The sequence below is a fragment of the Phascolarctos cinereus genome, unplaced genomic scaffold, assembly GCF_003287225.1.
Source record: "Phascolarctos cinereus isolate Bilbo 61053 unplaced genomic scaffold, phaCin_HiC Scaffold_5;HRSCAF=322, whole genome shotgun sequence".
Taxonomy (NCBI): domain Eukaryota; kingdom Metazoa; phylum Chordata; class Mammalia; order Diprotodontia; family Phascolarctidae; genus Phascolarctos; species Phascolarctos cinereus.
This window is the reverse complement of record NW_027555958.1, coordinates 303359731-303495955: the sequence shown is the minus strand read 5'-3', so window position 1 is coordinate 303495955 and position 136225 is coordinate 303359731. Positions and strand designations below refer to the sequence as shown.

Below are 136225 nucleotides of genomic sequence, written 5' to 3'. Positions count from 1 at the left end.
TTCTTTATTTTTGTTGAGGCCATCTAATCACCTTCATTTGCAACCTCACTCAGCCTCAACTCTTCCCTCTCCTTTATCCCTCATATCCAAATAGTTGCCGAATCTTGTCAATTATTCCTCTATAATTTGCATCAATTCCCTCTTCTCCACTCACACGGCTGCCACCCTAGTTAAGGACCTCATCCTCTCTCACTTGTACTATTATAATAGTACTCTAAATTGGTCACCCAGCCTCTTATCTTTCCTCTCTCCAATTTGTCCTCCACATAGGTACCAAGTTACTTATACAGTTGCCAAATATGAGAGGTAGTGTGGTACAATGAGGCAGCCAGGCCTTGAAGTACATAGTGTTGTACTTGGAGTCCCAAAGACCTGAGTTCAAATCATTACCTATGTGACCCTGGGTAAGTGGCTTATCCTCTCAGCCTCTGTTTCCTCATCTGTAAAACAGGGGTAAGAATAGCACCTACCACACGAGATTGCTGTGAGGATCAAATGAGATGACATGTGTAAAGTGTTTTGCCAGCTTTTAAAGTCTGCAATATAAATTGCAATATGAAGTTTACTATGTAGATGCTAATTGTTATTATTAGTAGATAGAGAACTGGAGTCAGAAAGACCTGGATTCAAGTCCTTTCTCAGACACATGATAGCCGTATGACCTTGGGCAAATCACTTAACCTCTCAATGCCCAAGGCAACTGAGACTATGAGTTGCAAAGAAGGTGCCAACCTATATTGGTAGAGGGAATTTCCTTAACTGGGAGTTCTTCATCCCAGTGAAGTCACAGGTCTAGTCCCTATCCCTGTCCTTAAAATGCAATTCTAATCATATCATTCCCTGGGTCTGTAAGTGAGTTCCAACAAATTCCTCCATTTGGCCCTCCAAAGCTATCAAAATCTAGTTTCAGCCTACCTTCTCAGGCTGATTGCACAGCCCTTTGCTACATATGTTCCTTATTCTGTCCAAACCGACCTGCTGGCTGTTCCTGGTCCTTGACATTCTATTTGTCACTTCTGTGCCTTTGCATAGGTTGTCTCCCATGCATGGAATGCCTTCCCTTCTTCCCTCCCTCCACTTCATAAAATCTCTAGGTTTCTCCACCAGTCTAGCTCAGATGTTACCTCCTCTAGGAAACCTGCCCTGATCATCCCAATGCTCTCCCCTGGAAATTGTTTTGCATATATTTTGTATTTCATTTTCTAGGTACATCCTCTCCCTCCCCTAATACAATGTAAGCTCTTTGAGGGTAGGGACATAGCCTCAACTCCTAGCATGGTTCCTGACACACAGGAAGTGTTTAACAAATGCCTAGTGAATGGCTTAATGGTTTGACTAGACAAGGCCTCCCTCTGGAGAGTCAACTAGGGGAGGCAGATCCATAATGGATTGGATAACACAATGCATAATGGGTTATTAAGGAAAAATAAGATTCAGATGGGGCAATATATTCCAAATTCTTCTATTTCAAGGAGAATAAGACAATCTCTTGATGTCACTGAGACAGAATATTAGGCAGCAATGAACACTGGGTTTGCCCCAGTCTGTCAGTCCTGCTCTTTGAATATGCTGAGGGTTGACAGGTAAGGTTAAGGCAGCAGAATAATAAACATATCAACAGATAAACCTGAATATTTATGCCACATGAAAGTCAAGGGTGAATGATTTGTGTGGGCGAGGGACTGTTTATTTGGACAAAGTGGAGTGGAGAGACTTGCTGGAGGAAAAACGGATTTCAAGAATTACTTGAATAGTGAAAATCAGCTGTTTTCTTAAAGATGGCAGGAGTAGGAGAGGATAGGATATGGGGAATCATGTTGTTAACTCTGGGTAGGGTAACAGCAGGTAGGTAGCACAGTGGATAGAGCTCAGGGCCTGCAATTAAGAAGACCTGAATTCAAATCCAGCTTCAGACAATTACTAGCTCTGGGGTCCTGGGCAAATCACTTTACCCTGTTTGCCTCAGTTTCTTCATTGGTAAAACGAGCTGGAGAAGGAAATGGCAAACCACTCCAGTAGCTTTGCCAAGAAAACCCCAAATGGAGTCACCAAGAGTTGAAGAGGACTGAACAATAAACGACCTTGTGTAGGAGGCAACTTATCTTTTTTGGACACCAGCTTTTTGCCTCTGCAGAGGCAAACCAAACCAGTCTTTCTTGCTGCCTTCACTAGGAGCAGCTTCCATCAGTCAGGAGGTGGCTGGAAGGGAAGGCTTAGATGCTCAGACGTTCTGAAAAAGGCTCCAAACCCTAATAATAATAGCTCGCATTTATATATAGCTCTTCATGGTTTTTGTAAAAACACTTTACAAACATCATCTCATTTGCTTCTTAAAATAAGGCATGCATTTTACAGATGAAGAAACTGAGGCTCAGCAAGGTAAAATGATTTGCCCAAATATACACAGCTAGGATTTGAACTCAGGCTTCCTGACTTCAAGCCCAGTTCTCTTTCCAGTATACTACATTGCCTCTCAAACACTGTTTAAGGGACCCCTCTCATCTCTATAATAATCCTTCAGAGTCTTAGAGGCTTTCTGTCCTTGTCTACTCAATCTATTCTTTTCCTGATTGATTTGTACCCAGAGATTGGGGAAAAAATCAGAAGGTGCCCTTCTCCAGAGCTGTCCGGGCATGTACACAACCTCCCCTGCTGATGCCAGGGCATTGGCCAGCGTCCTGAAGATCAAGCTCCTGCACCTCCCCCACCCCTTGCCACGTTCCTAGAAAGACGGATAGTACTGGCTTTTCTCCTTTTTCTGTCATCAACAACCCTCTCCATTTCACTGGCTCCTTAGGTAGAACCAACCTGAGATCTAGGTCTGGAGCCCTGGGTGAAGGGGAGTTAACAATGACCTCAAACTGGCAGGTGCCATCCATACCTTGACAGCCAAGCACATCCCTTTGTTTCCCTCTATTTTGCTTCCAGGAGCAATTTTATTTCATTGCTAACTCTGCTTTTTAATTTTTCTTCTTTAACTAGCAAACACAGGTTTGTACACTGCTACAGTGTATTAGTATTGATCCTGGGTTTCCTGGGGTCTGGAGTCCTTTTACTCAAGAGAACTAACTAGACTGGAATAGTAGAAAGCAGAAGGTAGGTTGATTATGAAAGATCAAACTACTGAGAGATTTTGATTCAAAAAGCAAGAAGAGGTGTCTTGGGATCACCCAACTTGGTGGATCAAGGGTGTGTGTGTGTGTGTGTGTGTGTGTGTGTGTGTGGTGTGTGTGTGTGTGTGTGTGTGTTTGAGGGATAGGAGGGAATCTCTTCCCCCTGGCCAGTTCTGCTTTTCCCCCTTCTCTAAATGGTATTTTCTCTATCACTATCACTCTGCTGAGCAATGATTCTCCCTTTCAAGTCTTTCTGAGACTGGAAAGAATGTTCCATGTTTAAAGCCTAGGAGTGGCCAGCAAGGGTCCATGGACCTGCAAAGAAAGGGTCATTGGATAAACTTTAAAGGTTCTGTGAACTTGAATGAGGACAAAAAAGTCATATACTTATTTCAATATTACTGGTTTCCTTTGTAATCCTAGGTATTTTATCTTATGCATTTAAAAACATTATTCTGAGAAGGGATTCATAGGCTTTACCTTTCAAAGGTGCCCATTACACAAAACAACTTAAAAACCCATGGCCTAGAGAATCCTGCATAATGGATCTCTGTGTTTTAGCTTCCCCTTATATGCCTCAAGGCTACGGAAATGTCCTCAATGAACCCATAAAACCACCTTGGTTGCAAACCCCAGGAATTCTGTAGGATTCATTCAATAAACTTTTATTGAGCATAACCAACATGCCTCAAACACATTGATGAGTTAGGGGGATGTCTACTCCAAGCATGTGAAGACCGCCCGTGGTGGAATTGGTAGATGAGAACAGTCTGTTCCAATGGCCATGAAGGCAGCTGAAGCAGGCCTTTGTGGATCATCCATCACATCCTAGGCCCTTGCCTGTTGTCTCGACTTTTGTCCTGCCACTGAACTTCAATGACTCTGGAAGAGAGACTGAGGTTGATGATGTTGTACAACTCTGCCTCACTTAAATCCAATTCACTTGAAAGACATCACCCATCACATCGTGATGTCATTGGTCCTCTTCAAAAGAGAAGGATGAACACTAAATTCTTTTACTAATCATTGGGAAAGATCTCAAATTTTGTTGTTATATAGTTTCTACCATCCTAGACCTTCCTTTCTAGTAGAGGGATGAGACACACAGATAATTAGAATATACTTTAAATGATAAGGCATTAGAGAAACACAAAGAAAAATGCAATGTGAAGTGTGAGGAGGAAAGTCCTTACCTTCAAACCAGAGGTGGGGACTAGGGAAGGGCTTCATGAAAGTAGTAGCACTTAAGCTGGGCTTTAAAGCATGGTAGGAATTTAATAGGTGAGGAGTACGGCAGTGTATTCCAGGTATCTGGAATAGCAAGACCATCAGCTTGGAAATAAGAATAGAGGTTAGAGCAGTGTGGCACAAAGTGACTAAAGGGGTATGACCATGTGGTAAGACTGGAAAGGTAGACTAGTACCCATTTGTGGAGGACTTTGAATGCCAGGCAAAGCAGTCTGAATACTGCTCAGTAGGTGACAGGGAACTACTAAAGCTTTTTTTTTTTTTTAGGAGAGGAATGATACTGTTGGAAAGAAAAATTATTCCTACATCTGTATAAAAGACCATTTTGGGCCAAAGGAAAGAAAAGAATGGATATGAGGAGATCTTTTAGGAGGCTCTTGAAATTATCCAAAGAGGGTGGCAATGAGGACCTATACTAAGGTAATGGGAAAGGAGAAAGGACAGGAAGGGCAATAGACGTCATGATTGGACATATACTGTTTCAAAAAGAGGAGCAGAGCATCTCTTTTTGGAGAGGGGCTCCAAGATGTATATGTATAGAGGCATAGCATCTCTCTGGCCTTCTAACATTTCCCTTTTTATCTCTATAGTTGGTTCTGACAGGAAGAACATGGGTATGGGAAGGAGCATATTCTAAAAGGATTTGATTAAAGAAGACCTTTTGGAGAATGATAATGACATCATTAATAATTCAGCTGGCTAGAGTGTGGGCTGGAGGGGTAAGGAAGGGCCTTGTCCACCTGCTACCCACCTGACTTGAAACTGGATAGAGGATGGGCTAGGGCAACTGTTTACTCTTGGGAACTGTTGCAAAACTTGCTGTCTGGGACCTTGGCAGCTGAGGGGAGAGGGAGGATGGAAACATGCCAATGCTTTGGAAGCCTGGACTGACCTCTGTTGAGCTGGCCATTGAATGTCAGTTTTGGCTCCACAGCTTCCTGGGGGGCATGGGATAGCTGGGGAGAGATACAGGAAGGGGGGGAGGACAAGGGAGCCCTAGTGAAGTAGTTTTGATACAGTAGAAAGTACATTGGTCTTTGAGGATGTGAGTTTGAGGTTACTTTTGTCACTCATTACTTGTGTGATCGTAGGAAATTCATTTAACCACTTTGGGCCTCAGTTTTTTATCTACAAAATTAAAGAGTTAGACCAGATGACCTTTAAAATTCTTACTGAATCTAAACCTATGATCCTTTGATGATGATATCTTCTCCTAAATGAGAGACATCCCTCTCGAGGCCATATAAATCAGAGATTTAGATAAGATGATCCTAAAGCTCCCACTTGAATTTTATTCAACAAACATCATGTAAGAGGGACTAGGGGACTCTCACCACATCAGTTTGATGAGTTTACCACTCTCACTATAGAGTGGTAGTTTCCAGACTTTATATAGCAATGCACACTTTAAAAAAAATAAGTCACAATTTTTGACATACTTTACACAATTCAAGTGTAATTGTTGAAAATGTCAACAAATCATCTATAACAGTTTTTGAGTTATTTCCATTTTTACAAGTTGCAGGGTTTTTTTTAATTTTGAAAATTAGCTTATTACATTATACTTAAAATCAATGCAATTGAGAAATACAACAGATCTTAGGATACTTTGTTTAACTTTGAGTTTACATCCTTCAAAATCAACAAGCTGCTCGACACAGTCCAGCCAGTGCCAACTGAAGGTGATGGTAGCCCTATTCACCTGGGATGACTCAAACTTGACCTTGTTTACCCATAGTACATTAATGGGCTTTTGTATTCAATGCCAGAACAAATTTGACACGTCACTCTTGCTTTGGTGGCTTCAATTAGAAATATGTTTATGCCAAAAAGGGGATGAATTTATGCAGGAGCTACACTGGAAAATACCCAATAATTTCAGCCACTTCTTTGTGGTAGCACAAAATTCTCTACCTTCAGGCTTTGAAAACTAAGAGAACAAAGACAACTCCTCTTGCATTTATCAAAAGCCTTTAAAAAATATATGTATATATGTGTATGTATATATATACATACATATAAGATATCAGTAGATTCTAGTGCCGGCACTAGCTGAGATTAAGTAAGATTCCCCCCTCCCTTTCATATTGGTAACCTTGAAAGGCTTAATGCTGAAGGTTCTCTTTTTTCTCTAGCTGGACTCTCCTCCCCACTCGCCTTCCTAGAAGGGGTGGCAGAAGAAGGGGAAGGGGAAAGCTGTGTCGGAAGACTCCTCACGGCCCCATCACCCCCTCCAGCACGGATGCAACCAGAATTCCCTCCCCCCCCTCCACCCTACGTGGAAAGGTCTGACCTGACTGCAGCTGTTGCTTGCAGCCTTACCCAATAAAGCAACGGGGCTCACTATTTGCTAGGCAAGTCCAGGACATGAGGACCTTAAAGGCGGCTGGATGCAGTGGTGGGAGGGACCCCGGGCCTCCAAAGCTGAACCAGCCCCAATTAGGACCCCTTCTGCCCTTCTCCCCCTGCCCACGGGCAGGATCATCATGGCTACTGGCCTCGCCGAGGGATCAGGCCTACCGCCCCTATGCGTGGCACCTATCGTCCGAAAGCCGGTCCTGCCTATCTCCCCACTAATGTCCCCGCCCCCAAGGGGGGAGGGGGGGGAGAGAGAGAGAGAGAGAGAGAGAGAGAGAGAGAGAGAGAGAGAGAGAGAGAGAGAGAGAGAGAGAGAAGGCGCAGGACTGTAGGACTGTTTAGTGACGCGCGCTCAGGAGGGAGAGTCTGGGTCAGGAAAGGCGAAGGCGGGACCGAAGTTGGGAAGAGCGGAGCGAGGAGCAGAGGCTGCTCGGCCCTGCCGGCTGGGAAAACAGGACTACAAGTCCCAGCAAGCCTCAGGTTTGCCTTCGGGGGCGGGGTCACGGCCGGGCAGCGAATGGGAAAAGAGCCTCAGGAACAGGCTAGGAGACACGTGTGGCCAATCCCCGGGATCTCCCAGCCATGAGCAGATGGAAGGGGGTGGGGGGCGGGGAGGAGCCTGGGTAGGCCCCGGACAAAAGCCGGGGCTGAGGCGGCCGCTGCAGGCACAAGTTCTTAGGGGCAAGCAGGGGGAGGAGTGGCTGCAACTAGGCCTTCGGCAGGACTACTACCGACAGGCAGCCGCAGAGAGGTGAGTTGCGGGCGGCCGCGTGGGCCGCGGCAGGGATCCTTTTCCCCGCCCGCCCGCATCCCCCCATCCCCTTTAGCCTTACGACGGTCGCATCGTGTGGACCTGGCGCCTGGGCCCCCTTCGCGTTGGAAGTTAGCTTGTTCGGAGCTTCGGGATCTCCTTTCCCTGGTCATCTTTGCGTGGTCCGCAGCCATGGTCAGCCCACTGACCCCCTCCCCCATCAAGCCGTCCATACGCGCATACGCGCCTCTGGACTTTGCCAGGGTCTTTCCGGAGCTGGTGCTTGCCCTTCTTCCCGCCTCTGCCCCCCACTGGCGCTTCCATGGCACCTGTCGCTGCCCGGTTTTGTTCCCAGCCGGGGCTCCACCCCCGCCTTCCCCGCCTCCACCCCCAAGGAACCGGGCACACGGAGCGGGCCCAAGCCTGGAGGAAAGGAAATGGGAAAAGCGCGGTCAGCTCGAGCAAGCCCCGAAGAACGTCCGCCCCACACCCGGTGATCTTTACCACCCTTCTCCTCCAGCGTGGGTTTAGGGGTTCGAGCCCCACTTAGGCCAGTAAGGGATAGTAGGGTCTGGCAAGGGGGCGCGGTTCTGTGACTCCCTCGTGCTGTCCCGGAGTTCTCCCAGGTCTTGGTTTGTTGGAAAGGACATTGGGAGGTGGGGTCTTCTTGGCCTGGAATGGGCGGGGCCGGGATTAGGTGTTAACGTGATGCCATCTCGTCCGGCTGCTCTATCCATCCAGATGGTCAGAATGGCTGGAGGACCTCCCCCCACTCCCATCCCCTCCCCTTTTTCTTCCCCTACTCTGGTTGGAGAAGAAGGAAAGGGAATGGCTGGTGGGGATCCAGACTCTTCTCTGAACTCCCCTCCCCTCCCCAAATATTGGCTAGCACAATATACCACTTAGGAGTTCTGGCCTCTCCACTCCACGTGAATCACTCTTTGGAAGGTGGTACCAATGACCAGGTTGTATCTGAGTGATTGGATGTAAGGCAAAGATTAAAAAAAAAAAAGGCAGGCTAGCAATTGGGAGGGGATTGAGGGTTCTTATTTATGACACCTTTTAATGTGATTCCAACCCCCTTACTTTTAATTAAGACTAGGCTTTAGCTCACTTTCCCAGTCCCTTCTGTATTGATGAGTGAGAGAGAGGCACACCCACCTCCTGGTGAATCTCACACTACTTTTGTCAGGCCTGGCACTTCTCCTAGAAGGCCTCGGTCATAGGGTATCTCCAGTGACAGTGGGATAGGCTTTAAGATCTCAGGAAAGGCCTTAGGGTCCTTGGGGGTGATACTAGTTTAGGGGAGAAGAAGTAGAGGCAATAAGGGCTTTTCATCTAATTTGGGTGTCTCACACACCACGTAACACACACTCAAGTATAATGTCCCATATATTAGGCCCTCAAAGGGGGACCCTGAAATGGACTGCTACCAGTTCTGTTTCAGGCTTGTGATCAAAAATACTGTTAAGATTTCTTTTGGGGGATAAAATGGAGGGTAATACACCTCTGTCAAGTCACACTCAAAGAAAAGACCTTTTTAGGATTTCCTCATTTCTTATCCTGTTCCTTCTGCTGGCTATCCCATTTTTCTCTGACTGCTATACTTTGGAGAGCTGATACTTGTCTAGATGGGGAACTAGGCTGTGGGATACCTCCTTCTGTCTTAACATAAGATGCCTTTGAGTTTTAATTTGCTAGGATCCTTGGTGAGGAGTAGATGTTAATTCTCTTGTTATTCATCCTTTTACATAGAAATGAGTGTAGCCTCGTACCCTGACTGGTCTATAAATCACCCCTCTGTTTATTAGCCACAACTTTTCTTTGTCAGCAGTGATAGGTTCCTGGGGCTTTAGTGGTAAATCCTCTGAACCACTAACTCTATCCGCACCCCCCCACGCCCAACCTGAAATTGAAATTCAGTTGAAATAGAAAATTCAATTTCCTGGATAGTTGGCTGAAGCTCTCTGGTGGCTTCACCTATGGTTGGTGAACTTATTTAACATAGACCCTTCAGCCCTGGCAAGATACAAAAAGTCAGTTAATCCCTTCTTCTGACTTTAAGATTCTGGCTTTTAAAGTACATTGGCCTCAGTTACCACTTGGTTGGGTTTGCCTTTCCTATGAACAATGAGTGAATGTACCACTCTAACCAGCAGACTCCCTGTCTCAGTCTGGAAGGACCTAGCCTTGGGAAAAAATGCCATGAGTGTAAATACAGCTCCCTACATTACCATCTATTTTGTGTTTCTCCTCCTGAGATGTCCCTTTAGGTATCTGATCTCAGATCTGGGATTTGCCTGGGAAGCAGGGCAGGCTCTGACCTATAGATCTTCCGATGAGGAGATTCATAATCATGATTGGGTTTGGTGGAAGAATGGGAACTGAGCCATAGGAGATGACTAACTGGCCCCTCTCCTCTCTTAGTTATGTGAACACCTTTCCTTGTTGTCGAAGGATGTCCTTGGTGACTGGTAATTTCTTCTTCTTGCCATCTGTTATTTATTCATTGTGGGGTTTTTTTCCCTTTTTCTTTGAGTCCCAGTCACTCCATTAGTTTTTAGCAAACAGATCCTTTGTGTCTTCTCCACTACAGTTTTGTTAATGGAAATTATTTGAGGGAAGGGGTTAGAATGCCAGACTTCTAAAATATTTCCCAGGTGGTTGCATTCTGCTCTCTATTGTTCTACCCCTAGTTGGTACTTAAGTAGGTCTGAGATGTTGGGGCATCTGTGACACTGTTACAATGACATACTATCTAAATTGATCTCGGGGATAGGGGGTGAGAAGGGACTATAGAATGAACTTTCCACCTCCATCCCTACCATGGCATTTGTCTGCCTCGGCTTTATTTAAGGGGAAAAAGGGGGGTGTGTCCCATTCTATTTCAAGACCAGTTTTTCTGGTCCCAGAGTCAAGAAGGTTGGGAAATTGTCTTTGAGAACTGGGGTAGGTGGAGGTGGGGCTGGAGGGGAGGCCTGCGTTCTGGGAAGTCAGAAGAATCAGCCCCAAATTAGGAAGAAATGGCTAGGGACACAAGGCAGTTGCAAAAATGAAAAGGCCTCCAATTGCTCTCACTGCCATACCTACTGGTTCTTTTCTGTAGCATTGAGAGCTCAGTCTGATTACACCCATTTTATAGACTCCTTCCATTGCAGAGCTGTGTTTTTTGAGGGGGGAGTCTCTGGGTGTCCTATAGATAAGAAAGATGATTCTCTAGGTCAGGAAGGGATATAATATAATCTGATTTGATAATATATTTTGGAAGCTACTGGCCTACCTCAGTCCTTCTTATTGCCAGCCCACAAATACTTGGCTCTGTCTGACAGTGAGCAAAGACCTTAGCTTGTCAAGAGTTTGGGGTACTAGATGTAGCTTCTTCGGGGAGTAGAGTTAGGGGGAGTGAGGTCAAAAGAGCCTTGGAGGTCAAAAGAGAGCCTTAGAGATCATCTGGTCCAACCCATTCTGGTTTACATCTGGGGAAAATGAGGCCCACAGAGGTGGCTTGTGGACGCAAAGTTGGTGGTAGAATTATTATATCCCTTAACAGGATAAGAAATGAGGAGGAAACCCTAAAAAGGTCTTTTCTTTGAGTGTGACTTGACGGAGGTATATTACCCTCCATTTTATCCCCCAAAGGAAATCTTAACAGTGTTTTTGATTACAAGCCTGAGTTAAAAAAAAGACTTCAATCAAATAAATTTAAAAAAATTTATAAAGGATGCTGGGAGGAGGTAAGCTATATATCCTCCATAAGTGGAGAAGGGAGAGGACAAGGAGATGGGGGCTGCATTGGCCGACTTTCAGACAAGAGCCTCTCTCATTAGCATGCTTCACTTCTGATCCCTGGATGGGGACAAGATTCCAGACATGGCAAGACCTACAAAAACCCAGATGAACACTGGCCAGAAGCCACTAACCTTGACATTTTCCCCAACAAACATAGCATTGCCTTTCCTGATCTTTATGTGTTCAAGGGAAGAAAGCCTTGTTTTCTTTGTAACTTCACTTATGCAGGCACAAGCAGAAATCCTGACTATATGTTCCCCCCTCCCCTTTCATCTTTTTTTCTTTTTCCATTGGCCTCTCCTTCCCTTTCCCTAACCTGTTACTTCTGCTATCTTGGGGTTCCTAAAAATAAATTAATAAAAATTCACTTGATTCTCCCAATGTCAGGGAGTCCCCTTCTGTAGGGTCCCCAGGAGCCCAGCTGAAATAATCGTTTCTTTAGAGCCTCAGAGATCATCTGGTCCAACCCATTCTTGTTTTACATCTGGGGAAAATGAGGCCCACAGAGGTGCCTTGTGGACACAAAATTGGTGGTAGAATTAGCTAGTCCATTGCTCTAGGAGTGACTGGTACATGTGGAGTTCCTGAGATGCACAATTACTACAGCTAAATGACCTGGCTGGGAGGCCAATAGGCTCATTGTTCTGCCAGGCCTACTGGTCTCCTCCTCTGTATAATAGGAATATTCTGGAGGGAGGGTCTGATTTGATAATATATTTTGGAAGCTGCTGGCCTACCTCAGTCCTTCTTATTACCAGCCCACAAATACTTGGCTCTGTCTGACAGTGAGCAAAGACCTTAGCTTGTCAAGAGTTCTGAGTAATAGATGTAGCTTCTTTGAGGAGTAGAGTTAGGGGGGAGTGAGGTCAAAATTGTGGCTAGGGGTTCAGAGAGAAATCTAGAAGGGGATTGTGCAATTCTGGTTGGGTGCATTAGAAATTGGGGAGCTGTGTATGTATGCTGAGTAACTTGGGGTCACAGGAGTTTCCTCTGTGTTGTATCTGGACCTCCTTAGCTCAAGAGTTCTTAATCTGGGTTCTGTGAACTTAGTTATTTAATATTTTGAGAACTGTATTTCCATGTAAGTGAGTTCCCTTGTAATCTTGTGTATTTTTGGTTTTATACTTAAGAACAGGAAGGTGTCGACAGGTTTCATCAGACCGGGACACACAAAAAAACAGCTAGCTGCTCTTTCTCACACCCCCTCCCCATCATCCACAAAATGTAGCAGGAACGTAGGGTTTCTTTCCCTTAAAATACATTGCCAGCCTGGAGTGAAAGCAGAGCTGAAATTAGTTCCTCAGAGAAAGAGTTATCCCTGACTTCCTCCTGGTTTTGTTCTTCTGGTATCTCTTATCCTTCCCTAGTATTAGGGAAAATTCCACTTTATCCCCCTTGGAGCCTTTTTCTGCTCTTCTCTGAGAGATGCCAAGATCAGCTGTTCTGGTGTGTTTGGAGGGGGGAGTTGGAGCCTTAATGGCGAATGGCTGTACCCTGCTGGAACTAAACAAGGGTCTTTATCTGGGAGTCCCAAGTCATGAGACTAGGGAGGTTTGGGGGTGAGGGAGAGATTAAGGTAGGTTCTCTCTTTGCTGCCTCTTCTGACTGGGGGGCCTTCTCTTGGGCAAACAGTGTCTGTCCCTCTTACAGCCATGTCAGCCAAGGCGATATCGGAACAGACCGGGAAGGAGCTTCTCTACAAGTACATCTGTACCACATCAGCCATCCAGAACCGATTCAAGTATGCTCGGGTCACCCCTGATACCGACTGGTCCCACCTGCTGCAGGACCACCCCTGGCTCATTAGCCAGGTCAGCTGCCTACTAGACCTCTATATTGGGGGTGGGAAGTGGGTGGCAGTGGGATAGGAAAGCAGCCTTGTTAGGGAGACAATACTGACACATCATCGAATAATTATTATTAGATAATAGTCTATACTGAGTTATGTCCACAGGTGCTACGGTTAGAAAGGGTAAGGTTGGTCTGGACCAATGAATCCGCAAGCTCTGCTCTGTTCCAGGCCCTGTGCTTCCTGCAGCAGATACAAATACAAAAATGATAGTCTACCCTCAAGGGGCCCAGGTTCTGTTGAGGGGGAGGGATACAATATGGTGACAGATATGTACATGCAGAGCATATGTGCACAAAATACATATACAGTGATGTTGGGAGGGAGTGAGGGAGGTAGAAGAGGAATAAATACCTAAGAGGATAGGAGGTATACCTTGAAGGAGGCAGATTTGAGCTGAGCCTTAAAGGGAACTAAGGGTTCCAAGATATGGGAGTGAGGAAAGGCATGAGAGAAGGACCAGTGCAAAGGCTAAGGTAGGAAATGGAAGCAAGATGGCAGGCAAGGCCGGTGTTCTGCTAGAGTGGAGCAGGTGAGAAGATGTCTGGTAGGGCTGAGAATTACTGGTAGGGCTGAGAATTAGAGCTAGGTCTTGAGAGATGCACAAGATTGGGATAACCAGAGGGGAGAATCTAAGATTTTTTGGGACCAAAGTCTGTATTTGCTCCCAGTGAGGCAACTAGGTGGTACAGTGGATAGAGTGCTGGGCCTGGAGTCAGGAAGCCCTGGGTTCAAATCCAGCCTCAGACACTTACTAGTTGTGTGACTCTGGGCAAGTCACTTAACCTCTGCCTGCCTCAGTTTCCTCATTTGTAAAATGGGGGTCATAATAGCACCTACCTTCCAGGGTGATTGTGAAGATCAAATGAATTAATATTTGTGAAGTGCTTAGTGTAGGGCCTAGCACATAGTAAGTGTTTAATAAATGCTTGTTTTCTTCCTCTCTCTATCCCCCTTCTTTCAGCAATTGGTGGTCAAGCCAGATCAGCTGATCAAGCGCCGAGGGAAGCTAGGCCTGGTTGGAGTCAACCTCAACTTAGATGGTGTTAAGTCCTGGCTGAAGACCAGGCTTGGAAAAGAGATCACGGTGAGAAAGAAAGAAAGAAAGTGAACTCTCTAGGGGACCCAGAGTTGAGCCACATGCTAGCCTTTGGACCAAAGTTATTTAGGTCTGGATTACATGTGTATTGAATGGTACTCAGGCTTCCCTGGGTCCCCATCCACCTTTTACTCCCCTCATAGTGTAGGCTTATGGAGTAACAACCCATCAGTTACTATGGTAGAGTATGACACAGGAGTAACTATTACATACATCCCAACATCAGCTAGGAATAATGCGACATCATTTATGAGATTCCTGCTACAGATAGCCTCCATTAACATGGCTATCAGAGGGCACAGTGTCCTGGTAAGCAGTGTAGATGAGGCTGAGCCAGTAGTGGCAACTGCCTGTATGAAAAGCTTGTTTTGACTGTAGACAGCAGAGCCAAAGTGAATATTAGCTCAGGTGAGAGGGAAGAAAGGGATAATCAATCTGTGGTTTAAGCTCAAGAACAAGAGTTTCTCTCTCATTTTTTCTCCTAGGATTTGGAATAGCATCAATGGTATTTTTTTTTTCTATACCTGATTTTACTGTGGCAGGACCACACAAAGCTCAGATGTTGTGGGTGGTGGGTGGGAGGGGAATAATGACATTTTTTTTGCATCAGGTGCCCAGGGGGTTAAGGAAGGAGGAAGATGGTTCAGAGATAAGGTTTGGAGAGGGAAAAGTGGAGGTAGGGATAAGCTGCTTCCTTTTTTTTTTTTCAATGGGAACCTCTCAGATTTCAGACCTGAAACCCTCAGAACAATTTTCCAGGGTTTCAGATGGGGCACTAATAAAGTTATATATTTTTTTTCCTTCCCCAACTTCTGAATGTCCTTGCCTTTGGGGACTGAAGACTGGGTGTGTGTTTGGGTTTTGGTAGAGGGGAAATAACAGCATCCCTGGGGATGCTGTCATCTCCTTCCCCCCCCCCCAATCAGGGAGGGGGGCATCTGGGCGGCTGTCTGGCTAGGCGGGAGCTGTGATGGATCACTGTCTGGGTCCCTGACTCAGCGGTGATGCATGGAATTAAGTCAGGGGACAAGGGGATAAGCTGTGTCTGAAGGAGGGAGCAGTCTCTGCCAATGCCTCAATCAGACTGATTAGCTCTGTATGGTTCCCCCAGCTCCCTAGGAGGGTCAGTGTCAAAAAGCTTTTTAAGTGTACTGATTTATCTCCTTTTCCTTCCTCCATTGTGTATTACCTCACATGACTTCTGTGATTTCCTCATCTTGTCTTTTTCCTACACTTGGGCAGCAAGTTGGCTTTTTATTCTACCCAAATAAACTCTCTTATTCCTTCTCCCTGCCCCTCCGTTTTGGGGAGCAGATGGGGTGGAGCTAGTCATTACGTGCTATTCTTCAGAGGTAGTGTGGAGAGGTCATGGAAGGCTCATGTAGCTTCCATCTCTGGAAACCTCACTGCGTGTGAGAAACCTCTGCTTGTATTTGCCAGGGGCAAGCTCTGGCTGGTGTGGAGGCAGGAGAAGAGTGTGATGATCTAGGAAGATCTTCTTAAGCCCAGATATCCCTATTCCATGGGTTGGAGCCTAGGAGCAGGTTCTGTCTCAGTGGTCCTGATCTCCTAAACGGGAAGCAATGAGAGATTGCTTACCCTCAGCTCCCAAGATATGATTTGCTCCATATTCAGCTTCTGCCTTTGTTTTTTTTCCAGATTGCCAAGGCCAAGGGCATCCTTAAGAACTTCCTCATCGAACCCTTTGTCCCCCACACTCAGGTGTGTATCAGTCAATCCATTGACAAATATTTATTCATCAGTCAGTCAGCAAAGCATTTACTAGATGTGTTGCCAAGAACTGAGACAGAAGTGAAAATCCCAGCCCACAAGGAATTTATCTTGAAGGAGAGATAGTTTCTACAGGTAGAAGCACCTACTGTGTGCCAGGCCCCGTGCTTGTACAGAAACACCGCTAGCATCCTTCCTTTCCCCACTCCTCTTGTTCCTTTGTTTTTGTTGACTTGCAAGATGTTTAAAGGGAAAATCATACTGATAGAAAAGCAGTTGGATTTGGGAATTGGAGCCTGGAGAAGTGGGTTAAGGGGGAGAAGAGGGAGTGAGAAAATGAATATAACTTGCCGGATGGGAGGGACTAAGCCTTGATGACAAAGTGAACTTCCTGTTGTTCAACATGTGGAACTGGGTCCATGCTGGATCGCGTTAAACTGTTTTAGTATGGCTCAAGATAACAGGCTTCCCCCTCATGTATGTGCTTGTATGGGGAAAGATGTTAAGCCAGCATTCCATGGGTGAACAGTCTTGTCCCCCCTTTTTTAGAAATTAGGCTCATATCTAGTGGCACCTTGGGTATCATGCAGAGCCAAGGGCTGGCCCCTGCAGTTCTTACCTTTCCTGTTTCTCTGGGGTTGTTAGTTCCTGCCTAATTGTCTGCCTAACCTCCCAGGCTGAAGAGTTCTACGTCTGCATCTATGCCTCTCGAGAAGGGGACTATGTCCTGTTCCATCATGAGGGTGGGATGGACGTTGGGGATGTTGACACCAACGCCCAGAAGCTACTGGTTGGAATAAATGAGAAACTGCACCCTACTGACATCAGGCAACATCTGCTGACTCATGTCCCTGAGAGCAAGAAAGAGTTGAGTGTGGGCAGAGGAGCAGACCCCTCTGGGGTGGTGAGGGGAGAGGCAGGGTGATCCCAGGAAGTAGCGCATCCAGCTTGGTCCTTATGGGCAGGAGCAGTCTAGAAGGGCCCTGTTTTTATCTCAGATAACCCCTAATCCCCATTGACATTAGTGTGACCCCCAAGCCTAGATTTATTATGGGGCGGGGGGGGGGACGTGCAAGGGGAACATGGGACAAAGAGGGTGGTGGAGATGATGCAGTCTGTATTCTTTTATCCTAGGATCCTAAATTCTCTTGGAAAGGAGAAAAAAAGCAGTTAGGCCCTTTAATCTATGGGGCAGTGAGAGATGACATCATGCGGCCAAATCCAAAGCAGACAGAAGCTGTCCTCCCGTCTGGGAGATGATTGAGTCTAAGAGAAAAATAGTCATCATCTGTTCCCCTCTGCCAGTTATGCCCCCTCCTTGCCTGACAGCTCCTTCCTGCCTCAGTGCCCCGAGGACAGGTGCTAAGACAGAGAGAGCCTCTGAGATGAACGATTTTGCAGGGAGCAGACAGGGTTGAGCTGGGTGTAAGCATCAGGGAATTGAAGCTGAGAGTGTGGATGTCTCTCTTTCCTCCCTCCCCTCCCTCTAAGATGAGAGATCTCTCCTAATGAATGACTCTGTTTCTCTCAACTCAGGATCTTGGCCAGCTTTATTTCAGGACTCTTCAACCTCTACGAAGACCTCTACTTCACCTACCTTGAGATCAACCCCCTTGGTAACGTGGATCTGCTACATGAGAAGGGTGTAGAGGGGGGAAGAAAGTGGGAGCTGTAGCCTCGGCGTCCTATTGGATTTTGCCTGAGTAGCAGGCGTGCATTAGGAGTAGGTAGGGAGGGAAGGAAGGAAGGAGATGCTTCAGTCTCCAGGTAGGCCATTCAGAGTCTGGGATGGGGGGGGGGAGTCCTTACCTAAGACCCCTGAATTTGCTTCTGAAAGATGTTAATAACTGTATTTTGGCATTATTGGCTTCCTTTGTACTCCTCTATGTTTTGTACTATGCATTTAAAAACATTGTTCTGAGAAGGGGATCCTTAGGCTTCACCAGTTCAGGGGTCTGTGATTTCCCCCCCCCCAAAAAAAAAAGGGTTAAGAACCTCTGGTCTAAGCCCTCTCAAGTTGACCCTCCCTCTCTCAGGACTGGTGAGCTCTGTAGCCCTTTCCACATTTTGAATTGGCCTTGCTTTGGGGAATGTTATTGTTGACATCTACATGGGTCCTTCTTGTTGCCCTGCAGGCCAGTGTCTACTTTATCCTAGCCCTTCAGAAGCACCTTTCTTCTCCTCGTTTTGTATCCTCAGACACTTCCCTTCCCTTCCCTTCCCTTCCCTTCCCTTCCCTTCCCTTCCCAGAACACACACCCCAGCACTCTCCCTGATGAGTTAGTCAGTCATTGACACACTTCAGGATGAACAAGTGAGTCAGGCTGTGAAAAGGCCCTTTGGTTTGGCAGCCTGGAGGAGGGGAGGAGGGGGGCTCAGGCGCCTTTGGCTGCTCACGCTTGGTACAAAGTCCAGAAAGCCAGGAAGGAAAATCATTTGCTCTTAGAGCAGCTGATTTGGCATATTTTTTAATGGGTGGAAGGGGGAATCTCTAGCCAACTTAATTATCTAAATGGACCCTGGGGGGGTGGGGGTGGGAGAAGGAAAAAAAGGTGGATTTGTTCTGAGCTGGAGTTAAATTAACCCTGACATTTGGGAGAAGGGGCGAGAGGGAGCTTGGTTCTGTCCTCTTCCAGCAGAAAAATAGGCTACTCCCTCACTCTGGAGCTGGCTTCTCCCTGTTGGGAGGCCCTAGGCCATGGGGTACAGTGGAAAGTGAACTTGATTACTAGTCAGATGTTGCATTCAAATCCTGGCTCCACCAGTTACTTCACCCTGTGGCCTTTGATAAGTTACTTAAGCTCTGTGCTTCAATTTTCTCACTTGAAAAATGCTGGGGTTGGATTAGATGATGTCTCTGGTCCCTTCTAGCTCCAAGTTAGGGGTTTTTACATTTGTAGGGAGTGGCCCGGATTCTTGTGATAGTCTGATTTAGCCTTTGGACACCTTCTCAGAATAGTATTTTTTGATTCATCCAACAAAACACATAGGATTACAAAGGAAACCAACCATATTGAAATACAGTGATCAAAGTAGTTTTTAAACAAAGAAACAAATTCTCTGACCTCAGGTTAAGAATACCTGCTTTGTTCAGGGATGCTAATGAGCTGAATGTACCTACAGAAATGTGTAGCCAGGACACAAGTACCCTTCTTTTTAGGAAGGAGTGGGATGGGGAGAACAGTGGATAGGGTTGACAATTTATATTAAAGCAGGAAAAAGAACATTGCTTTGAAAGCCCTGCTATAGGTAGGCTCATTGATTCTCAAGAGGGTAAACCAGCCTTCCAGACCAATCGAAAATGAACCAACAACTCTTATTTCTGAAGCATGCTTTCCTTGGAACCTAGCCTGAATTCTTTTGGGGTCTAGGGAATCATCAGATTAAGTCCCATGGCTGTGAGGGGAAACATCAGGGGACACAAGAGAAGGGGGAGGGCAGGTGGGTCTCCCATGGGCCCTGGAGTGGACTCCTGTTTGACTTTATTCTTCTTTGTCCAGTTGTGACAAAGGATGGCGTGTATATCCTTGACCTAGCTGCCAAGATTGATGCCACAGCTGACTACATCTGCAAAGTGAAATGGGGAGACCTGGAATTTCCTCCTCCCTTTGGGCGGGAAGCTTATCCAGAGGTAGAATCCCATTCCCCCACCCTCTCACTCCTCTCCTCTTATCCTTTCCACCTGTACCTATAGAGCATTGCTCAATAACAGGGTAGAGGCTTGGTTGTTTGGTTATCTAGGGGATCTTGTAGATAATGGAGACTTGGAAGGAGGGATGGAGGAAGGGTGTTGTTTGGGTGCTGCATGAGGCAGGGTAGGGGTGGGGGCAGAACCAGAGGAGTCTGTCATTCTCTGCTCTTGGTCAAGGGAGATAGATTGGTGAAGCCCAGGCTCCCTTAGCAGTCTCAGCCAAGAAAAGAATGATGAGTTTGATTTAATTTTCTTAAAACCCCCTCAGACAGAGCTGGCGGTAGAAGATGGACATCTGCAAAGCCTTTGTATCCTGGCCAGAAATCCTTTTAAATGTTCTTCTCAATCTACCTCCCTAGGTTCAAGCTCTTAACTTGATTGGATGGCTTCTGTTCTTTGCTGCCTTCCAACAATTTCCCTCTGAGCTGAATCAGAAGGCAGCTCTGGCTGCTCTTTCAGAATGTTAATTGACCTCTTGCCACCCCCTACCCCCACCACCTTTAAAAGTCTTTATCTTGAGATTAGGCATTATTAGGTCTTCTAGGCTGAGGGAAGAGTCTGGGTGAGAAGAGATTTCTGGAGGTGGGGGGGGGAGTTAGTAAGAGATAAAAAGCTGGGTGAGGACTGAGAGGAAAGGGAAGGGTCCCATCTTGGACATGGGTCAAAGGAGAAATTAAGGCAGCAGGTTTGGCCCAAAGAGATGCCTGATAACAGAGGATGATGATACTGAGGGCATAATGTTCTCTTCTGAAAATCTTGTCTCTCAGAAATGGGGGGGCCCCGCCCAGTCTCCCCCTGCCAAAGTCAGTTTAGTGACCTCGTACCAAGTGTCTCTTGAGAGAGGGAGGTATCTGGATTCTTATCCAGTTTGAGGGGAAAGACTGGCTGGGGGGTAGTGGAGCAAAGTCATCTGTGGACAGATTGTCTAGGCCAGGAAGAGACCATTCATTCTGTGATTTCCCCCAGGAAGCCTACATTGCTGACTTAGATGCCAAAAGTGGGGCGAGCTTGAAGCTGACCTTGCTTAACCCCAAGGGAAGGATTTGGACGATGGTGGCTGGAGGTGGTGCCTCTGTTGTGTACAGGTGAATTTAGGAGTCGGGGAGTCCTGGTAGAGAGGAAGGTGTTTTTCCACATGACCCATCCCCTTCCTTCTCCAGACAGTAAGAATTAGAACCTCAAGCAGCAAATGAGAACACTTGTTCTAGATTCTGAGTTTTCTTCAGTCTCGTTGTGACCTATGACACAATGTCTTAGAGCCCATGTCTGCCCAACTGCTGAAAAGAGAGGACCTCTCTCTCCAAAGCGCTTTGGGAAAGGGCCTATGGCATAGATTTTATACATTATTTTTAAAGCCAGAAGCAAGGAAAACCTGTGTGTTCTCTAGAACTCTTTGCTGGGGCTAATTTTACCTGTTGCTTTAGTTACTAGTCTGTCTTCTTGGACTTGCATTAAAATATGCCATGACAGGTGACTGGCTCAGAAAGAGAATGCCATGTAGAGCCTATATCAATTGCATGCTATCTTAGGGAGGAGGAGGAGGGAACAGGGAAACATTTAGAACTCAAAATCTTAAAAAAGTGAATGTTGGAAACTAAAAATAAATTAATAGAAGAGAATATCAGTCTGTAAAAATCTGAAATAATACAACCATTTATCCATATGTTAGCCCACCCAGGGGGCGGTGGGGACGGACCCCCCCCCCCCTTCCCTTCCTGCCAGTATTCTGTAGGGGTGGTGCCATGTTAAGATGTTGTGGTATTATACTGGCTATGGAATTAGGAAGTCCTGAGTTCAAATCTTGCCTTTGATATTGGCTAGCTGTGTGGCCATAGCTAAGTCACCTCACTGCTCTGAGTCTCAGTTTCCTTACCTGTAAAATAGAGATCCTACCTGTAGCACCTACCACATAGTTTAGAGGCTCAGATGAGGTAAATTGTTTTTGTGACCCACAAATTTTAAGGTTCAATACAAGTGTCCATTCTTATTCGTTCAGCTGACCTAAATAGCATCAACTGATGGTTCATAAGAGCATCAGATCACAGATTTAGAGCTGGAAAGGGACCTTAGACATCATTGAGACTGACTCCCTCATTGTATAGGGGAGGAAAAGTAGGCAGAGAGAGGCCAAGTAGCTAGGATGTGTCTAAGGTGGATTTTGAGCTCATGTCTTCCCAACTCTGTTTGGCCCTCTATCCACTATACCATGTGCCCTGTCTATAATAAGATTGCTTGGGTTTAACCCCAGGTTGCAGGCTTTCCTATCCAATCCCCTTGGTCATGCTGTCCCCCTCCAGTAGAATATGTGTTCCCTGAGGGTGAGGACTGTCTCTGGAGCCTCAATGTAGTGGTCACTTAGTAAACACTTGTTGATCCATTGGTGGATGGATAACTAAGAGTGAACTATAACCTCTGTTTTCTTGTCCCAATCACTTTTTTCACAGTGACACAATCTGTGATTTGGGGGGTGTAGAGGAACTGGCTAATTATGGGGAATACTCGGGAGCCCCCAGTGAGCAGCAAACCTATGACTACGCCAAGACCATCCTCTCCCTCATGACCCGGGAGAAGCACCCACAAGGTGAGACGGTTCCCCCTGCCCTCCTCCATAAGAAAGCCTCCATCCTATCCTGCCTCCAGGACCTGATAAAATACTCTGCCCCACTCTTGGTTTTCCCTCTTGTAGTTAATCTGCATGTTAACCCTTGGCCTACTTTTTAATTACCAGCTGACTTTCTTGCCCACTGTAATTGGTATGTGCTCAGGAAAGGAATATAAGGCTAGTTCCATCATTCTCATATGCCAAACTTGGTTAAAAAGGGTAGTCTTCTGCATCAGAAATAATAGTTGAGGAATTGTCTGCAGTTTGGAATCACTTGCTTCGTGATGTGTGTAATTTACAGCTCTGGGCTCAAAAGGTCCGGGAGGGGTTATCACTTCCATCTTATGTATTCTCTGATGGCTCAGAGGTCAGTTACAGAAGAGCTGGTCAGTGGGTGAAATGGATGGCCCAAGTCCAGGCTTAACAAGAGCCTGGACTATTTCTGTTCCCGTCCTAGAAAAGTAAATAGTGGTTAATGTAGGTTGTTAACGTGCTCTGTGGTTTAAGAACAAAACACCACCTGGGGAAAAGGACCATAATCAATAGCTGCCTTTCATTCAGCAAATGTGTAGCCAACACAACCCTCAGAGAGTGGTACATACCAGGGAGCCCCTCCCACCCCTGGAGAACAGACAGATTTTGTCTTTCTTCTTTTACTGGGGTTAGTTTGACATGCTAGTTATTGTCCCAAAACTTATCTCTTTTCTATCCTCACCCCAAACTTAGGCAAAATACTCATCATTGGAGGCAGCATTGCGAACTTCACGAATGTTGCTGCCACCTTCAAGGTAAGGAGCTCTTGTGGGTAGTAGCAACTTCTGGGGAGGAGGGGTGGCTGAAAGGAAAGGTAAGTGTGTGTACTTCCTAGGGATTGATGAGGCCAGGCTAGGGGTATTATTTGTAGACTAGATGGCTAGAAGGTAGTTCAAGTGGGTTCTGTGGTCAAGGAGTCTTCATTAGGAATAGGGCTCCCCAAGGACCCAGCTGAGAAAGTTGCTGATAAACTGGGTTTCAGTTTCCCCCATTGATCACATGGAGGGTCATGGGTCTGGCCCCTTCTACCCAGGTTGGCATAAAGTCCTTGATGACTGGTTGTTTGTTGTTTTCCATTAACTTAAACTGGTTGTATTGGTTTTTTATTAGATGCTTTGTATTTTAACTTAAACTTAATATTCTGATATCACTTCAGATGATTTGCTTAGTAGCTGTTCACATTTAAATTAAATTAAATTTCAGGGCATAAAATACCATAACATTTTACAGCCAGTCCCTCTAAATTCCCATTAGGATTCTTTGTTCATTCATTTATTTTCATTTATTTTTCCTCATAAAAAGTAATTGGATTTGTACCCAATTCTGCTTCTCCCCACCCCTCATTTTTTATTATTTCATTGTCTTTTTTTAGATTCCTTTGATATTCTCATAATTGTCCATCTTAATTGCATTGTGGTTATATTCCATCACATTAGCACCACAGTTTCACCAGTGAGATACTTAGGTTGCTTCTGGGTCTTTTTGTTTGGTTGGTTTTTTGCAATCACATATAATGCTACTGTAAAAATCTTTGAACAGATAGCTCTTTTTTTTAAATGACATTTTCCAAAAATTATTTTTGTAATTTTTCTGCTTACTGCCAAGAATCCAAAAAGATTCTTGAAGTTTGCAGTTTCATCATCAATCAGTGAGTGTAATGGGTTTTGTTGGATTTGTTTACTTTTAATTATTTTTCTAAGGCTCTTTTACAATCTAATGTATGGATTATCTAGGCTTTTCTTCAGTGTCTCTTCTCATCCATCTGTTCTGTCCTTTCCCATTTTTGTTTGCTTTTTGGTCAAAAACAAGGGTAGACTATAAAGTAAGGAGACTGGTTTTGCCTTTTGGTTTGTATACAGGTTCTGAAGATCATTCCAAATGAAGTCTTTCCCTCTGTGCTCCCCCCAACCCCAAATTGAACTTTAAGCAGTGGCAGCATCGTCATTAGAATGAATGTCTAGCTTCCTAAGGAGACTCATTTGGAGGCTATTAAAACAGTTTCTCACGTCTGTTGTTTTGAACCTGGTCGTATACATACAGGAGTCAGACCCTGTGCTGTCCTTTGTTGATCTCCAGGGCATCGTGCGGGCAATTCGAGATTACCAAGGTCCCCTGAAGGAACATGAGGTCACCATCTTTGTTCGAAGGGGTGGTCCTAACTACCAGGAGGGCTTACGGGTGATGGGAGAAGTTGGTAAGATTGAAGGCCCTGGTCCTTTTTCACTCTTCCTTCTCAGTACCCCTTGAAACCTTCGATTTCATATGTTAGGTTTCCCCTTCCTTTTCCAGTATCCTTCTACCTAGATGTAAAATTCTGTGGCTGCTTTCCTCTTGTTTCTTCCTTTCTCAATTTTCTTCACCCCCCCTCCCCATTTTGTGCTCATTTTTGCCCTCTGTTCCTCTCCTACCCCAAAATGCCCATTTTTCACTGGTCTGTCCTTCTGTTTGTGACTAGGCTTGTTTACTCTGTATGAGCTGATCCCTACTAAAGACACATGTTGTAGATGGTGAGCCCTCAGAGGGCAGGGAGGGGTCCTGCCTAAAGTATGACCCTCCCAACTGGAAACAGACAATCTTATGACAAACAGCATGATTCAACCCTAAGCAAACCTACATTAAAAGTACAACACTTTGTAAAAAATCTTGTTGAAAAGAAGACCTTAATGGGCTTCTTTCATTCCGCCAGTATGACCTGAGCACTTACTGAGTGCAGAGCTTCTGGGAAGTACCTTAAGGGCCCCGCCAGCATCGAGTTGATTGCTGTTGATTGGAGAGAAAAATATCAACCAGAAAAATAATGAGGGAAAATTAAAACTGACTCTCCACACTGGTCTGTCCCCTTTGCCCTTTTTCCTACTCTCTACAAAAGAAAGAAGGAATATATTCCCCCCCCCCGAATTGGTAATAGCTGGTTTTAATGTTGGTTTTTATTTGAGTAACTTAGCAACTGATAAAAGTGGTAGGTGGCCTCAAATAGGCTTGCTTAGAAATGTATCCAGTGCAGGGCATTCCGGGAGAGTGGAGTGAGTGAAGATTCCCATTTACTAGCTATGTGAGCCTCGGTTTCCTTTCCTATAAGGTGGTGACAAGAACACCTGTGTAGTACCAACAATAGCCTTCCCACCCCTGCCTCCCCCATTGTTGTTGTGAATGCTAGTGCCTGTGAAGAGAGTACCTTGCAACCCTAAAAAGGACTATGTGAATGTCAGCCTTTATTAATAAGGCTGCCAGTTATAAGCTCTGTTATGGCTAAGTTCTGGTCAGTGTGGGAACAGAGATCCTCATGAAATTAGACATGGCTCTGATTTTTTTTTCCTCTTTCTGTCTCTCTTCTCTCACTCCAGGGAAAACCACCGGGATCCCCATCCATGTCTTTGGCACTGAGACTCACATGACCGCCATTGTGGGCATGGCCCTAGGATACCGGCCCATTCCAAACCAGCCTCCCACTGCTGCCCACACTGCCAACTTTCTCCTCAATGCTAGTGGCAGCTCCTCGGTAGGTGACAGTTTTCTCTTCCTTCTTTTACCCTATGCTTGTTTTCCTCTGGGCCATCTCCAGTCATCCTGATGAATATCTGGCCACTGGACCCAGATGGCTCTGGAGTAGAAAGTGAGGCTGGTGGCCTTGCACAGCCCTCCCTCACTCAAATCAAAGGCAAGTCATGTCATCATCTCCCTGAGGTCACGGTCCTCTTCCAGGATGAAGGACAAACACAAGCAGTAACTGTTTTTCTTTCGGCCAGCAACCCTGAGGGTCTTCCCCTCCCAGTTAGATTTTTTTTTAAATTAAAGGGGCCATCCCTTGACTCACTTCTTAAAGAGGCCTATTCACTGAATGGAAGTTACCTTACTTAAAAGTGAGAACCTGAAAAGACCTTAGCTTAAAAGGGCCAGGGTCTTCCATTGCATCCTAAGCCATCTCTAGTCCTCCTGATAAATAAAATATCTGGCCACTAGACCCAGATGGCTCTGGAGGAGAAAAGGAGGCTGATGGCCTAAGTTGCAAGCCATGTCATCACCTCCCTGAGGTCATGGTCCTCTTCCAGAACGAAGGACAAACACAACAACATAACAGCTTGTTTTCCTCCTAATTCTTTTAACAGGCAAGGAAGAATAAAAAGGGGTAGAATGCATTCTGATTTCCTTAGGGCTGGGGCCTAACGGTTTTGTTTTTTTTTCCCCAAGTAGCCTTCACTTCCTGATTTTTTTTTAGGGGGCACTTCATAGGACAGCAGTGACTTTGAGGTGACCCAGATTTCCTCTTTCCCATCAGACCCCAGCCCCCAGCAGGACGGCATCCTTTTCTGAATCCAAGGCTGATGATGTGGCACCTGCAAAGAAGGCCAAACCAGCTGCAACCCAAGGTAGACTGTCTGAGGGGTGAGGAGCCTCTGAGGCCTTCTCTGTTTCCTGCCCTGGTTTGTTATCTCAGTAGAGAGGAAGAAAAAGTCGTTTGGACATTGATGCGGGGGAGGGAACTAGAAGAAAAGGATGAAGTTTGCTGTGGGTAAGGGATGATTGTGGCCTTTAAAACTGGTTTTACTGAGAGTTTAAGGTGCAGAGCTGTCTCTAGGATAGTTCTTTTTCACTCATCGTACCCTTTAGTATCCCCCCCTTCCTTGTTCTGTGCTAAAGGGAGGAACGGATGAAGGTGATGACAGAGGAGGAGACGAGGTTGCAGAAATGCCAGAATGAGTTGAAAATAGAAATTAGAATTCCTCTTCGACTCTCTTCTCTTTCCCAAGTGGAAAACAGAGAGCTGGCTCCCTGATTTTGGTTCTTGTCACTTGTGTGGGTTCCCCATCTCAGACATGCCCTAATTTAAATAATTTTGGTTTTTGGTGGGAGGTGGGATGTCCAGGATTTCTGGTGTGGCTAGCTCTGAGGACGGGTCTGGGTAAGGTGGCAACTCTTCCGACGAGGTCAGTGTCAGCCTCCATCACCTTTCTTAAATGATTTCGTTCTCTTGACTGCTCATCCTAGTCCAGGTGGTAGGGAGGGATGAAGGAAGGAAGGACCGACCACCAACGTTCTGCTCACACCTGAGTGAGTCCTTTTCAAAGCCCAGCTTGCACTGTCATCTTCCCTCCCATTATTTATTCTGAGTTGGAGAGGTTTTTGCCCCGCCTTAGTCCCTTTCCCATATATTTCCTACCGTCTCGCTGTAATCTGAATGGACAAGATGGCAATGGTATAATTGGAAGCCTTATTTTCCCTTGACCCTCCAGTACTGTGCACTCATCATTGGACTCTTTGGAGTCTTTTGTGGGTCACTCAGTTGCCTTGGTCATTCTCTTTGACAGATTCAGTCCCAAGTCCAAGATCCCCGAAAGGTAGGATGTCCATTGCTAGCTAAATGTGTGGCATTGTTAGTGGTTGATCATTTTGCTGTGTGCTTTTTTTCCCTCTCTCTCTGGTGGGTTTGTAGTGTTGTGTGGAATCTCTCCTGTCTTTCACTCTCCTCCTTAAGTCCTGTTTTTCTTCTTCCTCACTCAGCATGTTAACACACTACTATTCTAACTGGGTGACTGACCAGGGCCGGGCCTGGTTGGGGTGGATTTGGGTGAGCAGCAGAAGAAGAGGAGGAGAGGGTTTGGAGGTTGGAGACTGAGAATCAGGGAGATGAAAGCAGTTTTTGCTAAAGGGAGAAGGGAGCCTGAGAGTGGTGGTCTTTCCTTCCTCTATATATAGGAAAGGATCGGGAGGTAGAGAAATAAGGTCATCATGGTAGCTGAGAAATTCATCTAACTCTCTCTTAACTTGTGTTCTTTGGAGGAAGAGGGGAACCTGGTTAAGTGAACACCATAGTGATCTCAAATCCTCGTTCATATCCAAAATGACCACGTCTCCCACTCTTCTTGTCCCTACCTTCCCCTATCCTCCATCCCCCACAACCTGGTTTTTTAGCACTGCCAAGAAGCAACAGGGATGTGCTTGGATTTTTCTTCCTTTCCCTATCCTTGGGAGTAGAAACTGAGAAGAGAGAATGTTCAGGAGGCAGGTCAAGTCCTGATCACCTTGGTTAATATATAAATTGGATAATTGAGAATTGTCTATAATTTTTTTTGTGTGTTCATATCACGATCACCCTTGTTAGGAGGACCATATCAGGATCCCCTTAGATAGGATAGCTGGGGTGACATAGAAACCAAGTTTGACTATTGGGTTACTTTGACTTTAGGGTACAAAACAAGTGATTAGAAAGATGCCATTTGTGGGATCCCTGAGGAACCCCCAGATAATACTGACCAGCAGGGTTTCCCCAGAGAAGATAATCCAGATGGATATATTATTAAATTCAAATCGTAATACATATAAATTTTAGGCCTGGATCCCTTCTAAAGCATATGGGGCCCCTGCCCTTCAGTCACGAAGCTTATAGATAGAGGAAAAAAATCACTAACTGGTTCCTGGAACCATTGCTAAAATATAATCTTTTAAAATTAAAATAAGTCGTTCTTATTTCCCTCCTCCCCCTTTGTTTCTGTCCTGTCTTCTAAGTTTTGAGCATGGTAGGCAGAGAAGAAGGGCTGGAGCAGAGCAGAGGTCGGTGTTTGGGCAGGCGCAGTGGTGAGCGAGCCGTCTTCTCCTAGCTTTGTCTACCTGCAAGTGGAACTGGAAGCTCAGGCTGCACAGTCATGGCTTCGTCCCTCTGGCCACCTTTTGGCCCCGTTACCTCTCTGATCACAGTGCTGATGCTTGAGCCTTCAATCACCCCTCTCATTCCCCTTCCCAGTTTTTCCATCCAAATCCATGTGAACTTGCGCTGTCCACACTAGCTTCCAAGGCCACTGGGTGAGGGATTGTTTTTAGCCAACATATAGATAGACTCTGCTCCCATTAAAGTTGGAAATGGGGTGTGATTGAGGGGCATTTTCTGGGACTTCTGTTTCCCTTTAACCCTTTAGGAGACCAAGTTTGTTTTGCATGCATAGGTGCCCAGGGCACAGCCAGAAAGATTTTTTTTAAATAAAGAGAATGTGGGGAATCCTAGCTTCCTAGGGGACTCCCCCCCCCAATTGGTCTGAAAGTCCCTCTTGAGTTTGAGGGAGCACCGAGAAGAACCCAAGCATGGCTGGTGACTGTGGTATTTTTTTCTCACTTGCATGCCTTTACATTTTGTAAGTTGGTACTAGTTTAGGCTTATCCCTCTGGTACTCTCTCATTTCCCCATATGGGCCTTAGTCTCCTCATCTCTAGAATGAGCAGAGGTGGGACTACATGATCTCCTGTGTCCCATCTGGCTCTGGTCCCACATGGCAGTTCCTGCTGGATACCTGTTGTAACTAGAACAAATGAATGAATTGGTTGCCTGAAGAAATGGAGGAGAGTTTTTTTTGTTTGGGGGCTAGAACTAGGATTTAGAAGTCTGGGGCATCTCCTTCCTTTGCATGCAGAACTGGTATCTGCTCTTCAGCCTTGTCTCAAAGTGTTGCCTGTAGTCCTGAGAGAGGTGAAATGACTTGTCCAGGGTCACATAGCCAGTATGTGTCAGAAGCAGGACTTGAAGGTGTTGTGACTCTGAAGTTGGCTCAGGGTCTGTAACCAAGAGTTTCTCTTAGGAGAGTTACAATGTATGAGGTATGGTTATAAAGAGATATATCTAGGGGCAGATAAACGCACTGCCAGTGGATAGAGGACCAACTCTGGGGTCAGGAGGAAGTGAGTTCAGATGTGGCAAGTCACTTAACCCCGACTGCCTCAAGGGAGAGAGAGAGAGAGAAAGAGAAAGAAAATACATACATACATACATACATACATCCTGTTGCTGGCTGCCTGCCTGCCTGATGCCTTTATCTCTAGGGAAACGGGTTAATATTCCACCTTGCCAAGGCAGGGTTACAGAGATGTCAAGAGGTGACCTCATTTATCACGGATCACAGATCTTGCTATCATTTTATGATGAAGCTGAGGCCCATAGAAGTTAAGTGTCTTGCACCAGGCCACACAGGTAGTAAGTGGCCTTGGTGAGATTGAAATTCAGGTCTGGTGGCTTGCACCGTGACCACTGCGCTCACATTTTTTGGGTCTATTTTATTACAGTAGATTAAGATCAGATTCATCTGAACGGTAGCAGTCCTTGTTCCCCCCTAGAACCTCCCTCCCCAATCCCCCGTCCTACCCCCATGAAGAGCGCCTCTCTTGGGAAGTATGTATACACGTCCACATACTCCTACTGCATCGCCATGTCTCTGGGGGAGTGAGGTGACAGCTAGCTCCCCTGTCTGCTGGTCCTATTGTTAGAGAAGAAATCAGTAGGCTTCTCAACTAGAGCAAAAAGGATGTTTTTTAGGGCTTGTATTCCCTCCCTTCTACCCTTTCTCTTCCTGTCTACCTACTGAGGACCCCCTCAGGGAGCATGTGGTGGTGGCTCAGTGGTTATAGCGAACCCTCCAGAGAGTGGTGGAAAGAAGGGTGATGGGAGCAGGTAAAGACACACCCCAAGGGTTAATTGCCCTAGTAATGAATGGCTTTCCCCTTCCTTTTGACAGAATCCCCAGTAACTCAATAGTGATGGTAGGGATTCTGTGTAGTCTAGTGTGGTAATGCCCATTACCTTGAATTCTGACTCATTTGGAAGACATGATAATTTGAACTACATGGACGTAGTTCTGTTTTAAATTAAGGGTGTTTTTTTTTTCCACATTAGGAAGAAGTTCAAGGTTTGCCATGCCAGTAATATAAACAAAGTAGGGAGGAGCAGTGTTTAACCAAAGAAAGCAAACTTTTAGAACCAACATCCCACTGGCAAATACACATAATTCAACAAGTATAAACAATTCTTATCGTTACAGTCAAGTAGGTCCAGCAAGATTTAGCAATACTTTCCCACGGTTCCAGTTACCGGTTGTGCTTGAAAGTAATAACCCTTAGGTTTTAGAAGATTATTTGTATTCAGACTATTCAGGAATTTAGGCTGGTTTCAGGTTAATGAGGTTTTAGTAGAAAATTAGTCAAGTTCGACTATTAATGTATTATCTCAGCATCTCTCTGGGATGTTGATAGCTCTCCCTTCTTCCCTCTCCCCCTCTTCTCCCAACAGAACTCACTTAGATTCTGGGTCTAGGGGCAGAAGGTGGGAGCCCTAGTGATCCAGGCCCTTGTACTCTGTCTGTCCTGTTCTCCTCTCTGCCAATGTAGGAAAGGCCACAACCCTTTTCAGCCGACATACCAAGGCGATTGTTTGGGGCATGCAGACACGCGCAGTGCAGGGCATGCTCGACTTCGACTACATCTGTTCCCGTGATGAGCCCTCGGTGGCTGCCATGGTTTATCCTTTCACGTGAGTCACCCCATTGGGAAGGACTAAAACAGACCTGGAGTGGAGTGGGAGGATGATGGTTGTGAAGAGGTGGTTTCTAGAACAGACTCTGTGTGTGTGTGTGTGTGTGTGTGTGTGTGTGTGTGTGTGTGTGTGTGTGTGTGTGTGTGTAGATATACATACATGCATGTACATGCACCCTGGCAAAGGGAATTATAAGGTCCATGCTGCTGAACCAGCATTTAATCTCCCTGAGCCTCAATCGCCACATCCATGTAATGGGGATAACACTATATGTATCATCCATCACCTCTTACTTGTGAAGAAAGACTTTGCAGACTAAAGTACATGGGAAATAGGAGTTATATTGACTGAGATCTTTGCACAAGAGAGATCTCTGTGGGGAGCCATTCTGGGAAAGGATCTCTCCTTCCCACAGGCAAGGGAAATGCTTTCCTGCCTGCAGCCTCAGTCTCCTCATGTATGAAATGGGGATAACAATTGCATCTCCCTCCCAGGGTGGTTGTGAGAGTCCAAGGAGATAATAAAAGTTAAGCCCTTTGCAAACCTTTTTAAAGCTTCAGGTGAATGCTAGGTATTACTCCCCCATTGGATTGGGAGTTCATCGGTTCAGAGATGTAGTGCTAGAAGGGACATTTGAGGTCATCTAGTCCAACCTCCTGATTTTGCAAATGAGGGACTTTCCTTTCTTAAAGAAGGGAAGGGACCTGCCCGTGGCCCCTCAGTCATAAGTAATAAGGCCAAGAGTTGCTCCCCACTCCTGGAAACAGTTTTAGTATCCTTCTTCCTGGGCTGTGGGGGCCCCCCCCCCAGGCTTGGAAGTCACAGCCCTGGTCTGATCTACATTAGTTCCTAGCTCCCCTTGGGGGCCCTGGGCTGTGGGGCCTGTCCATCCCCACCCTTCTGTGTCCACTCCATGCCTTACCACTTCATTTTTCTCATAGTGGGGACCACAAGCAGAAGTTCTATTGGGGCCACAAGGAGATCCTGATCCCTGTTTTCAAGAATATGGCAGATGCCATGAAGAAGCACCCGGAGGTTGATGTGCTCATCAACTTTGCCTCCCTCCGCTCTGCCTATGACAGCACCATTGAGACCATGAATTATGCACAGGTGGGCGGCCTGGGCAGTAGAGGAGCTGTACTCTCCAGGGAAACATTTACAGGTCATGGGGTGGGAGGCCCAGATTCAGTAGTTTAGAGAAACCCTAACTCCTGCATTCAGAGCAAGTACCCAGAGCTACTGGAAGCCTCAGCTGTGCACCCCTGACTCCCTGCTGTCTACACGGGGATTATCTGTGCTCATCTGTACCTGGGTTTAATCCCATCCTGGCAGCCTTCTGACTCCTCATTTGCTGCAAGCTTGATGTGCGTCCAAGGAATGAATGCCTTTTAATATCGGACAGAACGAAAGAGAACTGAAAGATGATTATAAAGATTGTATCATTTGTTAAACGAGTGATGTGTTCTTTAATCATCCCATCCCTGTTAACTGTCCACTGGCATACATGATAGCTGACCAAGCTAAACCTTCCATGCTATCTGCCCCCGCCGCTTCCGCTCTCTGGGGTGGGTGTGGCAGAGAGCAAATAGTGTAGCCAGTTATTGACTTCTACATTGGCTGAAGCCAAGCTGGAGTGATTTGGACAGATATGGAGGCAGGGGTGAATATGAAGGGGTAAAAGGTGTTTGCATTATATTCAGACTAATGGACCAATGTTTTGGGAAAGGAAGGTGGACATTGGTTTTAGTTTTGACTGAGTAGGAGAAAGTGGGGCAAATTTGTACACAGCACTGACTTGGGAGTTTTTGTACCTGCTCAGGCAAGTGATGATTACTCTTCTGTTTTTTCCTCCTCCAGTATTCATCTATTTATTTATTTTTAGTTTACAGCATTCACTCCTCCCCCCTTACTAATATTTTGTTTTTTCAAGTTACATGTAAAGATAGTTTTCAGCATTCACTTTTATTAAGATTTTGAATTCCAAATTTTTTTTCTCCCTTCCCCTTCCACAAGACTGCGAGCAATCTGATATAGGCTGTACATGTATAATCATATTAAATGTATCTCCACACTAGTCATGCTGCAAAAGAAGAACCAGGACAAAGGGGAAAAACCACAAGAAAGAGCAAACAAAAAAAAGTGAAAATAGTATGCTTTGATCTCCATTCAGACTCCATAGTTCTTTCTTTGGATGTGGGTGATGATTACTCTTGTCTGCATCTGGTGCAGTCCTGACAAAGGGAGTAGTCTTGGCCTTGCAGGAAAGGCAGTAGAGAATTCTGGAGGAATCGGGGGGCAGAGAGGAGAGGTCAGTGCTTAGGATTTGAATGATGATCCTTAGCATTCCAGAGAGGTCAGACTGAACTGCTCCAGCCTCCATTACCCTGCTCTGAAACAGCTTAGTGACATAGGTCCTTAACAACCTCTCTTTTTCTCTTCTTCCATTTACAGATCCGTACAATTGCCATCATTGCTGAAGGCATCCCTGAAGCTCTCACCAGAAAACTGATTCAAAAGGCAGATCAGAAGGGAGTGACCATCATAGGACCTGCTACTGTAAGTTTTCCTACTTTTACATTTGTAATTTCCATTACACTTGTGATCCTGTTTCAGGCACTAAACCAAAAGATGTGATTCTTTCAAGGTAGAAAGAGTTTCTCTTTCTCTTTATTTCTGGAAAGTCACTCCTACAACTTGAGGGACATTCTCCACTCAGCTGCCCAGGTTCTCTTCCTAAAGCCCAAGTCTCACCATGACCACATCACTTTTTACTCAAGAATCTCCACTGGTTCCATTTCGCCTCTGGTATTAAATAGAAACTCTTCTGCTTGGTTTTTAAAGCCCTTCACAACTTGGCCCCTTGTTTTATTCTCCTCCTGATCCTCTACCATTCTGTACCACTAGCTTCTTTCCATTTTCTGACTCTCTCCCTCTGGGCATTTCCCTGGCTCTCTCTCCCTCATGCTCTTCCTCCTCACCTTCGCTTCCCAGCTTCCTGGCTTCTTTCAAGTCTCAGCTCAGAACCCACCTTCTGCAAGAGACTTTCCTGGTCCCCCTCAGTGCCAGCGCCTTCCTCAGAGTCCCTCCAGATTAGCCAGTATATATTTTGCATGTACATGGTTGTTTGTGTTTTCTTCTCCTTTAGAATGTGAGCTCCTTGAGGGCAGGGACTGTTGTATTCCTGGGGTTTAACACAGTGTCTGTTACCTGGTAAACACTTAACTAAATGCTTATTGACTTGACTAAAAAAATATATATATACAGGCAGCTCTCTTCCCTTCTCTTCTCTCTCTCCTTTCTTCCCAATCCAGAGGAAGTATTTCTGACCTTTTCAGTGATTGGTCTCTTTACTATAGTAAACAAAGGAGGCCCTGTTTTTTGTACCAGGGATTACCAACGTAAAACAAACTTGGCTAGAGCCAAGATTTTAAACTGAGGGAAAGACCTTAACATCTCAGAAAGAGATAGCTTTGATAACATTGGTGTTGGGAGACAGAATTCACATTTGGATGTGAAGCTAACCACCTAGGAGTATGCTAACACACCTAGCTGTGTCTGTTAATGGGTGTTGTTTTTACTGAGGATGTAGTGTCTTTTACAGTAATGTCATATGTGGTCAAGTTAAGTCAGAAAGCATTTTGTATTCGTTCATGTTGTCAGGAAATTTTCCTCTGCTTCTCTGTTCTCTTTCTTAAATGTCACTTAGGGATCTAGGATGCCACGTAACTTAGGCAGACAGTTCTTGCTGTCTAATCCATTCCCTCTTGGCAAGACACCCTGTTGGAGCAAGATGGGTGATGTTGCAACTGGTAGAATTTCCCAGGTGCTCCCTCCGCTCTTTCTTTTGACATCTGTCTCTTCTGCCCTTGTAGGTTGGCGGGATTAAACCTGGTTGCTTTAAAATTGGAAACACTGGTGGAATGCTGGACAACATTTTGGCGTCTAAACTATACCGGCCTGGCAGTGTGGCCTACGTTTCCCGCTCTGGGGGCATGTCCAATGAGCTGAACAACATTATCTCCAGGACCACAGATGGTGTCTTTGAGGGTGTGGCCATTGGGGGGGACAGGTAACTGTCAGCAGGCCCAGAGAGATGGGCTGGCCTGAGGCATATAGGGGGTTTTAAATTTAGTGGGGAAGTGAATATAGGCTGAGGGCAGGAGACCTGAGTTCTGTAGTCTCAGCTCTCTGTCTGATTCTTGCACAAGTTACTTAATCTCTTTGGAACTCAGTCTGGCAGTCTGCTTATTTTTCCTCACAGCATTGTTGGAAATATAAGAGCAGATATTTCAAAAGATTAGTGATTTCATCAGTGTGGGTATTGCCCCCAATATTAAGATCAGAGCTTCATTCATAGCTTAGTATGTGGCCTCAATGAGTGATTTATAACAAAAAAAATTGTCATTAGTCATTACCTGGCAGTGGCCAACCACCGGTGATGGACCTCTACAGCTGAGCAAGGCTCAACCTTGGGCAGTCAACACACAGTCCACAGCCTGAGCTCATGATGGCCTGAAATAGATTTCTAAGCCTCAAAGTCATCCTTACATCACAGTGAGGCATCTGAGAAAAAATTCTAGATAGGGAAAGTATTTTGTGAAAAATCATAAATGTTCCATCAAGGTAAACAAATAGTTGCCTAAAATAAATGTTGTTGGGGGCCTAAAAAAGTCCGTTCCTCCAGAACAACCCATATCTATGCTGGTCCAGATAACAACAATAGCTAACATTTATCTAGTGCTTTTTATGTGCCAGGCATTATAAGCACTTTGCAATTCTTACCTCATTTGAGAAATGCTTTGATAAATGGGGAGGTTCTGAATTAAGATATTTTATACATGACCTCTAGTCCCATTCTCAAGAAAGGAATAGCTTAGCCTGTTAGTGAGGTTTTTTAGTTTTTTGGGGGGGTAAGGGGGAGGAAGCAATCAAGATTAAATGACATGTCCACGGTCACACAGCTTAATAGGTGTTTGAGGCCAAATTTAAACTCAGGACCTCCTGACTGTAGGGCTGGTGCTGTATTGCCCCACCTAGCTGTTATTGGTAACATTTTCCACCAGGACTATATTGAGACTGTAGTCTGGTTTATAAGTTTTATTAGTACCTCTAGTATGGTTTATAAAATTTCATTTTCATTCACTATAAACTTAGTTACAGCGAATACAAATAAACATTTTAATGTGTGTGCTTTAAAAACAAAAGAAACACAAAACTTTCTCCTGACCCCTTTTATCATCTCTTACCTTCAGATACCCAGGCTCAACATTCATGGACCATGTTTTGCGTTATCAAGACACTCCAGGAGTGAAGATGATTGTGGTGCTTGGGGAGGTGAGGCCTTAGTTCTTCATACCCTGATCCACAGCCCAGAGGACTTGGGGATTCAGAAATTTCAGCAGAATGAGAGTCAGCAGAGGGCAATGTAGAGAGAGTGCCACCTTGAACGCAGGAAGATAACCCGGATTTAAGTCCTACTTTTAGGTGACTCTAGGCAAATTGCCTCTTCATGCCGGGGGCAGTTCTTTAAGACTTTATTTTACAGATGACTTGCCAGTCTGTATTGGTAGAAGGAGTTTCCACATGGGATGTCTTTCCTCCTCTGTCCCCTTGCCCCAATACTAATGTAGTCACAGATCCAAATCAAAAAAATAAGAGAATTCCAGCAACATTACCAGGAAAAGGAAGGGCAATCCCACTTAGCTGTGGCTGGGTGACACAATTCTGGCTGGCCAGTATCTCTTCCTAGTGGGGAGTGGATTTAGAATCATTATTCTAGAGTTGGAAAAGTCATTCCATTTGGCTTTATGCCTCCAGGTAGTACATCTATTTCTAAATCATCCTATTTTTTTTCCTTTTTAAAATTTTTTTGTCAATTAACAAAAATCTATTTTTCTCTCCCTTTAAAAAAAAAAGGGAAAAACCCTTGGGGCAAATATGCGGTCAAGCAAAACAGATTCCTGCATTAGTCTAAATCAGTTCAAGATGAGAGCAAGGAATCTCTCTTATTTTGAAACATTTCTCAGTACCTTCCTTAGCCTACTTTTCCCATTACCGTAACTTTCAGCAAGTTTTTTTGTTGTGTCTTACTTGCATCCTCCATCCTGAAATTTAAGGTCTTATCTGACTCAGTGGAGAAAGAACTGCATTAGAGCTGTAGAGACACTTAAAACAAGATGTCGTCTGATTCTGTGTTGTCCTCCTGGTGTTCAGATACATTTGTTGGGGAGGGAAGAATAGGGGGAGGCAGGGTGGCTTGTGGAAGAGTGGTCCCATCGAGTTCCTGCATTAGCTTTTTTTAAAAAATTAATTTGTTTTTAGTTTTCAACAATCACTTCCATAAGCTTTTGAGTTTTAAATTTTTCTCCCCCTCCCTTCCCCCATCCCTCCCCCATATGGTGTGCAATCTGATGTAGGTTTTACGTATACATTCCTATTAAATATATGTTCACATTAGTCAGTCCCTGCATTATCTAAGAGGGTTTTGGAGCCAGATTGCCCCCTGCTTCTGAAATGTGCAATGTAAAAAAAAATTTTTTTTTAACCAATGGGTGTTCATGTCCCACTTCTTTCTACCCTCTCTGTAGATAGGGGGCACCGAGGAGTACAAGATCTGTCAGAGTGTCAGAGAAGGCCGGATCACAAAGCCTGTTGTCTGCTGGTGTATTGGTACCTGTGCCACCATGTTTTCTTCTGAGGTATCTATTAACGCGCCTTTCTCCTCCTCTGGCTCCTTCTGTCTTCATTTAGCTCATACCCTGTCCTCAGAAGGTGTCAGCAAGCATTTATTAAGCACTTGCTGTATGACAGACACTATAAGTATATACAGAATGAATACAGAGCCAAATACAAGGTACTTTGGTCAGGGGAGAAGTCAGGAAAAGCATTGTGTGAAAGGTGTTGCTCTGGCACATCCTGAAGGAAGTGAGAACTTGTTTTAAAAAGGGAGTGTATTCGAGTGTGGAATCGGGAAAGCTCATGTTCCTGAGTTCAAATCTGGCTTCAGACTCAGACTAGCTGTGTGAGTGACCCTAAGCAAGTCATTTAACCGTGTTTGCCTCAGTCTCCATCTATAAAATGAGCTGCAAGAAAAAGCAAATCATTTCACTATCTTTACCAAGAAAACTCCAAATGGGCTTAAAAAGAATCAGACATGACTAAAACATGATTTAACAGCAACATTTGAGGCATGGGAAAAGACCAGTGCAAAGGCCTGGAGATGGGAAATGGAGGGCCATATGTTAGTGTAGTTTGTTTAAACTGAAGAGTGAGTGATGAAAGTATAATAAGGCTGGAAGGAGGCTAGGGCCAAGTTGTTTAGGTCTTCAAAAGCTTAACAAGAGAAATTTATATTTGAGCCTAGAAGCAGTAGGAGAGTAGGGGAGTGACATGGTCATGTCTGCCCTTATGGAAAATCATTTTGGAAGCTGTGTGGCAGGTGGATTGGAGTGAGGAGACTTGAGGCAAGAATTAAGAATCTAAGGGCAGCTAGGTGGTACAGTGGATAGAGCACTGGCCCTGAAGTCAGGAGGACCTGAGTTCAAATCCAGCCTCAGACCAAACACTTGACACTTACTAGCTGGGCAAAGTCACTTAACCCCAATTGCTTAACAACAGAACAAAACAAAACAAAAAAAGAATGAAGAATCCATTGCAATAGTATAGATGACCATGGGCCTGAATTAGGATGGCAGCCGTGTGAATAGAGAGCAGGGATTGAATAGAAGAGATTTTGTGGAGGTAGTAACAGCAAGATTTGCAGTTGATTAGATATATGGAGGTAAAAGAGAGAGAGAAGTTGAAGATATGAACCTGAGAGAGTGGAAATTGTAGTACCCTCAACCAAAATAGGGAAGGTTTTGGGAGAAGGACAATGAGTTGGTGATGTTTACAGATCATTCAGTTTGAAATGTCCAATAAGTAGTTGATAAAATGAGACTGGAGGTCAGGGAGGAGGTGAGGGCTGGCTACATACATCTGTAAGTCCTCTGCATAGAGGTGATCATTAAACCCATGGGAGTGATGAGGTCACCAAGAAGAGAGAAGAGGACCCAGGACAGAGCCTTAGGGCAGACCCACAGTTAGGGTCATTATCCCCATGATCAGAACGTTGTTAATGAGCTCATTATGTTGGCACATCACTGTTGTTGGCATTTTAATGACAGAGATGTTCTAGGCCAGCTAGGCTAACAACCTTCCTGTTGCAAGGTCTCTGCTTCTGAAACCTTTTATGACCAGCTTATCCAGAAGTTATTTGAATCTGCACATAATGACTCCCTTCTGTTACTGAGATTCACAGAGGAAATTAGTGTACCAGAATGCCCATTTATTCATTAATTGGAAGGAATGACAGTCTTCAAGGCATCTGGACAATATATGGAACTATGTATGAAATAGAATTAAGATTGAAGGATTGTTTAAAGAACATGGAAGAATCCCAGATCTGAGAGATAGATGGATGTTCTAAGAGATGATCTCCTTAGGCTGTGATAATCTAATAAGCAAATGATCTCTGCCACAGGAAATGCACCCTCTCCTGTTGTTGTAGACTGCTGTCAAGGCCTCTTCCAAGCTGAGGCTTTTTTCAGTACTCGGAAAACTGTCCCTCCTTTCTAAACCCACCACCAGTCTTTGGATCACATTGACATTTTTTCTCACGATGAAAAAATTCTCATAAATTTTAATGGAAAATAACTGTGATTAAATCCCCAGCTTCAAAGAACTAAATTCCCAGAGCCCTTGGTCCTGATTGCTTGAGGGCAGGGACAGAGGCCTGTGAAGCCTTTCCTGCCTTTTTATGGCTCCTGAACCTCTCTCTTCTCTGAATGCCTCTTTGCACTTGAGCTCTGCACCAGACCATAACACCATGCACATTGAGCTCGATCACTGCTTGCAGTCATGAACATTCACTCAGCACTTGATTACATATCTTCTTGCATTGTCCACCAGCTGTTATATTCCCCAGGCCCCCACTTAGGGATGACTCTTTTGATTATTACTTCCTGGAGATTTTCCCAGAAGCCATCCTGCCGTGACCTTTTGAAAATTTTAATTTATGTAAAACTACTCACTTTGGGCAAGCTATTTGATATCTTTGTGAAGTTTGGGGATTATGTAAGCAAAAAGATTGAGAATTTCAGGAGATAATGAAAGACTCTTAGAGTAAGATAAGATAAGTTTAGGGGAAGAGAGAGATGGCCAGTCTGCCCACAGTCCCCAAAGGAGAGGAGGGTACATTTCTCTTTTTCTTGGTAAGAGGAGCCTTAGGAATAGTCTTTGAATGGGTTAGTATGTGCTTCATGCCTAGTGTAGCTGAGATGTAGCTTGTTCTTTTCATACTGAATTTCTTGATTTCTGAGACCTTCTAAGGCTTCTTTAACTATGGCCTTAGCTTTTTTTTTTTTTGGCCTAGGCAGTAGGGTTAAGTGACTTGCCTAAGGTCACACAGCTAGTAAGCGTTATGTGTCTGGGGCCTGATTTGAACTCAGGTCCTCCTGAATCCAGGGCCGGTGCTCTATCCACTGTGCCACCTAGCTGCCCCTCTATTAGCTTTTCTTAAAAAGAAAAAATTTTTGATAGCTGTATTTCGATATGATTGGTTTCATTTGTGGTCTTAGGTGTTTTATTTTTTAAATTAACCAAAATTTTTCCTTCCCTCCCTCCTACCTCTCCCCCTCCATTGAAAAAGAAGGAAAAACAAAGCCCATTTTATATTATACATTAAAAAATGTTATTTTGAGAAGTCCATAAGTGCACCAAGAAGTTCGGTAGCCCTGCCTAAGCTTATAGCTGTAATTTATGAGTACACTCCCAGACCACTGCTATCCTCTTCCCCAGTCATGAAAAGGTACATAGAACACAGGTTGTCTATGAAACACTTAACTCTGCTGCCCCCTCCAAAAAAGATCCTTGGGCATTCAGCCCAGTGAAGGGTGGATGGTGTCTGGTTTGCAACATCTGTTTTATAATAGTCTTTTGAAGCTACTTAAAACAAGAAGTGATGGTGAAGTGATTCAGGATAGAGTTAATGATCAATCAGTCTGTCATGGAAGTTCTTTCCCACTTGACAAGTCTCTGCCTTTTATATTAACTCTAGATGTGTCTGTCTAGCTCTGTGATGGCGAGGGTGGTAATGTCAGTGGTTAGTGATTTTAAGGATTAAAGAAGATTGGTCAATATTGTGTACCTACTGTAGGCATGGGAGTCCCCAACTTTAATGTGGGGGAACACAGCTCCTGGGCCTGGACCTTTTCTCATTTAGGAGGCTTTGCCTTTTGTGTGTCTTGGTGCCCTTGGGCAAAGTCTGGAGGGGAGCCCTTCTCAGAATAACATTTTTAAATGCATAAAATAAAAAATAGGATTATAAGGAAAACCAATTCTATTGAAATATAGTTATGAAAATACTTTTAAAAAGCAAGTTCCTGGACCCCTGTTCTAGATCATAAGCTGCTTGAGGAAAGGTACTATTTCACCCTGTCTTATTTCATGTTTGAGTCACCAATGCTTAGCCAGCTTCCTTTGCCCATAATAGGCACACAATATTTTTTTAAAAACTGAAATCCTGAACGAGGCTTACAAAGTGCATATTTAAAAAAATACTCAATGACACTTTCAGAGTAATGGACAACTAAGTCTAAGTAAATGTAGAATAAATGGAATGGATAAGTCCCAAGAGTGTATGTAATTGAGGAATGATCAGAGTGCACTGAGCCTAATTTGGACAGAGCCTCTGGGAGTTGTTATGAGCTGAATTTTAGAGAAGGAAAGAGATCGTGTGACAGTGGACTCTCCACCCTATTAGAACTACTGTTACATTCTGATAGAATGTAAGCTTTTGGAGGGCAGGCACCATTTCACTTTTGCATTTGGACCTCTATTATCCAGCACAATGCCTGGCATGTAGTCGTCACTTAATAAATGCTGGTTGATTACTTAATTCAGAAGTGTCATACGCACAGCCTGCCAGATTAAAATGTAATTGGGAAATATTTAACAAAATAAATAAAAATAAAATAAAACATAGATAATGTTCGCAGGTGGTTTTCTGTGTCAGTGTGTAGCCCCTGGGATCCTTATGTACAGTTTAGTGTTTTGGAGCTTGACACCCCTGATTTAATTGATAATGAGCTCTTCCTGCTCCCAGCTTGACTACTTTCCCTACGCCATCTGTGTAGGGTGAAAAGACTATTTGAAGACAGATAAAAAGGAGTTTCAGCCACATAGCAGGTAGCAAACGTGCAACGCTGAGAGACAGTACAGGCCATAACTCCCAACAGGCTCACCAGGGATTTCTTTATTAGACTCTTCCTCCCAGAAGGCAGTTATTAACACGTCCTCTTGGTGCCATTGTTCATAGTGACATCAGACTTGGGTCTATCCAGATTTCCAGGCTGCAGGAGCTAGTGATCTGAGCTAAGCTCACGGTTCTTTTTGCTCCTATGATTTTTTTTCCCTTCCTTTGTTGGTTGGGAGGATGGAGGTTGGAGGGAGTTAATGAAGGAACATAAGACCACTCTTCTTGTGTCATTTCCCAGGTGCAGTTTGGCCACGCCGGCGCTTGTGCCAACCAGGCCTCAGAAACAGCTGTGGCAAAGAACCAGGCCTTGAAGGAGGCGGGAGTCTTTGTGCCCTGGAGCTTTGATGAGCTAGGTGAAATCATTCAGTAAGCTGGCTTTGTGTCTGTATCTGTGTGTTATGGGAAGGTGAGGGGTGGCACAGACTTTTGAGATATAGAGACCCCCTTAATCAGCCTGCAGATACCTAGAGTCCTGATTTTATTATTTAGAATAGTGGCAGGGATAATCCAGTGTGCTCATTTATTTTAACTATGTTGTTTGAGGGGTTTGGAGCTTTAAAAACGCTTTCCAGTTTCTAAAACTTTGTTTTTATTTTCTCCTTTCTTCCCCCCCCCCCCATTGAGAAGGCAAGACATACACTATCCATTATACATGTGAAGTCATGCAAAACATATTTCTGTATTAGCCGTGTTTGGGGAAGGGGGAAGTTGGGGAAGCAAGAAAAATAGAGGAAAAACCTTTGCTTCAAATAGCACTCCGAGTCCATCAGTTGTCTCTCTGGAGGTGGATCGCATTTTTCATGATGAGCCCTTTGGAATTGTTGTGGACCATTGTATTGATCAGATTAGCTCAGTCTTTCCCAGTTGATCATTACAATATTGTTGCAGCAGTATATTGTTGTGTATGTTGCTCTCCTGGTTTTGCTCGCTTCACTAGGTAAGGCTTCCCACGTTTTTCTGAAACCACCTCTGGGGCTTTTTGAAAAGCCGAAGCAGCAAGATTCCTCTTTGTGGTTGATATTAAAATGACTTTGCATTTCCTGAGTATGTATAGATCAGATGCGGGCTCTGGCTAACGAGAAGATGGGTCCAGATGCGTGCTTAGGCCTAATGTGTTTTTAGGTCATTTACAAATAACGAAGAACTGACTTCAGTTCCCAATGCTATTCCTTTCTTCCATCTCTTAATCCAGTTTGTCTTTGTGACTTATATGCCTCTCCATTTAAAATCACTGAGGCGTAGGTCCCAGGAAAAAAACTTAATTAGAGGCAAAAGGTGGTTGTTGTTTTTTTAATTGTTTACATTTGAGGGGGCCTTCCACCTGTTTTTAGATTTCAGGGCTATAATAATTGATGGGATTAGGCTGGGGAAGGCTAGACTGAACCATGAGACTTTGGGGAAAGAGGGCTATTACTTAAACTGCTTAGAGCATCCCCTCTTTATGAAAGGCATGACCTTTCTGCATCTTAACCTTTTCTTCCCCGCCCCTCAGGAATGTGTATGAAGATCTTGTTGCCAAAGGAGTCATTGTACCTGCTCAGGAGGTTCCTCCCCCCACTGTGCCAATGGATTATTCATGGGCCCGGGTAGGTGTTTGATTGCATCTGTGGTGTTAGCAGACAACCAAAGGTTTGGGAAAGGTCAGGAGGCCTTAGTTTGAATCCATGGGGAATGGTTACAGGTTGCTTCCTCCCGCTTTGTTTTGACACAGGGTATCTCTTTGGGATTTGTAGTGTGAACCAAAGGGTCATATTACTAGTGTCTCTCCACGAAGTTCCTTGGGGAAATGTATCTAGGAGTCTCACCAAAGGATGACTTAGGTGTTTTGACTGCTGAATTGTGGTCACTCTTGCCATGTGATAGGGTCTAGAGTCTGAAGGTGACACATTGAAAATTCAGTGGATAGAATAAATTCCAGGGATGCTTTAGCCTAAATTAACTTGTATAACTGCATCTTTGTGTGGTTGGCCTAAAAGGTTCTGCTTCAGAATGGGCATAGGGATAGCAGAGCCTCGAAGTAGTTCTGAATTTAGGGCAACCCATTGTAAGCCACTTGGACTTGAGAAAGGGCAAAGGCAGGCTGACATTAAGAAGTAGCTTTCTCAAACTATGGGATTTTCTCAACATCATAAATTTATTTCAGTCTAGCTGTTTGAAAAGTACAAAGGGATGAAAGTAAAGACTATATGGGGAAAGAGAAGGCAGCCTTCCCAGAACAGGGGAGGCATGTTAGATATAGTTCTGAAAGTTGAGTGTGACCCAGGTCTCACTGCTTCTCCACACTTAAAAGAAAACTAAATATTTCAGATTACTCTGGAGAGGCCCAGGTCTATGCCCCGGGTATGGAGATAGTTTCATGACAGGAGGGAAGGAGGGGGAGTGGCACACATGGGCTGAATACCATTATTCTCTGCTTAGAAGTTTTTTCTCTGTGCTGTGATCTCTAGGAGCTAGGCTTAATCCGTAAACCAGCTTCCTTCATGACCAGCATCTGTGATGAACGAGGGCAGGAGCTCATCTATGCAGGCATGCCTATCACCGAGGTCTTCAAAGAGGAGATGGGCATTGGAGGAGTCCTGGGACTGCTGTGGTTCCAGAGGAGGTGAGAGGCCACTAGAGAAAGGCAGTGAAATGTTGATTATTTAGCCTGAGAGAAAGGAAGGGCAGGAAATTTGAATAGAACTCCAAATGGGTTTTGTGCCTTACAAAATGTTAATTGTGTGACTGGAGAGAAACAGGTACAAGTTATTTTCTCTCTTCACTAAGAACCAAGAGACTAGATCCTACAACAGGAAGAATGGAGAGCTAACTATAGGGGGAAAATGTTGAGAGCAAGACCCTGATGGGTCTAATTCAGTGTAACAAACATTCACCAAGTGCCTACTGTGTGCCAGGAATCTCTTGATAACTTCAGTTCAATCCTGCACAAGATCCGTGATCTCATCTGTGTGGGTACTGCCTCTCCTGGGAGGCACCACACCCCACAGCTTGCCTCCTGGGTAGGATCCAACAGTATCTGCACTCTGCCAGCAGTCTCCACTGGTGTTCTGAAGCTAGAACTAAGGACCTCGAGTTCTCCAAGACTTTGCCAAAGGGAGGGGGGATATGGGTGCATCTAGGGGTGGCAGTAGCTCATTGTTTGTCTTTTATGACCCTGACCAGTGAGTCGTCAAGGGGCAGGAATAGGGTAACAGACACATTGTGTGCATCCTGTGTATTGGTAAGCCTCTGTGTCATCAATGTGAATGTTAGAGCAGTCGTTCACCCCCCCCCCCCCCCGGGCAACTCACAAGACCAGCTGGACCCTTTCCTGGGATTGACCAGCTAAGCAAGGGCCCATTGAGTGTGTGACCCAGAGAAACCTTGAGCAAAGTGGCATTGGTTACTACTGGGGTCTTAATGTTTGTCACTTCACCGCTTTTCCCTTCACTGCTTCCCTGAAATAATTTGGGGGATTATACCATAACAACTTTTATGGGGTACTTTCAATACCCTGTTTTGGTCATTGTTGTTTTTTTTTCTTTGTCATTGGCCTGAGAGTGGGTGTGTCCTATAGAAGAGTCACACTGAAAAGTAGGGGGAAGGGATTTTTTTGGTGGTGGTTCAGTTATTTCAGACTAGCACACAGTATTATCCATAGGGTTTTCTTGGCAAAGATACTGGAATGGTTTGCCACTTCCTTCTCCAGATAATTTTATAGATGAGGAACTGAAGCAAATAGGGTCACATGTCAGGCTGTATTTGAACAGACCTCCAGACCCAGTGTTTATACACAGCACCACCTAGCTGCTTCTCTGGGGAAAGGGATGCTGCTTCCTTTTTCATCAGTACATAAAAAGTAACACTGAGTATAACTTACAACAAATGATAACGTAATTAAAATTGTTAGTGCTTCCTTTTTCATCAGTACATAAAAAGTAACACTGAGTATAACTTACAACAAATGATAACGTAATTAAAATTGTTACATGACCAAAAGATTCCCAACTTCCAAGTAACTGCCATCTCTTTTAAATAGACCAACATTTTTAATACAAAAAAGTGAGTCGATTTGGAATTTTGTTTTCAATACTGGACCTGGATTAGGATGCTCAGACCCTTCTTGAATTTTTATAACTTTTGGACAGCAATGACTCTCTTTTGTTTTTATATTGCCTCCCATTTTCCACTGTATCCCTCCCCAACTCACTCTTGAGAGCCACCCTTTATAATAAATACTTTAAAAAAAAAAAGAGGAAGATGGGGGGTAATTTGGCAAAAGTAATCGACATTGAAAAAGTATCATGTTATATGTGATGTCTACATCCGTAGTCCCTTACCTCCACAAAGAAGGTGGGAGGTGTCTGCTCATGTTTCTTTTTGGGGGACCAAACTCAGTATGTTTTAATACCATTCGGTTTTGGTTGTTGGCCTTTCCATTTTACATTACTGTACTCATATATTGTTTTTTGGTTCTGCTTACTTGAATTTGTATTAGTTCATATAAATCTTTCTACGCTTCTTCATATTCATCATTTCTTACATGACACTAATATTCCACTGCTTCCATGGGCCATAATTTGTTCAGCCATTTCCTGAGAATACTTTTTGTGTATTACTGTAAATATTTTGGTATATCTATGAGATCTTTCTTTTTCTCATTATGCTTAGGGATATATGCCTAACAATGGATTTTCTGGGCCAAAGGGTAGATAAAATTTTAGTCACTTTCTTTACATAATCCCATTGCTTTCTAGAATGGCTAGACCAGTTCATAGCTCTACCAACAGTATATTAGGGTGCCCTCTGACATCGACTTATTTCTGTCTTTTATTAACTTTGCTAATATCGTGGGACTAAAGTGAAACTTCAGGGTTGTTTCAGTTTGTATTTATCTTATTGAGGATTTGCTTGTTGGCAGGAGTATTCTTTCACATGGTTGTTAACAGTTTGTAAATCTTATTTGGAGAGCTGTTTGTTCATATCTTTTGACCACTTATCCTCAGTGTTTTCAATGCTTCTTAGGTTGCCTAAATATTCTTGCCAGTTCATTGAGATGTGCCTGATGGTGACGGCTGATCACGGACCTGCTGTCTCAGGGGCCCACAATACCATTATCTGTGCCCGAGCTGGGAAAGACCTAGTCTCTAGCCTTACGTCAGGGCTGCTCACAATCGTAAGTTATCATCATCTGATTAAGTCATGAAATGTTCACAAAGGTTTAAGCCCTGGCCATGTTTTGTGCTAAGTATTGGGGGGTTTGCAGAGGTAAAGAAAATCTGATCCCTGCTATCAAGGAACTTAGTTTGGCCCTGAGGATAAGACATGTGCACAGATAAAATAAAAATAGAATGTAAATGTATATAGAAGCTAATAAAGTGCCCACGAGGTCAGAGGAAGCAAAGAGCACTTCTATTTGAAGGATCAGGGAAGGCTTCAGAGAAGAGAGCATTTGAGCTATTCCTTAAAGCATGGAGAGGATGTCAGTAATCAAGAGCTGAGGTGAGAGATTCTATCTATGAATGGCAGCATCTGGCCTACTAACATTAGCCCTCCCTATGTGTGGAACTCTTTGCTACATGTAATAGAAAGCATCTCTACCTTCCAGGGTGTCCCTGCCCTTGTGCTGTTTTAAAAAGTGACTGGGGGGCAGCTGGGTGGAGCAGTGGACAGAGCATCGGCCCTGGAGTCAGGAGAACCTAAGTTTAAATCCAGCCTCAGACACCAGCTAGCTGTGTGACTCAGGGCAAGTCACCTAACCCCAATTGCCTCAAGAAAAAAATGACTTGGGATGGGGGGAAACTGGGAGAAACTCCTTAGCACTGAAGGTGGCATAAGGGTTAATTTCATGCAGGGAGACCGCTTTGGTGGTGCTTTAGATGCAGCAGCCAAGATGTTCAGCAAAGCCTTTGACAGCGGCATCATCCCCATGGAGTTTGTGAACAAGATGAAGAAGGAAGGAAGACTGATCATGGGGATTGGTCACAGAGTCAAGTCAGTAAGTGGAATTGTTCTTTGCAGAGAGCTCCATCTGTACAGTGGGAGGGGGGTGCAGCTGGACCAGAGGACCTCTGAGGTTCCTCCCAGCTCTGCTGCTGTGATCCTATGAAATGGGTGTTACCAGTCCTCCAAAACTCTCTTTCCGAGTCAGCCTCACTGCATCTTGTGTCAATTTTCAGATAAACAACCCGGACATGAGGGTTCAGATTCTTAAAGATTACGTCAAACAACACTTCCCGGCCACTCCCCTTCTGGATTACGCGCTCGAGGTAGAGAAGATCACCACTTCCAAGGTAAAAATACTGTTAGGCAAAGTTTAGACGTAGGCCAGGTACATCTGAGGATAAGTTTGAGAAGAGAGCACATAGCACTGAAATCAGACACCTTGTACTTTGGGTCACTTAGTACCGTCCTCTTGACCAAGTGGATTGGTGCTGCTTTTTGATGTGGTCGCTGGAGGAGTTTGAGCAGATGATGTGTCTCTCCTTTCATGGCAAGGGCCGGACTCTTATGGATATAGAATATTATGTGTTCTGTTAGATGGGGTTGAAGTGTTGGTTTTGATGAATTGGTTTTTTGTTTGTTTGTTTCAACTTAATCTCTGTTACAAGAGAAGGCTTGCTGAGTAAGGGAAGGAAGAGGAATATATCTGGAAATGAATGTGATGTGAAAACAAAAGCCAGCAGTAACAGTATTTTAAGAGGCGGTCAGTCCCTACTGTAACATATACCCCTTTTTTTAGAGGACTAGCATTACCAGTTCTCAAATGTACTTTAAAACAGTGGTCGCACGCAATTGTTGAGGCACTATAAACAAGACTGAATAGTTAGTGTAATAATAGCCAGCATTTACAGAGTGCTTTTAGGTTTGTAAAGCACTTGGTAAACATTATCTTGTTTGGTCCTCACAATAACCATGGGAAGTAGGGTCATTATTTACAGATGAGGAAACCGTGGCACAGAGAAGGTAAAGGACTTGCCCAGGGTCACGGAAGCCAGTAAGTAGGATTTGAACTTGGGTCTTGCTGACTCTATCCACTCACCTAGAACAAGAACTCAAATAGAATTCAGTATATATTGAAGACTAGTATGTAGGTAACTCACAGTTAAATACTACACAGCATGGTGAAGAGGAAAGAATGTTTTAATACTTACTACCTTTCCTCATCTGTAAAATGAGGGAGTGGAACTAGAAGATCTCACAGGGCTCTGCTAACCCCAAATCTAGGATTCTGAAAATGGGATTCAATTAAAAATTGGGGGAAATGAGTTCAGATCCACATGCCACAAGAAGCTTCTAACTTGATAGATGATCTAAGCTTGAAAATATAGGTTTGTTATCAGTCAAAATGGGCCGTCGTTATCAGAGACGTCACCAGGTTTAGAATTCAATGACAAATACCTCTTCTTTAGAAAGTAGGACTAAAGGTGAGAGGGAATGAGGGAATCTTATTCTCATAGGATTTGGCTTAAGGAGAGAATAACATACACATTCAGTTGGGTATGGAAATCTGTCTTGCCCTACAGGAAAATAGAGGAGGAAAGGGACAAGACAGCAGGAGGGTGATAGAGAGGAGGGCAGATTGGGAAAGAGGGTAATCAGAAGCAAATACTTCTTAGGAGGGACAGGGTCAAAAGAAAGAATACAATAAGTGGGAGGGCAGGATAGGATTAAGGGAAATAGAGTTAGTTTTTCACAACAGGTCTACTAAGGAAGTGTTTTGCATAACTGTACATGTACAACCTGTGTTGAGTTGCTTGCCTTTTCAATGAGGGTGGGTGGGGAGGGAGGAAGGGAGAAAATTTGGAACTCAAAGTTTTAAAAACACATGTTTAAAAAAAATGTTTTCACATGCAACTGGGAAATAAGAAATACAGGAAATGGGGTACAGAAATCTATCCTGCTCTACAGGAAAATAGAAGGGGAAGGGGATAAGAGAAGGGAGGGGAGAGAGATAGAAGAGAAGGCAGACCAGGGGAAGGGGTATTCAGAATGCATGCCATCTTGGGGTGGGGGGAGGGGTGAGAAATTTGGAACTCAAAAACTTGTGGAAGTGAATATTGAAAACTAAAAATAAATAAATTTATATTAAAAAAAGTAGGACTAAAAAGAAATCACACTGGATAGCTGAAGGAATAACAAGAACTCCTTTTGTTTGTTCTTCACATTCTCAGAAGCCAAATCTCATCCTGAATGTAGATGGTTTTATTGGAGCTGCCTTTGTGGATATGCTCAGGAACTGTGGCTCTTTTACCAGGTGAGTCATGCAGGCCTCATCTGTCTGTTATCCTGTTTCTTCTTTTCTTGATGGGGAAAGAGAACCTAAGATGCTTTTTCATGGGGACAAGAGGTTTTCACAACCCAGAGTGGCTGCCTCTGAGACTTGCCGATAAAATAAAGTGATCATTGCCCTTTTAGTATTTCAGCATGGGCAGTGCTCCTTAGCTTGGGAGTCTGTTGAGATAAGCTTTTTTTTTTTTAAATCCAATTTGGTTGTGTATGTTTGTTACAGGGAGGAAGCTGATGAATATATTGATATCGGAGCCCTCAACGGTATTTTTGTGCTAGGAAGAAGTATGGGTTTCATTGGTGAGTTTTTGCTCTTTGGTTTTCTGTAGGGTTTCTCTCATTCTGCCAACCCCTACCATATTGCTTTAGACTGGGAGTCTTTCTGTAACAGAAAAGTTATTACAATATAATCATTCTTGACACTTCTCCCTTTTATCTTCTCCATATATGACAGAAAGGCAGCCTTGGTGTCAGAAAGTCCGGTTCTTTCCTGTGATGTATGCTAGCTAGCTGTGTGACCATGGGCAAGTCACCTGGCCTATAAGTCATGTACCAATTCTTTATGACCCCATTTTTGGTTTTTTCTTGGCAAAGATACTGAAATGGTTTACCATTTTCTTCTCCAGCTCATTTGACAGATGAGGAACTGAGGCAGGCAGGGTTAAGTGATTTGCCCAGAGTCACACAGCTAGGAAGTGTCTGAGACCAGATTTGAACTCAGGCCATCTGACTCCTTGGCCTGGTGCTCTATCCACTGCACTGCTTAGCTACCCCTAGACAACTCTTTACAACTTTATTATTGAAATGTTGCCTGGTCTGCCTAAATGGAGGGAGTTTCCACAGTCAGACTTCTACATACTGATGAAATTACATATCTGGATCAAAAAACAATTTAGAATATAGTGAAAAGGGGAATTTCCTTGGCATTTGAAAAACTTAGGTTTAAGTTGGTGCTGTGTTGTTTTGATTAAGTCTCTTATTACCCCTTTTTTAAAATACAAGAGAATCAGACCAGATTTTCTCTCTGGTCCTTCAGCTCTGATGGTTTAGAAAAGAACCTAGAGTCCCAGTATCACTGACCCTAGATTATGTAAAGTCCAATTAAATTAACCAACAGTCTTCTTATCACCTGATTAGGCTGTCTGAACTATCCCTTAAGGGGATTTCCTGTTGAATGGAACTGGATTTCCTTCCCTCTCTTCCTCCTTATATCTGACCTCTTTCCCTTCCCCCATCCCCAATTGAACTATTATTTTTTTGTTTAAGAGAAGACATGCTTTTGCTCCATTTTTAGGGCATTATCTAGATCAGAAGAGGCTGAAACAGGGTCTATACCGGCATCCGTGGGATGATATTTCATACGTTCTCCCGGAACACATGACCATGTAACAGGACGAGGAGCCTCATTCTGAGAGGGAGAAAAAGAAAACCTCTCCCTGAGATCCAGTGCACACGCCTAGCACTGGAGACTGCTACCAGATGGACTGGAGTTTCAAGGAGCCATTGGTGTACAGAAGTTAGAGACCAACATGTGTCTATCTCTGTAAGCTAACCCAGTTAAACTCACACAGAGAAGCTTAATATTTTTTTTATAAGCATAGAAATGGAAGCAAATAAAACCAATACTTGTGATGTTTCATATGCTACCTGCTGTATTTATTACATGGAAGCTACTGGGCACTGTATACATTTTGTTTCCTCATTGTAGAGTGTGTGCTTATGTGTGGTTGTGTTGGCTTATTTTTATTTTTTTTTTCCATTAAAAAAAAAAACTTGGCTTTATCCTTTTCTTGGAGGAGGGGAAGGAATTCTGCTTAAAAACTGGACAGCTAGATTAACATGAAAAGAACTTAGAGTATCCTATTTCTCTGCACATGCCTTGTCCTCCTCCTCCTAGAACACGAAGAGCATTGTTTGTGTTCATCTCTGATTTGGGGGACCTTTTATTATTATTATTGTTATTATTATTTTTGCTATGCTGTATGTAAAAGGTTTTATTGATATGTCCTGTCTGTGTGTTCAGTACTGCATTTCCAAGTCTGCTTGTGTGTGTTGCAGGGACAGGGGACTGTGGCCACCTCAGCCAGTGTCATGCTGAAACACGTGATATGGTAGTTTAAAATGTAAAGTTGTCGCGTACAAAAACTGTGTGAAATGACCAGTATCTTATATACTTTGTATTTATGCAGCGATGACTGAATTATTGTTCCATGGGTCATTAGCTTGTGGCTGCACAATCTGTGTATGTAAAATGCAGAAGATTCTGGATAGCCGAATAGCCTCTCGGTCCCTTCTCTGTATTATCATAGTCTGATTTAAATAAACAATACAGTAACAACAGAAACACTATTTTCAGCTTCTCAATGTATCTAAATCCGTTCACCCAAGAATTTCACTTCATAAAGATTGCATGTATGTATGGGTTGTTTTTTGTTTTTTCAGCCATGGGTGGGGTAGAAGTGTATATGCATATATATGTATATATCATCAGAGGATGATGAATCATCCATTGATAACTCATGCCATGGAGGTGACTAAGTTCCCAAAAGGCTATGCCAGCAAAGTACAGTCTGTAGGGACCCTAGGGATCCAGCCCCATTATTTTATAAATAGAAGACTTTTGAGGTATCATAGATTAAGTGACTTTTGCAGGTAAAACAGAGTAGGGCCAGGATTTGAAGTAAATTTATTTACTAAGTGTCTGACTTCAAATACAGTCCTCTTTCTGTCCCCCAGTGCTGCTTCTCAGAAAATAAAGCCTAAGGGGCAATTGGGTGGCACTGTGGATAGAGCACCAGCCCTGGAGTCAGGAGGACCTGAGTTCAAATCTAGCCTGAGATGCTTACTAGCTGTGTGACCCTGGGCAAGTCACTTAACCCCGATTGCATCCCAAAAGCTGTATCTGTATCTGCCTATGTATATACAAATATATACACATATGTACATATACATACATAAAGACATATACATATATATCCTAACTGAATGGGGAAAAGATTGCCAAAGGATTGGTTGTGAGATGATGAACTTTTTGGAGAGAACAAATCTAGAAACCTTAGGTATGGGGGGTTTTATCTGCATTGATTGGAGTACCCATTTAAGTGAGCAGAGTGAGAGTTTTCAAGTTAAGAGACTACGTTCAGTTGTGGGTTTCCGTTCAGAAAGGATGCCATAAATTGCAATGTCCAGTGGTAGGCAACCAGGGTGGGCAAAGGGCCTTGAATCTGGCACAAAGTTTCTTAACCTGGGGTTGGTGAACTTGACTCAAAAGTATTTTAAGTGATTTCCTTTATCATCGTATGTATGTGTTTTAAAACATTTTGAGAAATGGCCTGAATTCTTCTTCAGACTGCTAGAGAGATCTATGACAAGAAAGATTAAGAATCCTTGGTCTATGCCATATAAGGTTACATTGAAGAATGGATTTTGAAATCTAGAAAAGAAGAAACAGGATAGGATAGCTGTCTTTAACAGGACAAATCTTTTTTTTTCCTTTTTATTCAGTATTTTACTTTTCCCCAGTTCCATGTAAAACAATTTTTAATATTCATTTTTAAAACTTTGAGTTCCGCATTCTCTCCCCACTTCCCCCCCCCCCACTGACAAATCAAGCAGTTCTATGTAGGTTATATATGTGTAGTTGTGCAAAACATTTTTTGTTTTTTTGGAGAGGCAGTTGGGGTTAAGTGACTTGCCCAAGGTCACACAGCTAGTAAGTGGCAAGCCTCTGGTCTGAGAGTGGCTTTGATCTCAGGTCCTCCTGACTGTAGAGCCGATGCTCTATCCACTTCACCATCTAGCTTCCCCTTGTGCAAAACGTTTTTATAATAGTCATGTGAAAGAAAACAGACCAAAAAGAACCTCAAGAAAAAAAAGTATGCTTCAATCTGCATTCAAATACCATCAGTTTTTTATCTGGGGATGGATAGCATTTTTCATTATGAGTCCTTCAGAGTAGGACAATATCCTTAAGGAGAGATTTGACTTGTTCTTAATTCCAGAAAGAAGAATTAGGGAAAATGGGTAGAAGTTGCAAGTCAGGCAAATTTAGGTTTTATGTAAGGAGGAAAAAAACTTCAAAGCCATTGAAAAGTGAAATGGGCTGCCTTGGGGAAGGTAGTGGGTTCCTCATTGGAGGTCTTCAAGCAGAGACTATGGGACCACTTCTTGGTAGTGGGAATTCTTTTAAGGAGCTTGCCATACCTGTCAGGACCCTGTCATTCCTATATTTTAATTCATGGTCCAGACCTCCAAATCTTATTCTTATGTTCGCTTTCCAAATGCTTTCCTCTTTTGCATCCCTTGTCCTCAATTAGCACATGCAATGAAAACACTCCTGCTCATATGGTCTTCAGTTTCTTGAACAAGATGTGCCAATGCTCTCTACGCCCATTCTGGCAGTATCTTTTGAGCCTACGTGAATCACTAGAAGTAGGTGGTAATTATCCATTTCAGTAAGTATTGGGAGGCCCTCTGGCTTGTTCCATGTCTTGGAAAGACTTTTGTGGTTGTCAAGTGAAAAAACAAAAAAGCTATCTCAATTCCTTAAAAGAGAGTAACCAACAACCAGGACTCTTCCTCTGACCTTCACTGGATGGTCTCCCATGTAATATAATAGCACCTTTGGGTACACATTAGTATTTCTTGGAAGACAAACAGCTGCTTTCTCCAAGCATCTAGTTCCCTCCTCTCCAGGAAGAGTCAATTTTTTTTTCTTAAGATTGGGTCTTCCTATCTTGTCCAGACTACTCATAGGTCTGATTCCACTTAGATAGAGATGGCAGCTTTCACTTGCTCTTTTTCCAACCTGGGCCAGTTTACTCCATCCTTGTGCAACCTGATGCCCCCTCCATTTCACCATATTGATACATTTAGTGTGGACACCAGATCGTCTTGGCCCACTGCCACTCCAAACTGAACTAGAGAGTTTCCACCCCTTAGCCTCCGTAACAGCATGGATTCCGGCCATGTGCTGCCATGTTTATCTTCAGATTTGTTTCTTAGCTCCAGAGTGAAATAGAATCGTCCTTCACTTCTTGTGTTAACTATCTCTTACTCTCCTGAGTACTGACCCAGGTCAGAATTCTCCTATTCTTCAGGTCCTTTTTCTTCTTCACATTTTCACATCTAAGGCTATCAGTTTTGATCATGTTTAATTTTTTTTTAAACGATTACTTATTTTCACTGGATCATGGAAGAGTGATTCATTGAGCCTTCTTGAGCACAACCCCTTTGCTTGTATCCTCCCATCCAGCAGATTGCCTCCATAATCACCCCCTCTTTCTCTGATCTCTTATCCTTAATCTTAACCAGCAGATTGCCCCCCACCCACCCCAAACATTCTTTCTCTAATCTTTAGTATTTCCCTCTACTAGCTCATGGCCTGCCATCTCCAAATATGTCAGTTCTCCCCCATCACTAAGCCTCACCTGACCCTACTATCCCCTCATATATGTAGTTCTGCTCTTCACAGCCAAATTTGAAAAAAATAAAATAAAAGCTGTAAGTTCACATTGTCCATCAACCAGCATTTATTATGCTCCTACTATATACTGGGCACTGTTCCAAGCTGGGAACACAAAGAAAGGCAAAAGTTGGTCACTGCTCTTAATTAAGAAGCTTCACATTCTAAGGAGAAGGACAACATGATTATGTACAAACAAGATATAACCAAGGATCCATTGGAGGTAGCCAATAGAGAGAGTCGCTAGCATTAAGGGAGATTGAGAAGGATTTCTTGTAGAAGGTGGGATTTTAGCTGGAACTTGAAGGAAGCCAGGGAAGCTGGGAGGGGGAGATGATTTAGGGCATGGGGGACAGCCATTGAAGATGCTCTTACCCGTGTAGGGAAATCGATTGGGAGAGGGCATTGTCTCCATTTCCTCCTTTTTCTCAACTCACTTTTCAAACTCTTATATACTGGTTTCTGATCTTATCACCCAATTGCAGCTGCTCTCTCTAAAGTTACCAATGATCTCTTTATCACCAAATCTAATTTTACTGGTCCTCATCCTTCTTAATGTCTCTGCAGCAAATGGTGACACTTTTGATCACCTTCTCCTCCAGGATTCTCCCCTCTCTGGTCTTCATGATACTGTTCTTTCTAATAACCTTCTAATTAGTATCTCTGACTCAAGTCTTTCCTAGCTCCAAACTTCTATCTACACAGCTACCAAAGTTCTGACTATGTCATTTCTCTGCTCAAGAAACCACAGTGACTCCCCATTCTAGGATAAAGTTCATTGTTTTCTGTTTGATAGTTAAAAGCCCTTCACAACCTGGTTGCAATCTATCTTCAGTTTATCTTCTATTCCCCTTCTTATAATCTAAGTCCAATTAAATTGGCTTACTTAACTGTTTCCCCATACATAACATTCTATCTCCTTTCTACCTTTTTATTTTGTTGTTCAGTCATTTCAGACATGTCCAACTTTTCATAACCACATTTAAAATTTTCTTGATAGATTGGAATGGCTTCCATTTTCTTCTCCAGCTCATTTTTACAGATGAGGAAACTGAGGCAAATAGGGTTAAAGTGACTTGCCTCTGATGGGGCACTAATGATAGGCCTCTAAAAGGCCCTAGACTTTCTCAGTCATGGCCCAGGTGTCTGGCATTCCCCAGAGGCTGTAATCCTTTCAGCTGTCCTTGCATTGTGGCTTTGACTCTGCCCCAGTCACAATTTTCTGTTACCTCTAATCCAGCCCACCCCTCATTGTCTGCACCTGGCCCCACCCTAGATCACCAGTCCTAGATTCCATCTAGACCCTTTCCTTGTGGCCCAAATCCCTGGTGTTCACCTGGGGCACTGGATACTTCCAGTCTGTCTCTGTTACTTACCAGTCATCCCAGCCTACTGTCCACTCCCACCCAGATCTTCCCACAATCTTCTGTATAAAAGGTCCATCTTGCCTTCATTAAAGTGCTCAGATTGGGGGCAGCTAGGTGGCACAGTGGATAGAATTCTGGCCTTGGAGTCAGGAGGACCTGAGTTCAAATCCAGCCTCAGACCAAACACTTGACACTTACTAGCAAGTCACTTAACCCCAATTGCCTCCCTAAAAAGCAAAAATAAATGAATGAATGAATGAATGAATGAATGAATGAATAAAGTGCTCAGATTACTTAAGAGTCTGGCCTGGTTGTATTCTCATTACAAAGGCTCAGATTCTTAAAATCTGGCCCATAGCCCAGACTCATGAGGAATCTCGATCACCCCAATCAGTGTTCTAATAAACCTTGTTGTTGACTGAAAGAAGGCTTGGGTTGAATTCATTCAATGCAGCACTTGCATCACTTGCCCTTGAATTTTAGGGCTCCCACCACCCCTAAACCTCAACACCTCTACCTTTTTATAGGCAAAATAAAATGCACTCCCTCATCTCTACTTGTTAGAATCCTAGTTTCCTTCAAAGCTCAGTTCTAAAATGATTATCTACATGAGGCCTTTCCCAATTCCCTGGATGTTGTCTACTCTTTAAAATTACCTTGTGTTCATTTTGCATTTACTTACAGGGGTCTGGGCCTTTGCCAGTTGTCTTGACCTTTGTCTTGCCACTGGACTCCAATGACTCTGGAGGAGAAAGAGAGGCTGACTTTGTGCAGCTCTGCCTCACTCAAATCCAATCCGTGATCAAGTCAAGACATCATGCTGTCATTGGTCCTCTTTGAGAAGAAGGATGAACAATGATAACAAGGATTCTGCTTGAGGTCTTCACACAGATAGAAGGACTTCCAGAGCAGGTGATGTGAGTTAAACCTTGTCACACGTATTTCTTACATGTGTGCCTCACTACTATCATGGTCTAAGTTTCAGCTTACTCCTACCATGGATGCCATGTGTATTTGTGGGAAGGAGCGAACCCCTTTCTTAGGAGAAAGTTTTGTATTAACTGTCTTTACCCTGTTATCAGAGAATAGTAGTAGCTGCTCTCTGGCGACCCAACCTGGCAATTTGAATAGAAGTTGGGAAATGCTGGGACAATTTACTTTTGTCCTCCTAAGTTTTAATTTTTGATTTCTTGAAATATACCTCTGAAAAACAGGCTTTAAAAAGCTCATTGTGTTTTTAAATTTTTTTATCTTTATTTTGTTCCATAAAACAAACATTTCCATAACATAATATAATAAAAAAGATGATTATACATGAAATCACAAGTCTATTATGTATAATTTGCTATTCCTTTTATTTTTTAAATTTTTATTTATTGATTGATTGATTTATCAACAACCACTTCCTTAAGCTTTTGAGTTTTAAATTTTTCTCCCCTTCCCTCTCCACCTCCCTCCCCAAGACAGCATGCACTCTGATATAGGCTCTACATATACATTCCTATTAAACATATTTTCACATTAGTGATGTTGTAAATAAGAACCTAGAACTAATAGGAGGAACCACGAGAAAGAGGAAACAAAACACAAAAAAATGAAAAAAATAGCAAAGAGTATGCTTCAATCTGCATTCAAAATCCATAGTTCTTTCTTTGGATGTGGATAGCATTTTCCATCATGAGGCCTTTGGAGATGTCTTAGATCCTTGTGTTGCTGAAAAGGGTTAAGTCTATCAATATGAGTACCTAACTGATCATGTTATTCCCTTCTTAAGCCAAATCTGATGAGAGTGAGGTTCAAACAATGTTCATCTCCCTCCCTTCTTTCCCTCTGCTGTAAGGTTTTTGTGCCTTTTCTTGTAATGTAATTTACCCTTGTCTGCCTCCTCCTTTTCTCTCAGTACATTTTCTTAGTTAGATCAGATTAATCCACTTACTTGGATCCTTTTAACCCACTTGATTAGATTTTTTTCTTTATCATTACATCAAAGTCAACTTATACCCACTCCCTTTTTGTATATATTACCCTTTTAACAATACAGTTCTCAGGGTTACAAGTGTCATCTACCCTTGTAGAGATGTAAAAGTTTGCCCTTATTAATAACATGTTTCTTTCTGTCTCGTTTACCTTTTTATGTCTCTCTTGAGTCTTGTATTTGAAGATCAAATTTTCTGTTGAGCTCTGGTCTTTTTATCAGGAAGGTTTGGAAGTCCCCTATTTCATTGAATATCCATCTCCTCCCCTGAAAGATCATGCTCATTTTTGCTGGGTAGTTGACCCCTTGGTTGTAATCCAAGCTCCTTTGCCTGACGGAATATCATATTCCACGCCCTATGGTCTTTTAATGTAGAAGCCGCAAAGTCCTGTGTAATCCTGACTGTGGTTCCATGCTATTTAAATTGTTTATTTCTGGCTGCTTGCAGTATTTTCTCTTTGACCTGGTAATTTTGGAATTTGGCTACTATATTCCTTGGCATTTTCAATTTGGGATCTCTTTCAGGTGATCAGTGGATTCTTTCTATGGCTATTTTACCTTCAGGTTCTAGGACCTCAGGACAGTTTTCTTTTATGATTTCCTGAAAGATACTGTCCAGGCTCTTTTTCTCATCGTGATTTTCAGGTAGACCAATAATTTTTAAATTGTCTCTCCTGGATTGATTTTCCAGGTCAGTTTTTTTACCAATGAGGTATTTCACATTTTCATCTATTTTTTCATTCTTTTTGTTTTTTGTTTGACAGATTCTTGCTCTCTTAAAGAGTCATTAGCTTCCATTTGCCCAATTCTAATTTTTAACACATTGTTGTCTTCTATTAGATTTTGTACCTCTTTCCCCATTTGGCCAGTTGTAATTTTTTTAAGGCAATTGGGAAAAAAAAAGAAAAAGAAAGGGGCAGCTAGGTGGTGCAGTGGATAGAGCACTGGCCCTGAATTCAGGAGTACCTGAGTTCAAATCCGGCCTTAGACACATAACACGTAATTAGCTGTGTGATCCTGGGCTAGTCACTTAACCCCCATTGCCTAGCCAAAAAACAAAAGGCAATTGGGATTAAGTGACTTGCCCAGGGTCACACAGCTAGTAAGTGTCAAGTGTTTGGACTGAGGCCAGGTTTGAACTCAGGTCCTTCTGACTTCAGGGCTCATGCTCTATCTACTGTGCCACTTAACTGCCCACCAATTGTATTTTTTGGGGACTTGTTTTCTTCAGTGTACTTTTTTTTCCAATTGGCCAACTGTATTTTTTAGGGACTTGTTTTCTTCAGTGTACTTTTTTTTCCCAGTTGGCCAATTGTATTTTTAAGGACTTGTTTTCTACAGTTAATTTTTGTCCTTCGTTTTCCAAGTTATTGACTCTCTCTTGCATAGTTCTTATTTCTTTTCCCATTTTTTCTTCTATCTCTCTCATTTGACTTTTTAAATCCTTTTTGAGCTCTTCTAAGAAGGCTTTTTGGGCTTCAGACCAGTTCATATTCCCTTTTGAGGTTCTAGATGTGGGTTTGTTGACAATGTTGTCCTCTTCAGAATTTCTGCCTTGATCTTCACTCTTCCCATAATAAGAATCTATCATATGTTTATTTTCGCTAATGGTGTTTGCTTATTTCCTGGCCTTTAAAGAGATTGAGCTCTTCTGCAGAGGAGCAGAGGGCACTGACCCAAGCTTCTTGTGTTGGGAGCTTAGGGCCTGGTCACTGGCTTTGTGTGCTGAGCTTCTGATGTTGGCAGTTGGAGGCTGTAGGGTTCTGGCAGCTTACGTGGTGTTGGGCTAGAATCAGCAACACTGGAACTCTAGGGGTAGGATTAGGTAGTGTGGCTCCTGGAGATTTCCTGCTCACCTGGGCTTTTCCTTCCTTTCACTTTCTTCAGCTCCTTTCAGATGGATATTGCAGGGTGTTTATCTGTCTGGGGCCCCTTGGAGGGCTGCTTCCCTTAATTTTGCTGAGGCATTGGGAGAGCTGGTTGCTGTAGAATGCTGAGGCACCTGGTGGTTTTCTGAGCTGGTTTCCATCAGTTCCCTGCCCTCAGTGAGGCACTTGGGGGTCCAGGTGTTGGTGTTTGCCTGCTCCACCACCTGTGTTTCAGGATCTGAGGTGAGGCTTTCCACTAGCTTGCTTTGATGCTTCCCATTCTGTACTGCTTCCCCTTCCCCCAGGGCAAGAGGGGCCTTTCCTGTTAATTTCTCAAGCTACCTGGGCTACTGGACTGCTGCATCCCATCTTTCTTCTGGTTCAGTTAATTGTTCCAGGGTTTTTCCTGGGACCTATTCCTTTTAAATATGTAATAAAGTTATCTGTAAATTTTTTCCCTTTTTTTCCTCCCCCCAAGATGCCTGCCACTAGACACAAATATGTGTATATATGTAAAATTATTCTATACATCCTTCTATTTATCAGTTCCTTTTCTGGATGCAGATAGCATCTTCCTTCCTGTGTCCTTTGTAGTTTTGGGTATTTATAATAGTCAAAATGACTTATTCACTCAAGATTGTTCTTAAAATAATATTGCTATTACTATATACAACATTCTCTTGGTTCTGCTCATTTCGCTCTTCATTATTTTTTGCAAGTCTACCCATATTTTTCTAAGATTACTAAGTTCATAATTTCTTACAGTACAGTAGTATTCCGTCACAATCACATACAACTTATTTAATTATTCCCTAATTGATGATCATCCCTGAAATTTCCAGTTTTTTGCCACCACAAAGAGAGCTGCTATAAATATTTTAGGATATATAGGTTCTTTTCCTTTTTCCCTAATCATCTTTGGAAACAGACCTAGTAGCGGTATTGCTGGGTCAAAGGGTCTGATGGGGTATGGGCCCAAGCTGAGACCTTTGCCCCTTACCCCAAAAAGAATTTGGGTCCCATTTGTCTAAGGGATTCTCCTTGAATTCTCCCACTTGATCAAGGAGGTCTCTATAATCCTATCAACTGGCCTTTCTTTATCCTCCACCCAATCTCCCCATTCTGTTACCCTTAACCTAGTCCAGCCCTCCATTGTCTTACCTCAAAATGGCCCCTGGCCACTTCCCACCCTTAGTCTTATCTGGATTCCATTCTCCCTTGGCCAAGTGGTCCAGGTCCCCGGTGTTTTATTACCTCACAGTCCCTCCTCCCTCCTCCAGATGACTTGGCCACTCCTAGATCCCTCCCATAGTCTTTCTTTATATAAGGTCCGGCTTGTCTCCTGATAAGTTGCTCAGATTCCTTAAGAACCTAGCCAATAGCTCACAAATGCTCAGATTCCTTAAGAATCTGGCCAATATGGTGGATCTTTAATAAACCTTGTCTTTGGCTGAAAGAAGGCTTGGGTTGAATTCAGGCAGCACTGGGAGTCATGATTTTGGAATCCCAGCTCCTCTAGACCTCAACAAGTCTAGGCAGTTTAATAACTCTTTAGGCATAATTTTAGATTGTTCTCCAAAATGTTTGGATCAATTCACAATTTCACCAATTAGTGTCCCAATTTTTCCACATCCCTTACATTTGTGGCTTTCTCCTACATTCATGTTAGCCAATCTGATAGGTGAAAAATGATATCTCAAGGTTTTAATTTGTATTTTTCTAGTCAATAATGATTTTGAGCATTTTTAAAATATGACTATGAATTGTTTTGATTTCTTTATCTAAAAAGTTCCTGTTCAAATTATGTTTTAAATGGAGCTATTTAACTATCCTTTAAATTCAAATTATTCTAACTTTCATTGAATTGTCAACAATAGACCCAGCTCAAGCTTTTGTGATGTGACTTATTGTTTACTTTTAAAGGCTGTGTGTTAATAACAATTGTTTTCTGAGGGTCTTCCCCTCCCCAGACTGATATCTTTGTGATGATAAATTGGACAGTCTTTTGTCTTGTTTGACCTTAATCTAGAAAGGCCTAAGTCAACCACTGCATCCTGGGTCTTCATCTGTTATCTTCATTTTTGTCTTGCCATTGACTCCTAATTACTCTAGAGGAGAGACTGAGGCTGACAGCTTTGTGCTCAGGTCTGACTCAGGTAAATACAGTTCCTGAGCAAGTCAACATATCATGCTGTGATATCACTAGTTCTCTCTGAAAACAAAGGACAAACAATAACTAGTACTTACATGGGTACTTTGAAGCAGTATGACAAATTAGATAGAGTACAGAGTTTGGAGTCAAGGAAGGCCTGGATTCAAATCCCACCTCTGACATTTATTACCTGTGTGACCCTGGGCAAAACACTAAATTTTTCTGAGCCTCAGTTTCTTCACTTATAAAATCAGAGGGTGGGACTTGATGGCCTGTAAGGTACTTTCTACCTCTAAACATGGGATTTAGGATTCTACATTTTCTCCACCTGTAGAATGTAATTTCCTTGAGGTTGGGGACTTTCATTTTTATACTTGTATGCCCAGTATCTGGCCGGTAGTAGGCATTTAATAAATACTTATTGATTGATTTGTAGGAGGGACACCAACCTGTATAAATAATAGATGCATATATAAATAACAGTCACTTGACTGTGGCAGACATACAAATACGTCACTGCATTGTTTAATGACTTTTGTTCTTGTCATTTTTCAGTTGTCTCTAACTCTTTGTGATCCCATTTGGGGTTTTCTTGGCAAAGATACTGGAGTGGTTTGCCATTTCCTTCTCCAGCTCATTTTACAGATGAAGAAACTGAGGCTAACAGGATAAGTGACTTGCCCAGGGTCACACAACTAGTAAGTGAGGCTGGATTTGAATTCAGGGAGAGGAGTCTTCCTGACTGCAGGACCAGCACTATGGCACCACCTAGTGGCCCAATCGCTTCTTTGCACCCTTTTAATTACCTCTACACTTTCATTTAATTGCCCCTTAACTTCAGATCTTTTGAAGTGTATAAAGTAATTCTAATCACTATTTTCTTCTAACTAGCTGGAAGTAGCTAGTGCTAGGTAAATGTATTTTCAGTGGAACCACTGGGGATTGGGGTCCCTATTTGTAATAATAATAGTGTCATGCTTGTGCTCACCTTCCTTTTGAATCCTTTTGTAAAAGAAAAAAGGATTGAACCAAATTGAGTAATTCTTTCTTGCTCTAATTTCTGCAAAAGGTAAATCTTTATTTTGCTGTTGAAACAATTTCTGCTTTGTTTTCCTTTAAGCCTAGGGCTATCAACTTTCCCCTTATTGTTTCCACAATGAATAAAGCAAAATGAATTGTAAAAATTCTAAGAACAGTGAGCTTTTTATTATACATGACATTTATATTGTGACTTTAGAATCCTGGGGGCAGATTGCCCTCCCTAATTAATGTTCTATTTATATATTTAGACTACTATTCAAAAGTAATTTGCATTCTCTACCCTAATACATTCCATCCAATGCCTAGAGTGGTTTTGAGGCATAGAATGAAGCTTGCCTGGGATGTAAGGGTTTCTGAGGTCTCTCCAAGGAATTTTGCTCAAAACAGAGTTCATTTCTGCTGGTTTATTTGCAGTATATTTTTCCCAGCTGTCTCCTCCTATTTATCACATTGTGGAAACTATGCTTTAGAAAATATTTCTCAAAAGTTATTATTTGCTTCTGCAAATACTGTCTTATTTTCTCATTATCTACTCTTGAATGTGGAACCAGAGAGACTTTAGGAAAGGGTTGGACATGGTGATACTCATGCCCACCTATCTCTTGCATCCTTCCTGTGTCCTATGATAGATACTAAAAAGATCTTTTCACCAGGTCAGAAACATCCTGTGAGCCAAAAGTCTCAGGTGAGAGACTACCATCTGGCAGAGAGTATTTGGTATGAATTCTGGGAAGACACAAAAATGAAAGAGAATTATATGAGGGGTATAGGTACAGAATGCATCAAATAATTTTCTCATGTAACAGCAGAGCTACTGTTGTGAGATTAAGAATAATAAGACAGAATAAAAGGGGGGACTTCTTATGGAAAAAATAAATGTTTATTTCTAGATGTTATTATTTTGCATTGTGCTCCTGATATGAACAGGCTGATGTAATTCTTGTGAGCTCTTATTGAATTAACTCCTCTTTTCACTGATGAGTTGAGACCCCAGAGCTTGACTTGTGTTTTTCTTCCCTCCCACCCTCCAGGATTATCAACTGAGAAAGAATTTAATTAACCAGTCTTAAGTAGAAAGGATTATTTACCAAGGTGCTACATTAAGAACACTTGGTACAAACCATTCTTCCCAAAGTACTCTATCACAAATACAAATAGAATCCATAGGAAAGTGGGTTCAAGCTTAGAAAGCACATTTGAAAAGGAACTGATGTGGTTTAGAGGTGCAGAGACCCCAAAACTATTGAAGTACAGGGTGGAGTGCTCTGGAAAGAATTCATGGACTCAAGCAGTCTTCCAATCAAATGGCAAAAAGTTTGTAACACTAATAAGGAGCTAAGGAGCAGAGCTCCTTAGGGAACTTGCAACTTAATGGGGACGATTCTAAAGCTTATATAGAAAAAGTTCAGTGAATGGTATGCCAAGTATGCTAATTAGGTGGTGAATATACATATAGTTTCTATAGCTTGGGCACAGGAGTCAGTCACTATTGCCATAGCCTGGGGTGGGGTAGGGGCTTCAAAGGGGTGTGTTTTTGGTCTGTTGATGGCTATAGTTTGACCTCTGGATTGTACATGGTAACTGTGGGAATCAATACATGATAGTTCTGTTGGTACAAAATAATCCTGTTCATACAAGGGAATTTCTACAAGGTCAGCTTGTTCTTGTAACAGGGAGAGGAGTTTGCCTCACTGGGGCCCACTCATGAGTTATTGCCAGATAGGGTCTTTGGGAAGATGAGAGGTACGGTCCTAGGACTGAGTACAAGCACCCCACATTAGAACTAATTCAGCTCCTGGTTGCTGGGAGTACTCTTCTTTCGTTCATGAGCTAACACGATGCTATATTTAGATATATTTACATAATGAAATCATTCAGCCCATTGGAACCTCAACCAAACCTTTCCTTTAATTTCATTAAATGGCTTTCAGAAACTTTGCACACTTAAATCCAAGGTCTTTTGATTGATTGGTTGATTGAGAAGTGTTCTTGCTTAATAAAAGTATCAGGGTAACAGTGGGGAGAAAGTAACTGGCTAAAATGGGGAGGAGTTTTTCAACTCTTAGTAAGCAACTCCCACCTGGATTTCAAAGATTTGAGGTACTCCCTCTGATGGGGAGGGGTTTAGTAGATCTTGAGGAGTTGCTGTGCCTAAAATATTAATCACCAATGGCCAACCTGATAATGAGTCGCTCCCAATTAGCTAGGCTGGTCTGACAGTCTGGTCAGTACGCCAACGATCCAAGCTTTCTTCCTAGGGTCCACTACTAGCCCTTACATTCTCTTGGAATAGCCTTTGAGAAACCTGTAGAGGTTGACAGCAAATATTCGAACAAGACCTGCCTGCTTCCTCACACTGGAGGATCACCCACCCAGCAATCAGTCAAACATTTACTAAGAACCTACTAAGTGCTAGGTGCTGTGCTAAGAGCTGGAGATATGTGGAAAGGCTAAACTAGTCCCTGCTCTCAAGCAGTTCTCAGTTTCATGGATGTACAAACAGACTGTCCTTGGGATAAACTGGGACCAATCAACAGTGAAGGCACTAGAATGAAAGGATTAGCACTTTCAGCATGGCAATCCTGGGCCCTTGGAAACTCAAAGTGGTTAAGTGGACGGGTGATGACTGTTCTCAAGACCCTGGCATTGTGGATGTGTCTGTATGACAGAATGGGGCACCGGAGGGCAAAGGACCCTTTCTACATGTAGTTTGGACCCCATGATCTAAATTTATCCCACTGCTCAGATAACAAGGCCTGGAAGCCTAAGACTTCTGTAAAGAGATAATGCCCCTAAAGGATATTCTTTCCAAAGCTTTCCTTTTTGGAGGGCAAGGATGGCCGGAGCTCACACAGCTGCTCAGGCTCCTGAGAAGCTAATGTATTTCAAGAAAAAGACGCCTAGCATTGGACGCAGACTACCTGGGCCCTTCTCTGGGGCTGTCTTTGTCTGCTATGACCATCCTATGAGCCAAGTCACTTCACCTTTACCCAGCCCCAGTTTCTTCCCCCTGTAAAATGGGGATAATGTCCACCCTCACCGGGCCGTAGAGGATCAAATGAGATAGGAGGAGCTTTAAGCTATTATGGTGGTAGATGCAGGGTTCGCTTAGGAGGTCGGGAGAAACAAACCACCCCGACTTCAATGACGAAGGAAGGGAACAAGAGAACAAACGGACTAGCTGAATGAGCAAGGCGCATGCGCCAGACCGCCTAGCGTCCCGCCCCGTTCCGTCTAACAGTCTCAATTTTTAGGTAGGGCGTGAGCCAGCCTCTATTCAGCCTCGGCTTCTTTCTCACTAGAAGCCGTCTCAATCCGCCACCCTTGCCCATGCGCACTCTGCTTCCCCCGCCCAGCCTTCAGAACTACCCCTCCCTTTCTCCCGAGACTGGAGTGCAAAGAGCATGCGCGAGCCCTTCCCAGCACTCCGCCCAACTGTCTAACAGTGTCTACCCGAGGTGAGGGCGCGAGCTCGCCAACCTCTCGAGTCGCCGCTTCTTTCTTACTCTTGGCTGGGCTTAATCCTTTACCCTTGCACATGCGCAATCTGCTTCCCCGGTCCAGCCTTTCGAACCCCTCTAACCCTTCTCCAGAGCCTAGTGCGCATTCGCAGGGCTCCCGGCTGCGTTCTCCCAGTGTCCTTCGCGGGTTGCGCAGGAACCGTGCTAGAAGCGAACGGCGGACCGGCTGCAATATGGCTGCGTCTGCTGCCGCTTCCCTTCAGGTGGTGGAGATGGAGGGGGTGGAGGCAGGCGTCTCGGGGCCCGTGGGGCTGGGAGTGGAAGGCATGGGCATTAGCGGTGGCGTGGGCGCGGAGGCCGGGCTCGGAGCCGGGCTCGGGGCCGGCCTGGCCTCCATGGCGGAGGTGGTCGGCGGGGGAGCCAGGCCCGGAGTCGGAGGACTTCGAGTGCAGCACGCACTGCTCGGAGCTGTCGTGGCGGCAGAACGAGCAGCGGCGCCAGGGCCTCTTCTGCGACATCACACTGTGCTTCGGCGGCGCGGGCGGCCGCGAGTTCCGCGCCCACCGCTCCGTGCTGGCCGCCGCCACCGAGTACTTCACGCCCCTGCTCTCAGGCCAGTTCTCCGAGTCCCGCTCCGGCCGTGTGGAGATGCGTAAGTGGAGCTCGGAGCCCGGGCCTGAGCCGGACACGGTGGAGGCCGTCATCGAGTACATGTACACCGGCCGCATCCGCGTCAGCACGGGCAGCGTCCACGAGGTCCTGGAGCTGGCCGACAGGTGAGGGAGAGAGGCCGGGCGAGGAAGAGGAGGGGGCGGAGGATACTGGTGCAGGAGAGGGAGACCTGCTAGGAAGAAAGAGAAAGGGGGGGAAGGGGAAGACCTGAGAAAGGGAGCCAGGGAGTGGGGTGGGGAAGAAGGGAGGGAGGGAGGGAAGACTGGAGAAGAGGCCTTAGGTATGGGAACTGTTAGGGATAGGAAGCCCATCTGTTATTTCTTTAGTCTAAGCAAACTCCTATTGCTTATCAGCCTTTTCTCTGCAATTTATAGTCCTAGAGTTGCTTGGAGCATTGAGAGCTTAAGTGCCTTATTCATCATATAGGCAGTCTGTGTCGGAGGTCGAATTTGAACCCAGATCTCTCTGACCCCAAAGCGCACCCATGCTGTTCAGTGTACCCAGCTGACTCTTAGGCACATGGAATACAAAGATAAAAGTGAAACAGCCCCAATTCTAAAATTCATATTCTGAATTAACCTTTAGAAAGGAGGTGTTGCTCAGGCGTACCTGGATCTTCTCCATCAGGCTTAACTTACCCCTACAATTTTCTGTTGAAAATTTTCCTTTTGTTGAAAGGATTAGCTCTGATTTTGTCTTCTCTAGAAAGCCTCTTCTGGTATTTCTGGGTAAATGGTTTTTAACCATTTAACCATTTTTGTTAAGACCAGGTGGTACCAGCTAGACCCCTTTGTTGATCTGGTAAAAACTGGTAAAAAGAATGTTTTTAAATAATTGAAGTGCTGAGAGGTTAGTAAAAATGAAGATGTGATTTTTTTTCCACCCAAGTTCATTGACCTTTTTTTTTTTCCTCATGGACTCCAGGATAAAAATTTCTTACCTTACATGAACGTTGAACCTTTTTCCTCTTTAGATTTGTGGAAATACCTTATATTTGTATAGTAATTTATGGTATGCAAAGAGTTTTCCATACCTTTTGCCATTTGATCCTCAAAACAAGTCCGTGAATTAGATAATAGAAAATTCTTAGTGCCAGTAGCTTACAACTGGCATTAAGACTTTTGGGACCGTGTCTGTATGGTTTTTTTTGTTTTTGGAACTGGGGTTCCCTTTTCAGGATGGCACTGCAGTGGCCACTAATGGGCTGATCTCATTACTAATAGACATGAAACTATTCCATTTTTTGCTATGTGCCACTTTCCCCCCTCTATAGGCAGCCTGGTAGCCATGTGATTTTGAGTGCTCACCATTTTGGTGCCAGACTTACTGACATAATGCAGCTCAGAACTTAACCCAAGGGATCCACTAGCCCTAGCAGGAGATCGACTAAAGATGTGCTCCACTACACCCAGCCTCATTTTAAAATTTAATAAGCTGTTGTTCAGAGGCTAAATGACTTATTCATTGTCCTACAACTAATGCAGGAGTCAGCATTGAAACCCAGAGTTCTCTTGACCAAGGAACCATTTCTCCATTGCCATAGACCCCACACGAAAGCACTTTGTCTGGACCTCTTCTGTACTTACTACATTCTGCCTTGTATCGTTGTTGTTTACATACCTCATAAGATTTCAGGCTCCTGGGGGCAGCTAGATGGAGCAGTGGATAAAGCACTGGGCCTGGAGTCAAGAAGACCTGAGTTCAAATGTGATCTCAGACCAGACACTTAACACTTACTAGCTGTGTGACCCTGGGCAAGTCACTTAACCCCAATTGCCTTAAAGAAAAAAAGAAAAAGATTTCAAGCTCCTGGAGGACAGGATTTGTACCTTCTGTCTTTGTATCCCCGGGTTCTAGTACAGGATCTTTATTTGGAAGGTTTTTAGTGTTTGAATTGAATTCTAATCCCAGACCATCTTAATTTTTTTACGTATAATCTTTTCATTTCCCATATTAAGTTATGTTTACATTTGCTTTTCCATTTATTGCATTTTCCCAGAGCTGTATTCACACTGTTTCTGTTTAATAAATGTTTCTCTGCTATCTTGTTTCATTTTGAGGTGAGAGTAGGGACTTATAAGAGGTAGGAACAATATTCAGTTTAGTAAATGTTGATTGTCTACTTTTTTCAAGTTTGAGGATGACAGCAAAAGCATTAGGGGCAAGAATTGGGCTAGCTTTCGACCACATTAGCTTGAAATAGAAACAAACCATATCCTAAAGATGGACATATTGACTTGAATCATTCCTTTTGTCTCTGCTTGACTTCAGGTTCTTACTGATTCGTTTAAAAGAATTTTGTGGAGAATTTCTCAAGAAAAAACTGAATCTCTCAAATTGTGTGGCCATCCATAGTTTAGCCCACATGTACACTCTGAGCCAACTTGCTCTGAAAGCTGCAGATATGATAAGGAGGAATTTCTATAAAGTGATCCAGGATGAAGAATTCTACACTTTACCTTTTCATCTCATTCGAGACTGGCTTTCAGACTTGGAAATTACAGTTGATTCAGAAGAGGTTCTCTTTGAAACCGTTTTGAAGTGGGTTCAAAGAAATGCTGAAGAGAGAGAACGATACTTCGAAGAACTTTTTAAATTGCTTAGATTATCACAGATGAAACCTACTTATCTTACACGGAATGTCAAATCAGAAAGGCTGGTATCCATTAATGAAGTTTGTGTCAGATTAGTTTCTGAAGCTGTGGAAAGCCATGCTTTAAGAGCTGAGAATTTACAGTCTGGTAATTTGCAGCATTCAGTGTCCCCTGTTGGGTTACTGCCACGATATGGGCAAAACATGGATGTGATTATGGTAATTGGTGGTGTGTCAGAAGGAGGGGACTATTTGAGTGAATGTGTGGGATATTTTATTGATGAAGACAGGTGGGTAAACCTGCCACATATCCATAATCACCTGGATGGACATGCTGTTGCAGTGACAGAATCTTACATATATGTTGCTGGGTCAATGGAACCTGGATTTGCCAAAACTGTGGAAAGGTATAATCCAAATAGAAACATGTGGGAGCAAGTTTGTAATTTAATGACAAGAAAGCATTCTTTTGGCCTCACAGAAGTAAAGGGAAAACTGTATAGTATTGGAGGACATGGCAACTTTAGTCCTGGTTTTAAAGATGTAACTGTATATAATCCTGAACAAGATAAATGGCACAACTTGGAGTCAGCACCAAAGATTCTTCGTGATGTCAAAGCAGTCACCATAGAAGAAAGATTTGTGTACATTGCTGCCCGTACCCCTGTGGACAGTGACAGTGAAGACGGTTTAAGGGCAATCATAACCCGCTATGACACAGAGACTCGGCAGTGGCAAGATGTGGACTCCTTGCCACTTATTGACAATTACTGCTTTTTCCAGATGTCTGTAGCCAGTACAAACTTTTACCACACAGCTTCGTGCTGTCCTAAGAGTTATCCTCTGGATAATGAGGAGGCAAAGAGAAAAATCTCTGGCCGAGTATCTGATGAGATCCTTGAAAGCTTGCCTCCAGAAGTCCTCAGCATAGAAGGAGCAGCAATTTGCTATTACAAAGATGATGTGTTCATCATTGGAGGTTGGAAAAACAGTGATGATATTGACAAGCAATATCGAAAAGAAGCCTATCGTTACTGTGCTGAGAGAAAGCGGTGGATGCTTCTTCCTCCCATGCCACAACCTCGTTGTAGGGCAACTGCTTGCCATGTGAGAATCCCCTACCGGTGCTTGCATGGTAGCCAGAGATACCCCATGCCGCAAAATTTAATGTGGCAGAAGGACAGAATACGACAGATGCAAGAAATACATCGACATGCACTAAGTTTGCGGAGGATGCCACGCTCTCAGATTGAATGCTAGGTCTTGGTTCCTATCTACAGTAACACCTGTTTGAATGAGGCTAAACACATAGTCTTAACATATTACTTGAAAAAAGTAAATATGCTGGCAACTCAGATTTGTACCTGAATTGGTAGATTGTTTTATCCCATATAAAAGAGCTATACTTATAAATACTGAAGAATGGGAAACAAACACAGTAGAGGGGTAATGTGAGCATTTTGGATAATTTGCTTCCTTGTCCTTGAAGTGTGCATGTAGTAGCCAGGTCAAGTAAGATCTTTAGGAGAGATTTTACTGTATGTGAGGAAAATCAAATGTCATCATTTGACTTTTTTCTACCATCCCAAGTTCCTTTATCTTAAGGACTTATAGTTGAATGTGCTTTTAAGCACCAGTTTTATTTGCACTTTTCTTATGTTACTTTTGATCTTTTCCTGAATGGTTAAATTTGAAGGGAAGATTGGTGTCTATGCACTTAGTTCTCTTATGGAGGAGGCGTGTGCAATAGTTGGGTAGACTGAAATTTTAAAGGGAAAGCACAATGGTTTCATTAAGAGATGATGACTTCAGGATGTTTCTATGGCAGATATTTTGTGTGTATTTATCAGCACTACCATGTTTACTTGTAGGGATTATTGGTAGAAAATTCACATATATATGAAATAATCTTTCGAACTTTTAAAATTTGTTTGGCAACTATCACAGACTTAACAAACTCACTGTAATTTGGTGAAAGCAGTTGGCAAAAAAGTCAGTTATTCTGTTTTCTTAGCTATGTACATACAGAGAAAGTTCTATACATGGAACAGATTTCTTTGGAAAGAACACAAGTTGGTATAAACTGAAAATATGACACTATCAAAGTCAAAGGCATTTGAGAAGTTGAAGAACTTACATTTTCAGAGGTTGCAAGTGTAGTTTAGAACAAGTTTGATAATGTAAATATGCCTGTGACAATCAATACGTAATGCCTTCAGTTCTGATTCTCTGTTGTGCAAATTTTTATCATTTATTCCAAATATTCCTTTCTAAGAGGCATATACTGTTTTTTTTTAAATGGGAAGTAATTTTAAGCTATAATTACTAAAGAAAGGCCTTAACCCTAACCTGTGCCCAACTTTTCTGTTCTTCATTTAATCAGTTGCCATAGACTGAGTGAAAATGTTACCTGAGCCTAAAATACCAAATTTGGGTATATAATTTTGACCTTTTGAAATTGTTACTGTAGTCTTTATTACTTATTTATTCTTCCTTTCTTTTTTTTTTTTAATTCAATTTACTATCTTATTCTCTAAAATAAAATTCCCTTTATGCAGAATAGAACTCAGGTTGGTCTCTTACTGATTAATAGAACAGGTTTAGTTTCCATTGTGGTATCAGGCTAGTGGTTAAGTCAGTGATTCCAGTGCACTCTTTCTTCTCAGAAAATGTCATTTTTGGATCTGGAGGGCTGTAGTTTCGTAGTCTACCTTTCAGATCAGCAATGATCCATGAAGTCAAAAGCTGTCAAAAAGACGGTTGTTAGCCAATAACACCTTATACAAGTTTACCATCAGTTGTAGTGTTTTTCCAGTACACCATATAGTTTAGTAAAGCCAGTATCTTTACTTAGGTACATGAGCATTCAATTCAAACATCAAAAGAAAGGAGCATAGCTAGAAATGTGGAGTGTCCAGTTGTATGAATGTTAATATCCTGGTTTAGAAACCTAGTACATAAGATCTTATGTTTCAAGATGTTTTAAATTTCAAAACTAATTTTCTAGAATAGGGTGCTTTTGGTGATTGAAATAAAATCTGCTTTAAATCTTTTATATAATGATTTTGGAAAAGACTATAAACTTGTGGTAAAAAGTAGCCTGCATTTCTGGTAAGCCACAGTTGAGTTCATTTGGCTTGGTCTATGGGAGGTGGCTACAGTTTAAGACAATATCACATTACGTGAAGTTTCTAAGACTTGTTGATTTACTTTACTTGATTTTTAAAAATTTAAATAACTTTGTCTTCTTTTTACTGACTCCTATTCTTTAGAAAGGTATAGGCCTTTTACTTGTGATATTGGAGTGGCCAATTTATCTCAAGCCTTCCAAAACAATCATAGGGTTACTTGTAAGGAAGGATGTCATTCACATTTAAACGATGTTTTAAAAATTAGGATTCTAGTCCTGTTAATGAAAATTTTTCATTTGAATTGAAACTGTCCTTTTCCAATTTAGCAGGCAGTCAGCCTAGGCCACGGCTAAAAGGAAGGGTAAGTCCTTCATTTGCATGGTGTGTGCAGGTTTTCCTGACTCTTGCCTTTGCCTTCTAATATTCAGATTTGAAATTCACATTTGTTATTTTTGACCATTAGTTTTGTGTTGCTGGAATATTGTGACTAACCTGTTAAGAGAGAAACCAGATTTCTTTAAACCTGTTCAAGGCTGACATTCAGAAATCTTAGACTAAAGGAAACTTACCAAATTCATTTTGAAATGCAGTAGGCAAGATGATCAAGAACTGATATGACACTTTGGATAAAATTTTATTACTTCCTGTATATTTACTGAAATGTTATAGGTTTCATGTTTGTTGGTTAAGCACCTAAGATAAGTACTCAGCTTGAAATGAATCCAAGTACATTTTGGCTGATTATGCCAAAAATTAATGACTTTTTGTATATTGTGAGGTCATTTATAATTGCATGTTCCTTCTGGGTTATGATTAAAAAGCAAAGTTAACTGAAATTTGTAGTAAGTTATTTATCTTGTGAATGTCAGCCATGAGCTTAGTGTGTGACACATTCTCACTTGCAGTTATTCATTGTGCATGGTGAGTGTTCTGCATCTCAACAAAATAATCAACTTCTGCTGATTTTTTTACTCTGCCAAAAGAAATCTTTTGCTAAATACTTTTAAAGCTTTATTGACTTGGAGTTTTTGTTGTTGATCAGCTAGATCTGTATGGCATTTACTGGACAAAAAAATCCCAACAATTCAGCTTGACTGGACAGAATAGAAGTTTGAGATTAGGAAAATAAAATGGATATAGAAGGTTTTAAACCTATTGTATTGATAACTCAGTAGTTTCCGGGGCACTTTTTTTTCCATGTATGTCTTGACTAATGTAGCTTTGTGTATCTAAAACACTCCAAATAGTGCTTCAGTTGTATAATAGTAACATTATATCATAAGTTTGTAAGGCACAGTGGTCAGCTTGTGAACTTCGTAGATGCTTTCGTCTAAATAGGCTTACCTAAAGGGACCTAAATTTACTTTGTACTGTCCCTAAATTTAGCTCAATAAATGTGAGATTAGCCACATTTATAAGAGGCTAATGCTGCTTGTAAAACTGTGTCACCAAAATGTGCTTCATGTGTATTTTAAAGTGTAAGAAATTGTGAAGCAAGGTGTGATCTCTGTTATTCTAGACTAATGTAATGGTGCTTGTGGGGTGCTATAGTTTTTTTTATTTTAACTCTTGGATATTTGAGAGCCTGTTTACACTTTTTTTTCATTGTTAACACATCAAGCTTTTTGATATAGCTTAGCACTCTGTTAAACTCTTGTGAACACACTCCTATTTTGGTGCTTCTTAGGTATTTAAAAAACAAAACTTTTTTGTCAGTTACCAATGATTATTTCTAGAAATTGTCTTTACCACCATGTAGTACTTACTGCAGACCATAGGTCTTTGGAAACAGAACTATTCTACACTAATATAATACAGCTACACCACCTTAGGACACTATAGTGATCATTACTTTGCTGTGGAGGATTCAATTTGATATCCACAATTATTGCACTTTGTCGGGAATGCCTTTGTAGTACTTAGTTTTGAAGCTACTCTCTTTTTTTTGCTGTAGTGAGTTCATCTAATATAAATAGCTTAAATGGAAGTATGGATAATATACAGTAGTCCTATATAAAACTTAATGCTATTTTGTTACATACATATTTAAAAAATAGATCTTGTTAGATGTTTAAATAGGCTCATACTGATCTGTGTATCTAGGGCTCATTAACATATTTATGAATAGATAAGGTTAATTTCTTGAACTTTACAGTATTGGTGTCCCCTGCTCTACTGCAAAGAGATTTTTTTTTAATGACCTCTCCCTTTTAGTTAGAACTATATAGTGTTTAGGGCTGTTTGAGACTGAATATTGTAAAATAATATCTATTGTTCTATGTTAAGCTTATCCATCCCACTAATTGTTTCAATGTAACTGTTTTAATGAAATAAACTTATTGCTTGGGTCTGTTTCATACTGTGTTTTCTGGTGTAAATTTCTAAATATAATTGCCCTTTCCCCTCCCACCTTCATCCCTACCCCTGGCTCCCTAAAGTGGAACATTGTCCAATACTCTTCCAAGTTTAAGCACTGCATTTATTTAAAAAAAGAATTAATACTTATTGCTTAGACTTTTTATTAGCTAAATGAAGAGGCTCATACAGGTAGGGTACTTGTCGAAGCAGAATACTTTACTTCATCTCGAAGTGCTAATCCTGTGAAGTTGTCCCGTCTAGCTGCATATTCCCCGACATTGGCTAGCCCTGGTACCACACAACAGCTCAGAGCACTGCGGTATATACTCATGTCATGGGCATCATACCATTCATCAGTCTTTTCATCATAGCACTCAACATTAAATGTGGTGGTGAAGCCATTGAAACCCCCCACCACAAATAAGAGGTCATCCACCACTTCGATGCCAAAATTGCTACGAGGATTAAACATGGTGGGGATTGTGCGCCATGTGTTGGCCACAGGGCTGTAGGCTTCTGCACTCCTAAGTCGATTAGCTCCATCAAAGCCGCCTACCTGTAGACAAGCAAGGAAATATGGTTGGTAACCATTGCTTCTGTTTTAAAAGAGTGGCTTATTTCAAGTAGACTTAGCCACTCCTGTCCTATTGATTATTCATCTGCTTCCATAACCTTCTAGTAGATTATTTCCCATCTAAAACCCAGTTTGTTAAGCAAGGTCATTTTAATAATGATAGAAGATGTGAGGCTAGATTCTAAATTTAATATGGTGGTTGATAGACTAGCCAAGCTGCCTTTCTTACCGCATATATGTGTTCTCCATAAGCTATCACTCCTATTCCGCTCCTTCTGCTTCTCATGGGTGCTATGACAGTCCACTGATTACTCTCAGTATTGTATACTTCTGCTGTAAACAGGCATTCATTTCCGTTAAATCCACCACAAATGTAGACCTATTTAAACAGAATTACCTGTAGTGACCATTACAGTCATTTGGAGTAAAGGATACTCTACCATAAAGATAGTGCTGTACATCTTAAAATCCTGGGTTTCGATCAGCTAGCCCATGCCCTAACTTGTAAGGCAAGGATTCACTTAAGTCATCCCACTGAGAGAAAATAGACTGCTTAAATATTCCCTAAGTAGATGATTTCTTATGGCATAGCTTATAATAGTTACGGGAAGTTATGAACTAAATTAACTCTTGTTACCCATTCTGTTTTTGTCTTCCTGTATTTCATCCACTTTGGTTCCTGTATAGTTAATTCTCTTTTTTTTTTTTTCCACACTGAGCTTTTCTCTTCTGGCACTTTTAATCCATTTCACTGGAATAATGCCAGAGTTTCAGTGCCAAGGTTTGAGTTGTTTTGTTTTTGAACTATTTAACTTTATTAAGTCTTGTTATATTTCAATATTCAACTAAAGTGCTGAGAGGAATATACAAAGTCCCTACTTAAATATAAAATGATAAAATGGATCAGAAATGTCTTCATATTGAGGGTCAATATTAAGTGCTATTCCAACTGGTTTTGAGGAAAAGGCATGAGACTTTTAGCCAGCCAATTTACTGAAAATTACAATTCACTGAAAGTTACTGTGTTTTACTCCATTAGTATCTTTAACATACTAGTACCCTCTCAGTTCTAGTTTGTATATGACTAGGCCCTGTTTTTTCTTCATCCCACTTCTCACCTTTTTACAATTTCACTGACCCTTGACATCATTGCCAGACTGCAGAAAGCTTCTATATTGCTTTGTGTGCAGTCAGTACTGAAAAATTTAATGAAGAAAGATAATTATTATTAATTATATCGTTAGATCATGTTTTAGACATATTTTCTGTTCCCCATCAGGATAAAGGCAGTTTGGGCTAGGGAGGCCAGTTTTCATATGAGGGTTTAGTCTTTGTTCTCAAGCCTGTGGTATAGCAGGAAAAGACTCCATACACTCTGGTTCTTTACCTTTCCGTACAGGGTTGTGGCACTTGCATCACTTCTCTGTTCATGCATGGGGGCAATGAGAGTCCATTGATTAGTCTCTGGCTCATATCGTTCAGCTGTGTTGAGACGGACATAGCCATCAAATCCCCCCATGGCATAAATGAAGTTGCTGAGGACAGTCACACTGACATAACAACGTCTTGAGTGCATTGGGGCAACTTGGTGCCAAGTTTTCTTGACTGGGTCAAATCGCTTGACACTGTTGAAATAGTCCACGCTGTCAAACCCGCCAATGATATAAACATAGCCTTTCAAGTATGCTGCCCCATGGTAGGCACGGGGGCTCTCCTCCTCACAAGTGACATTCACCCACCTGTCAGCCCGAGCATCATATGCTTCAATGGCATTGGTGGGGCTCCCACCACTCCAGCCACCAATTGCAAACAAGATGGCATAGGGCAGACGGGGCCGGGTGAGTGGGTTGGTGAAATCAGAGTTGGAGGGCCCATTCATGTTTAGGTCATACATGGCCTTTAGGGCATTAATAATGACTGGCTTGCACTCTTCACTGTCTTTCACATAGTCATTCATTTTAACATTGTTCATGAAATACTCGGCATGCATCAGGGCCAGGCGAACCTAAACAAAAAAAAGAAATAAAAAAAGCTACCATTTAGGTGGGGTAAGAATACTTGAAAAAGCTATCTGCCTAACCATAATGGCTAGCAATTCCTTATATTGAATTGCTACAGGGTCGGTTTGTTTTTTTAAACCTGAGTTATGAATTTTTTTTAATATGTTATTTGGCATAAATTTCCATACCAAGATAGAACTGGGTGCCGCAAGAAGTCCTATGGTCCATTTTCTTGCCCCTGGGCAAGACTTCGAACCATCCCAGAAAATTATTTGCTCTCTTTCTCAAAATTTTCCATAATAATAGCTTTTACTATATAGCACTTTCAGGATTTATAGAGCACTTTCCTCTTGACAACCTTACGAAGTAGATAATGCAAGTGTTATTTTACAGGTAAAGAAACTGAGGCTCACAGAATTTGAAGTGACTTGACTATAGCTAGGGTCAGAATCCGCACTCAAACCTAGGTCACCTGACTCCTATGTCCAATGCTTTTCCTACTGTGTCATAGCTTAGTGTATTAACTCAATATGCAAATATATGACCTGATGGGTAAAGTACTTTGAGTCAAGAACTTGCACTTATTTTAATGGGTCTTAATTGTTGATCTCATATCCTCTTTTCCAGCAGAGGTTTCTAGGATTATGGAGTTTATATCAATAAGTATGTCTGGAGTGAAAAATAGGGTGGAGAGCAATCAAATGATAATCCCAAAGGGAAAATTAAGTTTCAGAAACAACAGAGAACAAGTAGAACTGGGTAAATAATGTACAGATCAGGGGCAGCTAGGTGGCTCAGCGGATAGAACACTGGCCCTGGAGTTAGGAGGACCTGAGTTCAAATCCAGCCTCAGATACTTGACGCTTACTAGCTGTGTGACCCAGGGCAAGTCACTTAACCCCATTGCCTACCCAAAACAAACAAACAAAAATAATGTACAGATCATGCAACATCTTATACTGCTGGTATTCAACTATTTCATGCATCCGGATGTGATCCTTGGGGAAACTCCTGTAGTAAAGGAACCAACAAAGAGTAGTTAAGGTAATCTAAAAGTAATAATTAAACTTGACCTTGGGTAGCAAAACTGAAATATGTTGCTTCCTATTTTGGGGGTCATGGGAAATCCACTTTAAAATTGCTTCAAAGACAGCATCTTCTTGCTTGACGTTGAGCTCGTCTTTCTCAATGATGTCCTTCAGCTCAGTGACTGAGAGCTCTAAAAACTCTGCGGAGACCTTGACCATCTCCTCAAAGTTGTGAAGAATGAACATGTATGCCTTTTGCCTTAACTCTGGGCAGTAGTAGTAGTCTGTGAATTTGCAGATGCCGATACAGTTATCCAAACACAACTCTGATTTGAGGAACTCACAGCAACCCCGGACAATGCCCATGATGTTGAACTGGTCTGCTGCAGCTAGCAGCTTCTCTACATTGTCTGGGGTGATGGGGACAGTCCGGGTGTAGGCATATTCAATAATTAACTTCATCATATCAGGAGAAATACCAGGAATGTTGTACACTTTCTTTTCTGTGTTGTTCCAGCCACTTGTAAACAAAGCTCTGGAAAAAACAAATAACAACAACAAAAACCAACAGTAGCCAAAGAAAATGGTATTTCTCTCCAGCCTCTCCATGTCTCCCTTTTTTCTCAAATGAGGGGAAAGTTTGGGATGCTACTTAAACAATGAGGAGGTGGGAAGCATGCTAGGAATAGATCAAACTTATGAAGGCATGGGGTAAGGGGATGGCATAGAGGAAAAAGGAAGATGCTTTAGAAGTACAAATGACTAGAAAGGAGAGTAGGAGGGTGTAAATAATATCTTCTTTGGATTTCTTTCAAAGCACTTTCAATACTGTCAAAACTTTTTAGCCCAGAATAGGTTTTATTGTCATTTCAGTGTTGGAGAAACAAACGAGAGGTTAAGTAGTTTACTGTGGCTAGACAGGTGCACTACTCTCACCTGGAACTAGAACTCAGGTCTTTTGCCTCCTGACTCATCTCATGCATTTATTAAGTGCCTGCCCCGTGCAAGGCACCATACTAGGACCTGAGATTATTAAAGCCAAAATGAAGTAGTCTCTGCCCTCCAGAAGTTTACAGTGGACACACAACATGTACACTGAATAGAAACTATAAAGTAATTTGAGGAGAGAGAGAAAACAATTATCCATAGCCCACTGGATTACACCTCGTTGAATGAAAATTAAATTTAATGAAATGAAATGAAAATTAAACCAGAGGAAGATAATTTTTAAAACAAGCCAATACAATTAAAACTTAAGAAGGCTAAGGGAGGGAGAGGGCTGTTATTTCTTTTCTTTTTAACCTTGCTTTTAGAGGGAAGGTGGATCTAAGAGAGTAAAGTCTCTTATTATAATGAAGACTTGAAAGTAATATATCATTTACCAGCTTTCCATATTACCTGATTGCTTTAGGGCCCTGTCCCCAGCTTCTTTTGTCCTCCCTCTTAAATATTCCAGGGACTTCTGCTAAGAACCCCCCAACTTCTTTTTCCCTTTTGAACCCAAATCCTTGATAATCTCCATCCCCCATCACATTAACTCCTTGATCCCTATTTGAGAAGGGGCAGGGAATTTTCTATTGGGGAAGCTGAAGTAGTGGTTTTGACATCTGAGTTTAAGTAGGGAACCCACGTGTATGTACAACACCCCTAACCCCTAGGGGTTGGTGAACCAACCCTTTGGTTCACCAAGGGGTCAAGGTGGGGAGATGAGAGTGTGGCTAATGCAGAAGATATGGCCTAGGAGATAATTGAGGGGTGATGGGATTGAAGATCACAGTGTGGATGAGGGGGATCACCCCAAAACTAGAGTGAAGCTAGTTTGTTCCCCTCTTGGTGCTAGATGCCTCTTCGGTGGACAAATAGGTCAAGGAGTGAGAGAGCTCAGATCAGGAGGGAAGTATGGGATGGAAACAACCCAGAATGCCTTGGTTGGCCCCTTTCCCTTTCTCTCTCCAACTCACTGGGGCTTCTAGGTTTAATACCTAAAGTAGGAACTGCAGCTGCAGAGGATGTTCTTGTGGGCATTGAACTCAAAGCCATTGACCTTGATGACCACGTCACAGAGCTTGCCCTCTAGCCTAAGCTCGTTGAAGATCTCGCAGGTCATCGCGCTCATTTTCCTCTCCATGTGAGGCTGGTGGAACCGCGTGGAGGCCGCTGTGCTCTCCATCTCCATGGCACCCTGGGACCAGCAGAGGGGAACTGTTCTCCGAGGGTGTGTGTGTGGGGGCCCGATCGCCAGCTGCTCTCTCCTTTTCCCTACTACATCTTTCAAATGGGGCCCAACAGGGTTCCCAAGTTCCAGAATCCTGTGCCAGCAGTGAGATCACTGTTAGGATTGTGCCTTGGGGTTCTGGAACCCCTACCCTGCCTTTTTACCTCTCTCCTTGACCACCACCTAACACAAGCTAAGAATCTTTCTTCCTCCCAGCTCTGCCATCCTCAAACCTGCAGCAGAACTATGCCAGCAGCAAACAGGTTCAATTACCAAAAAAATAAGTCTAGCCTGAAATATATACGTTCTGTATTGCCCTTATTCCTACCTGTACTCATCACCTTAAGTAAGCTCAAGTCCTCCCATCCTTAGTATCTGCCTACAGCAGACACTCAGCATAGTACCCCGTATCAAAGGCTCTGTGGAAACCCAAGACAAAGGAAACAGAAAGCTGGTTCAGTTTTCTTCAGGCCCACTCTCAAATTTCTCTCAGTCCCCTGGACATGTGTCATTTGGCATGGTAGCTCATCAACCTCATTTTCAACAGGTTTGGAATCTGCAAGCTGGACCAATATTCTTGCTCTTTTTCATCCCACCCGTGGTGCAGTGGAAGGAGCCTCCAGGACCTGGGTTTGAATTCCAGCTTTAGTCCTTAGTACCTGTGTGATCTTGGGCAAGTACCTTCACCTCTCTGGGTCTCAGTTTCCTCATCTGTAAAAGGAAAGGATTGGACTAGATGACCTCTCAAATCTCTTCCAGCTCTAAATTTGTGATCGGATCCACTATATTCTAACTTCTCCTGGATAGAGAATGACACTGAGGTTTCGAACCTGGGTGACTAGAAGGTTGGTGATGGCCTTGAGAGTAACAGGCAAGTTTGGAAGGGGGGTAGGTTTTTGGGAAAAGATAATATAATCTTCATCTGTGATGAAAAACACAAGCCTGCTCATCCTGACTCACTCTGTCCCACTCAAAAGGAAAAGGGGTGAGGGCCAAGCCTGCTTTCTGAGGGCAGCTGCTTCAGCCACGAGATGATCTAGGTGACTGGGTGGATAGGCTGGTGGGCTGGGGTGGGGATGGAAGTCAGAGCAGAGTGTGTGGATCTGTTGGGGTATAAAGGTTTGTTTGTATTGGAAATAAGCCCCAGGATTGGCTATTGTGGGATGCAGCCTATCTTCCTACCCTTCATTGGTTGATCACACCCATTGGGGTCCACCCAGCTCTCACTAGGGAGACCCTTAGCTAGAGGGACAAGGAGTATATACAGTATTATTTGTCTTTCAGGCAGCCTGGGTCTTGAGGCTGTTCCCCAAATCTACCCCACCAAGGGGGCAGCTAGGTGGCACAGTGGATAGAGCACCGGCCCTGTATTCAGGAGGACCTGAGTTCAAATCCGGCCTCAGACACATAACACTTACTAGCTGTGTGACCCTGGGCAAGTCACTTAACCCCACTGCCTAGCCAAAAAAAAAAAAGACAAATCTACCCCACTAAGCACTTCTCCCCCTCCTCCACCTCCCATCCCTAAACTCACCACAGCCTAACTCGAAACCAGCTCTTTAAAGCTCTTCCCCAAACCTGGCTCCACTTCCATCCAAATGCCCCTGAAGAGGCATCTTTCAGCAATGAAAGGAGGAGAGAGCACCGGCTTTGGAAGGAGATGACTTGGGGCTGTTACTACCTGGGCGTGCCTCGGCCAAGGTCACTTCATCTCTCTGGGCCTCAGTGTCCTCATTTGTGAAATGGCTTTTGGACTAGGTAATCTCATGATCATCAAAGATGTATTTCAAATTTCCCTTCTGCGGGCTCTCCTCCGGCCCCGCCCAAGCCCCACCCATCTTCCCTCGGCCCCGCCTCCTCTCCGTCTCTTTCCCTGGCCTTCCCCTCCCCTCCCTTCTCCTCGGTTTCCATCCGCCGGTGTGGAGGTGGCTGGCGCCTGCGCAGTTAGTTTTCAGGGACGAGCTATTTCTTCCGTGGCAAGAGCGGACAGGCGCACTATGGCGGAGGAGGTGAGAACGTGGAAGAGGTAGCGGGGCGGGGAGTCGGGGAGGGGCCTCGGAAAAGGAAGCCCCCCCCTCCTCCCCCTCAACAGCCCTGCTGACTCCAGCGCCGGCCTATGCTAAAGCTTCATTGCCCCATCCTAGAACCCTTCCAGCAAAACCTGCCGTAGAAATGCCTTCCTCCCCGGCTGCCCCTGTAAGCCTTCATAGCTCCCTGTAGAGCATTCCTGCAGCCCTTCCGCCATACAGCGCCCTTCCTCCACGCCGCTCCGCCCTAGAGCAGCTGGTCCTAGCCCCACGGCCCCCTCCCCACAGCGCCCCTTCCATAGCTCCTCTGTTACATAATCTCCCATACTCCCCTCTTTGGCACCAGCCTTTATATGGCGCCCTCGCTATACTGTACCTATTTTAGCCCCATCACCACTGCCTGCAGGGCCCGTGCACCATACCCATAAATAACCCCTTCCCCGGGGAGCCGCTGCTATATAGCTTTCCATAACACCCTCCCCTCCTCTTCATAGCACCTGCACTTTTAGCTTTCCTCCATACCTAGTCTGCCATAGCCCATAAGCCTCTTCCCACAGATCCCTCCCTTAGCTCCAGAACTGCCCCCTACGGCATCTGCCCTATATAACATTTCTCTATACAGTGCTCCTTACATGTTTCTGCTGTAAAACCTTCCTCTCCACGTTGCCGTTGCCCCACACTCCCTATCAGTCCAACAGATTCTTGCTTTATAAGCCTTAACTAAAGGACCCCTAACACTCCCCGCCCCCAATTCTTGTCAAGGCCTTTCCCCTGTACCCCCAATTCCACTGCCACATTTTTGTTTCCAGTTCCCAAGATTTTCGTTCTGGTGCTAGAACCCTGTAAACAGGGGCTCACTGCTTCATAGCTGAGAAAACTGAAGGGACCAGACGACCTCTGAGGTCCCTTCTAATTCTAGGTCTGTGATTCTAAGTGCTGGGTCTGGGTGGGGTGGGGTTTGCATCTGGAGCAGGTGAAGGAACAAGTGAAGGACCTGATGAAGGCAACAGTGCTTATGCGGCACCCGCAGCAGGTTCAGGAGATCATTCGATCCCTCAGGAAAGGAGGATGCAACAAATTGCAGGTATGCCTGTGATGTCCCCCCTCTTTTGCTAACTTTGGGGTAGCAGGAAGTTCTAATGGCTTGGATCTATTACTCAATGAAGGAAGAAAGAAAGAATAGTTTTTCTGCTGCGTTGTTTTAAGTATTTTCATCCTTACCTTTCTTTCTTAGGAAAATCGATATTCCCAATATGGGTAGGGTGCTAGGGGATGAGGGCTATCTGAATTATGTTCCACCACCACCCCCTCCCCAAAGAAAAGAATGTTATTGATGCTCTTTACTGAAAAAAAAAAGGCACTATCCTTTCTTGATATACTTCTTGATCTCCTCACCTTGCAACCCTCTTTTATAACAAAGGAGTATATAATTAAGTAAAACTGACCACATGGGATAGATAACTTGTTCTTCATTCAATACCTCTAGTCCACCATCTTCCTACTAAGAAGAGAAAAGCAAACTTTGCCTTGAGAAAGTTGAGGCTTGTGACTTGCCTTTTCCATATGGAGAGAAAACAGCATTACCTTGCACCCTTGAAAACTCACCTCAGTAGCTTTATATCATGGCATTTGATGAGATTGTTACACACTGTACATGAAATTTAAACTGCTAACCTCCTTAATTGAGAGATTCTTCCTATTAGATTGGGACTTAGACTTCCTGGCAGCTAGGTTCTGTGCTCCAAGGACGTAGAACCAGTTCCTATCATTCTGTGACTACTTGAAGGTGGGGGCCATATACCCTTTTTCTGTTGTTTCCTAATTCCCAGTGGCAGGCTCTATATGGAAGTTATACTTGTTAAATATTGTTTTGACTTTTAACAGACTCTTAAACTTTGAAGGCAAGATGAACTGAGCCCTTGACTTATGTTTATCTTCCTGTCCTCCTCCACATTTTAGGTCATTTCTGACTTTGACATGACCCTGACTAGGTTTGGATTTAATGGAAAGCGATGTCCTACATCTTACAGTAAGTCATGTATTGATCAGCATTGTGGTTGACTTTGCTGTTAATGGTTCCTGTAGGGGTAGGTAATAGAGTCTTTGTGTTGTTTTTTTTTTTCCCCAGATATCCTAGATAACAGCAAGCTCATCAGTGAGGAATGTCAGAAAAAGGTGGGTTATCCTTGAAGAGTGTTGGTGTGCTAATTCAAATGCCTGTTGGCCAAAAGAGGACCGAGTGGGGATGGGGAATGGATCCATGATTTCCCAGGTATAAGAAACTCCCAGGTGAGGAAATTTCCTCTACCAATGCAGGTTGGTACTATCTTGGCAACATAATTGTGTAGTCTTTAGAGAGTTGAATGGTTCTCAAACTTTTTTTGTCTCGGGACCCCCTTTACATTCTTAAAAATTATTGAGGATCCCCAAAGAGCTTCTATTTGTATGGGTTGTAGCTATTGACATTTACCATGTTAGAAATGGAAACATTTTAGTCTTATCATGAAAATAGTTTTGATTTCATGATCCCTTGGAACGGTCTCAGAGACCCCCAGGGATTTCCAGAACACGTTTTGAGAACCAATGGTCTAGAGTTCTTAAAGGTTAAGTGACTTACCCAGAGTCACACAGCCAGTCTATGTCAGAGGCAGCACTGGAACCCAGGTCTTCCTGGCTCCAAAGCCAACTTTCTGTCCACTATACCAAGCTGCCTCTCACAGAGTAAAGACTTTAAAAACATATTAAGTTTGTTATTATTTTTATTGCTCAGGTAAACCTAGCCTCTTAACATCTACTTAATTGGGATGTGTTCCTTCTGGTAATGTTTTCATTTATTCTGCACACATTAAAGGTGTATGATGGGCAAAAGCACTGAACTAGTGACAACTTAATTTCTGTAGTGCTTTAAGATGTTTAAAATCTTTTTCAATTTTTAAAATTCTTTTTCATTCCCCTGTGGGAGGAGTAGCAAAGCATTATTATTTACATTTCACAGATAAGGAAACTGAGGCACAGTGAGGTTAAGTGAATTTGCTGAAGGTTATCACTTAGCCAATAAGTGAGGAAACTGAGGTCTTCTGACTGCAAAAACAATTGTTTTTGCCAGCCAACACAGCTGTTTCCCTAACATGATAGTTTTTTTTGGAGACAGCATAGTCTTCTGAAAACCTCATGGTAGGTAGGATAAATTCCTAGTTGTAGAATGTAATCAATGCACTGGCAATCATAATAGCCCCCCCAGTAGGCAATATCATGCCTTGACCATGTTGTTCTTTAATACCCACACCTAATACAACTTCTGTGCCAACTGTGGCTTTTGATTTCTAGGCAACTAAGATATTTCTGATGAGTGAGATGGTTCTGTCGATAAGCTTAGGTGAATTAAATAGCAGAATATTTGGCCTGTTGGCCTGAACATGTTGGTCTTTTACGTACCTGTTACATATCCATAGTATTCATGATCATTATTTATTATTGCTTTTTTGAGTCTTCACATAGCTCTTCCATTTACAGTACAAGGCTCCTGGTAGGTGGTGGTATTTTGGAGTGGTAGTGAGAATTGGAAAGGCTGGCTTTCTAAACTAGACTTCACTGTGTAAGAGAGAGAGCCAGTGAAAAGAATGTGAAAAGAACCCCAAACTTGAAGTCCAGAGACTTGGTTTTGAATTGAGGCTGTGACATTACTAACTGGGTAATCCTAGGCAAGTCACTTCTCTCTGAGACTTCTTTTCCTTGCCCTCAGTGGGGATGATCATACTAGTACTATCCAATATGTGAGTTTGTTGTGAGCAAAGCAATTTGTAAACTGGAGCAGTATACAGATTATTCTCAAATTGGTTAAGTCAATTATTGTGCATCTGCAAGAGGGAGATAATATCCCTGATTTTTCAGTCTTGTTTCTGGCCCTTATCTTACCCACTCCTCCAGCTTTGAGAACGTTATAGGTACAAATAAGAGAGTAGTTTGGGGATCTTCAGAAGAAAGACATTAGAGGCACTCACTTTGGCAACACATATACTAAAACTGGAATGCTCGAGGATGATATGCAAATTCATGAAGCATTCCATATTGTTTGATTGAAAAAATATATAATTTAGGGGAAAAAGAAGATATTAGAGAAAAACAAAGGTACTGCTGCTTGGCTTTCTTTGAATGTTAAATGGGGGTTCTGAAAAGTTAGGTATAAAACACATACATATGTAACAATACTCGTGCATTTTTCTGTTTTGTTTTAATTTTATAGAGGTTTTGATTTTTTTGTTTTTTTTCTTCTCTGGCTTCCCAACCCTCACCCCCGGAAAGAATAGTATAGAGGATAGAAAGCTGTTCTCAGAGTCAGAAAAGCTTGGGTTTGGTACCATCTCTGACACAAAGGTAAATTCCCTAATCTCTCAGTTCTCTAGGCACTCTTTATCACTGTGGAGCAGATACTGATCACTACACCTTCTCCTTGGTCCTGGGAATTTCCTTTTGGGTGTCTCCTATACCAATAAAATCACAGGTCCTTCCCCCACCAATTTTCTACCTTTAAAAATGTTGGAGCCATAATGTAATGTAATCCTCACATTCATTTCAAGGAACATTCTGCCTTTGTTAGTGTATAATATTTGGCATTTGGTTCTCCTAAATGGAACAGTCCATGTAATTTGGCACAGTCATTTGAAATAACATAGATGTTAGAATTCATTACTTTTTGTTAATTTTGTTGAGTGTTCCTACTGGGTGACTATGGAATTATTTATCTAAGCAACCACATCGGGAGGAGGAGACATCCTAGGTGTTTAGAAGAAGCTGTCCCTAATTAGAACTGGTAGAAAGGCTTTTCATTTAATCCTGCTAGCATGAATAGTCTCTGTAGAATTGGCTGTAAATATTTGTTGGCCTTAGTGATTAGATTATTTGGTGATAAAGGGATTTTAACGCTGATTTATCACTAATACCTGCCATTTGTGCTGTTGACCAGAGAGGTTCAAGGATTGATCAGATGAGCTTTTATGAAATTTGTAAATAAGATAGCTCTAAGGAATTAAATATGACAGGCTTACCTGGAATGGAGGGAAAATCTAACTGGGAATGAGGAGAGACTTTGAAAGTGTAAGTAAGGTATTACCAAATGACACCTTTAAAAAGAACTGAATAGAAACTGTTCCAAATTAATTTTTGTTCATAATAATAACCTCTTATGTTAATTTGTGGGCTTTTTTGTTGTGGTGGTTAAAATTGTTGTAAACTCTGCTGTCTGACCATTTCACTCCCTGGCTCAAAAAGCTTCTGGGGCTCCCTAATTGTCTCTAGTCTCAGAAAGACTCCTTTTTGACACTTAAAGCCTTTGTGGTCTGCTTCTAATTTTCCTAGACAGATTGCACATTACTCTTCCTCAGACAAACTAATCTTACTTGCTTGTTCCATCTTTTATCTTCATGTCTTTGTACACACAGTCTGTCCTACATATCTGGAGTGCTTTTTCTTCAACCTTTACCTCTTGGAATCTGTAGACACCACCTGCAGGAATCCTTTCCTGTTCCCACCAGTTGTCAGTGCTTTCCCCTCACTTAATTTTTTTTCATATTTACTTTGCAAATAGTTCACATTTACTTATCAGTGCATATGTTTCCTCTCTGTAGAATCTAAACTCCTTGAGAAAGGGACTTTTTTTGTTTTTGTCTTTGCATTCCTCAGTGTTTAGGGCAGTGTATGACGCACAGTAGGCTATTATTGAATATTTATTAAATTGTTGAATTTAATTGCACTCTAATTATTTTCCTCTCATCTCTGGTATCTCAGTTAAAGGATCTCCTTCACTACTATTACCCAATTGAGATTGATCCAAACAGGACAGTCAAAGAGAAGTTCCCCCTTATGGTAGAATGGTAAGTAGTTGGAGATGAAGGAAGATTTTAAGAAAACAGGAAAAATTATCTTAAAATGTTATGTTCCTAGCCCTGGTCAGATGAGAACTTAACTGGATGAGGATTTCAGCTGGAGTGGATACAGAGTTAATACAGTCATTAGAACTGTCTTTCCTAAGGCTATTGCTAAAGTTTATTGCTGGAATGGCAGCCTCTCGTAAATCGTAAGTGAGGGCAGCAGGCCCTATGAGATTTGGGGGAATCTGTGAACCAGGGACATTTTAGTTTTATTTTTGAAATTCTGTCACTGTACAGCAAGGATTTTATTTCTCAAAGGGCTTTAGGTCATGGAGATGGGCCTCAGAAGAACTTTTGAAGTTTTGGTATTGAAAGGAAGAGGGTTGAGGGAGAAGAAGTTTGACTTAAGTGTTAAATTACTCATGTGACAGGGGTTTTAGGGATGATTATCCTCATGCACAGTCCATGTGGGTTCTTGTACTTCTGTATACCTGCTACTAGCTCATTTTCCTTATTCATTCTCATTCCAGGTTCTAAGATATTCAGGGGATATAGTTTGTTTGATTTTTGGTAACATCTAAGCATAGTTGTACAAAACATCTACAAATTTGCCGTGCCCCAAAATGTATTTCTCTTTATGCACCTCCAGTCCACCATCTTTTCTGTCAAGAGGTGGGTAGCATACATTGGTCCTCTGGAGTTGTGGTTGATCATTGCAGGAATCAGAGTTCTTAAGTCTTTCAAAGCTGTCTTTTACAGCATTGTTAACTTATAAGTTGTTCTCCTGGTTCCTCTCACTTTATAAAGTCAGTTTATACTAGTCTTCCAGATTTCTCAAACCAAACCTTTTGTCATTTCTTGTGACATAATCCATTCCATTAATATAACATAATTTGTTCAGTCATCCCTCTATTACCGGGCCCCTCCTTTATTTCCAGTTCTTTGCCACAATAAAGAGTTATGAATATTTTTGTACATAATGGACCCTTTTCCTCTTTCTTTGATCTCTTTGTGGCATAAAAGGGGGGTATATTTTGACATTTCAACAATAATTATCAAAATCTCAACATCTCTCAGTAATCCATTGGTTCTGTGCTCCTTTCTTTTCCCATATGCATTTGCTTATCTCTTTCTACATATTAAACCTTGTAATCTCCTAGGCATAAATAGACATGAATGTTATTGGCTATACTATTTAGTAACAGCGTGAAGAAAAAAATAAGAGATGTAAATAATTATAGTATATCATATGTGGGATTGATCATAGCCCAAGTCAGCTTTTAACCAGCATTACAATTGCCAACTTTACAATTCTAGGAACATAGTCCTACCATTCAGTTCTCTCAGGATACCAATTAAAGGCTTTTCACACAAAAAAAATTATCTTCATGTTTTTTCTCAGGAAGTAAATTCCCTTAGTCTTTTTTCTTTGTCCTTTCCATAGCCATCCCAGTTAAAGGTCTCTCCAAAGAAAAAATTAAATTCTGGCTCTTCATGGTCTTTTCATAGTTAAATTGTAACTATCTAAAATTCCATTGCCTTTTGAAGGTACAGCAATAGTATCAGCTGTCTCTGTGGAAGAAACTATTCAGGTTGGTGTTATGTTTCTCCCCAAGACCAAAGATTTTTAGTCCCTATAAATTATTTGAGGGACATCAAATCCACATTTATATTATATACAGCATACATATGATGAAAAGCACCACTTGACAGGCTGCTTCAAATGGGAAAAGCAATACAATACTAGCAATAATAATAGGTAAATATGATAATATATGCTTAACACTGCATACATACAACGAAAAGTACAAAACAACATTACGTAAATTCAACAGTGAATTACATTGATGGATGCGTAACCACTTATTTTGTTTCTCTTACAGCATTACAACGGAGCCTATTTATAGGTTGCATGGTTCTTATTTTGTGGCCTTTCTATGTCTGTACTTGGTTGAGGGTATAACTATCAGTTTTTCTAAGCTCCGTGGTTGTCCCTTTACTCCAGTACTGAGGTTCTAGGTAACCTTTACTGCTTCTGGGTTCATCACTCTCTTGTTATATAAATTCAGGTCCTCTTGATTTCAGGGCCAGTGCTCTAGTTTTGTTTTGTTGTTGTTGTTGTTTTTTAATCAAGCTAGTGGCTTGTTTCCTTATCTTTATATCTAAAACACGAGTATCTTGATTTCTTGTAGCATCTTGCACCCATATATTTGTAAACTCATGCCTTTGTTGTACCTTCCTGTTCAACTTCATCTTCAGCCAAGGTATCCCATATTTAAGTTTTTCTATTTGGTTATCAGGTCTTTCCAGTATCTTCAGGACACTGAAAGTTTGTCAGCAAAATTCTTTTATTTTACTTTATTTCTTGATAATAAACTCTGGCCTCATCACATCATTCATCTCTGCCCCCTCCCTCCCCCCTGCTGCAGTATTTGCTCCTTGGGCATCAGTTTCTTCCAAACCATTTATTCCACATTTATAGAAAATAATTTTGCTTCTATGAGGCAGCACAGTGTAATGGATTGAGAGCTATCTTCAAAACTGGGGAGACCTAGGTTCAAATCCTACCTCTTGGCTCCTATGCATCCTGGCTTTGTTAGCTTGGGCAACACATTTAATTTCTGTATGCTAGAGACTAGAGGTGTCACACATGAGGATGGGCAGCGTGCGGTCTGCAGTTACTCCCAAGTGCTCTTGAACCAGATGAAAAGATAATTGGGAAATATTTTAACCAAAACAGAAAAAAATACAGTAAAGCATAGACAACATTGCATTTTAAAACTAAGTCAATGTGCAGCCCTCAGGGATCCTTATGTACCATGTGGTGGCCCCTGTTTCTATTTAAAACTGTAGACCACTTGCCAAGACTAGAAGTTGTAGGTAAGGGTCTGACTTGCATCAGTAGAGACAGTTTCCCATCCTAGGAATTTCCTTTACCAGTTAAATCACAGGTCCATTCCCTCTCCCTATAAGATGATTGAGTATTTTTTGATTTTGTTTTGGTTCAAACTTTATTCTTTAAATTCTGAACTTAGCAAATACCAAATAAGGTGAATATTTCCACATATGAAGAAAAACAGAAAGAGGATTTCATATGTAGCTGCAAGTCTGCATCATCCATAGCTCGCATCTCTCTCCAGCTCTGCAACAAATTCAACATGTTATTTCTCTTTATATGTTAAATTTTATTTTTTAAAAATTATTGAGCATTTATTTTTTCCCTCCACCTCACCTTTCTTCTTACCACTGGGAAAAAAAGAAGAAAAAATCATAGTCAACAAAACAAATTCCCACATTGTCCATGTTCAAAAATATGTGTTTCATTCTTCATCATCAATCCTCTGGAATCATGTCAACATGTTATTGTCAAAATTGTTCTGCTTGTCCTGTTAACATTCCTACTTTTCTGTTTTGTGCATTTTTAAAATGCTCTAAATACCCTCTTTTCTTACTCTTCTTTTAAAAAAAATTTTGTAACCCTATTGCATCTCCTCTCCTTACCCAAATTGAAATTAAGAAAAACAAAAATCGAATATTCATAGTCAAGCAAAACACATCCCCACATTGACAAGATCTGAAAATTTTTTTCCTTCTGCACCTTGAGTTTGTGACCTCTCTTTCATGAGGCAGGTAGTGTATTTCATCACCAGTTCTCTACACTTGTTGTTGGCCATTGCATTAATCTTGTATATCAAAATGGTGGTGTTATTGTATCAGTTGTTAGCCTCTAACCGATGATAAGGTCATTCTTAACTGTTTTGGGGGACTCCAGAACAATCTTTATCTCTGGATCCGACTTCATTTCCCAGTCCTGATTCTTTGGAATTCAGTTTCTTGCACTTTAATTCTTCATTCCTCTTTTGAGTACATTTATCAGTCATGTATCTGTGCCTCAGTTATAGAAAATGATTCCATTTCTTCATTTTATAAGGTGCTAATGGTGATTTTGCAATCTTGTCTTCACAATTAAGATGATGTTGTCTCCAGTTCCATTTTCGATCAGATTTTCTGTAAACTTGTATCAGTGTGATTCCGTTGCCATTCTTCTTTATCCCATCCATAAGAGGATGCTTTGGGCTTCCCTCAAATCTGCTAAAATCTCACCTTTAGTAAACCAGTAATGCTAAGCTAATCATTAAGCATGCAACATAAACTGTAAAAAGCAATGAAATAGTTATTTAATAACGAATATATGGCAAATAAAACAGGTGAATGAAAGTCGTCATCAGCAGCACTACTGGGCAATTTGTATTTATGATTTTTCAATTATAGTCAGCTTATAATGAGAGAAAATACATATGGGAAAGAAAAAAATATTTGAAAATCCCAGATGCAAATCTGCACATATAGCAGAGGTGTTAGGGTCTATTCCATTCTTATACGTAGCCTGGGTAGTGTGATTACCTCTTGATCTGTTACTAGATTTTTCCTAATTCTTTCTCAGTTTGGCTTCTAGGTAGTAAGTCATGTATTGGTATTTCTTTTATTATTATTATTTTTAGTTTTCAACATTCACTTTGGTATTTCTACATTACTAAAATTGCTCTAGTCTTAAATAAGAATATTTATTTAATAAGAAACCTCTCTTCTCATAAATGTTTGCTCATTTTTTTTCTCTATATCAAACTCCTTAATCTTCTAGGCTTATATAAACATCTAGGTTACTGGCTTGCTTTATTAACGGTGTAACAATAAAACAATAAAACAAAGCAATAGTTATTTACATCATATGAACTATGAGATTGATCATAGCTAAATATTTGCTCATTTTTTTCTCTATATCAAACTCCATAATCTTCTAGGCTTAAATAAATATCTAGGTTACTGGCTTTATTTATTAACAGTGTAACAATAAACGATAAAACAAAGGCAGTAGTTATTTACATCATATGAGCTATGAGATTGAGCATGGCTAAAGTCCTCTTTAACAATATAAATAGCTACTGACTTCTCAATTCTGGAAATATAGTCCCACCATTCAGTTTTCTCAGGATGATAATTAAAATCTTTCTCAAGAAATATCTTCGTTTTTCTTCACAAAATAAAGGTTAAACTCAGTTCTCTCAGTAAATAAGTTCTTGTAGTCCTTTTCTCTCTATGCTTTTTTTCTGCTATCGTAGTCTCTGTAGCGTGGTAATTAAAATTTGTTTCCTCATGGACTGCTGATAGAATGACAGTTAAATTATAATTGCCCCAAATTCCATTGCTCTTGAAGACACAGTAGCAGTACATACAGTTTCTATGGGAGAGAATATTGAAGCTGGTTATAAACCTAGTTTTAGTGTTGCTATTTTCTTCCTTACTTTCTTTCTTCCTTTTGAGGGATGATCAGAACCTGGAAGAAAGTGGCACTTTGCAGAAGTGTAGCATGTCCATTGGAGACAATTGTGTGATGAATCAGGAGAAAGATCTCTGTCTGCTTCAGTGATTTGAAGATGTTGGTGTCTTGGGGGGGAATATCTGTTTCTAGGTGGACTAAAGCCCACAATCTCCTGTGTCAACAGAAGATTCAGAAGTACCAGATAGCCCAGATTGTTAGAGATTCAGATGCAATGCTCAGGTATGTTAATTTCTTATCCTGGAGGGAGCATTTATGCCAGCTTGCTGCCAGTTATGAGATCAGTTTGGTCAATAGGTAAAGAGAAAAGAGGTGAAAGGGTGGCTTTTAATACTGTTGAAAATTAAGAGTTTGGAGTCAAGAGGGATATAACAATATATAGAATTAATGTTGAAAATATGTGATGTTATTCTGCAGGTATAGAATGCTGTAGAGTCAGAAGCCCTAAGTTCACATATTAGCTTTACTACTTACTAATTTTTAATTACCATTTACTATTACTAAATCACTTATCCTTTCTGAAGCTGTTTCCTTATATATAAAATGGCTATGTATGAGTAAATCAGTAAGCACTGATTAAGGGCCTACTAGACACTGGGGATAGAACAATGATCTGGAGTCAAGAAGACCTAACTTCAAATCTGGCCTCAGATCCTTATTAGCTATATGACCCTGGGCAAGTCACTTTAGCATAAGATAATCCCTGCCCTCAAGGAGTGTACAGTCTAATAACCAGCAAACAAATATGTACAAACAAAGGATGCGTAGGATAAATGGGAAATAATTAATGGAAGGCATTAGAATGAATAGGGGTTAGGAAACGCTTCCTGTCAAAGGTGAGATTTTAGTTGGGACTTGGAGGAAGGCAGGAGGAGGCATAGACAAGAAGGGAAAGCAAGGGGGCCAACCAGAGAAAATGCTTATAGGTACTTTCTAAGAAATTATTAGCTGATTGTATATATAGTGCAAATTCTAACTGGCTTTCTCTGCCCATCCCATATCAAACATCCCAAATCCTGTGTTAGTTTTTTTGGAAGATATTTTAAGCTACCCTTTTTAGCTTCTGTATGTCATTGAGATCATAACCATGTATCCAACTCTTGAGAATTGGTATTGGCTTGTCAGGTACTCCTGTCACCTCTGTGATCACTTCTGGTATATAGAAGAAGTGAACGTGGTCCATGCCCTCAAAGAATGCATAGTCTTTGCACACGTATGTTGTTTTCAGTCCTTTTCAGTTGTGTCCAACTCTCTGTGACCCCATTTGGGGGTTTTCTTGGCATAGGTACTGGAGTGGTTTGCCATTTCCTTCTCCAGCTCATTTGACATGAGGAAACTGAGACAGACAGGGTTAAGTGACTTGCCTAGGTTCTCACATAGCTGGTAAGTGTCTGAGACCAGATTTGAACTCACAAAGGTGGGTCTTCCTGACTCCAAGCCTAGTGCTCTATACACTGTACCACTTAGCTGCTTCTGCATGTGATAATCTATATCAAAGTGCTTGTCTTCTCAAAGAGGGAGGAGGGAAGGAGTTAGGGAGGAAATTTGCAAAATTATGAGAAATTATAGAAATTTAATGTTAAAAATTATTTTATGTGTAATTGAGAAATAAAATAAAAACATTCTTAAAAAAAGAATGTGTAGTTTCATTGAGGATACAGGGCACATACATGAAAGATGTGACTGCTTCTTGGAAACTAACTTGATAGGAGGGTTGAGGAGACATAGAATAACAAAGTAATCATTTGGGTGAAATAATTGGGAAAAGTGTTTTGATCAAAGATGAGTCTACCTGGGTCCAGTAGTTATGAATTTCTTTCTTGTGATAACTTTGGGAGAATAATTTATCCCTTTACAGGGAGGGGTTTGAAACATTTTTCAGCACACTCTACCGAAGCAATATTCCTCTTCTCATCTTTTCTGCTGGTATTGGAGACATTTTGGAAGAGATTATCAGGCAGATGAATGTTTTCCACCCCAACATCCATGTTGTGTCCAATTACATGGACTTTGATGAAAGTGTGAGTTATGTTTGTTACACTATGGGACTGGGGAGCATCTATACTTTAGTTACTACATTTTTGTACAGTGGGGAATTGGATAGAGTTCTTTGGGGAGGGAAGGGAGATAAGCATGCTGCTTCACCTTGACTCCCTACGGGAGTCAAAATTTCCCCCAAAGACAGGCTGATTTAGAGGCCCTGTATCTGTAGTCCTCGATCAACCCCCAACTCTGTCTCACTCACCAGTCTGCCGATTACCCATACTCCTGAATTCTGTTTGGCAGTTTCACTTCCACCAGAGGATTTCGGGGGCCTCAGAAGAGGAAGATAAGTTTTAGTCCATTTTGTTACTTGTTCATATTCTTGATTAAGCGATGTGCTTTTAAACAGAGATGATGCTACCCATAGCATGTGCATTTTGACTTATTTTCTTTTCCTTTTTTGTCCAAATAGGAAATTTTTGTTTAAAAAATTAGTTGGTTGAAGCTTCTTTGCTTAAAAAAGTACTCTGTGTTCTGTAGCTTAGTGAGAATTGGTATGCTCTTTAGAGTATTAGAAAAAACCCTAGAACATGACCAAATCATTTCTAAAGGAAGGGGTTACATGATGGAGCCATATATATATATAATCTTCACTTTTTGTGGTGTTCATTGTTTCCTTTCCAGGCATTTTGTTATTTTGACAAATTAGTGTTACTCTTTGAAAAATGCTGTCAGTGCCAGAGAAGTCAAAACTCAAGTCACATATATCCAAGTGTTGTTCTAGGGGACATAATTTCAATGATTCTGCCCATTTTCCAAAACCCAAGGGTTTTGGGTTGTTTTTTTTTTTTTTTTGGTGAGGTGATTGGGGTTAAGTGACTTGCCCAGAGTTGCACAGCTAGTGAGTGTTATGTGTCTGAGGCCGGATTTGAACTCAGGTCCTCCTGACTCACGGCTGGTACTCTTTCCACTGTGCCATCTAGCTGCCCCTAGGTTTTTTTTTAGTTGTGTTTCTTCTTCCCTTTATGTTGCTCAGCTTCCTAAGCAGTATTGTCATATGTACTCATCCATTCTGTTTGAGTTATTTTTCCATTTGTGGGAATTGGTTGCATTGAACATTTGAGATTACCATAATAAATATAATGAGATTACTTTGCTTTCATCCTCCCAGTAAAGAGGGGTGGTATACTTCTTCAAGATGGCCAGCTAGAGTTAGGTGCATAACTTGTGGTTAATGGAATAGAATGAGGCTCACCATTAACTTTGGCTCTATTAACCCTTGGCTTTATCAAGGTTGGTAGAAAGGGTATTAAGATCAGTAACCAGTTATAAGTCTTTTGAATGTGTTTTTTTAAAATTTCCTTTCAAAATCCTGAAAAATTGAGAAATGTCTGTATTTGGATTCATAGTCTGCCTCTTCCCTTGGTTGCTCAGGGCTTCCTGCAGGGTTTCAAGGGTAATCTCATCCATACCTTTAACAAGAATAGTTCAGTCCTAGAGGACTCAAAGTACTTTGAACAGCTCCAGGCTAAGACCAACATTCTCCTGCTGGGTGACTCCATGGGCGACCTGACTATGGCTGATGGGGTGTCCAGTGTGGGAAACATCCTTAAGATTGGCTTCCTGAATGACAAGGTAGGTGCAGAGAAGACTATGGAAGTCACTTCTTCTCTACTTCTATCCCACATATTTGTCAAATTACCTATCTTACAGGACTGTTGTGAAGAAAGCAGAATGTAAGTTGCAAAGTGTTATGTAGATGTGAACTACTATAAGGTAGTTGGTATTGAGATCTCAGGAACCAGGATTCAGGTTTGTAACCAACAGTATCAAAGAACAAGAAAATACTGGAGTTGAGTGAGGCTGAAAAAGTCTGTTGGTCCTAAACCATAAACTAGACACATATCAGTCATTATGTCCTACAAATGAAAAGGGTGCCAAGTCTCTGCCAACAGACTCAGAGCCCCATGAAGACAATTGTCTTAGATTTTTCTTCAGAATTTTCTATATTAAAATCTGTTAAAGAAAAAATGAAATGTTAGAACAACTCTATGCAACATTTGGCCGCTCACCTACTTCTTCAACATACACTAGGATTCAGTGTTATTGAATGAATTGGGGTTTGAGAAGATGCTCTCTAGATTTGTGTCAAAAAGCAGCTGCCCAGATAATGGCTGTCTCTGGGTATTTAAAAAACTTGTTCTGTGTTGCTTCAGATGGCAGAACTGGGGTCATTGGATGGAAGTTGCAAGAAAGAATATTTTGGTTCAGTTTGAGGAGGAACTTTCTGCCAGTAAGAGCTGACCAACAATGGAATAGGCCTCCTCAGAAAGTAGTGAGCTCTCCATCACTGGCCATATTTAAGTAAAAGGATGATTGATGATATGTTGTCTGTTGTAGAAGGGATTGCCAAGTTGGGAGGGGAACTGGAGTAGGTGACCTTTCCAAGGTCCTTCCAACCCCGTTCAGGTAAAATGGACTTGGCTAAAGATGGATATCATTAGGATTTCAGCTGTTGCTGCCTTTTCCCCAACGCTGTTGGGTTGCTGGAACTTGGAACTCCCAGCCTTTATATTGGGCTTTTGGGTAGGAGTTGATGTACCGGGCAAGTTGTTGGTATTTGAGCCAATGCCCTGGCCCTTAAAAAGGAAGGAAGTGGGAGAAAAGATGGGCAGGAGACCTGGGGAAACCTTAATTCATCTCTTCCCTGTCCTCCTCCTTAGGTAGAGGAACGGAGAGAGCGATATATGGATTCCTATGACATTGTGTTGGAGAAGGATGAGACCCTGGATGTGGTCAATGGGATCCTAACACACATCTTGTGTGAGCAGGACCAAGTGGGAATGCAAGAGTCCTGAATGCAGATGAAGACCCTCAAAAGCTGTCTGCTCCAGCTGGTTCTTCAAAAATGTCTTATCCCTCTGTGTACATAAAAAAGTCTTGGCTTCCAAGAGCCACTCAACCCCAGGTCCTTCCTCCTCTCCCATGGCCTGTTGCTGTTTTTACCAAGAGCTTTTGGTAACTGGCTGTCCAGTGCTGCTCTGACTTGTTAAAAAGAAACCTATGGTCAACATGTCCACCTGGCTGAGAAAGCAGTATAGCAGCTCAAACGATAGAGGAGAGAAGTGAAGACAAGCTGAATTGGATACCACTTTCATCAACTCACCTTCCCTATCCACCTACCTGTGTCCCTTGCCCCCCCCAAAAACACCCACACCGCGTAAAAACCTTCATTGAAAAGTGCTGAGGGCTTGTGTCCTCCCTGGCAATTCACTGACATTGGGAGGTGTGGCTATTAGAACTCATTGACTGCATGTCTGGAGGCCTGAGTCTGAGTCCCTGCCCCTCCCCCAGTTAGCTCTGTGACCACAGACAAGTCACTTAATCTTCCTAGGTCTCATTGTCCTTTTTGAAATGAAAGGTTTGGAATAGATGATTCTTCATAATTCTGAAATTCTGTGATTCTGTTACGTTCTGAAACTGAATGTTGGACTTGAAATTGTTTGAAATCCGAGAGGGTTATACAGCTGTACCTGTAGCCTGCTTGGTTTATCAAAGAATGAGGATTTTCTGCTTCATAGGTTTCCTTAAGTAACTTTGGGGCCTCCTCTCCCTGCCTTTCCTCTTTAGATAGTCTTAGCCACTGACAGGACCAAACACTGGGGGAAAAGAGGGAGGGAGCAGTTAAGTGAGGAGCTAGGAAGCAGTGACTGTGTCTGTATTTTAAGGTCAAATAAATGATTTTTGGATTCTATTTTATGTTATCTTTTCCTCCTTTTCTAATCCTAACCTTCTGTTCTCTAACCTTTTCTTCCTTCTGCTCCTCCCCCCCTCCCCTGCCCCAGCATCTTGGATACTCATGAGTTGGCTATTTTCGGTCATAGGGCAGCCTGACAAAGAAAGATAATAAAATTATAAGGACCCACCTTTTCCTAAAGAAATCCATTTCTCCTTAATTCTTAATTTATTTGTAAGGTTGTCTACAGCTGCATCTCTCTATCCAGCCCAGGGCTGAGCTGTTCTGATTGCAGACTTGCCTAAATTACCATATCTAGCTGGCTCCTGACCATGTTTTACATCCCATTCATCCATCATACCTGCCCACCCCTGGCTTCTAGATATCTGCCTTGCCAAGTGACCTTCCTCCTTCTCCCAGCTTGCTTTCTCTTGCTTAGGAACAGTAATCATATCAACATCACCATTCCTTCTAGATGTAGTGACAAATGTCACTTATGGCTTTACTCACCATCCCTGTGATTCTCTGGATCAAAACTTCCTTCCCTGGCCACCAGCCCCCCAATATTTGTTCTATTCCCCATTGGAATGTAAACTGCCTGAAGGCAGATGTTATTTTGTATGTCCCCAGTGCCTGGAACATAGGTGCTAATAAATTTTTCATCTGTTTTATAAACCTCAAGATGGCCTGTATCCTGTCAGATGAAAAACAGTATATGACCCACTAGCTGGGCCTACCACCTCAAAGATGTGGCACTCAGATACCAAGAAACATTCACTTCATATTGTCAAGAAGACATTTCTCTGATGAGACCTTTTGTGAATGGGTTAATTATGGGGTGAGTGGGGCAGCTAGGTGGCACAGTGGATAGAGCACCAGCCCTGGATTCAGGAGGACCTGAGTTCAAATCCGGCCTTAGACACATTAACACTCACTAGCTGTGTGACCCTGGGCAAGTTACTTAACCCCATTGCCTAGCCAAAATAAAATAATAGTAATAATAATTAGAGGGTGGAAGTTAATGAAAGCAAATACTTGCTAGCACCTCACTCTTCCCCCAACTCTTTTTTTTTTTGGATGCAATTGGGGTTAAGTGACTTGCTCAGGGTCACACAGTAAGCATCTGAGGCCACATTTGAACTCGGCTCCTCCTGACTCTAGAGCCAGTGCTGTATTCACTGAGCCACCTAGCTCTCCTCCCCCCAATTCTCAAAAACCTACTAGGATTTTCCAGAGCTAGGGATCCTACTGGGTCAACGAAAGGAAATACCACTGTTCTAAGATCAGCTGGTTCTATCGTAGAATGATGGCTTAGATCCAAATTTATCTCTTCAGGCTGGGGAATGAAGATATGTCCTAGTGCAAGATAGGATTTGGTGACCCAGAGTTCACTTAAATCTTTGAGGATGGAAACTAGGTCTTCTTCCCCCATTAATTTGGGAGCTTCCCAAAGGCAGAAACCATCTCTTTTGTTGCGGGATAGATCAATAGATATCTATTTATAAGATAGATTGATCTAGGTAGATACCTATTGATAGATAAAATGGCTGTTTCCACTGGACCTTCTTAACCCCCTTTACTTGTGAAATCTCAGTTCTGGACTCTGGCTCAGAACTTTAAGAACCCTTGGGTATATGAAATCTTCCAGCCCGTCCTGGGGGGAAGCAGGAAGTCCCACAGAATGGGAAGGGGGAGAATGAAACACACTGTCTTGGATAGAATGGGAATGGAAGGAAAGGTTTCATTTCCTTATTCTCTACCCCTGGCCCATATTTCCCCTGAATCACCACGTCCAGGGGCCCTGGGTTTAAATTTTTATTTGATGTAAAGAAAAAATACAACTGGCTTTTGATTTCACCCTCTACATCCCCCACCCCAGATGACCCCATATTTCAGATTTCTGAAGAATAATTTTTTTACAGTTACGACACTCATCCAAATAGTTTTTCTTTCACTGCCCTCTTACCCTTTTCTTTCTTTTTATTCTTCTTTCCCCCTTTCCTCATTAAAAAAAAAAAGCCACATTCCAGGGCCTTGGGAGTAAGACACACAAAGGTAGCAGAACCACATAGAACCCAACCCTGTCCTGCAGCATGAGCAAATCTGGGGCCGTCTTAGCTCCTCTGAACTCCAGGCTGAGGGGGTGGTACAGAAATAGGTGAGGTAGGGTAGCCTTCCTGAAACTGCCCTCTCCCCTAGCACCTCTCTTTTTTCAGTGGAAGGGCGGACCAGGTCAGTTTTCCTTGAGGACTAGAAGGAGTCTCCTCATTGCTTTCTGCTTTTGCTCCTGGGCAGCCCGAGATGTACGCAGAGAGTTTGGGGAGACAGTTGAAGGACGGAAGCAAGTCAAGAAGAGGTTTGGAGAATCTAAAATAGGTGAGCCCACACCCTAAAATCCCCATTTATCTGGTGTTGGTGAGGTGCATATGAGGGATAGGGGAGTATCTGCTGTCCCTACTCCACCCTTGCCAAAGGAGAGAAACCCAATTACCCTCCCACCCCCCAAAACTGCTTCCAAGTAGTTCTCATTCTTAAAAAGTTTAACTAAGGGGAGGCTAAAGAAAGGAATAAAATGGAGGCTTGCACCTTGGGTTTAAATATGGGTTGGCTGGAAGGCCAGGCAGCAGTTAGCACCTTAAGACAACTTGGCAGATGAGCCCAAAGCTTCCCAGTAGAGAAGAAGAGGGGCTGATATCAGAGGTCTGTCCCACTGCCAGCTGTAGATTTTGCATCCTAGGCTGGGCCCCCTAGTCCTCTAGTTCCCTCAGAGCTCTTCATGAACTCTCTCCTGGTCTTCATCTGACTTCAATTTGAGCTCCTCCATAGTGATCTTGCCATCTTGATTTCGGTCCTGGTTCTGGAACATATCACCGATGGTCTTCTCAGGGTCCTGCCCAGGCATGAGTTTCCCTTTGCCTTCTGCTACCTGGGTCTTGATGAAGGTGGAAAACTGGGAGGGAAAGAGAATCAACAGGATAGAGGGTAAGAAAAAGTCAAAGCCCAAGGGGTCAAGCAGGGTCATGGGAGGGAGGATTAGGAAGGATATAGATAGATAGATAGATAGATAGATAGATAGATAGATAGATAGATAGATAGATAGATAGATAGATGGATGGAGGTCATGCTTATTTTTGAGGAGTTGGATCAGCCCAACCTAACTGAGTAGTAACGGGGGAAGGGAGTTAGACCTGTTATAGTGATGGTGAACCCAGAAAAGAGTAGGAGTGATGGTGACCCCCAAGGAGGGGACAGTGAGAAGGGGAAAAGTCTAGAGGGAGGGCAAGGGTCAAGGACAAGGAAAGCAGTAGCATTGGTGATGGGATGAGAAGCATGAATGGATTTGAGGGAGGGTGAGAATTGGTTAATATTTGAGTTAATTTTGACCACCAGGAATACCTGATATCCTGCCTCCTGCCCTCATGCCTTTGCACAGGTGACTATCCCCCATATTTGAAATACCCTCCCTTCTTCCAGAAAGCCTCTTAGAATCTTTAGCTTCCTTGAGGGATTGGTTTAAGTACCGCCTCCCACAGAGGTTTCTCCTAACCCTTTCCCACTCCCTAGCTGCTAGTGCCCTCCCCTCCAAATTACAGTTATCCCTTCCACATCTTGGGGGATTAGGGGCACAGTGCCTCCATGATCTGGAAAATCTGCATAAAAGTTTTTGGCCCTCCCTTCATACCAGAGAAGTCTGAATTATTATGATATTAAACGATAAACTATATTGATTTTATAAAACACTACATATATATGTTTTATGTATTTCTGAGTTTCTAAACTTTTTCTGTGTCTGCTGGCCTTCTTGTGACATCTGTGGCTTCCACAAAACTCACCTAAAATTCCCGTTTAATTTCTTGTGCCAGCTCATGATATATTGAAACCACAATGTGGAAAGTTGCAATGTGGAAGGGGAAAATGGTACTTTGTATTTTCTAGTCTGTGTAGACATTATTTATTTCCAATATAATGTAAGCTCCTTGGGGTCAAGGACTGTATAATTTTTGGCTCTGAATCCTCAGCACAGTGCCCGGCACATAGTAGGTGCTTAATAAATATTTCTTGAATGAATGGATGGAATGAATGGATAGCACAGGCCTTAAGTGGAACTCCTGAATTGAGTAATGGTTTTCTAAATGCTAGGGCTCTTCCTCCTACCTCCTCAGGTGGGATCTCTCCATCCTTGTTGAGGTCCATGTCTTCATACAGGTTAGCAGGAGGGTCCCCATGCCACACAAACAAGTAACCCTCAGGCAGCCCCTCCTCTCGGGATACCAGCTCTACCTCAAATAGTAGCACAGCACTGCCTGGGACACCTCGGGCTTGGAGAAACACAAATGAGACTTTATTGGAGATTAAGGTCCTCAGCCCTACCAACATGCCCTCACTAGCCCCTATTACTTGAATTTGAAAGAGTAAGGAATGAAAGAGTAGGGGGTAGTGCTTGACCTGTAGGGGCCAAAATGGTCTTATTGGGACTTAAAGGGTAGATATGTAGAAGAATTGGAAGAACCAGTCAATGCTTCATTCCCAAGGCTTCCTCAATCCCCTCACTGGAAATAGAAGCTCTCTTTACCCTCCTTTACCCTCCTTCCCTGCCCCGTTTAACTCTTTCACCCAGCATCCACCTTCTCCGGTTGGGACAAAGTCAGAGAGATTAGAGAGCATATGACCTCATCTCCCATTTGCCCCCTCACCTCCATTCTCTCCATGTCCCAGGTGGGGAGGAATGATCAGTTGTCTTCTCTCTCCCACACACATGCCCTGAAGGCCAGTGTTCAGGCCTTCAATCACCTTGTTGGCCCCCAAAGTGGCTTCCTGGGGCTCTCCGTAATCATGGCTGGAAGAAGAGAATGAGTATCTGAATCTGGAGGAGTGTTCCTGGGCGTATGTTTCCACCTCCTCCATTTATAATAATCTGTAGGCTACTGGAAACAGCTAAGCATAGTGAATAGAGCACTGGGCTTGGAGCCTACAAGATCTGAGTTTGAATTCTATCTTACTAGTCATGTGACCCTGGGCAAATCATTTCCTCTCTCTCAGTCTCAGATTCTCTGTCTTTAAAATTGTTCAGTCATGTCCTACTCTTTTTTTTTTTTAATTTTTAAAGTCTTTTTTTTTTTTAGCTAGGCAGTGGGGTTAAGTGACTTGCCCAGGGTCACACAGCTAGTAAGTGTTATGTGTCTGAGGCTGGATTTGAACTCAGGTCCTCCTGAATCCAGGGCTGGTGCTCTATCCACTGTGCCACCTAGCTGGCCCCATGTCCTACTCTTCATAAGCCCCTTCAAGGTTTTCTTGGCAAAGATATTGGAGTGGTTTGCTGTTTCCTCATCCAGATGAGGAACTGAGGCAAATAGGGTTAAGTGACTTGCCCAGGGTCACAGAGCTAGCAAGTGCCTGAGGCCAGATTTGAACTCAGGAAGATGAGTCTTCCTGACCCCAGGCCCATCGCTCTGTGCACGATGGCACACATTAAACATTTAATAAATGCTCATTCCCTCCCACCTTTCCTCTCCCCTTTGGATTGGAAATACTTAGGAATGAGAAAATAGTTATAATAGACATGTGGGAATCAGGCAGAAGAAACAAGAAACCCTAAATGAGAGCTCTTGACCATTTTATGTGTCCTGGTCCCCTTTGCCAGGCTGGTGTAGCCCATGGCACCCTTTTCAGAATAGTTTTTAAGTGCATAAAAATAGGATTGCCAAGGAAACCAATTATACTGAAATAACAATGATCAAAATAAAAAACAAATTCATGGACCCCCTGCAATCTATCCGTGGATCCCAAATTAAGAACCTCTGCCTTAGATTGTCTGGAAACCAAATAACCAGCCCCCTAGATCATCAGAGATGGTTTGGTTTTGTTTCTATTTTTTCCCTTCCTTGACCAGTATAAGGAACAATTGCAGGCTGGTGTGTGGTGGTGGGTGAGTTCTCCTGTGTTCCATTTCTCTGCCAGTAGATGATTAACTCCTGTAAAAACAGAGGCTGTTTTGGATTTTGTCTTTATGTCCCCAGCACCTCTGCATGGCACCTAGCATGTGGCAGGTCTTGATGAGCGCTCCTTGAATGAATGAATGAATGAATGAATGAATGAATGACTCTCCCCTGCCCAGTACTCACGAAGAGAAGAGCTTGGTTCCATCCAGCAAGGAGCAGTTATAGTGATAGCGTACAAAATCCCCCAGTCTGGAGGTCTCATTGCAGCCTTCACTGGGCCTGGAAATTGTCTGAGTTTCCACCGTGTCGGATGGGTTGTGGAAGTCGATGACGTGGACATCAAAGATCAGCACCGCTGAGCCAGGGATCTTGTCTCCTGGAGTCCAGGATGGGTAATACACCATTGCATACATATAGACTTAGAGCTAAACAGAAACTTCAAGGCCAATCTAATCCACCCCCTCACCTCCATTTTACAGATGAGGAAACAGAGGCCCAGGGAAGTTAAGGGATTTGCCCTTAGAGACAGTTAGTTAACTAGGTGGCACAATGATAGAGTACTGGATCTGGAGTAAGGAAGAGCTGAGTTCCAATTTGACTTCAGACACTTCCTAGTTTTGTGACCCTAGACAAGTCACTTAACCTTTGCCTGCCTCAGTTTTCTCAACTATAAAATGGAGATCATTATAGCACCTGCCTCCCAGGGTTGTTGTGAAGGATCAAATGAGATATTTGTAAAGTGCTCAGCACTGTGCCTGGCACGTGGTAGTAGACCCTTAATAAATGCTTGTTCTCCTCCCCTGGCCCAAGGTCACCCAGGAAGTAAATGGCAGAGGCAGAATGAATCCTGAGACCTCCATGACTCTGAGGCATAGGAGATCCCCTAGCTCTAAATACCTCTCCTTCCTTCTCTCTACTGTCTCTACACTCTCTCCTGGTCATCCAGGACTAGTGATAAGACGGGAAACCAACATCCTATAGCCTTTGGGATCACTTTGCCCTCCTATGGGAAAAAATGGAAGCAGGGATTGGACTTCCCCAGCAGACAATAATCACATTCTTTAAAAAAAAAATTTATATTTTTGAATCACATTCCTGAGAACCTATTAGACAACTCAAAACATTTGTTTTTGTGGAAGGGGAGAAGGGCTAGGCTGGACCTCAAGTCCCTAGCCATTGCTTAGTTAACATCAAATCCCAATTATAAAGTCCCCATTATAGAAAGAGACAAACAAAATTAGGGTGCATGTGTCCACAATTTAATTTTTCTCAAGCTGGCTTGACATGCATTACATGGGAGTTCAGTCCAAAACTGGACCCCCCTAAAGGGGCCAGTTCAGAATTGGATCCATTTGGGATTTGGGGGTACATGCCCTTCGAAGAGTAGTTGTTCCCAAGGGGTGCCAATCAACTGTGATTGATTGACATATGAGGAGGTAGGCTATATTAAAATGAGGTCTGGAGTACGTGACTTAGGTCACTTAATCAACAGGGGCCAATATCGCCTGCCATCAAAGGAAATACTATCCCCAGTCTTGGGAATCTGTCTCCACCCAAACCTGAGTAGGATAAAATCAATTCAATTCAGGCCTGGGTTGGAGTTTGACCAAGATAAGAAGATTCAATGCAATCTCATTATCAGGAATGTACTTCTGAAGAACTTTGGACAGAAGGCTGGCGGTGAGGGCAGCTCTGAGTCTCCAAGACACAGATTACCAAGAGAAATCATTTTTCACACCTAGTATCATGTGGATGTATCTAATGGTTTAAGAAAAGCTGTCCCCACTGTAACTGGGAGATAAAGGGAAGGGGAGGTTTGAGGCTAGGGTTTGTAATGTGGTGGGGGGTAGGTAAAAGAGAAAATCCTACCAGCTCCATTTTCTCCATAGGCGAGGTGTGGAGGGATGGTGATTCGTCGGAGCTCTCCGATGCATACTCCCTGCAGACCCTGGTCCATGCCTGGGATGATGTAACCCTGCCCTATGTAAGTATTATATGTGTGGTTTCTGGAGTAACTGCAATATAAAGTAGGGGGGAAATGGGGTTGTGTTGTCAGGTAAGGGCAAGAGACTCCTCCATGCCCTCCAAACACTGTGACCCATCATCATCGTGGACTAGATGCCCCCTCCCCTTCTCCTTGATGACTGGACTGTAGCCTGGTCACTTCTACATCTGATCACATCTCTCCCTCTAGTCACCTGGGCACTTCCCCAGTACAGGCCCTCCTGGCTCCTCAGCAGGACTGCTGCAGTAGCCTTCTGATTGGCCCCCCTGCCTTCAATCTCTCACCCTCCACCCAGCTGTCAAAGTGATATTCCTAAAGCACAGTTCTGACCACTTCACTTTCCTATTCAAGAGCCTCCAGGGGTTCTGTCTTGCTTTTGGAATAAAATACAGACTGCCTGTTTGGCTTTTAAAACCTCTCACTATCTGGCTCCATCCTCCTTTTCTTTCTTCTTAAAAAAGTATATCTTTTATTTTGCTTTTTAAAAAATCAGCAAGCACTTATTGTCTCTCCCTTTTTCTCTTTCCCAAATAATTGGGGGGAAAAAGAAAGGAAAAAAGAAGGAAGGAGGGTGGAAAGGAAGGAAAAAAGGGAGGAAGAAAAGAAAGGAGGAGGGAAGGAAGGAGAGAAGGAGGGAAGGGAAAAAGAAAGGAAAGAAGGGATGTAAGAGGAAAGGAGAGAAGGAAGGAAAGAAAGAAGGGAGGAGGGAACTAAAGAGGGGAAGAGAAAGGGAAGGAGGGAAAGGAGAGAAGGAAAAAGGAAGGAGAGAAGGGAAGAAAGAGGGAATGAGGGAAGGAAATAATGGAGAAAGGGAGGAAGGAAGACAGAAAAGGAGGAAAAAAGGAAGAAGGAAGGAAGGGAAGGAGGAGAGAAGAAAGGGAGGAGGGAAGGAGAGAAGAAAAGAGGGAGGGAAGGAAGACCAAATCCTTATAACAATTATTCATAGTCAAGAAAAACAAATGCCCTCATTGGCCATGTCCAAAAGTATATGTCTCATTTGACATCTTGAGTCCATCACCTCATAGTAATCGGACTACCTGCCGAGATGTAAGGCTTGTTATCATCCTTCACACACACCACAGTGTAGATAATTGGCCTGTTGCTCTTCCTTATACACCATGCTTTTGCATTAGCTGAATGCTATGACTGGAATGCACTCTCTTCATTTCTACCTCATAAAAAACCTAGCTTCCTTCACAGCTTAGCTTAAGGGTCACCTCCTAGACAAGGCCTTTCCCGACCTTCCCAGCTACCAATACTTTCTCCCCCTATCTTGTATTTTATGTCCATATTTTGTATTTAAATTGATACGTATTTGTTGTTTCTCTGAGTGGAAGAAACAGCTTCGAGAAAGGAGAGGCTGTTCAATTTTTGGCTTTTAATTCCATAGTGCCCAACATATGGTTCTCAAAGGGTGGGTGATGACACACCAAGTTTTGCTAGGTATGCTATGAAATTTTGAATGTTATATTATTGAAGATAAACAAAATTATTATATTTTTGTTTAGCATAAATTTTACTTACCCAGGATATACATTATATATTAATGTAATTAATATGTATTAATACAAGGATTTTTTTTTTTGGTGGAGGGTAGTCCTGGTGAGGAGCTCTTTCTACTATTGCAGGTCAGCACCTTCTTTGCAACTTAGGGTCTTACGGAGCCACCCAGAGCATTGAAAAATTAAGTGACTTGCCCCCAGTCCCACAGATAGTATGTGTTAGAAGTGGGACAATGAACTCAGTCCTTCATGGCTCTGAAGCCGGTTCTCAATCTACTGCACTGTGTTGCTTCTCCCATGTTGTAACTATAGTATTTGTAAAATAAACGAAGCTTGCCTATGACATGTATACATGAACCTTGAAATGTTGAAATACCTGACCTGAATCTGAAAAGAACTCAACAAAAGGCTGCTTTTATTGAAGAGACATGGCCCACGTGCAAGCCTTCCAATTCTCCTGTTATGTTATCATCTGGAAAGTTGAGTGTCCCTTGATACCTCACAGCCAAAAGCACTGTCCCATGAAGTGAAAAGAGTTTAAGCATTATCACGGTGGGCATTAGAATGATTTATTGACATCTCGGAGATGTACTTTAGATACATTTCACTAGGGATGACAATGGCTTCCCAAACTCTCCTTCCTCCCCCTGGTCTCTTCCCAGTTCTTCTTCCCCCAGTGTTTTTCAGTCTCCAAAGCCTTCTTGGTGTTTCCTAATCCTTACCATCCAAGTTCAGGCCCTCATCACTTCTTGCCTGGACTACTTCAATAGCCTCCTAATTGGTCTTCTTGCCTCAAGCTTCTTCTTACTCCAAACCATCCTCCCCATAAACTGCCAAAATAATTTCCCCAAAGTACGGGTCTGACTGTTCTCCTACTTAATAAACTCCAGTGGTTCCTTCTTCCTAGCAATTCCTACCAACTTCTCTATTTGACATTTAAAACCCTGCACAACTTGCCTCCAAACTACCTTGCCAGCCTTAGTATCGATTACTCCCTTAGACTTTCCTTGGATTTTTTGCTGTTCCTCACACATGGCATTCCATCTCCCAACTCCTTACCTTTGTATAGCTGTGCTCCATCCCTAGGGTGATCTTCTGTGTCTCCTCTAAACCTAAGAATCCTCAATTTCCTTCTACCCACTGTGCCACCTAGCTGCCCCATCATGAAGTCTTTTCTGATCCTGCCCCAGATCCTTGTGGTGTCTCCCCTCCCAAATGACATACATTTGTTTTGTGACTATAACCTGCCTGTTGGTCCCATTCAGAGGGCTGACTAGGTAGACTTGGGGGAGGGGGCAGGTAAGTGGTGCAGTGGATAGAACACTGGCCTTGGAGTCAGGAAGACCTGAGTTCAAATCTAGCCACAGACACTTGGCACTACCTATCTGTGTGACCCTGGCCAAATCACTTAACCCTAATTGCCTCACCCCCCCCCAAAAGAGAGAGACATAAAAATTGAAACCCAATGGGTATGACCAGCACAAATAATAGCACAAACAATGAAATCAGGTAGACTTGGGGGACAGGACCTACCAGCTGGCCAGGAGGTTTGCCCAATATTCACCAAGTTCCTAAGGTTCTACCTTTCACCTTAAACTGGGATGACTTCTGGGATATATTTCATATACACCTATATATGTACATGTTGTCTCGCCTTATAGTATGAAAGCATCTTGAGGGAAGCAACGACTTCATTTTTGTTGTATCCCCAGGGCTTAGCACAGCACCCAGCACATATAATAGTAGTTGTTCAGTCATTTTGTCAATCATGTCCAACTCTTCGTGACCCCCATTTGGGGTTTTCTTGGCAAAAAATACTGAAGCATTTCCTCCTGACTCATTTTATAGATGAGGAAACTGAGGCAAACATGACTTGCTCAGGGTCACACAGCTAGTACATGTCTGAGCCCAGATCTGGACCCAGGAATATGAGTCTTCCTGACTCCAGGCCTAGCACTCTTTCCACTGTACCACCTAGCTGCCCCATATAGTAAGTATTGAGTAAGACCTGAGTTCAAATAAATTCCTGTTCATCGATTGTTCTGTTTGGCTCTGGGAAGAGGCAGGCAGAAATAGGAGCAATGAGTTGGGGCTGCAAAGAGGCAGATTTAGACTTAATATATGGAAAAATTTGAATAATTAAATTATTGAAAAGTAGAATTGGGATCTATTAGGTTCCTTCTCAGTGGAGGTCTCCAAGCAGATGAGGGATGACTATTTGTTGGGCATGACTGCTGAGATCCTTTCTTAATCTAAATTTCTGTGATTCTTCACCTAATGCTGCCTCCAGTCTCTTCCCTATTTCCAGTGACTTGTTTCAACAATTTCTTCAGCTCTTACCATTCTCCCCTAGGCCTACCTGACCTCTTACCTGGAGTCAAAAATGGTGCCATCCATCAGGGAGCCATTATAATGGTATCGCATGAAATCCCCTGCCACAGCTTTCCGCCCACAGCCTGGAGGCAGCAGCAGAGTCTCCAGCTGGACACTGTCCTTGGGATTGTGGACATCAATTAGAAGGACGTGGAAAACCAGGGAAGCCTGAGGAGGGATCACAGTTCCTAGAGGGTGAAGAGAGGAATGCCCAAGGTCAAGCTCCCCAGGGCTGCTCCCTCTGTCCTCTAAGGTTTCTCTGGACTACTAAGCTTGGGGATGAATAGTTTGCATAGCATTTTAAAAAATTAAACATTTTAATTAACCAATATACATTTTCTTTCCTTCCCTTTCCTCCCTCCCCCACCCCCCACTCCCCAGTGGAGGGGAAAAAAAAGTAAAAACTCATAACAAATGTATATGGTCAACCAAAATAAAATTCTGCATTGACCATATTTAAACAATCTCAGTCTGCATCCTGAGTTCATCATTGCTCTGTTAAGGGGTGGGTAGCATTTGCATATCATTTGTATTTCCTCAAATACTAGCTTCAGGGGCAGCTGGGTAGCACAGTGTATGGAGCACCAGCCCTGGAATCAGGAGGACCTGAGTTCAAATCCAGCCTCGGACACTTGACACTTACAAGTTGTGTGACCCTGGGCAAATCACTTAACCCTAATTGCCTAAAAAAAAAGTCAACCTACGGGAGGTCCTCTCTTATCCCCTTTCCAGTGCCTTCACTTTCCTTCTAACAGCCATCCCCCTCCCCCTCCCTTAAGCCCACTGTTCTCACCATAGCCTTTCTCTCCATATGCCAGGAATGGGGGTATGATGATCTTCCTTTTCTCTCCAGGACACATCCCCAGCAGCCCCTGGTCCATGCCCTTGATAAGCCATCCTGAGCCCACATAGGTATCATAAGTGCTACTCTTGCTGTAGCTATGGAGAATGAGATGGAGGAAGGATTGAATAGGGAGAAGACATTCCCTCATCTCCCAGGCTTCACATTCCTCAGTGCCCTGCAGGGTCCCCTGGGACCCCATTACCTGGAGTCAAATGCTGTTCCATCCAGTAATGTGCCATTGTAGTGGTATCGGACAAAGTCACTGTCCTGGACCATGCGGGGACAATTTGGTGGTCTAAGGAGAGTGTTCACCTGCACTGAGTCTTCCTTGTTCCATACATCCAGCAGGATAACGTCAAAGTACAGTGTGGAGTCAGGAGGGATCAGCCCGGCTGAGGAAGGGAGGCCAGTCTGTTAGCCCCAGTGGCAATCAAACAGAAGTCTCACCCCTCCCTTCAAAGGGATGTCTTCCTTCCCAGAAGCATCCTAGCTTCCATTGCCCTATATGGCCTTCATGCTATGAGGAAGGCCATGCGATGGGGTGGAAGAAGTACTGGACTCATAGTTCAATCTGGGTCCAGTCCAGGTTCCAACATTTCCTAGGTGTGTGACTGTGGGTTAGTCACTTAAACCTCTCAGAGACTCAGTTTTCCCATGTGTAAAATGGTATTAATAATCATACTTGGACTACCCACTGTGCAAAATTTTAAGCATTAAGTATTATGTGCCTGTGCCTCCCTACCATTTCCTCTGGCCAAGGCCTCCCTGACAATTTTCCATGTGTGTGTCCCGACCACCCCCTCTCCACTGCTCACCAACCCCGATGCTTCCATAGCCAAGGTGGGGAGGCACAACGAGGCGTCTTCGTTCATTGACACACATTCCCATGAGGCCTCGGTCCATGCCAGTGATGAGCCGACCCACACCCACCACTCCTGCTACTGTCACTCCACGATCATAGCTGCAGAAGAATGGATAAATACAGGACTAAGTGGCCCAGAATCACTGAAGCCATGTAGCATAGTAGAAGGAACAATAAATTTGGAGTCAGTGGACTTCGGTTCAAATCTGGACTAAGCTTTTTGTTAGCTGAATCAACTTTAGCAAGTCATTTAAACTTCTTGAGCCTCTGTTTCCTCATGTGTAAAATGAGGATAATCATACCTGTACTACCTGTCTCCTAGGGGAAAGGTAAAGCACCCTCGAAATGTGAGCTATCAAAGCCATAGGTAGACTCAGGCAAATATACACACATGCATTCACAAAGCATATATGTATATGTGTGCCATCTCCTACACAACACGCCTCTGAAAAAACGCATATAAAGATAGACACGTACTACCTGTTAATTAATTAATATTAGTACTACCCATTACTTAAGTTATGTGGCACATTAGACAGAATTCTGGGCCTGGAATCAGGGAAGACTTGAGTCCAAATCCCATATCAGACACTTACTAGCTGTGTGACCCTAACTTCTGTCTGCCACAGTTTCTTCATCTGCTAAAGGGAGATAACAATAGCACCTGTCTCCCAGGATTGTGGTGAGAATCAAGTGAGATAATATTTCTAAAGTGCTTTGAAAACCTTAAATCAGCATATAAATGCTGTCCTTGTTGGTTTTCTTGGCAAAGATACTGGAGTGATTTGCCATTTCCTCCTCCAGCTCACTTGACAGATAAAGAGACAGGCAAACTGGCTTAAGTGACTTGCCCAGGGTCACACAGCTAGGAAGTGTCTGAGACAAGATTTGAATTCAGGACTTCCTGACCCTAGGCCTGGTGCTCTGACCCCTGAGCCATCTAGCTGCCTCATAAATGCTAGCTATCATGATTTATTTTTTAATTTTTCACTCATGATCTCCTATGCTTGCATATACATAACAGGTCCATAACTGGACATGTATATCTAAAGACACATATACACATAAACGGTGTCCCCTGTGCAGGCTTGCACACTCCTGCAAACATGCCTTCTAAGTTTTCCCCCTCCCCAGCTGAATTATCATGTCCTTGATGACCCCTCCTCCATCAGGATTTGGCCTCTGTTTCAGAAATGGTGAATCCCTTTTATTTAGGTATTGAATGTGAAGCTGGGACTCTTCATCTTTCCCGGGTTTGGGCCTTGAGGGTGAGGTCCAAGCCTGGTTTTGCCTACTTGGTTAGAAAGTAGCACAAAGATTTTCTTCCAGGGGCTCTTGGGTCATCTGGAGTAATGGCTGACTTAAAAGACTGCCTAGCAGAGCTGTATCTTGTGCCAATGGGGCTTTGCTCCAGGACAGTAATATCTAGGGGCATACACTTTCTGCTTGTGTGGCTACTATTTCCATGCTTCATCTTGAGGTTCTTCATGAAGGCGTCTCTGGCTGCTCCAGACATCTTTTACACCAATAATTCCTCCCCCCCCCATAAAACAATCCTGTTTTTGCCTTATGTGAACACATTCCTAGTTATCGCTTTCCTACCCAGCACTGCCTACCCCCTTTGCCACCTCTGCCACAGCTCCCCAAAGCATCTGAGCTAATGATTCCAAAGACCTTTGTGGTTTTACAAGGCAGTTATTTTCCAAAGAGTGGTGGCATTTGTTGGGGGAACTACTATGTTAGAGTGGAGCAGGAGGAGACCTAGAAATCCTGGGTACATACCCTATCATCTTTGGATGCTAACCTCAGATCAGCACACTCTACTTACTCTCTGTCCCCTAACCTCAGGCCTCCCTGGAGAAGACAAGTCAGATTCCAAATCTCTAGGTCAACAAGATGGACAGCCAAGGTTATGGCCTTTAAAATAGAGGGAAGTTGAGGGAGGAGGAGAGTGGTGGTAGGGAATCAGAAAGAAAGGCCTTGGAGGGGATGGGAAGGAGTCCACCAAAGAGATGTCAGGGGACACAGGAGAAATGTCTCTGATGGGTGACGATCTGATCTTTTCCCTCACTCCCAAATCAGTACCACTTCTTTCCACTTTTCCTTTATCTCTGCTTTACAAAATTCTTTCTTAGGCTCTGAATAAACTCTTCCCTCAGACAAATTCCAGCTCCCTTTCTGACATCAAAGACCTTTGAAACTGGTGAGGGGTAGGGAGGAAGGAAGGGAGCTAGTGTCAAAGTGAGATGGGGTCAATCAATCTGAAAGGGGGTCCCAGACCCCCCATCACATATATACTGTTGGTTTGCAGATGCAGTGGAGCACACCCCTATGTTCCCACACTCCACTTCTTTAAAAAATATGTTCAGTATGCCAACAACATGCAAATCACAGGCAAACAAGCAATCAGCCAGTAAGTGTTGCTATCTCAGGCACTTTGGGGAGGATGGCGGGTGTATGAATGGAGGGATAGAAGGTGAAAGAATGGAGAACACATGGAAGTCAGACAATTGGTGAAGAACAGGATGTCTGGGTACAGGGGATTTGTGGGAGATCAAGTCTGTGTCAGGGTAAAAGAAGGTGAATCTTTGAGGTCAGAGAGGGGTTGTGCTCAGGAGATGGGGGGAGTGGTGAGTAGTTGGGGGTCCCCCCACCCTATTACCTGGAATCAAACTTCTTGCCATCCTCAAAGGTGCCGTTGTAATGGTAGCGGATGAAGTCCCCCATCTGCACCTCTCGAGGACAGGCTCGGGGTACATGGTACCTCTCAATGACTATATCTTCTAAGGGCCCTGAGCCTGGGCTGGCCCGGCCCAGAGCTCTTCCCGAGGCCTGCAGCAGCAGGAGCAGGATGGGGAATAGCGGGAGGATGCGGCTGAGGGAGCCCCAGGGGGACATGGTGCCTGGAGCTGCTTTGGCTGAGAGTGAGAGAGACCAAGGCGTCTTCTCTGCCTCCTCCTCCTCCTCCGGCTTCTCCTTCGCCCAGCGCTGGCTCCCCCCCTTCCTGTCAATGCAACCCCCCTTCCCCCAAAGCAGTCTACGTGGAATGGGGGCTGGGGAAGCTGAGCTGGCTGCGGGGGGAGCTCAGGGGGCGGTGGGGAGTTGGGGAAGAGGCCAGAGAAAGAAGAGCAGAGACCACAAACTTTCCTAAGGGGGCTCTCCATCCCTCCTGCTGCCCCCCCCCCAGGTGGTAGGGTTGTTTTTTTTGGGGGGGTACAACATCCTGAGAGGGAACCAAGGGGCTTTGGGGAAAGGAAAAAGTTGGAAAAACTATTTAGGAAAACTTGCAGCTTCTTTTTCCAGCGCTGCCACTGGGTCCTAGCGCCCGTATGCGTGCTTGATCTTCCAGCGTGTCCCTCCCTCCTTCCCCAAATTGGGGCGGGGGTGAGGGGGGAGTGGGATGTGTCCGGGTACTTAAAGAAACTGCAGATCTTGAAGCTGATTCTCTTGAGCGAACCTTCCAATCACTCTTCCCCCCATATTGGGCTTCCCACCAGAAGCCAAGGGGGTCTCAGAGCGGTCAAAGTCCTCTGAGCATCATCCGCTCTGGTCTCTAAGGTTAGACAGCTGGAAGGACTTTCCAGGTCCCCAGGACCCTGAGGCAGTGTAATGGGGTGGGGGGTGGGAAAACGGCCTGGAGTGTCTCCTCTACCCTGGAGACTTTCTGCCATACTAGAGACGCTGGTGGAGGTGGGGCAGAAATAGGGATACAGATAGGGGAAATATTCATTAAGCGACTATTTTGTGCCAGGCACTTGGCTAAGCAAGTTACAAATATTATTTCATTTAATGAGGTGACCTGAAATCACAGGATTAAATAGTATTAGAATGTTCCTCTGGACAGCCTGGTCATCTGGGAAGTATGGCTAAGTGGATGATATACGCGGACAGACATTCCTCTTCTCCCTCAATTTCCTGATCATAAAGGGTAGAGGAGATGGAGGTCTCCACGTGTAGAAATCCTGGGCCACTCCCTCTGCAACCAGAGAGCCCAGAGTTGGCGTGTCCTTCCTAAAGCCAGGCCTCTAGGCACTTATGTTCTCACGATGGAGTTAAAGATATTGGAAGGGAGTGCTGGGAATTTGGTGGGGCTTAGGCCATTCCTTCTTCTTCAGTCCCCAAGGACAAATTCCTGAGTATGTTCCCCATTTCCTCTTTGGGGAGTCTCCCACTAGGCAACTTTCTATTGCCATTCTGTTCTAAGACCTAGTACCCCCTCGTTAATGAGACAGGCACTAAGACCCAGCTGGCTGCCCCTCTGTTCCTCCCTGCCCAGTCCCCCAAATCCCCGCCCCTTTCCCCACCTCCCAACGCCTTCTTCAGCATCTGGAGGCCAGGGCCCTCAAGGAGCCTGTGGGACTCTGGGCTTGGGGCATGGGGCAAACGTGGGGGCTGCTGCTTCTCCTGGTGGGCAGTGTCTGGGCACAGTATGAGAAGTATAGTTTTCGGGGCTTTCCCCCAGAGGACCTAATGCCTTTAGGCTCAGCGTATGCCTATGCCCTGGAGCAGTATGAAGGCGAGAGCTGGAAGGAGAGTGCTCGCTACCTGGAGGCATCACTGAGGCTGCACAGGCTGCTTCAAGACAGTGAGGCCTTCTGCCATGCCAACTGTAGCAGTACCAAACCCTCTGCGGAGCACTCCCCTGCCTGGGGGACCAAAGAAGAGCTGGAGGAAGAGTGGGGACGAGAGCTATGGTTTTTTGGGCAGGTGCTGGAGCGGGCAGCCTGCCTGAAGCGGTGCAAACGGACCCTGCCAGCCTTCCAGGTGCCTTACCCTCCTCGACAACTGCTCAAGGACTTCCAGAGTCGGCTGCCTTATCAGTATCTGCATTATGCCCTATTCAAGGTACGGGTCTTCCTTCCACTTCTCTCTGTTCCCTGCCCCTGCCTGCTCTCTCGACCCCTCGAACTTCTAGAATCCCTAGTTCTCAGTTTCTTGGCCTCCAGTCCCTACCTGTCTTTCACCAGTATTCTCCAGTCTTTGTCCCTCTTTTTACTATGGCAGCCTCTAATCCTCTGCCCCCAGCATCCCGCCAACTTCTGTTTTCTTCCCTCTGTTTCCCCCATGTACAACTCCTATTACCTCAGTGTTTCACCATCCCTGCACTTCTTCCCCCAATGTAGATTCAAGTCAAAACTAGAAAAAGATCAAATTAAAAATCTTCAATTGAGCACCAAATTGGAAATCCTGAAAATCAAAGATGAGATTAATAAGATTGAAAGTAAGAAAACTATTGAGTAATAAATACATCTAGGAGCTGGTTTTATGAAAAAACCCAATAAGGTAGATAAGCCATTGGTTAATTTGATTAAAAAGAAGAAAGAAGGCAGGGGTTGAGGCAGCTAGGTGGTGCAGTGGCCCTGGAGTCAGAAGGACCTGAGTTCAAATCTGGACTCACACACATAACACTCACTAGCTGTGTGACTCTGGGCAAGTCACTTAATCCCAATTGCCTCACCAAAAAAAAAAAGAAAGAAAAAGAAAACCAAATATCCAGTATAAAAAATGAAAAGGGTGAAATTACCAACAATGAAGAAGAAATTAAAGCAATAATTAGGAGCTATTTTACCCAATTATATGCCAATAAATCCGACAATTTGAGTGAAATGGATGAATATCTACAAAAACATAAATTATTCAATGTAGATTCAATTCAGTAAGCATTTATTAAGTGCCTACTGTGTGCCAGCTATCAGGACTCAGGTGCTCCAGTGTCTCTCAGTCCGTCTTCTCTTCCTTTAATATCCCCCTAATTCCTACTCCTCTTGTGCATGGATCCCACTACCCTTGTTTCTGTCACCTCCCAACCTTTGCCTCTCTTCACCAGTGTTTTCTGTCCCTCTCTTCCCCAGTGTGCCCTCATCTTTCTTTCCCTCTCACCCGGACTATTACAACAGCCTCCTAACTGTCTTCCTGCTTCAAGGAGTACCCTATCCCACACAAGCACTAGAGTGACATTTCTAAAGTTCCATGTCTAATCCTGTCATCTCCCTCCCTCAGAAAGCTCCACTGGCTCCCTATGGCCTTTAAGATAAAAACGTCAGTTCTTTGGTTTGGCATTGAAAAGCCTTCCCAATCTGGCTTTCAGCCGCCTTTCCAAGCTTCATATGCCTTACTTCCCTTTTTGGTTCAGCCAGAATGATCTACTTGCTATTCCTGGTATAAACAACATTCCATCTTGCTTCACTGTGCCTTTTGCCAAGGTTGATCCCCGTACCTGGAATTCACTTTCTCTGCATCTCCAATTTCTAGACTCCCTAGCTGCCTTCAGCTCAAGCTCTACACCCCATATGAGGCTTTTTCTTATCCCACATGCTACTTTGTCATATGTACCTGTTGTTTCCCACGGATAGAATGTAAGCTTTTGAGGGCAGGGACAGTTCTAGTTTTATCTCTCTGTCTCCAGGTCTTAGCATAGTACTTGATATGTAACAGATGCTTATTAAATGTGTATGAATTGATTGATTTCTTCCCCTGCCTTGTTCCTCCTCCCTAGGGTCCCCAAACTCCTGCCTCTCTCCCCCAGTTCCCTCCAGCCCAGTCTTTGGCCCCTAGTTCACGTTGTCCCCACTCTGATCCCTTCACCATTGCCCACCCCCTGCCCCCAGTGTCCCCAACCTCCATCTCCTGAGCCTAGGAGGGCTGGGATGAGATTTGTGTTCAGGGAATTACAAGAATCTCTCCTTCCTTATTCTTCCCCCAAATTTGAGTGACCTCTCTATTCTGATGCTGTGTTCCCCCTTTCTATCTAGTCTAACCAGCTAGAGAAAGCAGTGGCTGCTGCCTATACCTTCCTGCAAAGAAACCCCAAGCATGAGATGACCACCAAGTACCTTAACTACTACAGGGGACTCCTGGATGTGGATGAGTACCTGACAGACCTGGAGGCCCACCCCTATGAGGTGGGAGCCTGTGGAGAGGGTGGGGGAAAGGACAGGGAGGAAATACAGAAAGTGGTTGATTCTGGTGGAGAAAAGGGAAGGACCGGGAAGTGGGCTTGGAGTGGAACCTCCCCACACCATTCCAAGGTTCATCAAAAGGCTAGGGTTTGACTCCCCCACTTATCTCCTCTCTCAGGCAGTGTTTGTCCAGGCTGTGAAGCTCTACAATAGTGGCGATTTCCGAAGCAGTGTTGGGGATATGGAGCGAGCTCTTGCTGACTATCTCACTGTCTTTGGCAATTGCCTGGCTGGTTGTGAGGGGGCCCATGAGCTCTCAGACTTCAAGGACTTTTACCCAGCTATTGCAGGTACTTTGCTACTATCTCTTATTTTCATTCTGTTCTTCTTCAGGTTCCCCCCACTGAATCACCCCTGTGGGCCCCAGTATCCCCAGTGAAACTGCCCCACCTTAGACCCTTGCTAAAAACCTTATCTCTGCAGGAGATTCTCCTCACTAACCTCGACTTCCTGATTTCAATTCAGTAAACATTCAGTGGACTACCTACTGTATGTAAGACATCTTACTAGGTACTGGGGATGCAGAGATCAAAATTAAAAGAAAAAGATACAGTACCTGCTTTGAGGAATTTCTGTTCTATTGGGGAGGAGAACAGAACTTGTATACAAGAAAATGCGAAGTATCATGCAGTGGCTCTATTACTTCATCAATGTAAGCTCTCCCATAATAAGGGTTCTTAACCTGGGGTCTGTGAACTAGGGTTTTATTTATTTATTTATTTGTTTGTTTGTTTGTTTTTAAAGGCAATTGGGGTTAAGTGACTTGCCCAGTGTCACACAGCTAGTAAATATTACGTGTCTAAGGCTGGATTTGAACTCTGGAGCTTTATCTACTGTGTCACCTAACTGTCCCTTGAACTAGGTTTTAAAATTTTAAAAAAATATTTTATTTTTTCCCCAATTACATGTAAAAACAGTTTTAATCCTTTGTTTTCAGCAATTTTGAGTTCCAAATTCTCTCCCATTCTCCCTCCCTTCCCTTATCACTGAGAAGGTAGGCAATTTGGTAAAAGTTATATATATGCAGTCATGCAAAAAATATTTCCATATTAGTCATTTGTGAAAGAGGACACACACACATAAACAGCAAGAAATACAAGGAAAGTAAAAAAAATACACGGTATGCTTCGATCTTCCTTCAAATTATATCAGTTCTTTCTCTGAAGGTGGATTGCATTTTTCATCATAGGTACTTCGGAATTGAATTAGATCTTTGTATTTCTGGGAATAGCTAAGTTATTCACAGTTGATCATTATACCATATTGTTGTTACTATGTGCAGTGCTCTCCTGGTTCTGTTCACTTCACTTTGCATCAGTTCATTTAAGTCTTTCCAGGTTTTTTCTGAGAGCATCTGGCCCATCATTTCTTACAGCACAATAGTTCTCCATCATAATCATATACCACAACTTGTTTAGCCATTCCTTAGTTGAAGGGCATCTCCTTAATTTCCAATTCTTTGCCACCACAAAAAGAGCTGGTATACATGAACTTGTTTTAAAAAATATTTTGATGTCTGTATTACAATAGAATTGGTTTCCTTTGTAATCCTATGTATTTTATGCATTGAAAAGCATTCTTTGGAGAAGGGGGTCATAGGCTTTACCAGACTGCCAAATGGGTCTATGACACAAAAAAGCACCCTACAACAGTGCAGACTGAACACTATGTGTACCTTTCCGTCTTGGTCCTCCCCATAAATTTGTCAGAGTTAGCCAGTCATTAATTAAGCACTAACTATGTGCTCAGCACCAGGGATACAAAGAAAGGCAAAAAAAAGTTCCCTGCCCTTAAGAAGCTCACCTTCTAATAGGAGAGACCATAAGTAAATAGTCGTCTCTTCCATATTGTGTGACTTTCTCCATTGTTGTTTTGATATATCATGGGTTGGCGTAAGAAATTAAATGGGAATTTGGGGGGAGTTTTGTGGAAGCCACAAATGACATACAAAGGCCAGCAGACAACACAGAAAAAAGTTTAGAAACTCAAAAATGCATAAATATATTGCATAATATGAACATATTTTATCTTTTAATACCATAATAATTTAGACTTCTTCTCTGGTATGAGGAGGGACCAAAAATTTTTACACAGGTTTTCTAGATCATGAGGATGCCATGCCCCTAATCCCCATGATGTAGAAGGGGATAACTGTAACTAGGTCCATGAAAGACATACACATAGTAGATGGAAGTTAATCTAAGAGAGAAAATACACAGCAGCTAAGGGAACTGCGAAAAGCTCCTGAAGAACTTGGGATTTGATTTCTCTCTTTCTCTGTCTCTGTCCCTCCCCCCCCTTTTGAAACTGAATCTTAAAGGAAATGAAGAGAAGGTGAAGAGGGGGAGCATTCCAGAGGTGGGGGACAGCCATTGAAAATACATGGAGTCAGGAGATGGGGTATCGTGTTTGAGGAACCACAAGCAGGGCAATGTAGTTGGATTGTAGAGTTCATGAGGGGAGTGAAAGTATGAGAACACTGGAAAGATAGGAAGGAGCCAGCTTGTGATGGGCTTTGGTGATAGAATAGTTCATATTTAATGGTACTCTCAAAGTCTGTCTGAAGAACTTTGGAATTAATTGTGAGACATGGCACAGGACTGCCCAACATGGCATACTTGCATCAAAGACAGCGCTGTGCTCTGGGAGCAAAGCAGAATTGCAGTAGCTCAAAGGAGAGACTGCAGGAAACAACACATTTAGAGACAGCTCCACTCCAAATGTTCGCATGGATTATTTGTGCTTGATCTGTGGTAGAGCCTTCCGAGCTGGTAAAGGTCAGACACATGGTAGCTTGACTCCAACATAGTTTGGTCATTTTGGTCCTCTTCAAGAACAAAGAACAGCAACCAACCGGTTCTGTTTGATCTGAGAAGCAGCTGCAGTTCAATGAGGGCTGGTGAGAGAGAGGGGTGTGTGTGTGTGTGTGTGTGTGTGTGTGTGTGTGTGTGTGATATGGAAAATCACTTTCACACAAGAGCAGAGGACAGACCAGAGTGGGAAGAGATGAAGCAGGGAGATCAATTAGGAGGCTATTTCAGTAGTTCAGGAGTGAAGTGATGAAGACTTGAAACATGGCGGTGTTTGTGTGAATAGAGAGAAGGGGATGTATATGAGAGGTGTTGTCAAGGCAGATTTGGGTATATGGAGTCAGTAAGAGTGAGTTGTCTAGGATGACATAGAAATTTCCAGGCTGGGTGATTGAGAGGATGGTGCCACCTTTACAGTAATATGGAATTTCAAAAGAGTGAATTCAGTTTTGTACATATTGAGTTTGAGATATCTATAGGTCACTCAGAGATTTCCAAAAGGCAGCTGGAGATTCAGTACCGGAACTCAGGGGAAAGACAAGGATTGGTTATATAGCACTGGGAATCATCTACATAGAGATGGTGACTGAACTCATGAGAGCTGATGAGGTCACCAATTGACATAATATTGAAGCAGAAGAGAAAAGAGCCCAGGACAAAGCATTTGGGGACATCTATGGTTAGTGGACATGGCATGGATCAGAGACAGGAGAACCAGAACAGTATCATGAAAACCTAGAGAGGAGAGGCTATTCAGTAGAAGAAGGTGACCAACAGTGTCAAATGCTGCAGAGAGGTCAAGAAATGTGAGGACTGAGAAAAGGCCATTAGATTTGGCAATTAAGAGCTCACTGGTAACTTGAGAGAGCAGTTTCAGTTGAATGATAAGGTTGGAAGTCAGATGGCAAAGGATTTAGAAATGAGTAAGAAGAGAGAAAATGGAGGCTGAGAAGGGGAGATGAAATACAGGACAGTAGCTAGCAGGGATGGTAGGAATAAGTGAGGGGGTTTTTTGTTTGTTTTTTAGGGATGGGGGAGGCATGGGTGCCTTTGTAGGGGGAGGAGATAGTAGTTGGGGAGAGATGGATAATAAGAGAGAGTGGGGCCATCTACTAGAGAAGATGGGATGGGATGGTATCAAGGGTGCATGCAAGGAGAAGGGCCATGATTCAATCTGAGATTCCTTGAAACCCCCTCAGACTCCTTGAGCCTTCTTTCCCCAGGGCTCTTGGTGGATTCCAAAGGATGAGGGTAATCTGAGGTTGGGGCAGGTTAGAGGTTGTAGTGGTCTTATTTGTTCATCTTCCATCCCCGTCTCCTCCCACCCCTTAGACCGTTTTGCAGAATCTCTGCAGTGCAAAGTGGACTGTGAGGCCGACCTAACCCCCAACGTGGGTGGCTACTTTGTGGACAAATTCGTGGCTACGATGTATCACTACCTCCAATTTGCCTACTACAAATGTAAGTACTTCCATGGGAGAAGAAGGGAAGGATGGGAAGGATGGTTGCAAGTAATTGATATTGGAGCCCACAAAGAAGAGGGAAATGATGGGAAAAGGGGATGTAAGTATTCAAGGTTGGGAGATTGACCCCCCACAAAGAAGAGGGGAAAGATGGGAAAAGAATAAGATGCAAGTATTTGAGAAAGGGGAACTGGGGTCTGCAAAGAGATATTTAGCAGGACATGGGGAGGACTGAGAAAGAGCTTGGTAGGTACAGGAACAGAGGGGATTTGGGGACAGGAACAGTTTGGGGGATGCTTAGGGAGGGCCAAGGCAACCTGAAAAGGAAGAAAGAAGGGAGGCTGAGCTTTGGAAGGACAGGTAGAATACCTAAGAAGAGAGAGTAGAGTTGCTGATGAGGGGTGAGGAGAAGGGTGAACAAAAGAAAATTGCCCTGGGTGAGGAGAAGGCCAGGGAGGGAATTCCTGGGAGGTGGAAGCAGGAAGGAAGATGGGATTGGAAGATCTTGCCCTGGAAGAGATGAACAATGGGGAAAAGGAGGAGGGTTTCCAACTGTGGGTGTGGGCATGACTCTCCCTTACTCATAATTCTGTTTTCCCAGTGAATGATGTTCGACAGGCTGCCCGGAGTGTAGCCAGCTACATGCTTTTTGACCCTACAGACAGCATAATGCAGCAGAACTTGGTGTATTACCGATTTCACCGGGAGCGTTGGGGGCTGCAGGAGGAAGATTTCCAGCCCCGAGAGGTGGGGCTCACTTAGGAGTGACACTCATAATATGTAGTTTAATTATTTCAAGGGAACAAATCCTGACTTCAGCACTCTTTACTCCCATCTATGCCCCCTTAGGGTCCCTTTAGTCTTGGCTCCTGGAGGTGGGGGAGCTCTGTTAAGGTCAAGGTCAGGCTAACCTGCTTGCACTTATCACCCCTATAGTACCTAAGAGTTCAGGCCAGGGATGTTCTGTCCCAGTCCCTTCTCACGTGGCTCCCAGAGTTAGCCTCCTACTTCTCTCCTGAATCATCAAGTCTCAGAAGAATCCAGCTCACATATTCTCCCCGTGGTATAGTAGACATAGTGAGAGCTTTGAAGTCAGAGAACACTATATTAAAATTCTGCCTGTTACTTCCTGGCAATGTGATCTTGGGCAAATCATTTCTCCTCTCTGAGCTTTGATTGCTCCCCTGTAGGATGAGGAGGATGGATCAAACGACCTCTAAGTTCCCCTGCTAGCTCTAAAAAGATCAAGAGTCCCTCCCTTCTCTCCATTTTACAGATGAAGTTAAGGGACTTTTACATATGAGGAAACAGATCCAGGGGAAGTTAAGGAACTTGTCCATGGTCACTCCAGAAGTAAAAATCAGAGATGGGATTTGAATCCAGGTGGCACAGTAGATAGAGTTCTGGGCCTGGAGTCAGGAAGACCTAAGTTCAAATGTGGCCTCAGACACTTACTAGCTGTGTGACCCTGGCCAAGTCACTTAACCCTGTTTGCCTCAGTTTCCTCAGGTGTAAAATGAGCTGGAGAAGGAAATGGCAAACCACTCCAGCATCTTTGCCAAGAAAACCGCAGATGGGGTCACGAAGAGTAGGACAAGACTGAAGAACAACAATAACTTTTGACATTAGAGCTAGTACTTTTTCCTGTGTACCGTACTGCCTCTCAAAGAGAAGGGTCACAGGTACCAGGCAGCCAACAGGTAACATCTCCCAGAAACATAACAAAGGTGGGTTTCATGTAGAAGGAAGCAAGCAAGGACATGCAGTCTCCACCTGTAGTAAGCTGGAGTGAGGTTGCAAGTGTTAATGAGGTGTAAATCTGTAATCCTATGCTCCATTCACCTCCTTCCTCACTCCAGGAAGCGATGCTCTACCATAACCAGACCACAGAACTCCGGGAGCTGCTAGATTTTGCTCGTTTGTATTTGCAGTCAGATGATGAGGTGAGTGCTCAGCTTCTTCCTGACCCTGGGTGAATGCTGTGTGCATGGGTAAGTGTGTGTGTGTGTGTGTGTGTGTGTGTGTGTGTGTGTGTTCCTGTGGGGGGTACTGTCCACAAGTTTTGCCCCATTTTAGAAGAATCTGCCTCTAGGAAGAGCTATACAAATGATTATATATGATGATAGAATTTAGAGCTGGAAGACACCATTAGAAGCCAATTAATCCAATTTCCTCATTCCAGGATTTGTAAGAGATATGATTATTAAATAACCAGTTATTGGGGAGACCCATGTTTTTTTTTTCCTTTCCTAGATCTTCATTCTCTAGTAGGTCATCAGCATGTGAAGGACATTGCTGATAATGATATTGGGTTAACTTTCTCCTCAGTCTTGTTCAGACCTAACCCAAGTAGGGAGGCCCATTGTGTTCTACTCAGGTTTGGATGGGGATAGATCCTTTGTCTAGATTGCTGAAGGCTGGAGGTGATTTGGAAGTAAATGACAATTAAAGTCACATCCCCCAACTGCTATTAGAATAGGTCATTAGAATATTCATTCTCTCATTACTTGTTAACCAATCAGAGTCGAGTGCCACCCTCAGGAACACCCACTCTTCCAAGGGCATTTGAGCATTGAGTGGGTTCCATGAGGGATCTTTGACATCTGAGAGTGCCACTCACCCCTTTTATTAATTATTGCTAGTATGATTAATAAAATGATTACCTATAAACTATGTCTCTTGAACTTTTTATATGTCACCATTTGTGAGGCAGCATCACATGGTGTGTGTAGAGCGGTGATTGGGTTTTGAATCCCAGCTCCAGTAGTGACTAGGCAAGTCACTCTCCCTTTGTGACTTATCCTGTATCTTCCTCTATCAACCTACATCACAGGGTACTTATGAGAAAAGCACTTTGTAAGCTATATAAATGTGTTGTTGTTATTTACCCTGTACTAGGCAAAATCACTTTTGTACATGCTTTCCTCTCTACAAACCTCCCTGCAGCCTCTCCCCACACCTTCTCTGCCTTTTCAGGCACCCAGTGTTTTCATGTGGTCCCAGATTACTTTGTTTAAGAGAAGAGCAGCCTAGGAAACTATTTTCCACTAAGTGACCTGACAAATTTTCACCTGGACTCAGTTTTTTAAAAATTAAGTTAATGTTTAATGAACAAAAAATAATGTTTTCTCCCTCCTACTTCCTTCTCCCCTCATGCCACCAAGTAGGGAAAAAAATCTTTTAAAAAATATGTAGAGTCAAGCAAGACAAATTTCCACAGTGGTCATGTTCAAAAAATATGTGTTTCAATTTGCACCCTGATTCCATCACCTCTCTGTTAGGAGGAGAGTAGCATTCTTCATTATGAGTTCTCTGGAATTGTGATTGATCATTGCCTTGATCAGAGATCTGAAGTCTTCCAAAGCTGGTTATCTCTACAATATTGTTGTTATAATATAAATTGTTTCCCGTGCTTCTACTTCCTTCACTCTGTGTCAGTTCAGACAAGTCTTCTCATGTTTCTCTGGTAGAGTAGGACTTAAGATATTATTCCTTGAAGAAAAATGCATAGTTGAAAAAAAGATCTCTAGGGCAAGGACCGTGCTTGACCTCAAGAAGTAAGACTTTTTTATTGATAATGTTGGGATTTCAGATCTCTGTGAAATGCTTTTGGAGGCCCTTTTGCCACACTTCTTTATCCCAGGGGCCTTGAGGAAGGGAGGCCTGGTCAAAATGGTATTTTATCCCAACATCTAGCAAACTCCAAACTCTTTCTTTCTTAATCCTGGTGATTTGTGGTCCACAATTGCTTAGACAAAAATCTTCCCCTCTTACTGCTCCCCAGTCTCACATCTTCATTCACCTCAACCTTACTACTTCCCTAGACCTGCTGACCTCTTCTTCTGTTGTACCCTTCATCTTAGACTGTCATCTCTCGCTCTTTCCATTTTCTCTAATTCACAGAAAACTGACTCTTCCAGAAGACACTATGTCCCTGGTCATCCTTTCCAGTACTGAGTGGATGTACATTCCCTCATGACCCTCTGCTTTTCTCCATTACAGGGAGCAGGTGGAGAAGTAGGCAATACTCCTTGCTCTTCACTGCCACTTTTAGACTCTCTCCCTGCTACATCGCACAACAAAGTCTTCTCCCTTGAGGTTCATTCTGTCAAGATCCATGTTATCCTGCCTATTATGTAGCAATCTCCAGGTCATCCTCCTTCCTTTCTCAAGGAATTCAAGACCTGACTCACAGTCTTCTTCTGTACCTGAACCCCTGCTTGTATGTTTGGTGACTTCAGTATATATTCTGTGTACATGTTGATGTCACTTCAGATGCCTTGGACTCCCAGTTCATCAGTCTTTTAAATTTTCATGACCTGTGCTTTCACTCCACCTCAGACACACTCAGAGATGGTCATGCCATTCATCTTGTCATTGCCCAATGTCTTCTTTTTCTATTATACAGAATTATGAAATTCTTCTGTCTCACTATACTTTATTTTCCTCTCCTCCAACTCCTTAACCCTTGGTAGATAGACTTTCAACCTCACCACTTAAGCGAAATTTTCCAAGGTTACCAATAATTTCTTTTTCATTCTGTTCTGTGTCTTTATTTTTATGTCTATTTCTTGTATAAAGCAAATTGTTGGGATTTTTAAAAATCCATTCTGACACTCATTTTATTGGATTATTTGATCCATTTTGATTTGAGGTTATGATTGTTTTCCCCATTTTTGGTACTGGGTTTTTCCTGTCATCTCTTAAGTCATTTTTTTTGTTTCTATGATTATTTTTGCTTTACAAATACATCACTTTGTCTTTCAGAGTCTCTTGTCTGGAGAGAAGGTTGTCTTCTAAGTTCTGCACTCTGCCATTTTTTTTGAAAGTCTGTTGAGAGCTCTGATTTCCAACCCAACTTCCAATATCTTCTTTTAACAATTGTACTTTTTTTGGGGAATGGTTATGAAATATCTTGCTATTTCTCTATGCTCTCTAATAAGTCCACAAGATTCTCTTTTTCAATGACTATTTTTGGTTCATTTTTCTTCAGAGTATAATAGTTGTTTATTGTTTTTTTGGCCTCTCTGAATTTTTACTCATTTTTCTTTCTGTCTTTATGAATCTCTCTGTTAGTTTATATGCTTATGAGTGAGATTTTTAATTAGCCTTTCTCCTTTAGACTTCTGGTCTTTCAGACTTACTCTTATATTCATAGTCACTTATCTCTGATTTTCCCCTTCACTCTTTGGTTCCCCCACCCCTCTTCCCCTACTGCACAGATACTCTGACACTGAATGTTCATAGCCTCTCGTTAAAAGATATGAGGGCAACCCTGGTCCCACCTGGAGGAAACTCCCGGGAGAGAAGACTGACCCAGCTAGGTTTCCAGTCCCTTTCCTTCAGATAGGGAAGCTCTTTCTCCTCTAGTTGGTTGTGCCACAAAGCAACAACACCCACATTTTTTTGTCTTCTCCCCACTTGCTCTTCCTTTCCTTTGTATGGCAGAGAATGAGTGTCTGCTGCCTCTTGTGGGATGAGAGTGGGTGGAGGTGTTCAGGCTGAGTCACTGCTATGGAGGGACTGGGCAGGGACCCCCATTGCTGTAGCACAAGCCTCTAAGATTGTTTGTGCCGTCTAAACCCTGTGAGTGAAATGGGTTGGAGCAATGGGGACACTGAGTGGAAACCCTAAGTCTTCAAATTCTAATATTATTTCATGGTTTTGATTTTTGTTTTTTACTTTGTGTGGTACTTCTGTCTTTTTGCCTTTGGGATTCAGCTTTGTTTACTCTAAATCCATAATTCCTTTTTTATGAGGTTTTTGAATGGCAGAGGTTTGTGGAAAACAACTCCTCCATCATCTTGCCAATTATGTGATCTCTACCAAGGATCTCTTAAGTGCCAAACCTGATGGCTTTTTCTCATTCCTTATCCTTCTCAAATCCTCTGCAGCATTTGACCCTGAGATGCAACCCCCCCCTTTTTTTTCTGGATACTCTCTTCCCCCTTGGTTTTTGTAACACTATTGCCATCTGGTTCCCTGCCTACCTATCGAACTTCTTTTAACTCTCCTCTGCTGCTCTCCCAGGAAGACCCTACCATCTCTGGAGGCTGCCCATTCTACTTTGCAATAGCTCTAATTATTAGGAAGCTTTTCCTGATATCAAGCATACATTCTTCTCTCTTCAACTTCCATTCCATGCTCCTGGTTTTGTCCTCATCTAATCCTTCTTTGACATGGGATATAAGGAGCAGACCTCTTGTTTCATTGGTGTTAGGAACTACCCAATAATTCCCTCTTCCAGTGCAGGTTGGCACCTGTAACTTGCCCACAGTCCCAGGGCCAGGGTATCAGATTTACAACTTGAACCCAAACTGCAGTGTCTCTTCATGACAGTCCTTCAAGTACTAAAAGACAGTTTTCGTGTTTCTCCTGATTCTTCTCCAGGCTAAATGTGTCCCTTCACCATCTGATTCCTTTGCCACTTTATTGCCTCTTCCCTAACTCTAAATTCCAGTCAAACTGGCTTACTTGCCGCTCCTCAAACTCAGCACTTAGTCATCTCCTACTCTCTCTGGACCCAGAATTCTCTCTCTGCCTCTTAACTCCCTCACTTTATGTGCTGTCTCCTAAGGGGAGTCTTTCCAGGTTCCCTTAATTGTCTGTGCTTGCGACCCCCTCCTTTCTCAAATTATCATGTATTTACCTATATGTTTGCCTATTGATGTCTCCAAAGGCAAAGTGTAAGCTCCTTGAGGACAGGGATTATTTTTGTTTTCTTTCTTGTATTTCTGGCACTTAGCCAAGTGCCTTGACCATAATAGGTGTTTAATGATTATTGGTTTGGATTGGGTTAGGAACTTTTCTGGGACCCCTCCAACCATACCAGATGGATCTACCATTAAGCTACTCCTATCCCTGGATCCTTGGGCTGAGAAGGAACTGGGTGATGGTGGTGGTGGTAAGTAAAGAGGCAACGTGTTGTAGAGGAAAGAGCATTGGATTTGCTGTCATATCTAGTGGTGTGTTGGTAAATGTTTAACAACTGCTTCTCTGAAATGTAGGCACAACATGCTTCTAAGTGTAAGATTTAAGTTTAATCTGATGTATTGCTATTTTTCCATCCCTTTCTTAAGTCTAGACAATCAATGAAATGAAACGATAAATCAAACCTTAATTTATAGAGTTAACTCATGCTGAGAATTTAACAATCACCTCTCCAGAGAGATCTGGCTCATACAGTGATCTAAGACAATTCCAAAAGACTCATGATGGAAAATGCTATCCACATCCAAAGAAAGAACTATGGAGTCTGAATGCAGATCAAAACATACTATTTTTTCTCTCTTTTTTTTCTTTCTCATGGTTTTTCCCTTTTGTTCTGATTCTTCTTTCACAATATGACTAATGTGGAAATATGTTTAATATGATTGTACATATATAGCCTATATCAGATTGCTGGCTGTCTTGGAGAGGAGAGGGAGAAAAAAATTAGAACTCAAAATCTCATAAAGTGAATGTTGAAAACTATCTTAACATATAATTGAAAAAAATGAAATACTATTAAGTGAGGGGGGGGGGAAAGATAGATCTGGCTCCAGCAAACCCCTGCTATAACACAGATTGAATCCTGGCTTTGCTATTTATGACTTTTGTGACTTGGGTAAGTCATTTCATGTCTTTGGACCTCAGTTTCCTCATCTGTAAAGTTGGGTGGTTAGACTCAAAGGTCCCTTCTAGTTCCAAGGTCATAATCCTACGTGATCCTGTATAGGGGGAACGATACTGCCCTGGGTCCCTTTGACTGGGGAGAGGTTTAGGGAAAAGGCCAAGTTGTAAACATAACCATTCTGCTTCCTCTTTCCTCTTCCTTTTACCTGGGGGCCAGTGTAGATGGAACTAGAGGAGTCGGCACTACCGTTGGAGTCAGAACCACCACCATCAGACACAGAATTTGAAGGAGATGGTGACTATGAGGAAGGCATCTACGCAGATTGGTGGCAAGAACCCAGTGCTAAGGGTGATGATGCAGAAGCTGGTCAGTGACTGGGAGCGGGTTGGGGTCTGTGTGGGAGAGTGGAGTAGGTTGACATGGGATCTGGATTTGCAAGAGGGGTGTGTGTGTGTGTGTGTGTGTGTGTGTGTGTGTGTGTGTGTGTGTGTGTGTGTGTGTGTGTGTGTATGTGTGTGTAACAGAGATTAGATGGTGCAAAGAACTTCCCAAAAGAAGTGGGTAGAACTCAGTGGGTCAGGAAGTGGGGGTGGGGACAAGACGACTGCCTCCCTGAAAAGTGTCTAGTGTGAGAAAAAATATTGTCTGGGTCTTGGGAGAAGAGTCTGCTTATAGACAGGGGACTATTGAGATGATCTCTTCACCAAATGTTTCCTCAGTATTCTATGTCTGCCCAGTTGTTCCTTTCCTGGACTATGCTTTGAGACCAATCTTGATCTGGGGCATTAGTTGGAGCTTTCAGGGGTGGGGAAGTCTAACCCTGATGTTTTCTTCTTTCTGTTCAGAGCCTGAGCAAGCATGAGATAAAATCCCTCTGGGGAGCACTCCAAAATGTTGGGATGATCAGGCCCTCCTACCTCCAAGGAAGCAGCAGCAGCCGCAACAACAAATATTTATTAAACATTCATGAGGAACAGAACTGGCATGACTCCTCCCCCACCTTCTCCCCCAAACCTCAGGGTCACCACCTCTCCAGGTCTTCAATTCTGCATTCTTCATCTCCTCTCCTGTAGTTCCTATGGAGCCGGGGTCACTCGTAAAATTGTCCAAGGGGGAAGGGAGAGAACTTTGCCACTCTGCTTGGGTTCTCCTGTCCTCCCGTGTTCCTACTCCCTGGACTCAGGAACCCGAGGTTCTTAGCAGGGAAGCTCTGGATGGAAGCAGCTGCAACCCTTGGATGCTGCCTTAAACCGGACTTTGGCTAATGTTGGAAACTTGAGGAACAGCCTATTGTAGTAGAAAAAAGCATTGTAATAAAAGTTGGGAGGCCTGAGTTCAAGTCCTGGTAGTTCCACTAATCAGCTTGGTGAATATTAGGCAGTTACTTCCCATCTCTGGAACTCCGTTTCCTTATCTGAAGAATAAGGGTGTTGGATTGGACTGACAATCTATGTCCTGTGAGGAGGAGGATTGGTGCAAATATGCTGGTATAAAATTTCCAAGGATGTGTCTATTTCCTCTTGTCCAGGCTTGGGGATGGGGGTGTGGTGCTGCTCATCTTGGGATGGGAACAGATTTGAGAGCATCTGATTTTGAAACAGTGTAACAAGAACCTAGAACTAGCGAATTGGAAATAGATTTTGTCCAGGCCCTGCCTTGCAGCGTCCCAGCCCTCTGAATGAAGGTGGCGGTAGGGAGCCAAAAGGTCCAGGAGTCACATCTCTTCCTTGGGATGAGAGCAGGGGAAAAGAGGAGTCTTTGTTTTTGAGGCACAGGGAGAAAATTAGGACCCGTTTCCCCTGTCCTAATCTTGCCTCAGACTCAAGATGGAGAAAGAGAGTAGAGGGAGGGATGGTGGGTAGGAGTGAGGGTGGAGGCTGGTGGCT

At 43.1% G+C, this 136225-nt stretch overlaps 6 protein-coding genes and 1 long non-coding RNA gene across 11 annotated transcripts; 4 read left to right on the top strand and 3 right to left on the bottom strand.

The window, feature by feature from the left end:
• Positions 1-3762: 3762 nt before the first annotated feature.
• Positions 3763-6988, bottom strand: LOC144457750 (uncharacterized). Its single transcript, XR_013487219.1, has 2 exons — positions 6684-6988; positions 3763-3995 (listed from the first exon to the last, which is right to left on the bottom strand). It is a non-coding gene; the product is annotated as an uncharacterized LOC144457750 (long non-coding RNA).
• A 118-nt stretch (positions 6989-7106) lies between these two features.
• Positions 7107-53461, top strand: ACLY (ATP citrate lyase). 3 transcript variants are annotated; one of them, XM_020972639.2, is made up of 29 exons: positions 7107-7199; positions 12910-13070; positions 14073-14195; positions 15867-15929; positions 16615-16805; positions 17475-17554; positions 19439-19569; positions 20596-20714; positions 22074-22210; positions 22958-23019; positions 24341-24458; positions 25609-25763; positions 26541-26631; positions 27571-27600; positions 31409-31550; positions 32495-32663; positions 34005-34109; positions 35426-35622; positions 36806-36887; positions 38141-38251; positions 43088-43215; positions 44342-44435; positions 45297-45451; positions 47854-48004; positions 48683-48826; positions 49008-49121; positions 51003-51085; positions 51341-51417; positions 52412-53461. In XM_020972639.2, the coding sequence occupies exons 2-29, from the start codon at positions 12912-12914 to the stop codon at positions 52504-52506; spliced, it is 3306 nt and encodes a 1101-aa protein (XP_020828298.1). In that variant the 5' UTR covers positions 7107-7199; positions 12910-12911; the 3' UTR covers positions 52507-53461. The 3 variants fall into 3 exon arrangements, with proteins under 3 accessions (XP_020828298.1, XP_020828297.1, XP_020828296.1); XM_020972638.2 differs by lacking the exon at positions 7107-7199 and adding an exon at positions 7335-7470; XM_020972637.2 differs by lacking the exons at positions 7107-7199; positions 27571-27600 and having other exon boundaries at positions 12892-13070.
• Positions 53462-68384: 14923 nt separating this feature from the next.
• KLHL11 (kelch like family member 11) lies at positions 68385-77198 on the top strand. Its single transcript, XM_020972603.1, is given in 3 exon segments — positions 68385-68852; positions 68854-69221; positions 71389-77198. Coding segments are annotated over 3 exon segments (2280 nt in total). The 5' UTR covers positions 68385-68522; the 3' UTR covers positions 72971-77198.
• Positions 77199-77329: 131 nt separating this feature from the next.
• Positions 77330-83114, bottom strand: KLHL10 (kelch like family member 10). Its single transcript, XM_020972604.2, has 5 exons — positions 82784-83114; positions 80847-81336; positions 79161-79778; positions 78003-78152; positions 77330-77755 (listed from the first exon to the last, which is right to left on the bottom strand). Exons 1-5 carry the CDS (start codon positions 82975-82977, stop codon positions 77381-77383), a joined length of 1827 nt encoding a protein of 608 aa, XP_020828263.1. The 5' UTR covers positions 82978-83114; the 3' UTR covers positions 77330-77380.
• Positions 83115-84144: 1030 nt separating this feature from the next.
• Positions 84145-101985, top strand: NT5C3B (5'-nucleotidase, cytosolic IIIB). 3 transcript variants are annotated; one of them, XM_078156036.1, is made up of 9 exons: positions 84145-85025; positions 86017-86127; positions 87003-87072; positions 87172-87218; positions 90828-90913; positions 96381-96470; positions 98131-98269; positions 99666-99870; positions 100959-101985. In XM_078156036.1, the coding sequence occupies exons 1-9, from the start codon at positions 84759-84761 to the stop codon at positions 101087-101089; spliced, it is 1146 nt and encodes a 381-aa protein (XP_078012162.1). In that variant the 5' UTR covers positions 84145-84758; the 3' UTR covers positions 101090-101985. The 3 variants fall into 3 exon arrangements, with proteins under 3 accessions (XP_078012162.1, XP_078012161.1, XP_078012163.1); XM_078156035.1 differs by having other exon boundaries at positions 84148-85025; positions 98107-98269; XM_078156037.1 differs by lacking the exon at positions 84145-85025 and adding an exon at positions 85032-85212 and having other exon boundaries at positions 98107-98269.
• A 1781-nt stretch (positions 101986-103766) lies between these two features.
• Positions 103767-118741, bottom strand: FKBP10 (FKBP prolyl isomerase 10). The gene is made up of 10 exons (XM_020972785.2): positions 118155-118741; positions 115446-115591; positions 114833-115022; positions 114580-114725; positions 113785-113974; positions 109776-109921; positions 108090-108282; positions 106662-106804; positions 106123-106286; positions 103767-104917 (listed from the first exon to the last, which is right to left on the bottom strand). The coding sequence occupies exons 1-10, from the start codon at positions 118388-118390 to the stop codon at positions 104732-104734; spliced, it is 1740 nt and encodes a 579-aa protein (XP_020828444.1). The 5' UTR covers positions 118391-118741; the 3' UTR covers positions 103767-104731.
• Positions 118742-119796: 1055 nt separating this feature from the next.
• P3H4 (prolyl 3-hydroxylase family member 4 (inactive)) lies at positions 119797-135672 on the top strand. Its single transcript, XM_020972782.2, has 8 exons — positions 119797-120337; positions 122245-122394; positions 122570-122741; positions 126594-126722; positions 127326-127471; positions 128584-128667; positions 134561-134705; positions 135185-135672. Exons 1-8 carry the CDS (start codon positions 119867-119869, stop codon positions 135199-135201), a joined length of 1314 nt encoding a protein of 437 aa, XP_020828441.1. The 5' UTR covers positions 119797-119866; the 3' UTR covers positions 135202-135672.
• Positions 135673-136225: the final 553 nt, after the last annotated feature.

Excerpts from the sequence above, each read along its gene's own strand:
- NT5C3B (XM_078156035.1), top strand. The coding sequence starts at position 84,759 with ATGGCTTTTGGACTAGGTAATCTCATGATCATCAAAGATGTATTTCAA. Across the intron at positions 96,471-98,106 it reads GATTCAGATGCAATGCTCAG|GGAGGGGTTTGAAACATTTT; the intron begins GTATGTTAATTT and ends ATCCCTTTACAG. Across the intron at positions 98,270-99,665 it reads ACATGGACTTTGATGAAAGT|GGCTTCCTGCAGGGTTTCAA; the intron begins GTGAGTTATGTT and ends TTGGTTGCTCAG.
- ACLY (XM_020972639.2), top strand. The coding sequence starts at position 12,912 with ATGTCAGCCAAGGCGATATCGGAACAGACCGGGAAGGAGCTTCTCTAC. Across the intron at positions 49,122-51,002 it reads AGAAGATCACCACTTCCAAG|AAGCCAAATCTCATCCTGAA; the intron begins GTAAAAATACTG and ends TCACATTCTCAG. Across the intron at positions 51,086-51,340 it reads AACTGTGGCTCTTTTACCAG|GGAGGAAGCTGATGAATATA; the intron begins GTGAGTCATGCA and ends TGTTTGTTACAG.
- KLHL10 (XM_020972604.2), bottom strand. The coding sequence starts at position 82,977 with ATGGAGATGGAGAGCACAGCGGCCTCCACGCGGTTCCACCAGCCTCAC. Across the intron at positions 81,337-82,783 it reads AGCTGCAGTTCCTACTTTAG|AGCTTTGTTTACAAGTGGCT; the intron begins GTATTAAACCTA and ends TGTTTTTTCCAG. Across the intron at positions 79,779-80,846 it reads TTTCAGTTTTGCTACCCAAG|GTTCGCCTGGCCCTGATGCA; the intron begins GTCAAGTTTAAT and ends TTTTTTGTTTAG.
- FKBP10 (XM_020972785.2), bottom strand. The coding sequence starts at position 118,390 with ATGTCCCCCTGGGGCTCCCTCAGCCGCATCCTCCCGCTATTCCCCATC. Across the intron at positions 106,805-108,089 it reads GGAACCAAGCTCTTCTCTTC|CCATGATTACGGAGAGCCCC; the intron begins GTGAGTACTGGG and ends CTCTTCTTCCAG. Across the intron at positions 106,287-106,661 it reads GGGACATGGAGAGAATGGAG|CCCGAGGTGTCCCAGGCAGT; the intron begins GTGAGGGGGCAA and ends TGTTTCTCCAAG.
- P3H4 (XM_020972782.2), top strand. The coding sequence starts at position 119,867 with ATGGGGCAAACGTGGGGGCTGCTGCTTCTCCTGGTGGGCAGTGTCTGG. Across the intron at positions 120,338-122,244 it reads TGCATTATGCCCTATTCAAG|TCTAACCAGCTAGAGAAAGC; the intron begins GTACGGGTCTTC and ends CTTTCTATCTAG. Across the intron at positions 126,723-127,325 it reads CCAATTTGCCTACTACAAAT|TGAATGATGTTCGACAGGCT; the intron begins GTAAGTACTTCC and ends CTGTTTTCCCAG.